This window comes from Arvicola amphibius, chromosome 11 (genome assembly GCF_903992535.2).
Source record: "Arvicola amphibius chromosome 11, mArvAmp1.2, whole genome shotgun sequence".
NCBI classification, from domain to species: domain Eukaryota; kingdom Metazoa; phylum Chordata; class Mammalia; order Rodentia; family Cricetidae; genus Arvicola; species Arvicola amphibius.
In genome coordinates, this window is record NC_052057.2 from 17,032,850 (window position 1) to 17,177,028 (window position 144,179).

General features: G+C 39.8%; 1 protein-coding gene across 2 annotated transcripts; it reads right to left on the minus strand.

Moving 5' to 3' along the window:
- Window positions 1–36,669: 36,669 nt before the first annotated feature.
- Window positions 36,670–116,253, minus strand: Mme (membrane metalloendopeptidase). 2 transcript variants are annotated; one of them, XM_038348297.1, is made up of 23 exons: window positions 116,093–116,253; window positions 112,176–112,345; window positions 111,467–111,502; window positions 84,593–84,754; window positions 83,629–83,709; window positions 83,435–83,530; window positions 83,215–83,333; window positions 81,778–81,843; window positions 73,055–73,189; window positions 71,155–71,256; window positions 69,366–69,502; window positions 69,160–69,253; window positions 67,731–67,859; window positions 66,846–66,944; window positions 65,807–65,887; window positions 64,320–64,423; window positions 55,180–55,238; window positions 50,227–50,346; window positions 48,403–48,536; window positions 48,236–48,301; window positions 44,545–44,640; window positions 44,142–44,218; window positions 36,670–37,861 (listed from the first exon to the last, which is right to left on the minus strand). In XM_038348297.1, the coding sequence occupies exons 2-23, from the start codon at window positions 112,333–112,335 to the stop codon at window positions 37,762–37,764; spliced, it is 2,253 nt and encodes a 750-aa protein (XP_038204225.1). In that variant the 5' UTR covers window positions 112,336–112,345; window positions 116,093–116,253; the 3' UTR covers window positions 36,670–37,761. The 2 variants fall into 2 exon arrangements, with proteins under 2 accessions (XP_038204225.1, XP_038204226.1); XM_038348298.1 differs by lacking the exon at window positions 116,093–116,253 and adding an exon at window positions 115,498–115,603.
- Between the last annotated feature and the right edge of the window lie 27,926 nt (window positions 116,254–144,179).

Sequence of the window (144,179 nt, forward strand, 5' to 3'; positions counted from 1 at the left end):
TTGGCGGGGAAGGAATGAGGCCAACCACCTCCTGGAAATCAGCCATGAAAACAGAAATAAAAGATTAAGGCGACAATATTTGAACATCTAGACTTAGGAGCCAAAAATTCCTTTTTTTTTTTTTTTTTTTTTTTTTTTTTTTTGCTTGAGTTAATGTGAGCTGGGTTTCTGTCCCAGTGACTCCCTATATGATTTATTAAGATAGTGAGAGGGGAAGAGAGAGAGCCAACTCAACTATTTTCTACTACTGTTAAGAGTTTTATCACTTCTAGAAGGAAAGGAAAAAAGGGACATGCTTCTTCTTCTTCTTCTTCTTCTTCTTCTTCTTCTTCTTCTTCTTCTTCTTCTTCTTCTTCTTCTTCTTCTCCTCCTCCTCCTCCTCCTCCTCCTCCTCCTCCTCCTCCTCCTCCTCCTCCTCCTTTTCCTATTTTATAAGAAGCCAATGTCTGGGGTTGAACAGATGGTTCAAAGGCTATGAACATTTACCACTTTTTCCATAGGACCTAATTTTGGTTCCCAGCATCCACATGAAGCATCACAACAGTCTGTAACCACAGTTCCAGGGACTCTGATGCCCTCTTTTGGTTTCCACAGGTGTTTAAATGCATATGGTGCTTATAAATTTACTTAAGTACACACACACATATACACACACAAAAAAACCTAGTAAATATATAAATCTTTTAAAAGGAGTGATGAAGAGATGACTCAGTGGTTCAGAGTACTTTGCTCCTCCGTCAGAGAACCTTGGTTCAGTTTCCAGCCCTCAGACAGTAGCTGACAGCCATCTAAAGCTTCAGTTCCAGCAGAGCTGACACCTTATCTGGCATCTCCAGGCAATGGACTCATAAGGTACACAGATATCCAAGTAGGTGAAAGACCCATAAACACATAAAAAATAAAAAATGCATTTTTTTTGTTTTTTGTTTTTTTTTTCGAGACAGGGTTTCCCTGTAGTTTCTAAAGCCTGTCCTGGAACTAGCTCTTGTAGACCAGGGTGGCCTCGAACTCAGAGATCCGCCTGCCTCTGCCTCCCGAGTGCTGGGATTAAAGGCGTGCGTTACCACCGCCCGGCCAAAAGATGTATTTTTAAGGAGAAATTTAGCTCCATAATTTTAGGCTCCCTTGCTTAGAGTTAAGTGATTGTGTCCACAACTTCTGTTCTTTTAGACCTGGTCATCTTTTATGAAATCATCATGAGACTGTTCTGCAATCATGGAGGTTAGGGTTTAAAAAGGAGAGTGCCCAACCTCAGAAGAAGGATTATTTAGTCATTTAGTAGATAACAACACTCATAGACCCTCTGCAGATGGACTGTTTATTTCTCTTCCTCTTATATCTGGTCTGGTTTTAGGGCTTGTTTTCTTACCTCAGAATATAGTGAAATATAATTCGTGCCAGCTCATTTGCAGATGGCCATCTTCCCTTACTCCTTGGAACACCCCTGTTAGGACCCAGGCACTGTGAGCAAAAGATTGGGCTGGACAGCTGAGTGATAAGCTGCCACATGCACAGGGAGTCTGCAGGAGAGACACCTTATTATGACTTTCTCCCCTGGGTCACAGTCCAAGTGGAGACCTGACCAGTGAGTCTTCCTTGTGGATACCTCGCGGGACACTGGGCCTTTGCCACTAAGATCTGCCTAGTTGAAGACTAACGATCGCTTCTTAAGTTAGTAAGTTGGGAACTATTTTCTGTAGAAGGTAAGTAAAACAGGAAGACTTCTGGGGATTGGGACTAAAGGAATGGCGATTGGCAGCATCCTGAGTAAGAACTATTTTGTTGGATGCCAGTCACACACATTTTCATCCTAGAAATGTGAGCATTTGTTTTGGGGAGTTTTGCAAGCCTGTCGGATGACTGAGCACCGAGGATACGTCAGTGTGGGCTGTGGAGAAAGGTTTCCATGGCTGCATTGGACATGGGGCTGGAGAAATTAAATGAGTTAGACTTTAGAAAATCTCCTTAACTAGGCATGTCCATTCATTCCTCCTTCTTCCTGTCTGTCTGGAATTGATAAATCATGAGTATAGCTTTATGAGTCAGGGAGAACCATGGGATAATTTTGTGGATGAAGACACACACACACACACACACACACACACACACACACACACACACACACACAAGCATGCGCACAGCAGAATAAGAAGTTGGAAGGATCCTGAGAACCCAAAAGCTTTGGAGAGCTGCGGTCCTGGACTCCTCCCTTCCAGACTTCTTCTTTCATTTGTTGGGATAATTTTTACCTTAATGTACTTTAATCTCCATTTGCACAAAACTGCAGGCATTTTCTAATAAATATTTCACAAATAACTGAAACAATGCCTTTCACAGACCTTAGTGAACTGTGGGAATAAGTCATTGTATTAGTTTCAGTGAGAATGGCCCCCATATAAGCTTATATACTTGCGTGTTTTATTTCTAGTTGGTGACAGTTTAGGAAAGATTAGGAGGTTTGGTCTTATTGGAGGAGGTGTGCCATGAGGGATGGGTTTTGCAGTTTAAAAGCTGCGCACTAGTCCCAGTCTCCCTCTCTCTCTCTCTGCCTGCCACTTGTAGATCAGATATGAACCCTCAGCTACTTATCCGGCACTATGCCTTCCTGCCTACCACATGCTCTCGTCCATGGTGATGATGGCCTAACCCTCTGAATCGGCAATCTTTATTTCATAAGTTGCCTTGGTCATTATGTTTTGTCACAGCAATAGAATAGTAATGAAGGCAGCCATGTTCAACATGATTTAGTAAAGAAATCAAGTGTTTTCGCTCCCTATGCATATGCTGCATAAAGCAAAGCATTTAGGAACAGGACTTTGGGAAACAGCAGCACAAGTGTGCACAAGACTATTACGGCCAAGGAGGTGACACTTTATATTGAAAACATGCTGAGACAGTTTCTGCTTTAATGGATGTAAACATGAGCCTGAACTGCAGCTTTTTTCCCTTTGATAGGTGACATTTTCACTGTGTCTCAGTATTCTTATGTCAAGGAACAGGAATGATAATACCTCAATGACTTGGAACAGGATTTCATGGGTAGTTTATCATTTATACTCCCTGCTGGAACCACAGTGTTCAGAATCATGTGCAATGGGAATAAAGGAGAATCACATAGAAAAGGAAAATAATAGCAGAATCCAGTGGACTCCAGGGAGGGAAGGCTGAAACTTTGTGATAATGATTTCCAAAGCTCTGATTTTGACAGTTCTTTATCTGCTAAGCAGCAGAACAAGAGAACATTGTTATTGCTGTTTGTTTGTTTGTTTGTCTGGATGTTTGTAATGCTGGAGGTGACACACATGCTTTGTGTTTACTAGATAACCACTCTACTACTGAGCTAAAGCCACATTCCAAGAAGATACTATATTATAAAATTTTATTTTTTTTATTTTTTTTTCCTCATGGTTTATTTTTTTTATATTTAAAAATTTCCATCTCCTTCCCTCCTCCTCCCCCCTCCCTCCCCTCCTTCTCCCCCTTCCCTCCCCTCCCCTCCACCCATACCTCCCCTCCCTCCCTCTCAAGGCCAAGGAGCCATCAGGGTTCCCCACTCTATGCTAAGACCAAGGTCCTCCCAACTCCCCCCAGGTCCAGGAAGGTGATCGACCAAGCTGAGAAGGCTCCCACAGAGCCCGTCCATGCAGAAGAATCAGAGCCCAGAGCCATTGTCCTTTGCTTCTCAGTCAGCCCCCGCTGTTGGCCACATTCAGAGAGACGGGTTTGGTCGCATGATCCATCAGTCCCATTCCAACTGGAGTCGGTGATCTCCCATTAGTTCTGTCCCACCATCTCCATGAGTGAACACACCCCTCTCGTTCCTGACTTTCTCCCTCATGTTCTCGCTCCTTCTGCTCCTCATCAGGACCTTGGGAGCTCAGTCCGGTGCTCCAATGTGGGGCTCTGTCATTTTCTTCATCTATCGTCAGGTGGAGGTTCTATGGTGATATGCAAGAAAATCATCAGTATGGCTATAGGAACTGGCCTTTTCAGGCTCCCTCTCCTCAGCTGCCCAAGGAACTAACTGGGGGCGTCTCCCTGGAAACCTGGGAACCCCTCTAGGGTCAAGTCTCTTGACAACCCAGTCATGCTCAACCTCCCTAGCTATCAGGGAAATGCAAATCAAAACAACTTTGAGATATCATCTTACACCTGTCAGATTGGCTAAAATCCAAAACACCAATAATAACCTTTGCTGGAGAGGTTGTGGGGTAAGGGGTACACTCATCCATTGCTGGTGGGAATGCAAACTTGTGCAACCACTTTGGAAAGCAGTGTGGCGGTTTCTCAGGAAATTCGGGATCAACCTACCCCAGGACCCAGCAATTCCACTATTGGGAATCTACCCAAGAGATGCCCAATCATACAACAAAAGCATATGCTCATCTATGTTCATAGCAGCATTATTTGTAATAGCCAGATCCTGGAAACAACCTAGATGCCCTTCAGTGGAAGAATGGATGAAGAAACTGTGGAATATATACATGCTAGAATACTACTCAGCGGTAAAAAACAATGACATCTTGAATTTTGCAGGCAAATGGATGGAAATAGAAAACACTATTCTGAGTGAGGTAACCCAGACCCAAAAAGATGAACATGGGATGTACTCACTCATAATCGGTTTCTAGCCATAATTAAAGAACATCGAGCCTATAAATTTGGGATCCTTGAGAAGATAATAAGAAGGTGAACTCCCCAAAAAAGATATAGTAATCCTCCTGGATATTGGAAGTAGACACGATCGCCAGGCAAAATTGGGAACTTGAGGGTTGGGCAAGACTGGGCCAAGGGAAGATGGGGAGAGAAAAGTGTGAAGGGGAGAACGGGGGGAGCTCGGAGGAATGGGGTGCTTGGGATATAGGAAGGGTGGATATGGGAGCAGGGAAGCATATATCTTAATTTATTATAAAATTTTAAAGGTATATTTTATATGTCTGAATGTTTTGTCTGCATGTATGTATATATACCTCATGTGTGCCTGGCATCCATGAAGGCCAGAAGAAGGTCTCGAATCCCTTTGGACTGGAGTTATGGATGGTAGAGAGCTACCACGTAAGTGCTAGGAATGGAACCTGAGTCTTCTCCTGGAGCAAATACTCTAAACCATAGAGCCATCTCTCCAACTCCTGAAGATACCATACTACTGAACTATACTCATTTAACGGTTACACTAAACATACTTAGGATCTTCAATAAGAACATGTCAGACTGAGGCAGTCATGAAGGAAACAGGTTAGTAAGAATGAAGAAATCGTTAACTCAATTATTCATTCAGCAAACACTTGCTGAACACTTACAGTGTTGCCAGCTTTGGAGATATGGTCAAGAACAAGACAGCCATTTCTCATTCTAGTGGCAGAGGCAGGCACCATGAGGGAAGTAGAAGATATGGTGATGTATGTCCTTCTGTATATGTGTTGCTTTTATTGGTTAATAATAAAAGTTGTTTAGGCCAATGGCTTAGCAGAGTAAAGCCAGGTAGGAAATCTGGACAGAGACCGAGATAGAGAGTAGGCAGAGTCAAGGAGACACCACGTAGCTGCCAAAGGAGAAAGATGCCAGAACATTACTGGTAATCCATAGCCTTGTGGTGATACATAGATTAATGGAAATAAGTTAATTTAAGATGTAAGAGCTAGCTAGGAATATGCCTGAGCTATTGGCCAAACAGTGATATAATTAATGTAGTTTCTGTGTATTTATTCGGATTTGGGTGGCCAGGAAATGAAAGCAGAGTCTCCATTTACAAAATGTTATAGGTTTCAGAGTAGATATAAGAAGATGTAAAGACAGGGATTTTGACTATGAAACAGCTTCTTCATATATGTCTAAAATAATATTTCATATGATGTAAATTAAAAGTAGACAGATTAAAATTGTTTGGTTATTTAATATTTAAACAATCATAGACTTTTTCTAAGCACCACAGAGAAGAAAGTGACACATCTTTATAATTTGACTTAATGAATCCAGAGTGCTTTCCTAGCACTTACTGAGTACCCTTGGACTGGTTCTACAATATGTACACTTCAGTTTCTTAATATATAGAAAGATTTGATTTGATGAATTCGAGTGCTTTTTCGGCACTTATTGAGTGCCCTTGGACTGGTTCTACAATCTATAATCTTTGATATCTTAGCTGTCAAGATGGGTGCATTATACCCACTTTCCATGGTCTATGAGCAGACTATGCTCAGTGATCAAGTTGTACTACACTCCTGTAATCCAACTCTCAAGAAGCTGATGTAGGAGTTCCTCAAAACCAGCCATCTAAAAACAAACATAATAAAGAAAAACACACAGGAACAAGATTAAAATATGTGAAGTTACAGGCATGATTTTCAGCATTCAAGGAGTATAGTTTTCACTTTTCTTAAGGTAACACTGAGGAAAAGAATATATTCAAACTCATTGTGGAAAAACAGTCCTGATGGTTGAGGAACTGAGCAGCTGATGACATGCGCGGGTTACTTTGACTTCCCAGACACTGGCACATTTATTCCCTTTAATTATAGTGAGAACACTAGGTTGGGCCCAACCACAACTGTGTGGTTCTACACTTGGGCTGATCCTCTTTCATTTTTTCAGGCTAAAAGTCAGAGGTTCCTGGATATGAGTGCACTGACTTTTGCAGGCATGCCTACATTTCAATAATCAGAGAACTTGTTATAAAAATAGATTCTATCCTCCCATTCTAGATATTCTGATTTCTCAGATGAGGGTAAGGCTGGTAAATGCCACGGAGTCAGAACTGTATCAAATTCCACTGGAGATGCTTATTTCATTCAGAATGGAAACAAGTTCCTCTCTTTTGGGTCCCATGTACATTTTTTTAAACAATGCTTTGCAATTGTAAAAGAAAAAAAGCAGGTCATGGTTCTCTACCATATTTTAATATCATTCTTAACTTTCTATATCAATTTCAGCCCATAGATGCTTATTCGAAGATGAAATTTTGCATTTTTATCTTCAAGTGCAGTTGTTCAAATATGAAATGTCCCCCACAGGCTCATGTCTTTGAACACTTGGCCCCAGCTGGTGGTACTGTTTGTGAAGGTTAGAGAATCATTAGGATGCAGGGCCTTATTGGAGGAAGTATGTCACTGGAAGGTGGGCCTTGGGGTTTTATAGCCTGGGCACTTGGCATTCTCTCCCTGCTCTGAGAGTGAGTTCTTTCAGAATGATCGGCCAGATTTCTGATCTTGGTGTATGCTTTCCCTGCCTTCTCACATGACTTCCTGACCATGATGAAGAGTATCTCTCTGGAAACTGAAGCCAAAAATAAATCCTTTCTTCCTTACATTGTTTTTTGGTCAGGGTATTTTATCCCAAGAATAGAGCAAGAAACTAATACAAGTGGGTTGTGAACAAACAAGTAGGTACTTTCCTAACCTCTTTCCTTTTTATGAATTTGAAGTAAAAACAAACAAACAAACTCAAAACCCAACTTTATTCAGTCAGTCATTGAAAGTTATTTTTAAGAATTCATTAAAAAATGACCTTTTCAGTATTGTCACAATAAAATAGTTAACTAGAGACAGTAAGTTGGATCTCTCCCACTGTCTACCAATACAGATTCTCAAGGGATCAAATGATCAGATGCAAAATCATGAAAGCCCAAATAATTTAAAAACATATGGGCAAAATCTTTCAATGACTCTAACAACTCAGATCTTATAAAAGTAAAACTTAATAAAGCCCAAGAATGCTCACGTGGCAAAAACATCCTGTTAGAATATATATATATATATATATATATATATATATATATATATTTGTGTGTATTTATGCATATAAAAAGTAGGTAGAAGATATCCAGATAATATTACAAATGAAAGGGACCAAAAGAATAATTTGGTACATGTCCTATAGAAAGAAATTTGATATTGACATTCAAAATTACACCTGCATTTACCTTCTAATAAACAAGGCACCATTGTGTATTTATCCCTTTCCTTTGCAAGATGATATTTGTATGAGGCTATTTGTCATGGTATTGCTTCCTCGTTAACAGTCCAAACATGTGCCACAGGAGGACTGACTAAAGAGCTCATGCATATTTAAGCAATTGAACACTTTGCCACTATAAACATGTGGACGCCATGCGTGGATATGGAGGGTATACAGTTACACCAAGGAAGCAAGGAGCAAGTGTATGTAGGTTAATGTTGTTGTGAGAAGGGGGGAGAAAGGCTGTTCTCTATTATCATGCATTTTAATTGAAAATTTAAGATAAAGAACTAGAAAAGGAAAAGAAGCAAGTTGGATTCTTCAAAGGGTGGGCTTGGGATACTTTTTTGTTTCTTTTTGCAATCATCTTATGGCTAACAGGTTTATTACAAGGGAGAATTTCTGAGAGAAGTTTCTAATGCTTGGGCTTAACAAGGGGGAAATTACCTGTCATTGAATTACTGAATTACTTACACCCTTTTTTCATCGTTGCAAAGATCTTCCATTTTCCAAGAGAAGCCAGAAGCTACATGATAATAAAACTCTATGCAAATTCTGCAAACTTGGGGAGTCAAGTTAAATATACCTGTGGGCTGACTGTTAGATGGAAATAGCTGATTTCTACTCTCCAAGAGTGTCTCTCTCATTGTAAAGGCTTGTTAAAGTCCTTCACTTTGCACTGTTAAGTCTGGTCTTATAGACTGATATACACATTAAGAGATGAATTGAAAGGTAAATGAAAAAAGTATCCAAACACAATATCTTGTGAGAACGGATGGTTACGGCAATAGTACAGTAGAATCATCTCCATGCTGTATCAGTTCCTGGTTTACAGTGAACACTAAACTGCACACAGGCTCGTTAGCAGTGAGTGCGCACACTGCCTATCACCTCTGATAAGTTACCTATGCTTTTATTATCTCAGGTTTCTCATCTGTAAATGGAGATATTAAGATCTATCTTTGGAGGGAGACCTGATGGTTAAATTAGATAATACAAGTAAAATATGTAGAATGAATAATGCATGTTATTTATATTTTGACGGGAGACACAAATTTACACTATTTACTTCTTCAGCTCTGAACCTGTTAAATATAATAAAGATATTTCATGGAGAACTACAATACTGACCATCTATGATAAGGGCTGGGTTTTAACAAGGTTTAGTTTGAACAGAAAAATCAGCTAGCTATCTGCTTATACTTGTTTTTAGCCTTGGGATAATTTTCTGAGGGAAACAGAGGCACAAACTTTTAACTCTGGTTAGTGGAAGAAAGAGACAACTCGTGGAGTCTTTGGTCCCTTCTGCTTTTGATACTGGCTCTTACTTCTATTTTACTAATAGACATCACCAGTGATGTCTGTGAACCAGTAAAAGTGTTAGGGGAGGGTGCAGAGGAGGGAAAGAAGCCTTTCCACCTGAGCTCCTGATTCTCCTGCCTCCACCTCCCTTGTGCTGGGAATTACAGACAGGCACCAGCTGACTTTCCCTTAACAAGTTTTAACTGCTCACTAAATGATGCCTATTGCTGTTATTATAAAGTTTCTTTTTAAAGCTTATTTTAAGTCACCAAGCAGTGGGTTCCATTGGGGGCATTTCTTTTTTATTAATTGATTTTTATTGAGCTCTACATTTTTGTCTGCTCCCCTCCCTGACTCTCCCCTCCTCTCCAACCCTCTCCCAAGGTCCCCATGCTCCCAGTTTACTCAGGAGATCTTGTCCTTTTCTACTTCCCATGAAGATTAGATATATGTTTGTCTCTCTTTTTAAACATAAAGCAAAGTAAACCAGCCAACAAGTTACAATCCCAGAGAACCTAAACAACAATGATGACCCTCAGAGAGACATTGGGCATTTCTATATGCATATGCCTCTGTACTTTCTTCTTACCCATCTCCTTCCTATACTGCCTTCTATGTCTTTCTGGCCCATTCCTCTTCTCAAGGAGCCCTCCCTTCTGCTTCTATATCACACACAATCCACATATGAAAGAAAACATGTATTTGTCTTATTGAATCTGGTTTATGTTGTTTGAATACAATGTTCTCCAGTCTAACAATTTTCTTGAAAATGTCATAGTTTATTTCATTCTCTGTGACTGAAAAAATTCCGTTTTGTATATGCAGCACATTTCCTTACCTATTCTGTTGCTGGGTGGATAGGCTGTTCCCACTCTTTGATATCCTGAATAGTTCATCAGTGACCGTGGAAGCGCAGGCATCTCTGTGGTGTGGTGGCTTAGAGTCCTCTGGGCGTATCCCATGAGTGCAATAGCTAGTGCATGTTCTTCATTTAGTTCTTTGAGGAACATCTATATCATCTCTATAGTGTCTGAACCAGTTCGCTTTCTGGCAAGGGCATGTCTTTATTAGGATTTGTTGCTTGTGTCTTGTTGCTAGCCACGGCGAGAGATGTGAAGTTGGAACTCAATGCACTTCTAATTTACATCTCCCCATTGGCTATAAACTGCTGGCCGCCTTTCCAAGTATATATTTGTATCTCTTCCTTTGAGATCTATATGTTCAATTTGTTAGCTCCTTGATTGACTGGTTGACATTGTGCGGCTGCTCAAGTTTTGTAGCTCTTGATTGATTCTAGATATTGATACTCTGTCTGATGGGGAGCTGATGAAGATATCTTTTTCCTGTTTTGTGCTATCTCTATGTTATAGTGATTGTTTCCTTGTTGCTCAGAAGTTTTTGATTTTATATAATCCCTCTTGCCAATTCTTAGGATTAGTGCTTGCACGGCCAGAGTTCTGTTCAGAAAGTCCTGCTCCTGCCTGCGTCTTGCAGCATTCTAGAGGTCTATTCTTGTGTCCTCCACTCTGCTCATTCATTGGTTTACACGCCATGGTAGTTTTCACTCTGCTAGTTCAAACGTGCCAGATGGACCCTGCCCAAATGTAAATCATGTGTCCCCAGACTGCAGTTCCATGCACTGAACTTCTTAAGATGGTCAAATGGTACTGGAAAATATGGATTCCAGGCCCAAAGAATTTTGGTAATGCCTGGGTTAAAGAAATCAAAATGACTTTCCTCATTATATTATAAGATGGTGTAGTTTTTTTATATACTAGTATTCATTTGGTAAGATAATAAATATGTGTAATGAGCCTCGTGTTTCAAATTTATTTTTGTTCTTATACTTTCTCTTGGTATATTAATTAATAACCATAATAATGCTCTGTGGATAGCGATTGCAGAAAGATATAAGTCAATTTTTTAAAAGTTATTTATTCTTATTTTATGTGTGTGATTGGTTTTGCCTGAATATATCTGTGTACCATATGTATGCGGTATCCCTAGAGGCCTTTTAAAACTGGAGTTACAGATTATTGTGTGCTGTCACTTGGTGTCTGAAACTGAGCCTGGGTCTCTTGGAAGAGCAGCCAATACTTTTAATCCTCTTAACTACTAAGCCATCTCTCCTAGCCCAGTTTCTCAAAATAAAATGAAATAAAATCATTTCTCTATATAGTGTGTGTTTGTATGAATGAGTGTGTTTGTGTGTGGTGTATTAGTGTTTGTATGTCTGAGTGTGTGTATGTGTGTTGCATTGTCTATTTGTACATATGAGTGTGTTTGTGTGTGGGGGGTGAGGTCAGAGAACAGCTTTCAGTAGTCAGCTCTCTCCTTCCTCCATCTAGAGGAACCTGGATCGACAGACTTGCTAGCAGGAACCTTCAACCTTAGATTAATTTTATTTTTTTGGATTAATTTTAAATCAGCCAGTTTATCCAGTGACTTAGGAAAAACAGCAATAACTTTGATATGTTGAGTATATCAACACACCACTGATTTGGATAAAAGAAAATGACCCTGTGGACAGTAAATCAAAGTACTTTTTATAAGTACTCCTGCCAGAAAAACACAGTTTGTTTGTTTTGACCCAGAAAGGAAAAATAAAAGTGTTTGAGCTTATCCTCCTGTGGGCTGATATTCTGGGTGGTTATTTTCACCTGGGGCCTTTGTCCTTTTTGGAAGAAAATTCTGGCTTCTGCATGCAGCCTTGAAGCACCTGGTTGGTAAGGACAGAGGATTTAACTTGGAGCCCATCACATTAAAGTTTCCCTTTCAACCCAAAGGTTCTTTCTTAAAATGACATTTTATGTAATTATAGTGTAAATGTATGTATGTGGGTGGGTGCAAACACGGCAGAACACACATGTGGAGGTCAGGCGATCCTTTCCGTCCAACTATGTGGGTCCCTAAGATCCCTAACTCAGCTTGTTAGGAGAGGCAGCAGGTGCGGCTGCCTAAAGGGCCATCTTTCTAGCCCCTAAAGACTTGAAAAACTGGTTTGAACACAAGACTTCATAACTTTATTTTGAAAGCTGCCTCTGCAATAATTCTGAGGATCTATAAGTTTCAAATTCCTTTATAATTCTTGCTTCCAAGTATCTTAGTAAAACCATTTATTCAGATACAAATTTTGAGTACTTCTGGCTTAATTTGAATGGTTTATTTCGGCAGCATACTTGGCAGTTGTCAAAGTCTAACAAGTTTCTTAAATAATGAGCTTTGTTCTTTCATGAGTTCATATGATAACAGGCTTTTACCGTGCTGCTCTTGTTAAGGTGTGCCAAACGGATTATTTCAACTGGCCTTTGCAAAAGTCTTCTGAAGTAGATGCAATTATTTTGCCCATTTCAAGATGGGGCTTCATAAAAAACCTAAATACCCCCGAGGGCCCCATTTTGTATGGAACAGTGGTTAGATGGCTGTCTACACCACTGTCTGCCCCTCCACCTTCATATCAGTGTGGAGAAGTTGGAGACAGAGCTCCTACAATCCATCTGGCTCTCCAAGGTCTTTCCAGCCTCGTAAATTTGTGAGAATCCAAACATAGTTTGTTTACTGTTCACATGAATGAGTCTATATTTGGCAACTCCCAGGGCTCTCTCAATAATTAAAAACCCACAATGCTCAAATCATCCCGGGAGGGAAAGATTAATAGGAACAAAGAGTTAGCTAATCATGTTTAATTGGGCCAGCATGAGTAGCTGAATAAAAAGATAGAAAACAGTTCCCTCATGGATGGGGTGCTACACGACTAGAACCTCCAATTGTGCTCCCCGATGGAGAGGAATCTGTGTGCCCTAGAACATGAGGGGCACTTTGTAATGGCAGCCGGAGTGAACTAAAGGTGGCAGAAATCCCAAGGGCTCAGAATCTTGAAAACTGTTCTCACAAGTTTATGCCCTAAATGACTTATTGTTTGTGGGCACCTTAGCGGAAATGTCAAGACAAATGCTTTGTCAGGCTTGAGTTTAAAAAGAACATGTGATCCAAACGAATACAAGTGCACAGATACTTCCTCTTTCCCTTGAATATGTCATGGTTTCTATTTTCTCTCTTCTTTTTGTCCTTGCTTGAGAAATGTTCCATCATGAGAAACAGATGACGGTCTCTGTAATCATCCGCAAGTCCATTAAAGCCACATTGCATGACATGATGCATCCCTGGAGGGGAAGAGCTATAGTTAATGATTTTTAGCAATCAAATATCCAAAATTTGAGATCTATGAGGGAGATCAAATTACGACTTTCCTCCTTGTTTGAAGTCCTGTCCCTGTAAATGTTGAGGATTTCAATATGCATTTTTTGATCTTTTACCAAGGCTACCACGTGAGATAGCAATCTGCCTCCTTTCCTACCTCCTCAGGGGTGTGTGTCTTCATGGGAGCTTCCACCTACACACCAAAAGTTTACTACCATGGTAAGACGGGCAGAGACACTGAAGGGATTTTGAAACTTGATATCCGAGGAGGCAGAGTTGGACCCCAGCTGTGTTACAGACCATGTCCCAGAGGGGGTGACTTCAAACTCATGGCCAAGGAAAAAGGTTTAAACAAAGAGGTAGGTAGGAATTTCAGACTTAAAAGCCTCGCTTAAATCAAAAAGAAGCAGTGAGATTTGTGGGTAATTAAAAACAACATACCAATTTAAAGGCATCCCACATCCAAATGCAAACAAAACACAGACACATTCATTGCAGACTCTGCCTGTAAGCTGGCAGTTTTGAACCCTTGAGTTAAGGATCAAAGGGCATGAGATCAGTCAACAAACCCATTGAGCACTCCCTAACTTCAAATCTCCCTTTTTTCTTGACTTACTCCTAAATATGAGCAAGCATAAGAAAACCTCCAGTCTGAAAGATAAATACGCCTGTAAATAAAGAGACTGCACGAACACGAAAACAGGGAGATGAAAACTACCAGTTAATGTCCTCAGGGGGAGAGGAAAAGATACTGCGTCCTTGAAGCATGTGCAAGAGGTTATTGTAAAGGGAATGTTCAGAGCACAAAAGAGGAGTCTTAGAAATATAAAATGTGATAGCAAATATAGATAAATCTAAGACAGTTGTTGGAAAATACAGTTGAGAAAAATCTCCTGTAAAACAGACTGTGTTCCTTCACCAGGGAGCCAGAATCAAATATCACAGTCTGGGTGGCCCAAGAAACACAAATTTTTCACCAGCCTGGAGCCTGGAGATCTGTTTTTAAGGCATCAATACAACTGACATATTTTGAGGCCTGTAGGTGGCCATCCTCTTGGTCACATGCTGTCCTCCTCTATGTGTTTCTGTTCCTAAATCAATTATTTTTATCAAAACACTTGACATATTGAGCCAGTGTGCATCCTTAATGACCCTAGTTTGCTTATTACCTTTGTAATAACCTTGTCTTCAAAAATAGCCCCATTCTGAGGCATCCAGGGTCAGGACTGCATTGCAGTATATAAATGGGGAGGGAGGTGGACATTCAGCACATTATCTGAATCAAAACAATTGAATGTAGACTAGAAAAAGAGTGATATAGTAGGGTAAAGAGCACCCGTTATTTAAATGTGTTTCAGAGCAAAATAAATACACAAATGAAGGAAGTCATTAGTGAAGTCATTTAAGAAAGTCTCTCTAAAATTAAAGACTCAGTTTATAAGATTAGAAAGTGGATGAAGATAGTTCTGGGCCAGGGCAGCTATGAAAAAGTTTCAGAATATAGAAGGAAATGGAAGATTCTCTCGAGGATAACAGTTCATAACAAGCATCATGGAACAGAATGGCCTCAAGCATCTCTAAAGCAACACTCAGCTAAAGGACAGTGGAAAATTTAGAGAAAACAGAAGATTGCTCAGTTTGAAGTCTGTACTTGGAAAGTTCTAGGAAAAATAGCAAGTCCAGCGTTGCACTCAGAGACGCAACATGCAAGACTCTTCTTTCTTATGCTTGAGTTCTCGAAGCTTTTTGGGAAGGCAATCACCAAGACTGAAGCAAACCACAAGTGCATGGGCAGGCCATGGTTCTCACCCTCAGGTGCTCGTCAGTACAGGAACACTATGAGATGTCTGCATTAAGTGGTCTGGGATGATGCAGGGGCCTCTGGAGTTTCTGATACTCTCAGATGACTTTTAGATGTCTGCAGGGTAAATACTGGGGAGACAAACAGGGTGTCTCCATGGCAGAAGAAATCTACTTTTGGTAAAGTGGTCTACAATGACAATGGGAGGCGATTCATAAGAATTTGCTTTGAATTAGCAAGACGTATGTAACCCAGCTACAGTAAGACTAAAGTAGGGCTTTAGACCACGTCTTCTTGAAAGTATGTCTCAGAGTCTACCTGGATCATAGAATGAATGTGGAGATTGTGAAAATTTTAGCATCAGTCAAGGTTTTGGAATGAACAATGACCAAAAACTATTTCAAAATCAAATGCAAAATAAATCAGGGTCTTTTTTGGCAAGGCCCAACCTTGTTACACCATGTGACCGCCTGCAGGCTTGGCACTAAGCACAACCTTCCCACTTTCCACTGTGCTCCCCCATCACACCATGCCCTGTCAGTGTGTGCTGCTGAAACCATAGCAATCTCAAGACAATTGTATGTTAGGAACTGCAGCGTTTTACTGTGTTGTACAGTCAATGTTTTCTGTTCTTAGGGAAACATAAGGTTTTTATTATGGAAATAATGACTTAATATTTTCATACTATCATTCCTGAGCATGTAAGTATCATGTTATTGTATCTTTAGATTGTATCATTATAATTGTTTTTTAAAATTGTTTCAGTTGCTGACTTAAACTTTATAAGATATTGCTAAATGAATTTTGACATGGATTAGAACAGAATTCCCAATATATTTTTTAATAACTCTAAACATGTTCTGCTATCTTGTACTTATGCAAAGCAGAATTCTCAGAATTGATAATTATGAAAACACAATATTGATAAATTCTGGAAAATGGTGATACTTGATGTCTTAGAACTAATACTAAGCTTATACACTATTCTCTATGTATTAATAAACAAGTGCATCAATCTCTTTAATATGCAAATTTCCCCTGTTCTTTAATAGATGGTGTCTTATTTACTGTTCTGTTGCTGTGAACTAAAAGGCATGGCTCCACTCTCTTTTAGCTGGCACCAAGACTAAGGCAACTCTTTTTTTTAAAGGCATTTGATTGGGGACTTGCTTACAGTTTTAGAGGGTTAATTCACTGTCATGGCAGAAAGCAGACAGGCATGGCACTGGAGCAGTAGCTGAGAGCTTTATATCTTGATCCACAGGCATCAGGCAGAGAGTGGAGAGACATTGGGTCTGCTAGGTGCTTTCTAAACATCAAAAACCCATCCCCAGTGGCACACTTCCTTCAACAAGGCTACAGTTTCTAACCTTTCCTAACAATTTCACTTCCCACCAAGAACTCAAATATATGAGCTGGTGTATGCCATTATCATTCAAATCAACCACAAATGTTAGAAATTATATATATATTAATTTCTATATATGAAACATATATATATATATATATATATATACACAAATATACAACTTGGTGTATAATAGCTAAGTTTCATCCTAGTTGAGAGTGACCGTTGAGATCATCTGTGGCAGCAGGAATATAAACAAGCCAGGTTGATAGCTTTTGTTCACTCCAGAAGAACTTTGCTTTGGGGAGAAGTATTGAAAACCAACAACAGCTTTGCCATTTGTTCTACAGAATTTGTGTACATCAATTACTTAGAGACAGAGACTGCTTTCCTGGGAAAATGCTTGCTCCTTAAATAGCTGGAGCTTCAAGACTTGTATGGAAATTTTTGCTTTGTTGGACCCATCAGTCCTTATATGATATCACAAACTGCTAAATTCCAGTCCTCTGCCATAAGAGACATAGTTTTTAACTTAATTATGCTTTATTGATTTTTATTGAGCTCTACATTTTTCTCTGCTCATATTTAGGCTATGTGATGGCAGAACTGCAAGCCCTATGTTATCTCAATACCCTCCCTTTTGAGAGCGCTGAGATTGTCAACTTCATGTTTTGAGGGGGAGCAACAAGGGAGAGTTCTGTGCTGTAGAGGCAGAGCAGAAGATAAACTGCAAATTGGAACCCAGCATTGCCTATAACATTTTCCCCCAAGGGCCAGGCTCCATCGTTCTCAGTTCTCCACCTTGGCTCTACTCCTCCATGATATAAGTTCACGGTGTACGTTTTCCCTCTCTCACTTCCTCCTGCGATGAGCACATTTTTCTCTCTTTCATCCTCACTTCCCTGAAGAACTCAATTACTAACATCTGCTCATTCTACCTCATAAGAGCTCCCAAGTCCATGTGCTCTTTGCCATTGCCACAGCTGTGCTCATGCGGCTCATCTGGACTTGTGCAATGTCATTCTCCTCTGAGAGAGCCTTCCAGCATTGTGTCCGTGGCACCAAGTATTTGTTGTTGCGCACTGATGTCAATGGCAAAGTCTGCTGTTGATAGGGACAAACAGAAGTTCCAACTCACCCAGCCTCTCCTTGTTGCCACAAACACTGAAAGGGACCAGTGTTTCCATGCACTCTCAGCCGCACGTGGTGTCTTTCCTTCCATGCTCTTGCTAGGAAGCGCTACTCTAGGTATATTAGCATTCTGAACACTTAACTCTTACCAGGGTGCCTGTCATACTAAGCCCCTATTATTGTATATTGAGTCAGTCCAAATTTCTAAAGTTGATTTTTTTTTTTACCACAAGACTTTGTTTTATATCCCAGGCTGCCCTCAAATTCATTATCCCCCTGACTGTTGGGATTGTAGGCATGTGCCAGAATGTCTGGTGTAGGAGTAATATCTGAACACACAGACTGTTTATAGATAAAGACCAAAACTTTGGAGTATCCATCTCAAAGCCTTGCTCCTGTCTCTCACAACCAGGATTCTTTTTTTTTTTTTTAACTTCATCTGGGACTTTACTCAGGGTATTCTTGGTCTATCTTATTCTGTATTCTTACACTGTTTCAGTTGTTCCATCCTTTCTTATATCGTCTCCTCTGTTCATGATACACTCTTGCCACCACTGGAATGAGCCTGAGGACTCTTACTAATGCTTTAAAATTTTCCCAAGTGTTGCCTGCTCACGTAAGTCTTTTCAATATGATTATATCCTTTTCATGTTTTTCCAAGAAACTCGACTAATAGTCTTGTGGATGGAAGTTGGGGGATAATCTCACTAATGAGTAACCAAAGTCGTCTTTCGAAAGAAATTGCTGTTATTTAGGAAAAGGTCTTGATAGTCTCCTGAACAGGAAATAGGTTGGCAGAAGTTCTGGTAGTAAGAAAAATGGGTCAGTTTCTTTGCGCAAAGAAGGAACAGAAGGGGGTTCACAGGTGCAGTGAGTAGAGAGGGGCTTAGGGAGAGAGTTGAGTCGTGTGGCAGAGTAGAGAGCTTAGACAGAATTGGCAAGCTGATGATTTCATGTGTTTGCGTCATGGTGATATACATCAGTATCTATGGCTGAAGCTTTCGGTGAAGCATGTCTTGTATGTAAGAGAATCAAGAAGGTGTTGTTTTATTTATTTTTGAGATGCATGTTTGGTCTGAATGTGGTGGGCACAACAAAGAGGAAGTCTGGGAAGACAGCTCAGGAGTAAAGTGCTCTCCAGAATTTATGTCAAGCGTGGTGGTGAGGACTTCCAATTCTAGTGCTGGCAAGGAGGGGACAGGGAGACTCTTGGGGCTTGTAAGCCAGGAAGTGGAGCTTGGTCAGTGAGCCCCAGCTTCTAGTGGCAGGCACTGTCTCAAAAACAAAAGGCAGATGTACACCTGAAAGCTAATACCTGAAGTTGACCTCTGACCTTTACCCATACCTCCATACAAGTGCATCAACACATGTTCATGTTACGATACACATGTATATACCGATCCCTCCACATGTACATGGCCAGCACACACACGCACACATCCAAACCTCCAGATATATGTACAGCAGCATGCACACATATATCGATACACACATATGAACCCACATTCTCTCCTCGACCTCCCCAAACAAAAACAGGTACAGAAGGAAAACTAAAATCACAGATTAGAAAGTTGAAGCGGAAAATAGTCTTGAGTCACAGAACAAAAAAAATTGGGGATGAATGCTTACATTTTCTAGAGTTTAGAGTTTCGTAGACAATAATCTTACCCGCTAGCTGGCTTTTACTGCAATGATAGTGGCAGTTATACAACCCATGCTAGAGCTTAGATATTCCTCACAATGTGACTGTGTGGGGGTCATAGATACACTATGAAGCACAGCTGCTGAGACCATAGTCGTGCGTGTGACATGGAGACTGGGAAAATCCTCAGAAGAAGGGGTTCTGGACAAGAAGACAATGGGTGTCTATGACAGACAACAGTTTTTCTGCCTTCACTCAGCTCTGACTGTCAGGTCAGAGTTGACTCTGAAGCCTGTGTTGAATCTTGCATTTTTGTGACTCAAGAGCTCTTGTGTGGGTGTGGCCAATGCCACAGCCATAAACCACATATGGGGACATTTTACTTCTCGGCAGTTCCTTTTCAACAGAACAAGTGTGCATATGATCTCAAGGTGATTTTTATGAGGACAGAAATTACACCTGTTCTGCTTACCATTATGCACCAGGACGGTGCCTGGTCCACAATGGAAGCAAAGGAAATATTTGTTGAACAAATAAAAAATTAATAACTGCTTAGTAAATTTTTAAATAGTTTCTTGAATAATACATTCCAATGAGCTGGTGCTAGGAGAAATGTTTTGGTTGGAAGCTAATGAGAGGCAGACACAGAAAAATACAGAATATAGGTCTGCTCTCTTAAATTTGTAGAATATGGTTATGGTTTCTTTTCTTGGAATAGGCAGTGGAAGTATGACTATCTCCATCCTAGTAGATTTTTAACCAATTTGCCAATGAATTTCAATGCTTATCATAAAACTAAACTGGGTTGGTTAAGATGCAATCTTTTCTGGATTTTGTAAAGTGTGTGCATGTCTGTTTGTATGTGTATGTTTGCATGTGTATTTGGGTCCCTGGACCATGCATGCCCTTGCAGAGGCCAGAGGAGTACTAGGTGTCCTCCTCTATTGCTCTCTACCTAGTCTTTGTGTAACAGGTTCTCTCACTTAAGCTGAAGTCTTTCTTTCTGTGAGGCTGTCTACCCAGAGCCCTGTAGGCTGTATCCTAGTACTGCGGTTACAGTCATGTACATCCATGTTAGGCTCATCCATGGATGTTAGGGATTGTTCTCAGGTTTTACTGTTTCCACAAGAAGATCTCTTACCCACTCGGCCCTATCTCCAGTGTGCAAATGCAATATTTTAAAATGCTATTGAAATTCTGTTCCTGTTGTACATTTCAGCAATCTGTCTAGGCATGTCAGTGCATGGCCTGCTGGGCTCCTCAGAAACCACTCCTAGAATGTAAACCTAGTTATCGGGCTCACCCTTGCATGTCCCTGTCCATTGCCTGTGTCATTCCTATCACAACCTGTCTGCACTAAGCTGATTTATGGCTAAGTTTCATTAGCTAAGGATCTTTCCATTTCTGAGCAATATCAATTTCCTCCGTGAATAGGAAATATAAATTTCAATATCCCATGCACAGATCTTGGAGAATACAGGTGGAGATGTCATTAACATAACTTCTTACACAAAAACCTTTTATATTACGAGCAATTAATGGAATTAAAGTCCTCAGTTGTTTCTGGTGACCTTCATGTTTTGAATACGGCAGAATAATGCATATTGATCAAGGAAGAGTGCCCACAGAGAAGGCGTGTGTGTGTGCTGTGCTTCCTGCATTGGAACCCTTGCACTTTTGGCATTGAGATGGAGTCTCTCACTGAACCTGAAGCCCATCATTTTGGCTTGGCTAATGGGCCAGTGAGTGCTCAGGATCAGTCTGTATTTAATGCTGGGGTTATAGACACAGGTGATCATTCCCAGCTTTTACATGTGTTCTGGGGACTTGAACCCAGGTCCTGATGTTCGTGCAGCTTACCCGCTTACCAGTGAACCATCTTTCTAGCTCCATGAACGTTGTTTTGAAAAGAGATGAATAGAAACTGGATTTAAATCCTGGTTCTGCTATTTTTCCAGCTGAGTGACTATGTTTGAGCAATCCGACATCTGCAAAGCTTGTTTCCATGTCTGTAAGTGGAAATCTGGCAGCATGTAGCTTCAATAGACACTCGACTCAACATTCCCAGAGCTGCACCTGTAAGTTAGCAGCACTCAAAAATAGAAATGCCCTTTCCTCCAGTTCCTTTCCTTTTATCCATTAAGTTTTAAAATCGCCCCTAAGAACCAACAGCAAATGAAAACTATGTAGTGCCATATTCTAGTGTTTGAGGCTACAAGATTGGAGGACTGAGGAATAGGGTTTTACCTGTGCACTATGAAAAGAAAGGACCCTGCATTGTTCTTTCTTCCATTCTGAGTCCTAGAATTTAGACTTAAAGCATTTGGTCTTAGTACAAGTTTTGCTTTGATCTGGAAGATTGTCTCATGAGCATCCGATGACCCATGGACGGTAGGAGTATGCATTTGATGACTCAGTGGGGTCCTACAGGTTTATGATATGGCAAGTTTTGTTAGCTTTTTGCTTCATAGCATTCACCTAGAGTATTTTGAACTCTTATTCTGTGTGTGAACAGAGAAAGGTCCCTGCTTGAAAAGCTTGCCTCTTCCTCCCAGGTAATCCTCTACTGTGTACATGAGGACATCTCTCATTGGTGTTCCTCTGTATATGTGTGGCTGAAGCTGGAACAAAGACACAGAAAAGAATGCTATGCCTTGTACACAGAGTATCAGGCTCCAAGGACTGACTTCAGCTACCGTGGGACTGGTCCTGATGGAGAGAAAATGCGTCAGTGACCATTAGTGATAAAGTAGGGATGTTTTTGTTATGCCTGTACTAATAAGAATCTATCTCAAAACAAAGCACAGTGAAAAACCATACGCAACCTTACACAATGTCATGCATGCAATCATCTTGTCCTCTATGTCCAAGGAGTAATGTCCTAATAAGGAAATGAGGAGTTTGTATTTATGTACCAGAGGCTAGTCCAGTGAAGAGAAACAAGCTTCTCTTGGTTTTTCTTTTACTACTCACAGTAACGTGCAATTTCTATGGCTTAATCACACTGAGAGTTCAAACATGTTTCTTTGAACTACCATCTGGAGCTTGGGCAGATTTTAGACCTGACTTGGTCCGAGTCCCTCAGGGAAAATCAAACCACACTGAGATGAACTGACTGTCTCAAGGTCATATTGTCACCATTCAGGACAAGTCTACTTATGTCTGGTCCCAGTGTCTTTCCTTGGGCAGTTGTTAAGAAATAGCAGGAAGGCAGCTGAAGTTTGTAATGGCCAGTTTCTCTCTGCATACTTTCGGGATGTGAATTTCCTTCTCTTTCTCCCATTCCCGTCTCATTCAAATTTAATGTTTTAGCTGAGATCCTTTGTGACTGAGTTTTGCATTGTCTGATTTAGAATTTATTAGTTTGGGAAGTTTGGGTTCTTTCTTTCTTGCAGGGTTCTTCTTTTTCTGTAAATAATCTTCTTGGAGTTTATTACTATGCACCCCAACCATGCCTCTCGCTATTTTTACCATCTGATTCGGTCTTCATTAACCACCACGTGTTAGGCATCTGGTCTCCTCATCTTGGGTTCATCCTAGTTTTTTTCTGGGTTTCTTCTTTATTAGCTTGGACTGTTTTGTGTAGACTATCTTAATGGCCTGGCTTAATTCCAAATTACAAAATAGGTTTGTAATTAGAGAGATGTTTGCCAAACCCAGTTGATTTCAGAATGAGCCATGGTTTTTAAATACTTTTCACAGATTTTCAAAACTGATCTTACATGACGACTTTATTTATAACTTGGGATTAAAGAGGACTTAAATCACAGTGTTCACGGGTGGGAATATAAAGTAATACTGTTTGTTTTCTGTGGCTCATGAGCCACAGGCATTGGCGCACAGGGCCTGTTACATTAGTTTTGTATTTCTTAATCAAACTGGTTTCTTACAGACTTTTCTCATATAAACATACAACTTTAGTAGTGTCCGGAGGAGGAAGTCTCTCTCCTCCTTCTGAATACCAAATGATGAATGAGCATCTTAGCTACAAGATCAACCCAAGTAACAGACATTTTGGAAGCTTACACTGTTGTGAGTAGTGACTTATTTGTACTGTTTTTTTTTTGCCTTAAATATTTTTGTTTTTATTGAGTTATATATTTTTTTCTGCCCTTCCTTTTCTCCCCCTCCCCGTCTACTGTCTCTCATGAGCCCCACGCTCCCAATTTACTCAGGAGATCTTACCTTTTTCTACTTCTCATGTAGATTAGAACCATGTATATCTCTCTTAGGGTCCTCTTTGTTGTTTAGGTTCTCTGGGATTATGAATTGTAGGCTACTTTTTTCTTTGCTTTATGTCTTAAAAGCCACTTATGAGTGAGCACATATTGTAATTATCTTTCTGGGTCTAGGTTACCTCACTTAATACGGTGTTTGCTAGACCTATCCATTTGCATGTAAATTTCAAGGTGTAATTTTTTCCCACTGTGTAATACTCCATTGTATAAATGTTCCACATCTTCTTTATCCATTCTTCGGTCAAGGGGCATTTAGGTTATTTCCAGGTTCTGGCACATGTTCTCATGGTATGATTGAGCATCCTTTGGATATATATCCAAAAGTGGTATTGCTGACCTTGAGGAAGGCTGTTTCCGAATTTTCTGAGAAATTGCCATACTGATATCCAAAGGGGCTGTACAAGTTTGCACTCCCACCAGCAATGGAAGAGTGTTCTCTTTACCCCACATAATCTCCAGCATAAGTGGTCATCAGTGTTTTTGATCTTGGCCATTCTTACAGGTGTAAGATGGAATCTCAGAGTTGTTTTGATTTGCATTTCTCTGATTGCTAAGAATATTGAATATTTCCTTAAGTGTCTTTCAGAGATTTTAGATTCATCTTTGAGAGTTCTCTGTTTAGGTATGTACCCCACTTTTTACTGTATTATTTGTTCTTTTGGTGACCCAATTTTTTGAGTTCTTGGCATATTTCAGAGACCAGTTCTCTGTCTGATATGGTGTTGGTTTTATGTTGAGGTCTTTGATCCATCTGGACTTGAGTTTTGTGAATGGCAATAAATATGGACTTATTTTCATAAACACACACACACACACACACACACACACACACACATCAATTAACTTTAGAAAGGGAGCCCACAATAGACAAAAAGATTCCGTTGCACCAATATCCAGTTTGGACGAACAATGCATTTTTCCTTGATGTTACTAATCCTATTGGTGAGGAGTTTCAAATAGTAAGGATAAACTGACTGTGTCTCTAGCTTGTGACTAAGCAGCCACAATGTCTTTTTCTTTTCTTCTCTTTTTCTTTTTTCTTTTGGGGGTGGTTGGAAACAGCTAATGGACTGGTCAGTATTATGAGAGCCATTATCAACAATCACAGGATCTTTTTGTCCATGTTCTAATATCACAGCAGAACAGTTTTGTCATATTCTGTTATATAAACTCCAGTATATTTCCTTTCAAATGAGAACCACTGACACATTCATAAATAATAATAAATGCTTTTTAAAACTGTTGTGGGAATTTCTTTTGTGTAGGATATGAACTATTATCGTAAACAAGTCCATTTGTCCTCTCCAACTTCTCCCAGATCTCCCTACTACATGTCCACCTCCTAAATTCATGTCTCATTCTTAAAAATATTATCTACTAAGTCCGTTCAGTGCTGCCCGTATGTGTACGGGTGTGAGGCCATCCAATGGAGCATGAAAATCCTGCCAGTGCCCACACACCCAAAGAATGTAAATATCTTTATTGTATTGTCATGTTTTTACCTTCATTAAGAACTAAGGCATGAAAATCTTCTTTATGTGTTTTTTTTATTTATTTTGTGTGTGTTTATGTGTGTGAGAGACTATGGGCATAAGTGTATGATGCATAAAGAGTTCAGAAGATAAGTTTTTAAGGACTGGCTCTTGCCATTCATGTTCTTTGATTGAAATTTTTAAAATAAAATATGTTTTATATGAATATAAAGGGAAATTTCCCTTTCCTCATCTCCTCTCAGATCTTACCCTTCTCCCCATAACCCCAACTCCATGATACCTTTTTTTCTCTTTCACTAAAAGAAACAGAATTAAAAAGTAAAGAAACCACAATAAACACACACATAGCTCATAAAAACACAAAATTAGAAATCATAATATATGAGCAAAAGAACAGTAAGACAAAAAAATGTGTGAACAAAGGAATAGAATTCACAAAAATACCCTTGAGTACTTTTTATTTTGACATCTTTTGCTGGGCATAGGGCCTGCCTTGAAGCATGGCTTAACATACTTGAATTTCCATCAGAGAAAATTAAGTTTTCCTTTGCAATATCAATTGCAGATATTTCCTGGGTAAGCAATGGGATCCCATGTCCACTTCCTCCCTCAGCACTGAGACCCTGTCTGGCCTGCACCCATTCATCTCCTGTGTTTGCTGCCACAGGCTCTGAGAGTTCATATGTGTACTGGTCTGTTGTGTCTCGAAGACACAGTTTCTTTGGAGACATGTGTCCATCCCCACCCTCACCTCCAAACTATTACAAACTTTCTGTCTCTTCTTTTGCTTAACTTCCTGAGCTCTGAGTGGAGAGGTTTGAGGAAGACATCCCATTTAGGACTGACTCTTCCAAAATCTCCACTCTGTACATCGTCCAGCTGTGGGTCTCTGAGTTTGGTTCCATCTACTGCAAGAGGAAACTTCTCTGATAATGGCTGGGTGATTGGCATTCACTTTGTTGAAACAGCATCTCCCTTGTTTCTGCCTCTGTATCTCTCTTTCCCTTCTTATATTTGTCTTATGAACAGGATGGCCTGGAGGCAGGAGACTATCTGAAATTTATAATAGCAATCTACCAGACGATACCACATATAAACAAACGGCACATTGGTAGGTAAAGGCATGCCCAATAGAAGTTTTAGAGTGGCATGAGTTGCTCTGTGGGATTCAAAAATTTGGTTTGGGAGAAGGGCGATTCTGAACTCAGTTCATTTCTACAACTCAGAATATTGCCATAAGATAAAAGCTGAATCCAAGTTCAAGGATATCTCAGAGAAAGAATGCACAATGCACATTGATAGTTTGATAGAGATGTGCTTACTACCCCTTTAGAATAGACTGATAGAGATGTATTTACTATTTCTATAGAAATTTTCTTGGAATGAGGAAGCACAAGATTTCAACTCTACCATTTCTATGCTGAAATCTTTGACAGTAACAAGATATCACGCCTTTGGATCAGATGACGGTGACCTTGATGTTTGGAAGCAGCACGGAGAACTGAGTCACTAAGGATGGGGACCTGTGCCTGTTCCTTGGGGAGGACAACAGTAGCACCTTGGTGAACATTGGAGCATCACTGGCAGTAATAGTAAAAGTCTGCAGGATAACAAGCCACAGAGGAGGGATGTTTCAGTAGTCAAGCATCCCAGACTTGCTTTGATATGGACTGTATGTGTGGTCCTTAGCACTCAGATGGTTTGGGAAGAAGTTGAGAGGCTTTGGAACTTGTTTCTGTGTAAGTCTTGTTAAGATTGTAACTGTTTGATACTATTTCCTATACTTTTTTTTAACTACTACCCCACTTTTTGCCTCTCCTAGTCAACATTTAAAACCTATTTAACTCTTTTGGTCTTATAGGATAGGGCTTCAAACCAGTCCCCTTTGATGTGGCACCGTCATTACACTGCCACTGATTTGTTACGACTTACAGCAGAAGGAGGGGCTTTGGCGGAGTGGCCTTTAGGCTGCAGATCAGCTTCTTCTAATCATTCAGTTCTGTGTCTTCTTTTGCACAGCCTTGGCCTCCCTGTGAGTGACACCTGTTACTCCTGGCTCAAACTCTAGGACAGAACGAAACCTCATTCCTTGTTAGCTTTCCCCTGTTCTTGCTTTTTGTTAAGACAGAAAGATGAATTTTGCTTTCTACTTATCATTCATTTTCATTTTAACATTTTATTCTGACAAGATATCATATGAAAGGAAACAAAAGCCATTTCATACAATACTTCCAGAAATGGTTTGGAGTCTGTCTAGTTGTCATGTACTGAAAATATTTTAACAGGTGTGTTTTCTGATAAAAGTATTTAAACAATGATATAAATTTAGCTCCCAATTTTCATAGGAAAAAGACGTTGTAATATCCTGGGTGCTGATACAAGTTACGAAAGCACGATGATGTAGAGAACATTCTGTTTTGTGGCCGTTTACTGGGTCTCCAAGTTCATGCTTAGCATCCTCTGATTATAGCAGAAAATTTTACTTTAAAATTTCAAGTGAGCTCCCAAAATTATAGCTTCTTAAGTATGGAATCCTCATCCCTTGTTTTTGGCTTCTGACACCCTTGACAAGTGATTTTTCTTCAGGTTATTTTGGCATAAAACCACTGGATCTTTAAAGAATGGTTCTGGCTATCAACATCGAGTCAGGTTGTACTCTTTCTTGGGATTCCTGTTCTACCATTTCTCTGTGAATAGTCTGTGCAGTTTTCAAACCTTCCCTAATGGAGCATCTCCTTAAGCCTTTGCAAGTATCCACAAGGCAATCTCTGCCTCACCGAACTCAGCTGTTTTTTTTTTTTTTTTTTTTTTTTTTTTTTTTTTTTTTTTTTTTTTTTTTTTTTTTTTTTCAGTTAAACACAAGTGCCGTGTTCTAGTTACTTTCACTGTATAATAGTACAGGCTGCTTGCTACTCTTGTCATCGAGAGCACATACAAACCAAAAAGTTCTCTCATTCTGGAAGCTGGGCCATCGAAAGTTCAGCAGCAGCAGGTTCCAGGTCTTGTGAGATCCCATCACCTGGTTGATAGTTGGCCATTCTCCCAATATATCCTTAGAAGGCAACAGTGGCAAGGATTCTTTCCTGGTCTCTTTCCTCCACAATCATGGAGGCTCTGTACTCGAGACCTAATCCTATGGGCTCTGTCTCCTATTATTATCAAGCTTCAGGGCACAAATGGAGGAAGGGACTCAAACTTTGGATCTGTAGCTCTTACTGAATTTTATGTCTTCAAGCCCTTTAACCCACAGGCTGCATTTTGTGAAGGAAAAAAAAAGAATATATTTTACCTTTATCTTTTGGGGAATTCTTCTGCTGATTCTGCAAGTGTAGGCAAATTTTAGCTATCTGTAGAAAAGTTACAAACATGTAAAACCAAAGTCTTCCAAATTGTGTGTTTTTTTAAATAGTGTGTAAGACGTTTTTCTTGTTGGGTGACCAAATTTCTGACAAGGAGCAATTTAAGGGGAGGGCTGTTTTCCCTCAGGTTGGAAGGTACAGCCAGCTTAGAGGAAAGACACAGTAATGGGAGTATGAGGAAGCTGATCATGTGATATTTCACAATCAGGAAGTAGACAAGGTGGCAATCAGTTCACTTTGTCCTGTTCCTTTTTCATTCAATCTGCGACTCCAACTGTGGGATGGTGCCTTGCACATTCGAGGATCTTCTTTCCTTAGCTAAAGTCTTTCACAAATGCAGCCAGCGTTGTGTCTTCTAGGTGATTCCAAATCCAGTCAATTCAACAACGAAGATTAACTTGCATAGATATTGACCCTGGTTTCAATTTCTGGACTGTGAACAGCCTTTGGTCAGAGTCAGCATGGACTAGCAAATGCTGAATGACTAATTATCCGAGAGAAGAAGACAAGCCAAAACTAAGTTGTAATGTTGGTGGATTCCAAGCTGCCAGTATGGTATCGAACAGCTAATTTCTGAAAATTTAGCAATCAGGTCTAATGAGCTGTTGAAGACTAGCCCCGGCCTGTCATGGTCTGAGGTTTATTTACTTTGCTATCTACAGAACTTAGCAAGTGTTCAAGGGGCTCTCAGAAATGGAAGTACATAGTTTATAGGTGTTACATATTAAAAAAAACCCATCAACAGTCTTTGTGCAGCTGCCAAGAACAGAACACATTTCCCAGTATAGCAGTTCCTTCCTTATTGTCCATGTTTAAGCATTTGGGTAATATATCTTTTAAATGACATCCTTCTTAAAGCTGAGGTACAGAAGTTCCTGAGAACATAGAAATTCATTATTAGCTTGCCTATGATAAAAAATAACTATAAATAACTTTGCAGGAGAATGAAATGTGCCAACTTAAAAAAAAGCAAAAAAAAAAAAAAAAAAGCAAAGAAAAAAATCTTCAAGGCTTTCCTATAATTAGTTTTCCCATGGCCCTTAGTGTCTATTTTCTTCAAGCACTGACTAAACAATTTATGTTTTGGCTGTTTAGTGGATGATGCTGTAAATATTTTCCCAACACACTAGTGTTTGTACAAGGAAGGTCCTCTGAATGGTTAATTAGTTTGCATGCTGGGAAGAAAAGCTGTGTGCTAGGCAAAGCCCATTAATTGCCTAATATCTGACCTCTAAACGATAAAATATGTTTATTTTATAAAGGCCAGTGGCTTTAGTCTTTGCATAAGCGGTTCACTTCTATTTGCTTATTTTAATTTAGAATAGTATAAACTCCTATTTGTTATCGCAAAGTGACGTGTACTTATGTATCTAATAACAGATAAGTAGAGAATAATAATTCTGACTACGTTTCATAGCTTTATTATTTTATTATTTTATTTTATTTATTATTAGGAAGAAAATACCTAAACAGTATAATTTTGAAAATGTTTAAATAATTAGGAATTTTACACATTGAACATGTCCTTGCATATTTGGTATAGTTCTGCAGAAAATTTCATAACTTAGTGGCATGCATAATGGAAACTCATTTTGTTCTTTAGGTCAGAAAGCCTTTGCGATATGTGATACTGGTCAGGACTGTGTTACTTTTAGGGGCTCTAGGAGATCATTTATTTTCTTACCTCTTCCATCCAGCTTCTCAAGGCTGATGGCACTTTTCTCCCACTTTCGAAATAAGAACTGTCAAGCCCTCACATCACATGACTCTGACCTTCTCTTCTGTCTCTAGTCTATTTTTAACGTCTCTTGTGATTAGGTCTGCCTGGCCAGCCCAGGGTCATCTGCTTTCATAATGTCTGCCGATGAGCCAGTTCAGTACTGTCCCTAGCCTTTACTGTTCCCTTTGCTGTCCGATCTCCGTATTTATAGGTTTGGGAAATTATCCCAAGGACGTTGCTGGATAAAGGTGGCAAGGTGTCCTCTTCCACACACCACATATCCTGCTGCCAAAACGTTTTTCCATCTGTAAACTTTACTACTAAGGAAACTAAGCTTCAGGGCATCAGACCGTTTCCCCTGGTTTTCGGGTGCCAAACGATATTTTCTCAGCAAAGCCAAAGAGATGCTAGTATAACCAACTGTAAGCCATATGCCCCAAATTTCATCTTTCTCTAAGCTTCAATTTTTTTTGAGTATGCTCTTGTTTTTGCTCTTTTTCTCTTTGAAGAAATCCCCTACTTAAAGGATTGTACTTCTTGTCTTCTCTGTTTCAAAAGCGTCTGGTGAGAAAAATGATTCAAAGAGATCAAGCAAGTGACTTCTTTTAGCAACATGAAAGATAATATGATAAAAATAACCTTTTAGACAAAACCCTCGCGGTTTTCAAGATTCTTAGAATGTAATCAGTGCCTGGGAAATGCTAGAGGTAAGGTCACAGTATCAACCTTCAATATAGTTGAAATACTTAGCAGCTGGTCTGGTGTCCTTCCCCATAGAGGACTATGATCCTGGCCATTTTGTAGGAAATGGAGGTTGAAAGGGGCTATTGCTTACTGTGTTGTCCTTTGGCCCATCCTAGTTTCAACCCTAAGTTTGAACCCTAAGTCAGGTTTTCTCTCTCCAGGCTGAGATTCCTCCTTGACTTCACACCCTAGTGCTCTGCTGCCTTTGCCCATTCTAAGGAGTTTGCTTTGTTTGGTGTCATCTGCTACCTTCTGGTTTCCAGGAAGCCTTAATCCTGGTTTGCTTTCTGAGATAGTGACAATGCAAGTGAATTAGTTATTTGTTCAGTGTAATAAGTTAGCAACAGGATCTAAAATTGAACAGAGTCCTGCATTCTTAAAAATAGGGCAGATTTTATCTTTACCATCCTACGTCTAGCAAATGCAGGGAATGTATGGGGGTCTTTCAAAGTAGAAAGAAAATGCATCGATTTCAACAACAACTTAAGACATTCAGTTAGTAAATGAGAAAGACTTTTGTTGGTACAATACACATAAAAAATTCCAAGAGCGAATAAAGAGTAGCTGGGTAAAGAGTATATACCCCTCTACTGCATTCCTCCTTGGTAAGCTCTGCTATCTTGTTTAGCAAATTCTTGCTTTTTTGTGCTTAATTTTGCCTGCAAAGTACCATTAATTGGAAATATTTCCTTATCTATATTGTAAAAATTCCATCCATATCATCAAATACAACTTAAATTTCTCTAAAATATTTTTCATATGTTAGAAAGAATATCTCCAAATTTAGAGTTCTGTGTACATCTTTATAAGTTTATGTATATTTTTAGTGTGTAGTATATGAAAAAGCAAACTGTTTTCTCTTCTATAGACCTAGAAAAACATTTCATAGATTTGTAGGTACTTTAATGCATAATGTTTGATCAATAAATAGTCAAGCTAATGTTGGGCAAGTGTAGTGTTAGTCAAATGTTCTACTGTTTTTTTACTAATGATTTTATTTTTTAAAATAGGAGATAATTGAACAATTTCTTGATTTCTTTAATGTTCTTTACAAATAATATAGAATTACATAGTGTAATAAAAATTGGAATGTATACTGTTTTTGATTAATATTTCTTAAATGATGTATAGCTTCAGAACTCTTGTCTTTAAATAATAAATCTGTTTTGAGTGACTACATTCATTTCATAGCTGGGTAGAGAACTTTGATGGTAAGTTTATGTGCATTCTAGGCTTCAGAGTAACTTGGGCATGTCAGTATCAGTGATTTTTGACAAACCAGTTAACTCTTCCATTTAAAGATACCACTTGTATAATGAAGTTACAAATATTATCTCACAATTTAATATACTAAACTGAAACTGTGTGTCTGTATCATGCTAAACATTGTTCTGAATGCCCATCATCTTTCATTAATTATAATTTCCTTCAATATCCAATCTGCTAGGCAAAATGCCTTCATTTTCCTAAGACAAATTAAGATGGTATTTATTTGAAGTTTAATATGCAAAGTAAAACCTGCAAGGATATTTAAGAAGTTATCTTGTATGGGCAGTATGGGATATCTCTTTGACTTTCTATTTAGAAATATTTTTGGGGGAAATGTCTCTTGAAGAGACCAAGGTCCTAATTTCTGTAAGGTGTTTTGGAAGGTCCCAATTTCTATAATTCCTCCTCCTACACACTCCATGCCCTGTGATAACAGAGATGTGTTCTAGAACAGTGCAGTGGGCTTTTCGTAAGGTGTGTTGGGTGTGTGGAGTAGTTAGAAGTCTGTCCTTCCCCTGACTTGCAGGGTCCTGCTGACTGCCTCCAGCTTTATTTGGAAGGAGATGCCTTGGAAAAGGGCTGAGTTAGCCACGCCTGCCACACATCAGGTGATGCATATTGACAACATCTCCAATTTGTGTTAACGTAGCATGAGTTTTATTTTCACAATTGCAACCAAAGTCCTAAAGCATCAATACATCAAGGCAACTAGTCATCTGGGTTAGTTGTGTCCTGCCTTTTCTTCCCTTTTGCACCTCTAACTTTAGCCCTTGGCCATCGGGTAAATAACATATCTACCAGGTAAAACCTTTGGATTGGACAGTAGACAGTCTAACTTCTGTGTCGAGTTTGAACTCTGTGCCTTGACCTTTGTCTGGGTTTGGCATTGCAACGGTCTGACTCTGGGGAAACGCCAAAGAGGAAGTATATGAATCATTCAACTCTAGTATTTCCTTGGGTGAGCCCTCTACAGAACATGCCTCTTTCTCATAGAACCACTGGAAACAGTGAAGAGGAAGATCCAAGCTCTCAACTTTTTGCTTAAGCAGCAACTTATGAAACTGTGAGAACGTCTGTCCCAAGAGAAGCGATCTTGACCAAGACTAAGCCTGCCTGCAACACCCAAGGTTTTGCTGAATACTGTGAATTATTATGGGGAATTATATTTTGATTTGTGATTGTTCTTCCCATTTCATTGCCAACTACATTACCCTTTATCTTCCAAATAATTGCTGCTTTTTGTTTCTTTGTTTTGCTATTGTTGTTGAGGCAGTATCTCATTTTGTAGCCCAGGCAGACCTAAAACACTATGGATTCCAGGTTGGCTTCAAACTCTCAGTAATCCTATTGCCTCTGCCTCCCAAGTCCTGGAGTTTCAGTTATGAATCACCATACCTCTCTCCAAATAATATTTTAAAATTGCTTTTTAAATGGCCATATTTTCTAAATTCAGAAACCCCAATTTACAAAAATGGATATCATACATTGCTACCATCAGGGTCAGTTCTGATTAATTCTAGGCACACATTCCAATGCTTTTTCTATGCTGCAATACCTTTACATTAAAGTTGAAATGATCATGAATATTCAACATTATGTACCCACGCTTTCATTGGACAAACCTACACATTCTCTCTTCAGATTTTCTCCTTTCCTCTCTGGTCCTATGTCGCTCCATGACCACTGCAGAATTACATCTTTGATGGTGTGCTTCAGGGGACCCAGAACATTTATACTATATACTAAGCTTTTCCCTAAGGAAAGCCATAATCCAGGCCATGGATGTATTTGCTTTCCCAGATAAAGAAAAACAGCCTTAGAATTATTATGTTAGTATTATAATGTCACATGATCAGATTGGAGATGTAACCAAGTGCATTTATGTGAGTGTAATAAAACTTTAGCATGACTGGTAACTGTAAAATTTGATCACTTCTTGGTAAAAAGAAAACGCTGGATCATAAACATCAGGCATGAACAACTGGGCTTTCCAGACCTTTTGTTTTCTGTGCTGAGAGATCCCATCATTATTCATGGCAAGGGTCAATGTTTATTTTTCTAACAAACTTCCCCCCTGCACAACCACGATCCCCTTTTCCAAACACAATAAAAGCACATTTTGTCTAAGAGGTTGAAGATGGCAGGTATGTTTTTCATTGTTTCAGAGGAAATGCAAAGCACAAAGGAGTTGACACTAAGAAAATATAATTTGACAGAAAGTTGAGATGCAATAAACATGCCATTTGGACAACAGTTGCATGTGGCTCTCTGTTCACTAAATAACCTGAACGGTTCAGCTCTCCAGTTTAGGGACAGTGCACACTGGGCTTCAGCATAAGTCACCCAATTGTGGTTGTAACTCCTGTTAACATTTGGTAGCCAGATGAAATATCCAATCAGCCAACTGGCTATCTTTGAAAGAACATGCTAGTTAAAAAGTTTATATTATTCTTTAAAAAAATTTAATTTGAAAGAAAGTATAAGACTGCATAGAAACCAATGTTCCATTTAATCTTAATTTTTTTTCAAGGCATAAATGGTGTGTATGGGTTTACATGAGAATTGGTAGGATTGTGACAGAGTCAACTAAGTGTAGAAACGACATTAAGAAAACATTTGTTGTTATTTTCTATCCCAGAGACTAGGAACTAATAAAAAAATTCTGATTATACTCTTCTGACACGATAGAATCTTATTTTCTTTCAAAAGAACAGATGCCTTCTACTCTAAGAGCTCCACCTATTGCTACAGGAATTATAAATACTTGGAGGAAATTAGCAAGTTTTTGCCCTGTCAACATGCTTAGTAGTAACAGTATCACAGCCTCAAGCTTGCAAGAATTTTGGTCCTTGTTTTCTGGGTAGCAGATTCAAGGGAAGGCAGCATTGGTACAAACTGCTGGGATCTAATTGCTTTCTATTTGGGTAAGAGAGGCAGAGGCCCCAAGAATATACATGTGCCCAAGGTCACTTTGGCAGCGGAGGCAGAGGAGAAGTAGGGCAAGCCCACACCTTTCTGGGGAGCATCCTTTTGCATTGCACACAGACACTGTGGTATGGAAGCAGACTCTGTCCTAACATATAGTGCCAGGAGCTTCGTCCTCTTATCGCTGCTGGGTTACAGCAGCTCTCAAGCCTTGGTGTTTCTGCTTCTAAACTCTCCCTGATCAGAACTTAAACGTGATGGGTGTGGACTTATGAGTGAGTTTATATATAAAGTTTCAGGGAACATGACAAACGGTAGGAATTAAGAGATCAAGGTTCTGAGTGCCAGCTACAGCAAGTGATGTCTGGATGTGTGAGGAATAGGGAAGAAGCTGCTATTCTAAATTTTCTATGCCCCTTAGCCCAAAGGTTTGTTATACATACAGTAGGGATGTAGCCATTGGAGTTGTTCATCTATAGGAATGGGACTTGATGCATTAATGAACTAGCGGTGGAGATGCTAGCAGCCATTTATAGTTGATTTTAGTTACTCTCCTCGTTTGTTTCTTTAGTTGTTATCACAGACAGGGATAAAAAAAAAAACAGAGATAGCTGTTTAACTGAAACCTACTACTACCACTACAAATAATACTCACATGTGTTTAAGTTGATTTAAAAGAAATAGTGATCTAAGTTTACTGTAATTATCCTGTGATAACAGTGTTTGTGGTAAAAGGGAAAAGAATAGGGATCTTTGCGGTTGGTCAGAAACTGTTTCCAGTGTTTATGATACTTTTTAAAAGACTTGGTAAAGTGATTCCACGGATGATTCAAGTAAAGATGAATATGTAAGCAGAGTTCATAATGCATAGTTGTATCATTTGTAACAATCCAAAGCAGGAAACTTCTTAAGAGTCCATCAACAACAGGATGGAAAATTTGTAGTCTCGTCACACAATGGAATCCTATTTGACACTGACAGTTCCACACATAAACCAACTGTACAGCTAAGTCTTACAAATGTAAGGCAGAGAGAAATCAGATAAAGAATGCATGGATGGCTATAAGACACAGCGGGGCAAAGCTAGTACCAACGTGATGACGGTCGGGAGCTAGGACAGTGTCCCGTTTCTTACAGGTTGTAGCTGCAGAGCTGTGTTCAGAGGGAGACCATTCACTAACTGTATAGTTCTGCTCTATACAGTTTTATACATTATGTTGTAGTAATATTTTTTTTCAGACAGATGGCCTTTTTTTTACAAGAGGCATGAAAACCAATATACTGAATAAATAGAAATAGTCTCATTTTCACCCTTTGATAGAAAAATACGGATTGTAGACGTGCACCTCCTTTGTAAAATCTTAACTGGACAGCAAAATGCATGAAAGTCAGCGGCAGGACAAGAAAGGAGGCGAATGTGTTTCGGGAGGAATCCAATCAGGGTCATTAGAATGTAGAAATCCAGTAGCCGGTCTGCTGGAGGCCCTCCCATCTCTACTCAGACATGGGCTTCCTAGAACTAGATGGCTTGCACACAGGCCTAGTAAGGGGCTCACAACTTGGATTTATTACCAAAATATTTCCATTAGGTGACAAACCTGAAGAGATAAGGACTCATGGAGCAACACAGATACAGTTAGGCTCTTTGATAGCCACTCTTGGGGACAGACTTAATCTTGAAAATGCTGTTTGCAAACCATAACTATGATGTATCTCTAGGCAGTGGTTCAGTGGTAACCTTTGCTCTCACAGTTGGTACTTAAAGCTTCTCATCAATGATTTACAGGTTTAAAAAGTCCCAAATTTTCACCTGTACATGATGGTACTGATCTTTATAACTATCAACTTTGGCCATTTAACTTCAATATTCACTGATTAACTATAGTAATTGTTATTCAGCCATACATGTAGTTAATAATTAAATACAAGATTATTCTTTAGACATCACCACAAATCCTTTAAATAAACAAAGTTTGAGAGGCAGAGTGAGCAAGAGAGTGCTCAAAAAATTTTTCAGGGGCAGAAGAATCTCAACATCGTTAAAGCGGATAAGATGGGGAAGAGTTTCAGATACTCGCTTTTACCATAAGAATGCTTAAACCAGAATGATGTCGAGAGAATGAATAACTTATGTATGGTAAAATGAGCTCAAAACTCCACAAGCCTTAAGGCCACAGTATGCCTGGGAGTTCTTTGGGAGCGCTTTGAAGGAGCATGAATGCAAACAGAAGTGACTGGTGAGGCAAATCATTGCTGTGCTCTGGTGCCCAGCTGCATTCAACATCTTCCTCCCTCGGATCGGAAGTTGTTCTCTGCCTCAAGTGTTAACACTGTTCTCTACGGACAGCATTAGACTTGCTGTCTGTAAGAGAAACAGGATGAACAGTAATACTGCCATTGAAAGTAAGCACTATTTACACAGTGAAGTGATTGATTTGACAGACCTTAGGTGACCACCCCCTTCCATTCACAGTGGATTCAATAATCTAATTTCACGTATGTTAGCTTGTGCTCATCTTTGTGAACTGCCCCCAAGGAGCTGCAGAAACTTCCCGGGCCCGATTTCTCTGAAGGGAGAGTTCCTGTGTCTGTGGTTTTAACAAGTCTCGCCATGGATGCTCTGCTTCTTGTGAAGATCACCAAACCCGACATTTCCTTTCTGGATTCATGTATGAATTCTTGCGGCAGTGAAAGGCATCTGCAAACTCCGCAGAGTTCTGCAAAGTCCCAATAATCCTTTGAAACAAACAAACGAAAAAGTTATCGTCAGCACTGGACACTGATTGGCCATATCACAATGGAGGCCACTGGAGTCCCTCTACTCCTCTTGTCCTCGCGGTTGTGAGCCCAGCCTTTAACTTCTGAGCCATCTCTCCAGCCCCCACCTCTGCAGACGATCTCTCTGCAGTGCAAATGAGTAGATTCAGAAACACAAACCTGGTAGGATGAATTAGACCCTTCCTGTTAACAGCATCCTTAAATGGATGGAAGGTCACAGTGCAGGAGTTAAGAGCACAGACTTTGCAACATGTTTCAAGACTATTTCAATGTTTTTATTAAGTAGTTCTTTTGAGTTTTAATTGAATAACTGTTGTTTGACAGTTTCACGCACACACATCACGCACACACATATATGTAAGTATACATAAATATTATATCCTGACTACTCTCTACTTTCTAACCATAAATAAAGGACATCGAGCTTATAATTCCTGATCCTAGAGAAGATAAATAAGAAGGTGAACCCAAAGCAAAACAGATAGTTATCCTCCTGGATATTGGAAGTAGTCAAGATTGCCGGGCAAAAATTGGGAACTTGGGGGCGGGGTGGGATGGGGGTAAGAGGAGATGGGGAGAGAAAAGTGTGAAGGGGAGGATGGGGAGAGCTTGGGTGAATGGGATGGTTGGGATATAGGAAGGGTGGATATGGGAGCAGGGAAGTATATAAAGTATATATCTTAATTAAGGGAGCCATTTTAGGGTTGGCAAGAGACTTGACTCTAGAGGGGTTCCCAGGTATCTCTCTGCCACTTTCTGTTAGTAGATTTTTTTTCACTTGATTTAGTCAGGAAGATTAGGAAGTTTCTTTTCTTCTTCCTTCCTTCCTTCCTTCCTTCCTTCCTTCCTTCCTTCCTTCCTTCCTTCCTTTCTTTCTTTCTCTCTTTTGCTCTCTCTCTTTGTCTCTCTCTGTCTCTCTCTGTCTCTGTCTCTCTGTCTCTGTCTCTCTGTCTCTCTGTCTCTGTCTCTCTGTCTCTCTCTGTCTCTGTCTGTCTCTGTCTCTGTCTGTTTCCCTCTCTCTCTCTCCCTCCCTCCCTCCCCCCCTCTCTCTCTCTCTGTCTGTCTGTCTGTCTTTCTGTCTTTCTTTTTGTCCCCAAAGCTCTTCTTCCATATCAGAAACTGGATTCAGTCTCCATAACTGGAAATAGCTGAGAAATGCCTATTTCTTATCATTTTTGGCACCAATGGGCAAAACAAAGCCATTCAACCCAGTATCTAAACTAAGCAGCATCTGAAGGGAGGAACAGGTCAATACAAGGTAGAGGTGACACTACAACACCAGCCCTCAATCAGCTCCTTCCCTCTTCCTCACTTAGACTTCCAGTCTCTAGAAATTGAGACATGGAGCATTTCTTGCTGTTTGTGAGGTAAGAAGAGAAGGAGGAGGAAGGGTAGAGAAGCTGAACTGCATAAATGAAGTAAAAGGCATGGAATAGGAAGAAAAGGATCTTAGAAGATGACATGAACGACATATACCCAGAATTCTACCTACTCAGGAAGCTGAAAGAGCACAGTAAGTTTAAGACTGGCCTGGGCTACACAGCTACCTCATTTCAGAGAAAAGAAAAGCCATCTTAGAAATTAATTGTTTTTATGGTCTTGACTCTTTTAGGGTCCAGGCTTAACTACCCTTTCAGTGTGGTGGGGAATGTCATTCAATTAGATATGGGGAGGGGGCAGTAATGGGGGCGAGAGGCATCCTTACTCTGAGGAAGAAGCTCCCTGGCTGATGGTGTGTGTATGCAAAAAACTGAAGAACCTCAATGTTTTGTTATTTAAATAAAGTCCCTTTCTCAGCATGATACAGAGGATACAGAAAAACCATCATGTCAATGAAAATGTCCAAATCTACGCTTTAAGTCTACAGTTCTTTCTACTCCTTTTTTTTTTTTTTTTTTTTTTTTTTTTTTTTGGTTTTTCGAGACAGGGTTTCTCTGTAGCTTTGGAGCCTGTCCTGGAACTAGCTCTTGTAGACCAGGCTGGCCTCGAACTCACAGAGATCCGCCTGCCTCTGCCTCCCGAGTGCTGGGATTAAAGGCGTGCCCCACCGCCGCCCGGCTCCTTTTTTTTTTTTGATACAGGGTCTGACTATGTAGATCAGATAAGGATGGCCTCAAACTCATATAGATCCATCTGCCTCTGTTGAGATTAAAGTCACGCAACACCCCAAAGAAAGACTAATTTTGGGAAGGCATAACTGGGAGTTGACAACCCAGATAGAGTCAACACACGAACCCTCAGCTCTCCATCTCTGTTGTATTTCCTCTTTTCCCATGCAAGACATCTAGATAATTCGATTCTGAATAATCAGCTCAACAGCAGACCAGGGCTTTTCTTTCCCAGGTTTGTAATTAATGTTTGATGATATGTATATCATCAAATATTTGGATAGGTGACATGAATAATCATTTTGAAGACTGGGTAAATTTTGAATACAATGAATCTCTTCTCTAAGAGTGAGGTCATATTCTGTTAGGATTGCATACAATATTTACATGGATTTCATGCTACATTAAAACTCTGGGACTTATGTGTTTACATTTTTATTAACAGAAGATAAAATCTTTCATTGTTTCCTTAACATAATTCATTCAAAAATTTTACCCTATTATGTAAAATTGTGCTGGTGCTATTTATGCCCTGTGAAATAATCATTTGTATTAAAAACTTCAAAAATCTAGGGAGGTGAACATCTATGTGAGGATGGAATTTAGACCTTTAATGTATTACTCCTGACTAAAAGAAGATAAATTATTTATTTACTTACTTATTTGAGCCAGGATCTCACTATGTAGCTCTACCTGTCCTGGATCTCTCTATGTAGACCAGGCTGGCCTTAAACTCAGAGATCGTCCTGACTCTGCTTCTCAAGTCCTGGGATCAAAGGCACACCATAGCTGGATAGTAGATGGACTTTTTAAATTATTGAATAATTTGTTCTCAATTAATAGGTCCCCTGACAATCTGTTATTAGTTTCTTAAAATTAATGACTTAGAATCAAATTTGGCTGGTTGCATTTATGAAGAGACTATCCAGTCTTATAATTTCCTAACTATTATGATCCTTTCATGACAAAGCTATGTTGAGGAGCATATATTTTACCAAATAGAATAATATGTAGGTTCATATATACTAACTGGACTATTAGACAATTCATTAAAACCCATCCTGATAGTCGAAAAATATCAGGAGTTGATGCTAATATTTAAAGTGAATGGAAGAAGCATGAGGATTTCAAAGAGCAGTTAAGTCAAGCATGTTACCTTATATAAGGAAACCAAGTAGCTACACTGGTTGAAAATACCCGCATAAAATGCTGGAAGTACTATACATATAAACATATTGGGATTTCATCCCTGAAACAGCTCCTCTTCTGTTTTTGATGGTACAGCTGCTTCAGTATGAATTTGTCAATCTTCTATCTTGAAAATATTTTCAGATGAACCATCAAGCACCATTTTTGAATAATAACTCAAGGATTGTTGGTTTTGAAAGTTCTTGTAAAATATGTTTCACCTTGAATTGTCAGGAAGCACCCCATTTCCAACGTTAAAATGTAACCTCAGCCTTTGCCAAGAAAATTCCTTTACCTCCAGAGCAAGTAGCAATTTTTTTTGACAAAGGGCTGGCTTTCCATTTACTCTTAAAACATGCACATACTTCTCTTACTATGAATGAAAAATAGAGATATCTTTGGTGTTATAATAAAAAAATAGGGCCGGGCGGTGGTGGCGCACGCCTTTAATCCCAGCACTCGGGAGGCAGAGGCAGGCGGATCTCTGTGAGTTCGAGACCAGCCTGGTCTACAAGAGCTAGTTCCAGGACAGGCTCCAAAGCCACAGAGAAACCCTGTCTTGAAAAACCAAAAAAAAAAAAAAAAAAAAAAATAAAGATATAAATCATTTCAAATGTTTTTATGAAAATATTGGGGTGGAGAGAAGCAGTCACACTTATTACCTTGCTGGGTTACTTGGCCAACACTCATTACATCTGTTGCCATGCAGAACAGAGGAAATGAGCAACCATTAGTGTGCAAGTACTAGCGTACTTGAAAATGGTGTTAAGTCCATTACAGACTTCCTTTTAAAAATGATTTCTTTATTTTTACTTTACATGTATGAGTGTTTTGTCTGCATACATGTATGCATGCCACATGCATGCTTTGTGTCAGCAGAAGTCGGAATAGGGCATTAGGTCTCCCAGAGATGGAGTCAAATTCTGAGATTCCTGACATGTGTGCTGGGAATCAAATCTACGTTCTTTGCAAGAGTGGTGCATACTCTTAACCTCTGAGCAATTTCTCTAGCCCTAAAGGTCCATAACTTTCTACATAAAACTTTATCCAGGTCTTTTATTTTAAAAAAAACAGTAATCATTTTTAAAGACATATAAATAATAGGCATTTATATCCACTAATATGAATCTTCCAACAACTTTCTCTATAATTTAGTACTTATATATCAAGAAACTGAGGCCAGAGTATTAAAAAATAGCTAGTCATAGGCCTCAGTCAAACCTGCAGAAAAACCCTAACAAAAAGCTGAGGTAAGAGTTAAATGATGCTATCACTAGCACAGGGATAAACAGGCCTGGGCATGCTAGCTGCGATGACTTCAGAGGTTAAGAGACCAAAGCAGAACTAATGATAGTAACAGTAGGCTGCCTTATCAAAACAAAAGAACATTCATGTGAAACACCTTATTCTCTCAGGAAGGCAGACAGATCATTTAGTAACCCCATACTACCTGAAGGAAATGAGCTCTTTATAGCTATATGCTTATGTTCATAGGAACATACAGAGCAAGGGTCTGACAAACTGTTTAATGTGCATTTATAAAAGTTCCCTGCTAGCCTCAGAATTAGATGCTTATATTTTTAACTCTTGAAAACTAGTAACAACAACAACCACAACAACAACCACAACCTCAACCTTTTTTTTTTTAAACTTGTCTGTACTGGTAATCAAAGAAATAAACAAAACAAAATAAACAAAAAATACTTTTAAGAAATTAAACTAAAAGTCTCTTCGATTAAACCATAGCGGGAATAGATCCACAATGACTTCCCGTGGAAAGCAATTAACCAAAAGCAGCTGGTATGGATAAGTTAATTAACAGAACTAACCTTAACTCACATTACAGGGAGAGCAAAACACAATGAGCTGTTGCTGCATGGAGGAATTCTTAAAGCCTTCCTAAAAAGGAGGTGATCTGGGGCTGGTGACAGTGACAGTCATGACTCTGAGACAAACCAAGTGTATTTGATGAAGTATAAGATGTTTAAGTGTGCTGCTTATGACTTTACAATTAGGTGTCTTTCTGTTGGTAGTTAATTTTCTAGGTAATGTATTCACATTCAATTCAGGTAGAGTTTGAAAAGTTTTGGACTAATAACTTCTCTTTTGCTCTCAAACTCTGATTTTCAAAGTACAAAATTTTTAGTTAAAATTTTTTTTTCCAGTCTCCTTCTTGGAAGGTGTTATTGATAGCAAGGGGCGATTAAATGCTACCGTGTAGGAGAAAGGAATTGCATTAGGATGCTAGTCTGAAGGACATGAGGATCTAGAAGTCAGCATTCAAAGGCTGTTTTGAGTGATTCTCTTCTAATACCTGATCTCTTACGTGTTCCATTCTTCCACCTCCAAGAGCATTCCCCTACTAGCCTTGCTGGGCTGCTCTCTGACCTCTGAGGCAATGTACTCACTCACACCTGGAGGGTTGGGGATAAGTCTTCAATGCTGGAGAACCTCCATCTAGTAAAAGCTTCCCTTCATGTGATGAAAATATTTCCTTGGCATTTGGGACTCACATTCACAGCCTCTTAGAGACAGGTTCTACCAGCTGGAGGTTCCATCAAACCACTTTTAGGAGGTGACATGTTCGTTGCAATCCAGCAGGCACCAAGCTTAGGATATATGTACTCTGAAGGCCAGAACAGCCAGAGCTGTGCTTGAGGAAGCATTGCTGGTGTGGTCTGCTGAGTCCTATTTTTGACATATATGCAGACACAGACAGAGACACGCACACACAAATGCTCATACTCACGCACACAAACACAAGCATGCGCAAGCACACTCACATTCACCTGCACATATGCATGTATGAATAGATAGATACATGCATAGGTTCACAGTAGTCTTAAGTGATATAGAATAAGCTGCAGAAAAAGGCAAATTTGAAATATAGATGTAATGGTGTCAACACCAGAACAGTCCGACTGCTATTCCTATCCACATACCTGAAGTTGCCGGGACTGTGTACGTCTGTTTTAATGGAATTGACTGCATACTCTGGTCTGTAGGTCCCACACCACACCTAGAAGTAATAATAAACAAAGGAAAACAACATGCTCAGGTGTAATCATGGAGCATTATGCGTAGGTTGGAGGGAAGCAAACATTAATTTGGCATTTGTGTTCAACCACTTACTCTTCAAATAATGTTCCATGAAAGGCAATATATAAACATAATCATTTATAATGAACATAATCTGACAATCTTGTTGCAAATAATGAAAGCTAGCCAAGTCGAATGCTGCACCCCAATTAATTAAAAGAAGAAGACATCACACAGTATCCCACTTGCTATGAAATTACAACTTAAAGTGGTTTTCTCATTTATCAGTCATGAAAGAGATACTACCTGGGCAAAGTTCAAGAAGAATAGTTGTTTGTGACTTAGGTCAATTCCAGGGAGTAATTTTTCTTCACCATTCTTTTTAACATAATTCTGGTAGGCCTAAATAGTAAAATAAAAGTATATAACCTTTAAATTTGGATAAAAACCTATTGCAAATGACTATGTAATTCATCTTTTATATCAAATCACTATAAAATACATATATGTATTTAGATATAGTAACCGGTAACTCTCTCATGGATTAGCAAGAAGGCTAGAAGGCATCTAGAAATGCTCAGAAAGAATAAGAGACTCATTAGCTGAAGACAAGACTCTGGTGTGTCAGATGATCACACTAAATGTCAGTTGGATGAAATGAGACTTGAACACATGATGAAAATCTTACCTTCACATTCTCTATGGATAGATGGGTAAGTCCAGCTCGTTGGAGGAATGGGTTGCCAAAGGAGTCATCTGCAATTGCTATATTTAGCTTATTTACTACTCTTGGCAAAACTGACACACACCAGATTTAGTCTGAGTGATTCTTGCCAAAAGCTAAGGGATTCTGTTGAGATTCCTTGGGGTTTTAGTGTCCTGTGATCCTGAGGTGAAGGAGAGGCAACTACTGTGGTCCCCGCAATACAGGACAAAGTAGACTAACTTCCAGTAAAAACAGGAGACAGGAACTTTGGCCACGTGAACATCAGAAAAGGTTCATAAAGATATTATTTTTTCACTACTGAGAAACGTAGGCTTGCTCTGCTGTATGTAATTCTAAAATGGCTTAATATTACACTTCCCGAGACAAGTTATTTGTCATTCCTTAAAACATTTAAATTCCATTTATTTATTTATTTTTATTTGTGGGCACATGCTTGAGAGGGTGTGTACCGTGGTGTATGTATGGACCAGATCAGAGGGCAACTTGCAGTACTTAGTTCTCTCCTACCGATGGTGTATGTATGGACCAGATCAGAGGGCAACTTGCAGTACTTAGTTCTCTCCTACCGAATGGATCTAAAGGGATTCTTCTCAGGTGATCAGGTTTGGTGGCAAGTGGCTTTACTCACTTAGCCATCCTGCCAGCCTTTTCTGATTTCTTATAAAGAACATCCATCAGTTATGCAAGTTAAAAATGTATCTTATTTCTTTCTTTTTACCATCAACATAGATGAGTGAACCTTTACTATCTAAAGATTTTGGAGACAGAGGGAAGGTTTATGCCCTTCCCACTTAGGGAGTCTGTGATCTAACAGAGGGGCACGTCATCATGTGCAAAGAATTCATAAATATTTGTGCAATTGTACTTTTCTTTATTACTATAATTATCAGGCTCGAGTGGGTGAGTGTACAGCAGACTCATCTAAAGGTGATAATTACTAACACCAACTATTTCCCGTCAGCACGGAGTGACAGGGGCTGTTGCTGAATCAACAAAGCGATGGGCAAAACATATGAGACAATGGCTTGCACAACATTGAAAATCCAGTCTTTTAACATCCCACCTCACAAAGGAAGACTGTCCTGAAGGATGGCTAATAACGAAGGCAAGTTCTATAACAGGTTTAGACTATTTCTCCACGAGCGTGTATGCCATAGTAAAGGGAGGGGAAAATCAATGGAAGTCTGGGGTGGGGGTGGGGGGAGGGATTCTGAGTTGAAAATAAACTGACTGCTTTGGGTTACACTGGCCAGGAAACTAAGAAAGAGAAATCATGAAAGAAAATTCCAAGATTATAGGAGCGTGCCCTTGAATAGTCAGCTTCATGTTAATCTGAAGATCAGTTTCATTTAATCTGGAGATTATCCCCAAAGGATTACAGATAGCAGTGCCTGGGCACACCAGGATAAGGATGGGGACACTTAAGATCCACAGGGCAGGACTTGGCTTCAGTAGGGGAATTGGTTACCTCTAAACTAAGCATCATCCCAGTCCCAAAGAACATTGTTCAAACACGTCCAAAAAGGAGCAAACCATTTCCAATGAATCTAACGATATCCTATAACATATTTATAGGAAACATACATTCTCAAGAATATTTATAGGAAATTAAAAATTATCCAGCACCCAAAGAGGTAAAATGCCCGCTATTTGCCACCTAGTGAGAAACAAACATCAATTACCCAACATTTAAGATAGTAGCAATGCACCATCCACCAGTGATAGGCTGGGACATTTATCTGACTTCAGCTCCCAGGCCTCATACTGGGATGATGCTTTGTTTTGGGCACACCGTAGACCCCATCAGTCGCCTCTCTGTTTTGTAGTGATGCTTCTACTTTTCTGACAATCACTACCGTTCTCTTCCCCTTTGGCCCTCAACATTGCAGTGATGACCAAATAATCCTATTCAGTCCTTAAACATTCTACCCACCCCATTTGTAAAAACCTGGTTCTCTCTCATGGTCACCTTATCTGTGTATCATCGCAAGTAGACTGCTCATTCTCTCATGTGTGGGCTGCTTCAGGGTCGAGAGGTACACTCAAATTCATCTACATTCCCCCTCATTGATTCTAAAAGCATCATTCCTCCACCCTTTTGTGGAATTCGCTATTGTTTCTTCCCTACTGGCATTCATTGGGTCATCTTTTAATTCTTACTCACATCTTCATTTACTGAAATCTTTTACAGAAGCTGATTGGCTGCATCTCTAGCACCTCAAATGGTACTACAAAGAAAGCAAAGTCCTGAAAAGTACTTAGGTGGGAGGACTGTAAGAGCCAGAGGACCTGGACAAGCTGGAATATAATGTCTTCTAGACACAGGGAAGCTGTATCTATAAAATCTACACGGTAGGGTACCTTAAACAAGACCTGTGTAATGACACTGCCAGCCGACATGGCAACGTGGATGGAAAATATTTCACAAGGCCCCCCCCACACCTCAGCTGAAGAGCTACAGGCAGTCAGTGGCAGGATGAGTCCCCTGATGAGTCAGTTATCCAGTCCCAAATGGTCAACCTTAAATCCATGTGCATGCAAGTAGCACTAAAAGGATTTCATAGCTTTTGCATGGATGTGTGGATAATAGTAAAGAAGAGAAGGTTATGAGTCTGGGGAAGGGACACAGGAGAGGTTGAGGAGAGAGAAATGTGTGAAAATGACAGAAATATAGTACTCATAAGTGAAATTCTCAAAAATAAGTAAATAATCTACTTGTTGCCTGCAAGAATAAGTAGAATAAGTGAGTCTAATGAATATTCAGACAATAATTCTTGAAGGATAATAGTTGGGCCAACCACATGGCCATATACTAGAGCCATATTACAATCGGGTCCCTAATTGTTTCTCAGTGAGCAGACTATGGTTTATATGTCCTCAGTTTATGCTGACACCACCTCCACAGGCTGCCTCACATGCTGAGAAGATACGGGTCTCACTTATACCGATGAATGACCCCCAAATAATCATTTATATGGACACATTTACTAAGAAATTTACATCAGGGATTATTTCTGTATCTTCTAGAGGCTTGTGCATCTTCTTGTGTCTTCTGGTGTATCACTGAGTGCTTCCTTTTCCACCCTGACTTCCTCACACCATGTCAACCCACAGACCCTTGTGACGAGCATATACACAAGCCTCTTGCTCTTCACACGATTCTCCACTTCCTGTTTATATATGCCTCTTCTACAAGACTTCAAAGAAATGGGTGAATATGATAAATGAACACTCCTATCCCTGATGTGGGAAGAAAGTATGAATACTTACTCTGTATGCTTGGCCAATACCTCCATTATCAGCAATGTTCTCTCCTAGTGTATTAATTCCATTGAGCTGTTTAAAGAAAGATTCTCTGTTAGGATTTTAGAGACAGCACTGTTATTTCACTTGGGATTGCACATCTGAAATTTTTCTGAAGGATGTTGATGACATACATGCTGTCCACCTGCTAGGTCCCACGTGAAGTTTCCATACTGGTGCACCATGCACTGGGATTGGTCTTTAAAATTATTTGCAGACTGCTGAGTCCACCAGTCCACGAGGTCTCCATCTTTGTTAAAATTTCTTCCTGTAATTTATTCATTTGGTAAAAAGGAAATTTGTTACAATAAAAATAAGAATAAGATTGTTTCATAATCGAAATTCTTGAAGTAGGTTCTCATGCAGCTATAAGAAATACCACTGAAGGCCGGGCGGTGGTGGTGCATGCCTTTAATCCCAGCACTCGGGAGGCAGAGGCAGGCGGATCTCTGAGTTCGAGGCCAGCCTGGTCTACAAGAGCTAGTTCCAGGACAGGCTCTAGAAACTACAAGGAAACCCTGTCTTGACCCCCCCCCCCCCCAAAAAAAAAGAAATACCATTGAGAGACCTCCTGCTTGCCGTTCCGGCTCCTCAGAGTCATTTTGCAAAACGATAAAATCATAGCAAGAATATTGGCATGGATACAACCCCTCCATCTCAAGATTTCTAGTTTAGGGTGGAAAGGTTGAAAATACTGCTCTGTGGGTGTCCATGGAATGGGGCAGACAATGAGAGAAACTTCTAGCTCCCCCAACTTCTGCTTTCTTTGGGAAAGCTTGAACTTTGTCTGCCAGTGTGCCTTGAAGTTTCATCTGCTTAGCTTATGGCTACTGCAGATGAGGCCACCGGATAAGCACTCCTGAAAGCACACCTGGCTGTCCTCAATGCTTTCCATCTGAACCAGGACTGTTTAATTTGATATTTTGAGACTTTAAAAGCCCAACACCTTTATTCTGGCTCCCATCTCATGTTCCCAGACCCTTTATGCAAACTAATTCCTTGTTTTCCTCTACTTAAAGCACAAAGAGAAGCACCCATTTTCTCTCCCAGGATTTTCTTGCTATATTTAAACAACATTGATCTTTTCCTCTTTGTATCTCTGAATTCATTTATATACTTTATATGTTTTGATATTTAATTTTATCATGTTTAAATATTTAGGATATAGTGAATAAGAAAATGGCAATAAAATAAAATTTGAAGATACATGCTGATTCTACCAATTCCTGGTTTTATAACATTACACAAACATGTTATATGCCTCTGTATGCTTCTACTTGGAAAATGGAAATATTAGTCAGTGTTGATTAAGAGTGTAGCACTGACTAATTGAATTAACAGACATCTAGCGTGTCTCTCTTTTTTGCTATTTTTCTTGTCTCTCTGTCTTTCTAGAATTCTGTCCAGTTAGTGTATTGTGAACTAAAACTTGTTACAATTTTTGTTATGGCCTTTTTACATATCTTCTGTATTTAATCTTGTTTGACTTAATTAAAACTGTAAATCTTTTTGGTTGTTTAGGGACACATATCAACATTTAAGTGCCTACTGTTTACAAGGTTCTAAATTATGTATTAAACAAAAAGATGGGGAAAAAAAGTTCCTGGCTGCAAGCAGCTTGCGAACCACAGGGGCTTGGATAAGACGCTGCTCTCTGTGAGCCTGGAAAGCTAAGACACATATAATCGGACTGAGCATCATTTCCGGTGCAGAACACTGCAGCACGTTCTCAGTGTAAATTTTTGCTTCCATCTCTCACAGTATAAAGCACACATTTTTCACTGCCCACTAATATTTTGAGTTTCTTAGGAAACACTTTAACCAGAACGCTGACTTCTGTGGTGAGACATAGGTCAGCAAGACACTGATAAACACATGGAGTTCTGTACTGACCTATGATAGCTCTTCAACTTAGGAAGATGTATTTCAGCCAAAGGAAAATGTTACCTATACTTTACCATTGTCATCAAAGCCATGGGTGATCTCGTGTCCGATGACCATGCCGATGGCCCCATAGTTCAGTGAGTTAGGCTGCCGGGCACTGAAGAACGGGGGTTGCAAAATGCCAGCAGGGAAGACTGAAGGAGAGAAGACAGTAGAAGATTTGGGAAGATTATCTGTGGCATTGTCAATGACAGCGTCATAATTACCAACCTGTTTCTACTATGTCCATTTCTCTTAGGATAATAGATAATAAAAGTCTTGTGTGACAGACACCAACACAATCATTTATTATTGATGGTGGCAAAGTGACTGAGCCAGCGCTGTGCTCAACCTATGATTTATTCATTACAATTCACCTACCAATCTCTTTGAAGATTTTTTTTTTCTGTAAGGAGTTTGGGGCAAGGAAAAATGAGGAAAATGTATAAGTTATACTCACGAAGACCTTTCCCTTGTGTAAATATTTGAAAAGAAGAGCTACTCAATAACACACATTTCCCTTCAATGCTATCTCTGAAATTGTATCTGTCCACAATTCTAGCTAAAATAAACTGCCACTCAGTCAAAGGGGTCCTTCTATCATTCAATAATTTTATTTTTATCAGGCTTCCTATGACACTTCTAAATTCTGTTTATTTCCTTGTTTATAGTTAAAGTTCTTCTTTATCTGATTTTTTTTTAAATTCCCATCCTGGCACCTCAAATCTCAGCCCTGAATGATCAGAGATTTATGTGTTCGTACACATTTACTTATGTACTCTTTGGTCCATTTTGCTTTTTGTCTCTAGACCCCAAAGCCAGACAGTTCTTGGAATATAATTAGCGCCCAGAAAAATGTGTTGACTGAATAAATCATCAGTTATAAGCAAATGGATATGTATTTTCAATAGACTAAGCTGTTTATAAAAAGTTTAGTAGGCGTGAAGATCTCCAAGAATAAGATTATTTTATTTAAAAATTTTGGTAGATAAATAGTACCTTTTATGGCTGTCGTAACATCTGTATTGAGTTGAAAACCTTTTCCGTTCTTATGTCTCAAGCACACATGAGTACACCAAACAGCAAACACTTTATTCCTCCTAGGTACCGTTTCTTGCCTGTTATTTTTTCTACTGGCACTTAGCAGACACGACAGTGTCAACGGAGTGCAGCCCCCAGCAGTGAACCTCTTCTGTTGGTCTCAGCTGCCTTATTTCCTTGACAAAGTTGGCACTGCACCTGTGGGCAAGCATCAGGTGCTGCCCTGCTCTAGCATGGTTCTGTTGTCTCTTCTGGGAAGCTTGACAGTGTATCTTCCCTCATGCCTGGTTCTTGTGTCGAGAATGACAATTTCCTAAGAGAGATTCTCACTGTCTGCCTCACTTGCAGTCTCTCCTAATATCATCTACCCTCTTATTCTATTCTGTAGCCAGAAAGTGCAATAATCGTCATCGTTCCTCTCCTGCTAAGAAACTTCGGAAGCTTGTTCTGTGGCCAAACAGCATCCTCCTCCTGACCCTGCATGATATCATATTTTCCTGCTTCTCCTGGTCTCGTTTTTTTGCATTACCTTCGTACAATAAATGGACCTGCTAAATACACTAATGTGTCTCAATTATTTTTTTCCTTGGGGTATATTGCCTCTATGCAGTGCAAAGGGATTATTATTTTGGGCCAATGTTGTCTAGAGGAAGTTATCCATTGACCTTAGGAAAAAATGAGATGAATGAAGATATAGTCTTATAATTCATTAATTTTACCTTTCATATTTTAAAATTCTAGCACACACTAGGTAACTGCAGCAGGATATTCTGGAATCGATAAAGAATTGTAAGTCATGTTAGCATATATTACAAGCAAAACTCTGGGCCTTTCCTATACAGGACGTCAAGATATAAGTGAAAGACTCTGACCTTCAGTAATTAAAAATAAGAAGAGAAATTTAATGTTCAATTAACACAAAGTAGCAAATATTTTCCTTCTAGGGTAAATATGACCTAACCTTTCATGAGCTTTGGGAATAAATATTAGGTATTTACAGAGGTGGCTTTACAACACTCTAAGCAATACTGTTCTGCAGATCTTTCAATAGGTTGGAAAGTTGCCATTGTCTCATTTTCAAATGACAAAATAATAAAAATAGACCTTTGCCCTGGGAGACTTGGGGAAAGTCATTGCTCACATGCAGATATCTGCCTGAGCTAAACAGCGCCAAGAGATTATTTTTAGCTGGAAGTTATAAAAATTATATGCAGCACTTTATTAACTTAAACTAAGCATTATCTCCCACACTATGTACTTTGATTAAAATCCACCCATTCTATAAAATGCTCTTATGAAATGTGCCATCAAGACTAAACATTAACCACAGAGATGCAGCTGACTTAATTACAGCCCTGGATGCCATTCTTCAAATAAGTGATGTGATTTTTATGGCTCATATTAATACTCATCTTCAAGTTTAACCTGGAAGATTATGAACTCGCTTAACTTGGTCAGCTCAATTTTTTTAGAGGGATCTTTTCCAATAATCTCACTGACTAGTAAACATGACAGTGTTGCTAGCCACCGACAGATCACTTCATGACTGCCAGCAAGCTGGCCAATTAAACTAGTCACTGGAACACACACACACACACACACACACACACACACACACACACACACACGTCATTATTTTTTCTTCCTTTCTGTCTGCACTCTTACCCCCACCCTACTAATCCCCTCTCAGTCTTATCTAGATTTCAAGCAACTCTACTTTAAGATATCTCAAACACAGCTTAAGTTTGCATTCCGGTAAAATCTGAGAGTGCATCAGTACCAGATCTGGGAGTGTCTAGGGTCTTTCTGACATGTTGCTGAAATGAAACTATGTTGTTTCTGCCATGAGATAAAAATAAATGTCTAGCTGCTTCATGGTGAAAAGCAATTCTGCTAATAGGGCTTCAACGTAGAGTTAACTCCTACTCTAACCGATCTCATACTGACAGAACTATGAATATTAAAAAGAGGATTTGGAGGGGGCTGGCAATCTGCTCAGTGGCAGAGTGTATGCTTATCAAGTTTATAAGGCCCAAGGTTCAATCTCCAGAAAATCTGTCTGTCTGTCTGTCTATCCGTCTGTCCATCTATCCATCCATCTATCTACCTATCATCTATCTATGTATCTAACGAGCTATCATCTATCAATCGATCTATCATCTATCTACTTATCTATCATCTGTCTATCATTATCTATCTATCTATCATCTATCTATCTATCTATCTATCTATCTATCTATCTATCTATCTATCTATCTACCTACCTATCTATCATCTCTCAAGATTCACAAGTGAAGAACGTCTAGAGATATAGACATTCTGAGGAAAGTTGCTGGTTGGTTTTAGAGACGCATTGAACCATGACTGATCATACAGGTGCTGGGGAGTTGATCACCAAATAAGTCTTGTCTGGTTGATCTTTTCTCTCTTCAGAAAATATTAGGCTAGACTTTGAGCCAATTCATTGATTTTTGCTTAGCACATCTTAGTTGTTATCTACAAGTTATATAAAGATAGCCTTTCTAGATTTCTTATGTAATCCATTTTTATAACATATCAAAATAAAGTTTTGCTTCAAAGATAGAAGTCATAAAACAGTAAAAGAAAATGTAGATAACCTCTTAATATATTTCCTCTTAGGCTTAAAAGCATATAGAAAGGGGTACTTAAACCTCAAAATAAAAAGGCAGGCTTTAAAATTTGTTTTTAAAGTAATAATAAATACCTTGCAAGGCTTTTTAGCAATTTCTATTTCAAATAAGTAACAGATCTCAAAAAGGTGAGGCTTAAAATAGACTTAGAGATATAAAAAAGAATGGTTTGAAATGAGACTGAGATAATTATCCTTTAATTCTGGCCACATTCCAATAGAAAGGCCTAGATTGAATCCCTGTGCAGAGCCTGCTCTACGACTTTAGTGCACTTCTGCCAGTGTCTGGGTGGTGTCTGTCAACATGGCAAAAACTCTTGGAAAAAAAATGGGCCTATTTATATGAGAATAAAGATAGATTTCAAATGTGCCCAGGCATACCTGGGAAGAGAGAAAAAAATCTTTGCCTTGAGAAGTTATTAATTTATTCATCATATTTTGCATACATGTGCTGATTTTTCGCCATAGTTTATGTTATTACTATTATAGAAATCATTTTGTCCATTCTGAGCAAAAGTCACTGGGTGGCATAAGTTATATGTTAGAGTCTAATCCAGTGGTTCTAGTGTCCTGTAAAAGCAGCTAACAGCAAGAATGGACTTATCCGACCTTTGCTTCCTAATCATCATCTATCACTGAGTGAAGCCAGGAGGAATTCTGCTTGACGGCTTGCTCGCGTGGGCTCATGCTCAGCTTGCTTCTCATATAGCCCTGGCTCACCTGCCTGGGGATGGTACTGTCTGTATTACAATGGCTTCGCCTACATCAATTAACAATCAAGACAAACTCCCCACAGACATATCTCCAGGCTAAATTTGAGTGAGGTTTTCCTCTCGGATAACTCTAATCTCTGTCAATTTGACAGCTGAAGCTGTCTAGAGCACTGAGTATTTTCTGCCTTCTGAATTCCTTGGATGCTTTGGAATGAAGAAAAGAATAGAAGACTCTTCTCTAAAGCCAGACTGCTTACTGAATTACCAAGAGAACCAGGTTTAAACGAGTTGGCTCTTCAAACCTCCAAGAGTCAGTATAATTTTTAAAAAGGACCTTTCAAAGAGCACATAGGAATAAAACAATTTATTTACGTTATAGATTGGATGTTATAGAAGAAAATCCCTGCTGTGATTTGGACTAATTTTATTTTTCCTAATAGAATGAAAAGAGGTACACAAATCCATGGATACTTCAAGAAGCGAAGCAATAACTCAATATCACCTTTACTTTTAGAGGGGTATTAAAAGTTGTCCATACAGCAAACTGTGGGCTGAGGAAAGACTTATTTAGGGTTGTACTTTACCTATCTGATTTCTGCCCGAAGAGTAGAATGCATTGACTACAGCTGCTCCACTTATCCACCTATGAGAAACATAAGAACTTGTTACAGAAGATCCAATCAGCTTACCATAGAAATAAATGTCAACTTTCTGTGTGAAGTATGATCAAGAAATTGACATTAGCATACTAGAATGAAGACTCATTGGAAAATATTTCTATTTATTGAAAATTCAACATATGTCCAGGTCTATGATCTGTTACTTCATTTGCATGGATTTTTGTGGAGACATCCGATGGTACAAAATCTACTACATTCTTTCAGAAACTGTAGTCGGATCAAATTATAGCGAAATGTGCTTAGCTTTATGCTTTGATACTAAATTGTTCCAACAATTCTGGAACAGTTGAGAACTAATGAAACAAAGGCTAGCAAACCTCAGATTCAAGTAGCTCTAAAGATTTCAATTCTTAGTTCATGATGAGACTCTGTGGCCGTCCAGATATCTTAGCTTGAAACAATGAACTTCAAATTATTGCTCCTTAAATCTTGTTTTCAAAACATAACACTGAGAAAGAGGGTGTAGCAGTTAAGAGTAGGCATTGCTCTTTCAGAGGACCAGAGTTCGTTAGCAACCACATCAGGCAGCTTGTGGGTCCCTGTACTCCAGTTCCAGGAGATTTGATGTGGTATGTACACACCTGCACCTGTGTGTACATAATACACACACACACACACACACACATGATTAAAAATAAAATAAATCTTTAAAAGCATTTATTTTATAAATGCAGCAATATTGAAGAAAGATGTATTTTCCTATGATTGTAAAGTAAAATCCAGGTAGTTTTTAAAATAGAGCTGTCTGTTAGTCCATACTAAGACTTAGGCTCTGCACAGAATCTAGAGTTTATAAAACACGGACCCTAAATATAGAAGGCTAGTTTAGGAAGTGAGAATAATTCATAAGTTATTGTTACATAAGAGTATATAAATAAATTAAAAACCAAACAAGATAAAACACTGGTCACATGATAATTTGAGGGCTGAAAGACAGGAGCTATTGCCCTCATCTCTTCCTGTTTAGACACTATAGAAGATGCCTGTCAATCATCATATAGTAAGCACGTAAGGAAAACAGAATCATAACAAGCTAATATATATGTCCATTGACTTCAGATGACCTCTTCATGTTAGCATATCCACACCCACTTAAGACAATCATGGAGTAATGTGTTAAGGCTTTACTAGTTATTCTGCCTCAGGGCAATAACCAGTGTGACAATTATTCTCCTTCTAGTAGCAAATCAAAATAGTACAATAATTCATTTTCTGTCAGAGGCATTCTAGTCTCTCCCATGCCAGGTGAGCAGTACAAAGTCAACACCTTGGTCATAACTATTGTGACTTAGACTTATAACTTAGTCAGGAACTATTGTGAATGTCAGGTATGAGCAGTAGTTTAGTTTCTTAAAAATAACGGGCAGAGACAAATATGCTGCAACCATCGGAAAACTTCTGTTATCCTTTTGATAACATGACTAAAACTTTACATAAAAGGGTGCTGGACTTTACAACTGTTCTTTAGGCAAACAAGGAGCCTGGAAATGATGAAGAATAGCTCCCACCTGTCTTTCTGTGAGTTTGTTACCGCTGTTATTTTAGCACAGGAAAGCACTTTAGGCAGGGTGGGACTCACATATCAATCCTCCCTAGTTCCAGCAGAGCTGAGTCATGATTATTTTACCGTTTCCTGCAAGTTGATGATTACAAGAACACGTCTTCTTTGTTTTAATTAAATGCCGCTTGCTTACTACGCAATTTGTAATGACTCACAAGCAAGGCAAGTATTTGTAAACACAGGATGTTAGATTAAAATGCAGAAATCAGAGCTACACAGAACAAGTTGATTTCATTTCTGTGACTAACAGGAAAAAATATCTGTATAAACAAAGGTGGAGACGAGGAAAAGCGACACATTTAGATTGTATTTGCATAGGTTCACACAGGTACCATGATTCAGGTTGAAGTGAAGTTCTTTGGAGCTGGTGAAAAGGTCAGAATGGATGATATGGTCAGACAATTCTAAAAAAGGCACTGTTGCATGAGCTGAAAAATATTTCTGGTATATCCTCAACACTTTCTTAGCAAATGTGGCAATAAAACTCATAAGTATAGAGCTTACAATTATTAAAGATTTTACCGAAATTGATTATGAATTAGATCATAGTCTCAGTGGCTCTAGTGTGAATTTCGTAATTGCAAATTCTGAGTTGTGGTAATAGCTGTGCATTTTATGTGTAATTATAAAGAATAGTTATAAATTATTTGGCTCTGAACTAACCTAAGGTCCTAATAGTAAAGTAGAAAAAGTCATAATTCAAAGATGAAATGTTACACTGAGAAGAAAAGGCAGACACACCAAGTGAACGCTTCAGACGGCATACTTCAGACACGACTGGAAGACAGAGACATAGAAAGATGGACGCCGTACAATATTGCTGGCTTAGGCTTACTGCTTTCGTAAAAATAAGTGCCATCTTTTATTACTTTAAGGCATTTAAGATTGCATTTTGATTAATGTTTGTAACTCTCCAGCAGGGAGAGTTTAACATATTAACATGTCTACTGTGAGTTATAGCTCCTAAAACGTAGGTGACCACTATGATCATGGGTCACGCCCATAAAATTAGAATTTTGGTGGTGGGGTTTACTGAGCACTAGAGTGTAGGACTTGTCCCCTGCCAACCCCAGAAAAAAAAAATCTTTAGGACAGTGTGTCCTTATCCACTCTGGAGAATTATACAAATTCAAAAAAACCAGGGCATTGTGTCCCAGGTCATGATCAGAACTTGAAGTACTGTAATTAGATCAATTGTTACATCTTAAGTAGGGTAGTGATAGCAGAGACAGATTTAGTGTCTGATACTTGTGGTCAGTTATGAAATACCCCAAATACCAATGAAAAGATAAATTAATGAGGCAAATGAAATGTTTTTAAAATGTAATAGTGATGTAACGAATATTCTACGTTCTTTTGATTTCAACTCATCTGTGAAAATGGAGAGGCTTTAGTTTGTAAAACTCGGACAATGCTGACCATGACAGTAACGCTTGGAAGAGAAAAAGGCACATAAAGAAGAAAAGTGAAAAACAAATGGAAACAAAAGAGAAGAAATAAATGGAGGTGCTATTGTTCCAAAATAATGGCTATTGTGTGCTTCCCCAAGATACCTTCCAAGTGTGCAGGCCAGACCCAAGCATCCTCTTATGTACAGTATTAGACCAGGGAGAAGAAGCAGAACTCTGAGTTCTCCGGTTCTCTTCCTGCCTCCAGTGGTCTATGCATGCGTGAGCATGGGCTGTGTGGTGGGGAGGTAGAGTGGGAATGGAGGAAGTAGGCAAGAAATTTATTCTTATATAATTATTATAATTTAATTTTAATTTCTGAAATGCAGTTTTGTCAGGTAAGCTTAATTTGTCTTGAATCAGCAACTAGACATCCTCAAAGAGGACACATAACTAAAATGCACATGAGAGAGGAGCCAGGTATTTGTCATCCATCCCTTTATACCCTGAGGAAGCTAGGCAGTGATGCAATGAAGGGACCTAGTCTTTATGACAGGTAAGAAGAGCAGATGTGAACATTCAAATTCAGCAGCCTTTAAGACAAAGTGAATCCTATGGACTGCAAGAGCACTTAGAATAAACCTCTTTTCAGCCACAGAATTTAAAGCTTAAAATAAAGGACAAGACTGTTAGTACTTCTCCTTGGGTGTGTTCAGTTCTCGGCATCTATGCGGAAAGCGACTCCTTTGAAATCAGCAGTATGATAAATAGCTTTTTGTGTGTGCCTCTTCAAGTATTGCTGGGTGAAAGGAGAATCCTGTTGAAATCTCCGACCATTATAATCTTTTACACTTCTATTATTTTTTTATTATTATTATTATTATTTGAAAAGAATATTATTATTCTTTTCAAATGCTTCTCACGTGCTCTTCCTGACCTCCCAGATCAATCTGACAGAATAGAGGGCACCTGCAATCTGCAGGTAGGGAAACTGAATCCCTGCTTAGTCTCTAAGCTTTGGTGTAGGAGGTTGTTCTGTATTTGTGTTGCTTTCATTGGTTGAATAAAAAAGCTGCCTTGGCCTTTTGATAGGGAAGCCCTTAGGTGGGTGGAGTAGACTGAACAGAATTCTGGGAGGAAGGAGGCAGGCAGAGAGCCACCATGGAGCCAGCAGCCAGGTCAGACATGCTGACTCTTTCCCGGTAAGCCACGATACACAGATTTAATAGAAATGTGTTGAATCAAGGTGTGAAAGTTAGCCAATAAGAGGCTAGAACTAATGGGCCGGACAGTAATTAAATTAATACAGATTTCCATGTGGTTATTTCGGGCTAAGCTACCCAGGCAGCAGAACAAAGGGCCCTAATACATGTAGACACTAAGTGACAGAACCAAGGAAAACATATTTAAGGGAAAGGGAAAGATGGCCTGCTTGCCTTCCTACCAAACCCAACCACCAAACTGCTGATCCACACAATGCACAAATACTAGTGCAGTGATTAATGCCTTTCTATTGTCAACATAAAGAGGGCCTTTTCTCTTTCTTGCCTACCATATATATCCCTTTCTTTTCAAGGCAAAAATAGATGTTATTAACTAAATTTAGAAAAGCCTAAAACAAAAAACAAAACAAAACAAAACAAAACAAAACCCACCATCCCAAAAATCAAAGCTCAGAGGCTAAGTTTACAAAGCTAATATGTAAAGTACAGAAATCTTAGTTTACCCAAACCCTACCCTACCACCCCCTCCAGTTCCACGGCTCACACTCCTTTCCTCCTCCACAGATATAGTACTTTAAGGCCTAAACAAAAATGCAGAACTAAAGGCCTTCTCTGAACATTGCATTTGAGTAGTAATCACAACTAATGTACAGTTGGTGATTGCATCTGTCTGAAGACCAAGACCCTCCTGATACTGAGCTGGAGAATGCACTTTTCCAGATACTAGGTAATCCTAAGAACTCCTCGTAAGGAACGCAAGCCTCTTCTATTCCATGCAACCCTTTGTATTTACCTGACTCCACATCAAGGCCCCATCTGTCCAGCTGATTAGAAGGAGCTTCACAGGTAATGACAGTCCATGTTTTAGTCTTAGCTTGAACCACGAGGACTTAGCACACTGTTGGGAACACGATAGGCCCCCACCAAATATTCAGGCCTATTAATGGCTGCTCCACAGGACTGACCCAGCTTGCCCTGTGATGGGGAGGATGAAGAGTATTGCCTTTCTGCAGCCATAGAGAACTGCGGCAACTAGGGGAGTACCCCATCTGAGTGAGCATGGTCCTCTCAAGAGATTACACATAGTAACGGTGCCAGAGTTCTGAGTTGTCCTCTCTAGTTAGGTGGAAATAGAGGACGTTTTGATGCTCTGTTATGGTCTGCCACCATCTATTGTGGTCTCTAGGGGTCTACTGACTTCAGTCTACCGTCATCTGATTATACTGATCAGAAAACCCAGCAGGCATGGAATAAGGAAGACATCCTATGGGTTAGTGAGTCTTGTTTTCAGTCACTACTCTGTCCTACTCATCAATTTAGCTTCCAGCTGACACTCTCAGAGAATGTTTTACTGATCAGTCAAAAAGATAAAAACTTTTTTTAAAAGTCAGCAGCAAATCTAGAAACCTTAATGTTTTGTTGTTCATGAACACACAGGCCTTGAGGTTTATTTTTGTCCTGTTAACTCTCAGCGAGTTATCCTTTTAGTACAAGTAAATGATTTTAGATGTGTTACTAAGTAATCTTGCCAACACTTATACTCCCAGTTCAAGGCTATTTTTCTCTGAACTGGACATGTTTGAAATTCCTCTGCAATTGCACCAAACCCTCAGGAGACATCACATTCAGAGTTAAAAAAAAAAGTTATGCATAATCATTCAGTAACCATATGAAGTTTTAAAATTATTAAAATTCCTGTTCTTTGCAGGTGTGAGCTGTTCACAAGGGTAAAGGGAGGCCCTTCAGCCAAATGATTAACTTGGACATATTGCATGTAAACTCCTTGAGACTAAGTTTTAAAAATTGTTTAACAGAAAAAAAAAAGTCACAGAGATGTATATCTTCCCCAGATGTGGGGCTAAAATGTGGAGATGGAGGCATTTTTATGTTATCTGCAGAAATAATTTTGTCAACATTATTACAGATTGCCATTTGCACACCCTGTTGCCATGCATGAAGTATCCACATTCTATTAATCGATGTTCAGGTTTTTTTTTTTTTTTTTTTTTTTTTTTTTTTTTTACATAGTGGTTTCTTCCTTCTACAAAAATTAGCTTCTGAGCAACATCAAACTGTGACAGTTCTCTACGGGCGAGCAAAAAGGTGCTGATGGACAATGGCTCAAGCCACGACACTCGAGTCAAGCCAGGCAGAGGTTCCTGTTAAACAAACAAGGAAAGAAAAAAACGCTACATCTGGATGTGATGGCGCGCACCTTTAACCCCAGCACTTGGGAGTTGGGGACAGGAAGATCTCAGGAAGTTTGAGGCCAGCCTGATCCATATAGCAAGCGCCAAGACTACACAGAGAATCCCCGTCTCAAAACCATAAATAAAATAGGATGCTACAAACTCAGAAGCAACGAAGGGAGGGCAGAGGGTGGTTTGGAAGCACTGAATATCAGCAGAGTTGTGGACTGAGCCGGGAGTGTGGGTGACTGTTAAGGAATTCCGGAGAGCTACGGGAACTTTCGACCTTTATAAAGGTTCATATTTCTTGAGCTAAGCAACAGAAATCCCAGGAAAGGTTTTCGTCAAGAAAGAACATGAGTCAAGCTGTATCATTGAGACCCTGGGGATAGCAGTGTGAGGATGAAGTGAAAACATGAGATAATTGGCAATATTTTTTTTTTAAAAAAATGAAAACAACAGAGAAAAATGCTGTGAGGAAGCAGGCAGAGATGGTTCTAAACACAACCATATAATATTCAATCAGCAGCATGGGAAAGCAGTTTTTTTCTTTGAGAGAGCCCTATAGATGAAATAGAGAAGCCCAGAGTGATCAAGAGGAGGCCCTGGTGTCTATCTGGGTGGGAATAATAAGGTGGAAGCTTCTAGAAAATAGACAGCTAGAAGGAACAAGACTGATTTTTTGTCCCAGTGGCAAAACGTTGTGCTTGTGTGGTTAATGATATAGCTACATAGAAATGCTTGCCAACCAGCTAGATATTAAATGTAAAGCTCAGCAGACGGATCTGGGCCAGATCCAAATACTCAGATGCAATAAAGATGGTATACGCCTTCGAGAAGTAAATGTATGTGACCCCGGGGGGGGGGGGGAAGCCGCACACGGAGTGGGGTGATCTAGGTAGTTGAATTTACTTATATTGCTAGTTCCTTGGAATTTTAATGCATTAATCAGCATTCCTCTAACGTACCCTGTAGTACAACCCGATAATAGTTCACAGACTCTCCCCTATCTTTTCAGTGTGTCTGTGGACATATATTCCTCTGACAAGTCATTGGGAATGAGGATCTGAGAACGACACGTGACTTCCAGCCACATGACCATGTGGAAGCTATAGATTTGTCTTGCTGAAGGTCAGTGAGGACTTGAACCTGAGGAACACACGGAACAAGGAAAGGGACAACCACGGTGACTTTTCCCCTATTAAACGGGTGCCACATCAGTCAGAAACTTTCATGGGGAGAAACCCAAATGAAATAAAGGGAACTTTTTTATTACCATACACCTCATAGGATTCAGTCCTAGCTATTTAATGTGGTTATAGCCAGAGTATTCCTGGTGATTTTAAAGCACAAAATTAAGTTTCACAAAATTAAAGGCATCACCTTGGGAAAATATTTTTTAAACACAATGTGGAAGAAGATGATACAAAAGGAGGCCTAATTCAGAGGTCCGTACTTGGAGGATGGTCCTTACGAAGAATCCCAGTTTGGGGGCTCTGAGTCCTGATATAGGAGCTCTGAGCTGGGACATCACTATTTTTTTGTGTTGTCCATGTGATTCTAATGTGCAGCCAGATGTTTGTACCTCTGCATTCAGCGCGAAAGAAGAGGGAGAGAGCACGCTGGCACTGGATGGCAGAGACCTTGGGGGCTGCATTGTAGCTGTCTCAGAACCATTGGGAATGGCTCAATCAAGACTAATGAAGCACGTAGGCTGTGCACTAAAATATTAAAATAGCTTTGGACTCTTCCCAGCACATTTCTGTCCTGCGGTACAGGCCATTCCATCACACAGCTTCTGTGTAAAGATCATCTACTGTCTGCTGTTATTTGCCTCTTAATTTCCCAGGACCCGATGACAACTGGGCTAGTTATTTCTCTAGAACAGTAGTTACAGAATAAAAAAAAGTCAACGAAACACATTGTTAGTCAATACACAAACCAAGGCGGGGCATTTAGTTTTCAGTTGCTCGGAAATTCACTAATTTTAATTGCCACTGAGCTAGCTCAGTGTTAGGCGCTAAGAATGGCTTCGGTTATTGAAGGGTTAAAAGTCTTGGAAGACCATTCTAAGGAACTCCGTGGGTTTGTGGACTCAGCACATATGCTGGTCAATCTCGGCATATCACCTATCTAGTGGAAAAGCAAAGGTCAAAAGTAATAGTTATTATGCAGTAATGTTGAGACAAACATGAAGAGGAGAGCAGTGTTCAAAGGCTATTGCTCTAGTAATTTCTGGATCTCCTGTGTAGCTTTTGCAGGGTTAAAGGAAGTGTCACATGAAGCAATCAGAAAAGGGAGTGGGCTTGTGGGATGCTTGGCCAATAGAAAGAGTAGGCACTAATAATAGCGGAAGAATATTCTGGATGCAAAGTAAGGCCCAAGCACGGGCTTAAAGAGCAAAGTCACATTAAGCTAAGGTGTTTCTGAAAAACTTGTCCAGCAAAACGCTAGAGACGGCGACAGTCAAGAAGCCACTTAATCAAGAGATGAAGTTAAGTGTGAGGTGCCTTAGTGGAGAAAGGCTTTGGTTTGAAGTTCCTGGCCTGTGCTGTTAGTACAGTCTGATTAGACGTTCTTAGAACTTCCTGAGGGAAGGGGGTATTGCAATGGTCAAGGGAGCAGAGCCAGCAGTGAGAAGGCCTGCTCCAGAATGAACAATTAGGAAACAGACTGTACGCACTCATCTTTGTCCACCTTTTCTCGGAGCTTCTTCAGCTGCTTGCTTTGGCTGAATTTCAGATTTTGGATTATGTTCTCAAAGTACTCATCTTCCGTGTAGTTCAACTGCATTAGACAAAAGATTTGGAAGAAATATTAATGCCAGCCTCATCACATTACTGCTAGAAAACAAGTTGATACTGTTAAGAAACGGCATTAAAAATTTACTAAAGAATGCTCTATTCCCAATTAGCCTTGCTATATGTTGTGTATGTTATATATTAGCCTTGTTACATATGTTATACCGTAACTTTAGTGTATTCTTTTATATCCACTCATGAAGCAAAGGTCAGGCCAACTTCACAATACTGATATCATTCTCCAGACTACAATCATGCATAATCACGCCCTCATTATTTAGTACCCACTGCCCTTGGCACTGTTCTTCGTATTTTAAATATTTATTATTACTCATTTGTACTTTCTGATAACCTGTAGCCTAATAGCTGAGATCAGATTGTAAAGCTGAAGATTGTGAGGTGGAGATGTTTCAGGTCATTTGCTAAGATTTAAAAGAGCAAAAGAACTAGAATTTAGAGCCCAGGTATTTAGCTTTGAGTCTGTCTTTGATCTTAGGCAATCCTCTCTTGTAGCAAAACCAACCAACCAACCAACCAACCAACCAACCAACCAAACAAACAAACAAACAAAAAACCCAAGAAAACTAATTTCTTTTGGGAATGGAGAAGAAGGAATGAGCATTTTGGTGTATAAACCTCCTCCTAGTACTTGGTGGTGAATCAGCATCAGTGCCATCTCAGACCTGGGGTATGTCACCTGCTGTGACCAGGGTGTTAAGTCTGTGGTCACAGGTGTGGGCACAGGACAACACTGAGCATCTCAGGCAAACCTGATCACAGGTATAGAGTGGCATTAAACAGCGTCACCTCTTTTAACAGTTATACTACCAGAGACTATAAAAAAAATGGTTCTCGGTTATTCTGGTTTTTAAGAGAGGAGGCATACTGTGTGATACCCACCGGGATGATAACTAGGAAATTGAAGGCTCTGCGACTTTTGTAGCCTTGCAAGCCACTGTACGGGTCTGCGGGCAGCCCATCTATGATGCTGTAAAGCAGTGGTCCTCAAGCTCCCTAGCTGTGACCATTTAATACAGCTTCTCGTGTTGTGATAAACCCCCAAACATATTTTCATTGCTACTCCATAGCTGTAATTTTGCTACTGTTATGAATTGTAATGCAAATATATCAACACTACTCTAAAGGATGCAAGGTTTTTCTCGCCACTGTTAAGATGAAATGTATAGAAACCAAATACAGTCCACTACAAGGACAGCAAAGTTTAAATTGAACATAATTTGGGTATTAGCATTTCAGGTTTTAGATAGCTCTATGGGATCTACAGTTTTAGGCTGTTTTACACAGCGTCTGGCATTCCTGAGCTACAGTGACGTTGCCACCAGCCCCACACACCACTTCTGAGACTCACCTCAAGATACTCATTATTCAGCTTGTTATCATTGGAAATGATGTCATCGGGATAACCAATCCTTTCTTTAATTGCTAAGGCCTGTGAAAATGACAGCATTGGAAGTGGGGATACAACTGTCTCCATAACCACAACCTTCACACACAAACATCACATGTCCACAACCAGCAATTAAATAGCCTGGCGTGTCATTTACAAAAGGAGCACCTGACACCACTTAACCAGTGTTCTTCTCTGCAATGACTCTTTACCTTAGTTCAAAATGAATAAAAACAGGCTTGAAACTTAGCGCCTGATGCTTTCGGTCTTTCTGGGCTGCAGCTTTCCCCTTGAAACTGCCAAAAGCCATTATTGCTACACATGTAATATAGTTTTATGAAAATTTTTTTTCCTCTCTAGACTTTTCAATTTTATTGAAGGAATAACATTTAGTGCTCCCAATCTTGCAGGATATAATTATCTTTCCACTTCATTGATTCAGCTGAGAAAACAGATAAGGGTTCCACGGGCATTGTGCTAATACATTCCTGAGTATTGGCTCCTTCAGTCTTTGTTCCCTTTCTTCTCCAAAGCTAGTGCAGATCTTCTCAAGTTAAAGGAACGGCATTATCTACATGAGTGGCAAGTGGGTTTCGTTATTACTCACCTTGTATTGGTCCACTGTTCATTACTAATTTTACATTATTATTATTTAAGTGCATTTATTTTAACTACCCCATTACTTGTTTCTGCTTATTGCTTCCCCGACCCTCTCTGAGACAGTCTCTGATGGTCCTGGAACTCACCAAGTAGGCTGGCCAGCTAGTGAGCTAGGGATACGCCCATCTTCCATCTTCCCTACCTTGGGACTTCAGATGTGGACCACCACACCTACTTTTGGTTTTTAACATGGATTTTAGGTCCTCAGATCCTCAGGCTTATAAGGCAAAAGTTTACCAATGGAGCTATTGCCCTCCTCCTAGACTTATAGTGTTTATGCAAATTTTGATTTTTCTCCCCTGTAAGTAGATTTTCTTTGATGGCCCTGACCGGTCTTTACCTTTTCTTCAGCTTTCTTTTTTGTTTCAGCATCCATCCAGGTGAGGTCATCCAAAGTCTGAATAAAAACTTCCCGGATTTGTGCAATCAGATCTTCAACCTCAAAGCAAAACAAATATTAGCTTGTTAATAGTCGAATGTAGAAATACAGACCAGGAGTTCATTCTTCACCACAGTTCTCAAACAGAGCTACATGCCGCCTTTAAGGACACAGGTGTATGTTCGTTCACACATACAAATTTACAGACGAATTGTGACCCCCCAAGCAAATGGATGTAAGTGAGCATATGGGACTATTATACTTTAAGGCAATACTGCTATTATTGAATTTTCCCAATTAAAGAGGTCTTTCAATATTCATGAAGCTAAAATTACCTTCAGAATGTCCTGGTTCTTGCTATCCTTTCAGAAGACTAGAATATTAGCTGTCACTGTCATAAGTGGTCCAATTAAGCAAGAAGTAGCCTTTCAATAAATTGTTTTACTATGCCATTATGCTCCATTGTCTTAATTTCAGTAGCTATTAGAAAATAGGATATGCTTCTCATATTTCAAGTAAACTGTAGTTTACTTTGTTGGTGTTTAAGGAAATTCAATTGGGCAATAGAAGACCTTATAGGTCTAATACATGACTGTGAACACTAACATCATTGCTTCCAGAAAAACACATCAGCACTTTCAATTAGACAATATGAAGGCAGAGACAGAACCAGATATTAAGGGGTAGAAGGCTAACTCTGTTGAGAACAATGGTATACTATGATACCCAGATTCATTGCTTAGTTAACAAAAGTTGAGCTACGATGTGAACAACTGTAACTGTTAATCAAACAAATGAACCGCCAGGATGCTATTTAGATGCCCATGAGCTGTGTTAGAACATTACCACATGTTTACTCTCTCCAGCAAACGCTGCTTCCACGTAAAGCCTCCCTACAGCGTTCTCCATATTCCCATTGACATAGTTAGCGCACCGTCTCCACGTTGCTGTTTCTGATGTAGTGCCATAAAGGGCCTATGAAAGAGAAAAGAAAAACGGCCTCTGACTAAGAGTCAGGGATGGTGAGCAGTAAGAGCAGGTAGTCTGCAAGGCTAGTCTTCCTGTCTGCTTTCCGTTCTTGCTGTACTCAATGCATCTCTTCACAGAGCAGTTGTCCCTGAGCTACGATAAAATGTAATCCGTCTGGATTGTTTACTTTAAAAAAAAAAAAAGGGCTTGCGCAAACAAGGCTCTTTTTGGAGGCGTGTCCCAGTAGAACTTTTAGCTATTATGAGTTAATAACGTTCAGGGAAGCTTCGGGAGAGAAAATACAACCTTGTGCCCACTATACAAACATAAACGTGAAGAAATGTTCGATAAAGCCAGATAGAGGAAATCTTATACACAAGGAAACACATTTCTCCTTTTAATGTTTTAGCTGAATTTCAGGTTAGGAAAACTGTGTATACACAAGTTTTAGTACTAACAAGGGGATTGGCAATTTACTGAAATAACATTCTCTTTTTTTGCAGTTTTTACTTATTTGTATTTATCGATTTAAGACAAAGTCTCATGTAGTCCAGACTAGCCTCACATTGGCGTGAATGATGCTTGCCTTCTGGCTCACTCCATCTCTCATGTGCTAGGATTAAAGGCATGAGTGACCACGCTTGCTGTTTTGGGTATTTATTGTCTTTTTAGAAAGCCATGCTCAAGCATTCTTGCAATTGAGTCCCATTTCAGCCCTGTATTAAAATTTATCAGTTTATTCTTAGTGAAGAAACCAAAACTTTCAAGCAGTTATTCTTTTGCCAGGACAACAGTCAGTATGCTAGAGTTTTCCTTCTTTAGTTCCTACTGACCTCTCTCTTAATATCAGGACTGAATGACTGTGTAGATAATGTATACGCAGGCTAAGAAAAAGCGTTAGGTTCTAGTTTCAGGCTAGTGTTCTTCCTAAGGATCACAAGGACAAAGAAGTCTGTCTTTATATATTCCCAGTGTGCCATGAGCCCCTGAAAATCAAGTCAATTGAGAAACTGATTTCCTCTGAGATGGACTTTAACACATCGGCAACAACAAATCAATACAGTATTCTTTTGTACAACTACAGGTAATTCCTTACAGGGCTATGAGCTCATGATCCCGTCGCAGACCAGCGTAGGATGGCAGAGCCCAGAAGAGAGACCTCTCCCTACACATGTGCAAAACAACCAAATCTGGACATTTTGATTCTTGGGAAGGACCAGCACATTGTAGCAGTGTACACGGAAGGCATTTATAACCATGTATCTCTTTACACTTTAGGGTTTAAGAAAAGAGATTTTGTCTTCACCTTGCGGAAAGCGTTTCTGGACTCCTTGTAGTTTCGGCTGAGGCTTCTTACAAGATCCATTATGAACCTCCAGGACATTAAATTCTGAATATCTCTGTATAAACAAAAACCCCACCACCCAGCAACAGAAAAGATGAGGGTGCAAAGCTTCGAAAGACTTATATAAAATGTAAACTTTGAGGATGGGGACACTCTGACATACCTACCTGGGAGAATATTTGGTAAGAATAGGCTTAAGTTTGGTTAAATATTCTGGAGCATAAACAATCACTTCTTCCTCATTTTGAATATTAATATTCACAGTTGACATGATTTCATTTGTGAAATTTGACCAGCTGAATGTCTGGGGAAAAAGCAGGCATAAAACACTCAGTAATTAAAAAAAAAAACACTCAGTAATTATGGCTTTCCCTTCTTGGCTCCAAGAATTATGGTTAGAAGGGCACACACTAAAGGGTATCAGCTGCATCATAAAATACTTAATAGAATAGCCAGTTTGTGTTTGAGATTTTTTTGTCAATTGTTTGAGTCAGCTTTTGAATAAATATTAGTTATTCAATATGATTATTTAGATAGCTGAATTAAATCAACCATTTAAGAGCAAAACAAATCTGTTATTTATACCAAGCACATAATTAGAAACTAGGCTCATTGTCACCTTTTCTCTATGAAATAATTTTTTTTTGAAACAAGGTTTCTCTGTGTAACAGTTCTAACTGTCCTGGAACTAGCTTTTGTAGATCAGGTTGGCCTCGAACTCATAGAAATCCACCTGCCTCTGCCTCTTGAGTGAAAATATATTTTTTTAAAAAGAAAAGTACAGTTTTAAAAATAAAGCTTCCTTAGTTTCTGAGCATGCAAGTATACACAGACCGTCTTTTAAAAGTGGGTATCAATAAATAGTTCATTCAAACACAGCCATGCACCTGAGCAGTATCTCAGCCCTGCACAGGACGTGGCTACGGCAGAGATGCCAAGGAGCTGAAGGAGCATGGGCTGACCTCTTCATCTTAGTTCTATAGATAGGTGTACAGGTTTCCAACTTCAGTAGCTAAGTAGAGAGTTTTAAAAGACTGAATCTTGTCTATTATTCCTTATGTGGGAATTGAGTGCCTAAGATCTCAGTATCTTAGATTCACACACACACACACACACACACACACACACACACACACACACACACACACACACACACACACACAACGTCCCTTACTGTGCAGGAAGTGTTATGTTAAAAATTTGCTTTCCTTTTATGCTTAAGACCATAAATGCGTTTTCCAAAACGCATTTATTTAATACATTGTATCAAGAAATGTATGTGAAAAATGACTAACTCACTAACACAGTAACCAGAATCAGTATTACAGAATTAATACAAAGAGGATTCTGGCTGTGGGGGGTTTTGACATAGTTCCATAAATGTGGCTTCATGTCCCAACCACGTGGCCCAATTACTACACAAGGAAAAGGCACAAAGGAAACTGTTAGAGACTAACTAAACGAAAACAAGAGTGTCATGTTTATTAGTGGATACTGAGACAGATTTCCTTACGACCTGATTCTATTTTTAATTTTTGTTTTGAATACTTTCATAAATGGCCTGGATGAGAACATGGGATGTTTTATGAGTAAATCATGCTGTCTTAAGAACTGAAGAGAAATTTCATGACTTCTTGCTAGACAGCCTATATCTATTGATAACGTAATGGGCTCTCACAAAGACCCGAACCTTCTCCTAACCCTTTTCTGATACAGTATCTAAAATATTGCATACTTCCCTTAAAAAGGAATTTTGCCTTTAAATCCCATTCTACTTACATACAGAAATAGCACTTTCAAAGTACTCCTGCCCTGGGACTTTTCATGAAGTTTAATAGGGAGTGTCATTGAAATTCATTTTGAAGTTAATTTACTTCAGTAAATAAAATGTAATTCTATGATCTCAGGAAACAGTATAGGAAAAGGGCACATAAAACTCAAAAACTTTCTACTTACCTTCCCATTAATCTCTAAAGAAAAATTTCTTTGGAGCTCGGCCAGAGTCATTTTGTTATAAAGCAACATTGGGTCATTTCTGTCTTCAGGTTTAGTTGTAGCCTAGGGATTTAATATTTGATTGTTATCTTAGAAAAATATGTATGTTGAAAAATAAGAGTGTAGAGTAGGTATAAGATAATTTGATTTTTGTTCCAAATTTATCATTTTATGTACATTTGGTAATAATTAATAGTATTTACCCAGAGCATCAAACTTACAATTTTTCAAAAATCTTTTTATACTTTAGTAACTATCCAAGCCCCTAATTAATATTTGTGGCTAATGGTCTATTCAGCTAGGTCTGTAGCTATTTCATATTTTATATCTTTCTTTTGATATAGTCGTCTCCAATTTATCTTCCAAAGACTGGCTTCTACCCTCACTTTATAATCCAGTATTCTAGTTATAATAAAGCCCCAGGGAGGGGAAATGCAAAAGTTTTTTCAACATAAATTTCAACAATTTATGGCAGTTGGCACAGCAAACTCTTAGCGCATGGCAGGTTGGTCGCAAGTTGGTCAAGAGGAACGGCCACTCTCTACTGTCGAGACCACCCTTCCTTCTGACTAATTAGTGTTCTGCATTTTGTTCACTGAGTCTAAAGATTAAGTTATAACAGCAACTCCCAAGTTAGCGCTTGGGATGAATAATGGGAAGACACAAAAAAAGGGAGGCGTAGAATGAGAACTCTGTGACAATGTCCCTTTTGGGTAACGTATCCACTCATTGATGAAGAAAATTAGTACTGAACATCTTCATACGAGGCAACGTGTACACTGTTAGATACACATGATACACATGAGTGGCCTAAAGATGACTATGACCCTAGGCCAACCTCAGAGCCTAAGGGAGGGGGAGGTCTAGGACACTGGCAACTGCGTTGGAGGCAGTATGGAGTAAAGACCGCAGAGCCAACACTGCCCAAGGGTACATGGTCTGAGAACAGAGGAGGGATAAAATCGCAGGACAAGAAACTCTAGCAAGTTAGTTTCCCTCTGAGCACCACATGTGGCCCATCAAACTATCCTCCACTGAGTTGCTCCTCCAAAGCAGTCTGACTCTGGTTGAGGGTCGGGGTGGGGTGGTTTTATGTTGCCCTAGCAAGTCTAAAATCACTCTCTGTTTATCTTCAGTCTGCAGGATTCTGATGAGGCCCGATGACAGCGGTGAGCCGATGGGGGACCTAAGGGAACAGGGTTTTACTTGTACTGTTAAGGAACGGAGGAGACCAGGTTCAATCACTAATCTGTGTATTGCCTAGGGCCAGAGTTCACTTGCTCATGCCTGCATGGCCCCTCTGAAGACTCAGAGCAGAGTGCCAGTCTCCAAGGGCTTGCTTGGTAGCAGGGGAAATACAGAAACCCCGTTAGCTCTGTTGCTAAGGTTTTTCTATATTCCCCAAACTCTGCTATCTCAGAGGCTGAAATCAGTGGCCTCACTTTGTCTTCTAACCAAGTTCTTAGCAGAAGGACAGAGATGATCTTTGAAGACACTTTGTATTTCAAAATAACAAAGTAAAACTGTTTTTAAAAAACTGCCACGGTTTTGCATGTGTCTTCCTGGGTGATGAGGGCATCTCACAGTCTGAGTGTACAATTTTGAAGCAACTGCTTTTTATATAGGTAGGCAATGAAGCGCAGCCTGTTTGCTATTTGTCAAAGTTAGCATGCCTTTTGGATTTCAGGAAATTCTATAGTTTCAAACGTTCTCCTGAAGTCAATGATCCATTACTGGCCTATGCATTTTTATCACTGACTTAAAGAGCGAGACTTTTAACTTTAAAATAGCATAGAGAGGAGGGAATGAAACAAAAAGTGATTGATATTATTCAGAATCCTGGAAAAATAATGTGTTTTACATTGGCAATTTCTTTTTCCAAGTCCATAACTCTATTCATTTCCAAAGAGAGCTGGCTTTCGTCAATCGGCAATCCTTCTTCCTGACGAATCAGTCTGGCCACAGAAATCATAAAATCCACATAGGCTGTGCAAGCCTGCAAGAAATAAGTAGTAAGTTGTTGGGGGAGCTTTCTGATATTCATCATGGCATATAAGGGTTTTTAAAACATTCATTTTTGGTATCAGAAAAAGCATAACAAAATGAAAATACTTTCTAAGTGCTAAAAGAAATGACTTGTACAGCTCCTTTAATTAGAGCAGAGGCATAGCAATAAAATATCATTTGGAATGGTTTAATTTATGGTCATTTGTCTATGGAGACCATGTTATTTTCAATACAGTTATTTTGCTTTTATAAAAAATACAGTTGTAAAGCATTTGTTAAGTAATTACACAATTACTTATTTTCCTTTACTAAATGTTTTCCCTCAGGTTGACACACACACACACACACACACACACACACACACACACACACATATTTTCAACTATTAATGAAGAGGCAGTTACAAATTCATATGGTATGATCAAGACATCTTCATATCTTGGGCAAAGCAAATTTTTTGAGACTGCTCTAAGGGGTTCCTTCAACACACAACCAAAAATTCTAATTTTCCCCATTTTACTGTGAAGTTGTACTAGAAGATACCATAGATTCAATGCTACATTTCTTCCATAAGCTCAATATCTTTGTATTTTATCTTCAGATAAGCAGAAGCAATAAACTATTTGCACTGCTAAGATTTTGTGAATTATATAAATGCATTATTTAAGTCCAGTGACATTAAAACCAGGAGAATTCAATCCTTCTTTTGATAAGTTTCAACACCCTGCTACTTATTAGATATTATTATGCATCAGTAATTAAAAATAAGCTCTGATTTTAAAAAATTTACCTAAATTTCAAATTTCTGGCAGGAGCTTTACTCTTAGTAAAGCAGGTTACTATCAGCAGGAGAAATCTGCCACACAACTTAGGGCTAAGCTTTGATGCTTTCAAGAATTGGGTATCTGGGTAAATACAAATGAAGGCTCTAAGGTGTGCTAAAAGGGTGTACCATTTCTCAGCTTCAGGACAGTTCTATATGCCTGCTAATGATTTACAAGCACAAAGGGCACCCTTCTATTCAATTTGAACAGAGAGGTACTTGTGTGTTTGCTGTTGTTCATCATCAAACATAAACTAAACAGGGAAGTGAAAAGATATTATTAAGCAAGAGCGTTATACAAAATGTGTAATTATGAATCTCTAAAACTCAATGTACGGCTGCTACCTATGACCCTCACTAAATCCCAAATAGTTTCCTGGAGACATGGACTTTTTCTTTAGAGGGATATATTGGAATGTTATGGCTACTCAGAGAGTGTTTCTGTCCACGCTTTTCAGCAGCATGTATCGGCTTTGTATTTGCATTATAATCTCAATCACCAAGGTATAGTAATGAAAGATAATTTCACATGAGTTATTGCCAACTTCACTCTTTTCCTATTAAAAGCTAATCAGAGTTCTTGTTTTGCTTTGAAGTAAGCAAGTATGTCTGGGTTCATACCTCATGGGACCACATAGTCCAAAGTATAAGAATGTAGTGTTTTGAATTAACTGTATTTCAAAGCATATAAATCCATCTGCTACCAGCAGGGAATGACTCCTGCCTTATGAAGGAGATGATAACTTTAATTTTCTAATCTCAGTCTTTTGAGATTTCTCTTTACTATACGAGATACATGTTTGTTAATGAGGAAAGGAAACAACAAGAATCTTCCTGTGTTCTTTGTTGATTCTGCAGTCTAGTTTTTGCTCTTTACAGATGGACCTGATGCCTGTGGAATCTTGGCAGATGACATCACAAGACAACCCTTTAGACCTGCTGAACTGGTGAATGTTCCTATTGTTAGCTCAGGGCACACTTGCATAGAACACACTTCTCCTTAAAACATGGATTTTTAGCATCTTTTCTTTCCAAATTCCTGCAGTAGTTGTCAGAACTCAATCTCACTGCTCCAAGAGTCTAAACCAAAGGCTTTAACTTTTTTTTATTTTTAAGCATATAACACGCCAAATGATATCAAGTATGCAGATTTGGAGAAACTGAGATATTTTTGAAAGTGAAAATTAGTTTTCCTTTCTTGTGATTTAGAGAAGATTTAGTTAACAAGCAGGGACAAGAATGAACTCTTATCTTTTAACAGTTGTGGCTTTGAAGAGACCATAAATCAGGGATCATTTCAGCGGAGAATAAACTGAAAACATCTAATAGCCCTTTGTTAGAAAAGTGAATTATAAACCCCAACACCAACAACAGTAGCTTGGAAGGAACAATTGCTTTGAAAAGGCTTTATAAAATCCATCCATATAGAGGCAATTTTGTAGGCTTTTAAACCACACATTAACAAAAATATTATTTACTAATCCTATCATCATGGATTTTTGCTTTAATAAAAATGATTTCCATTTTACAGTAGCAGATAATGGTGTTTCTACGCTAGCTCCCCTCTCCCTCAGCCTGGGAGAAAAGCTCGTATTTATTGGAATTGCTAAAGAGGAACACAACAGCAATGCAAGGCCATTTACTACTGTACTTTAGCCTTGAATATCATTGCGAATGAATGACATCAAGAGCCACAAAAGAGAAAAAAGCTCTCCAGTCAGATGGGCTGATGTCCGGGGACCCTGGTGGTAACCCATAAGACCAAGAGCTTCATATCTAGATATTTTGTTTGTGACACTCAGCTCTTACCTGAATTTTCCTTCCTCAGAGGAAAATCTACAAAATGTAGACCAGGAAGTAATCGAGAAGTCACAGAAGGATGTTCGAGTTAGTCATTAATAATGGGGATATTTAAGTGATACTCAGGAAGCTTACTGATAGAATACCCAAAGTGTACCAAGGACATCAAACAAAAAAGATGCTTCCCATTTAAGGGGCTCAGAAACTTCCTACAAACAACCTACAACTGCTGGCACAAACACTTGCTCTCCACAGAGGGCTTGTGAATGGAGAATTGCATACCTGCTCCTGGGAACCAGGTATGAGACATAGCTGAACCTAAAAACAAGTCTACAAGAGAAACTGAAGAATACGGAACCCAGGAAGATGTCCCTCGGCCCAGGAAGGGGACTGAGGCTGTTAGTAGGTTATCAGAAAGAACCTGGAGGTTTGTACAAGATTTTCAAAGGTTTATTGTCGATGCAGGGAACCAGAGTTTTCACAAACTGCTCTTCTCAAATTTACTAAGCTGAAAAGAAAATGGCCCTTTATATTTTGTTAAACCCATATACCAGGGCTGTCTCTTTCTGGGTACCCAGAAAGAAGAAAATGAGGCCAACAGTTTTCCTTGTACCATATGAATGCCAACGCTAGTACACAGAGAAACTACTGGCCATACATATTAGCTCAGAAGCTTAAAGTACACATTTAGTCTATGATGAGTGGGCCATCTTGCAACTCATCTTAGATCTCTTGCCCTCATCAAGATCTCACCCTCTTCTGCATAAATGACCAAATGAGCCCTTCTACATTGCAGTAGAGTCTACCCATTCCAGCCAGAGAGATCTTTCTCAAAGCCCAGTTGAATGGAATGTAAGTTGCTCATCCACTCACTAATTTGTCAGGACATCACCATTTTATTTTCATCTTAATACTTCCTCAACTTACAGTATGTCCTTTCATTATGTCCTTTTTCACTTCTGTCTCTTGTATTGCTGCATTACTTAAATTCAATGACAGCAAAAGTAATGTCTCAAAATTCCCACTGCCTACAAGAGTCGTTACAATGCTATAGGTTCAATGGCTATTTATTAAACAAAAATATTGAAGTTAAAATATAAGTGTATTAAGGTTTCACGCAATTCTACTTGATCAGAACATCTCCAGACCATAGCAGCATTCATTAGCTTACACATTGGGTAAACCAGAAAGCAAAATCTCTACATTTAATCTTAGTTTGCTTGAGCATGCTCATCACTATGATGACAAATCTCAGTTTGCGCTTTTTCCTGCAGTTTATTGAATTGGGGAGGGGGAGGAGGAATCTGTCTTTTCTCTCTCTGATTTAGACATACAGGCCTTGGGTCATCTCTTTCTGGCTTTGATGGACTATGACCATATTTCAAGCTTTTTGTCCTCATCTCTAACATGCCTCTCTGTTTTATGAGCCCACCAGGGTTAGGAGAGTTCTAAGTTGATGCGTAGCTCTTGGCTTTCTCTCTCTACTTGTGTCTTGTATCACTACAACACATAGCCTTGTATCTCCCACTTCTGTCCCTCCTCGGATTCAACTTTTCACTGGTAGATTTCCTCATTTTATTTTATCCCTAAATACGTGGTTCAGCCAAGTATTTTATTGATGATTAAATAAAAACGTAAAATAATCATGATGGCTTTTCTTTGAGAGTGGAATGTGAGAACTGTCATTGGTACAGACAGAATAGGTATGGGAACTACTACCCTAGCCTATTTTGCCTTGTCAGATGAACATTTGCACAGAACATAAGAATATCTACAACCATAGGCAGATATTTTAGGTTTCCAGTGTACAGATTTCTTTACAAAGAAGGATAAGGTAATTAGCCTTAATGAAGTAAAAAAGTAGATAAAAAGAAGCCTTGAGTCCAAACTTAATTCATCCCCAGTACAGAGCCGTGGGGGCTTTCTTAAGGAGGGGCATTTCTGAAAAAAATTAAGATGATTTCACTTTATATAAGAGGGCTTTCTCATGTGAGATGGTTGGCTGGAATTCCATTATTGGGAATGATTATCACTTATGGGCAATGTATACCCTTCACATTGTTTTCCCAGAATAGATATTTACACTTTTGCTTTGTACCTCATTACTTCTGTCTTTCAGAGAATAGTGTATCATTAACTAGCTCCTCAGATAATCAGAGGAGCCATATATTCTCTTGCCACAGGGGAACTCTAGCATTATAGGCTGCTTGCTAAGCTCACTTTGAGAACAGTTGTCATTAAAAGCAGTCATGGTGTACACACATTCCTTTCTGAGGAGTTCTCCTACAGACAATTTCTTGACATTCAATATGTACCCTCATTGTCAAAAAGCTAATGAAGAGAACAATTACAAATTTTATGGTTAAACTGACCCCATGGTATTACTAAATGGCATGTCTAGGCTATAGTGGCCACCAAACGACAACAAAATCATTCTCAGACTGATGGAAATTAAGTCATCTGGGAACTGATGATATGCATAGTCTTTAAAATGCAAAGTCAGCAGGGTGGTGGTGGCGCACACCTTTAATCCAAGCACTCAGGAGGCAGAGACAGAGGCAGGCAGATCTCTGTGAGTTCAAGACCAGCGTGGTCTACAAGAGTTAGCTCCAGGATAAGCTCCAAAGCTACAGAGAAACCCTGTCTCAAAAAAAAAATGAAAAAATATTTAGAATGCAAAGTCATATTGGGTTCATGGAACTTAAATCCAACAAGTCATCAAAATACCATTCATGAAGATGTGTGCATTGATAAATTCCTTTCTGCTCATTTTGCGTATCTACTCTTATTGGATATATTCCTGTGTAATATCTTAGTGCATTCTCTTCCCAGAGGACCAAATGGTCCCAAGTTAATCAGTCTTCTTTTCTCTCACCATTGTCTTCTGGAGACTGCAACTCCCCTCCAGTTCCAGAGAGAAAATGACTAAAAACCATCTGATAAAAGCCAGATTTTCTTATTCATATTATTATTCTATCTGAAATTTTAGGATACTCAAGAAAAAAAAGATGCTGAGGAAAGTTACTTTTGATGGCTTTACTGATACATTGCTAAACATTTAAGGAGAACTAGTATCAGTATTTTTCAAATCTTCCAAAAAACTGAAAAGGGTAGAAAAATTACAAACAATTTTATGAGCCCAACTCTGATCTCAAAGTCAGGCAAAGTAACCATGATCAAAGAAAACCATGGACAAATATCCATAATGATGACTAGAGTAAAATCCTCAGTAAAATGCTGATAAGTTTATGATAAGCACTTGAAAGAACCTAAAAAGACTTTTGTCCATGATTAAGATAAAATTATATGTAAATATCATTCAATAATAATCAATAGATGTTACACACTACGTTAACCAAATGAAATACAAAACCACACGGTCATCTTAATGATGGTAAAACTCAACATAATTCCTAAGGAAACTTTCAAAAGCCCAAGTTCAAGAGAGACATACTTCAGCACAGTCAAGGCCGCAGGGAAGAGTCCATGGCTAACATGAGATTTACTGGTGAAAAGCTGAACACTTTCACTCCAAGGTGAGAAGCCTGACAAGCATGTCTGTTCAAGATAGTACTAAAAGCACCAGACAGAACATAAGGTGAGCACAAGAAATAAATGGTGTCTGTATAGGAAAGGAAGCAGTGAAATGGACTGTTTGCCAACGGCATGATCTCATGCGCATAAAATGCTAAAGGTGCCATCAAAAATAGAGTTAGATCTCAGAACAGCTAAAAGAAACATATGCACAAAGATTAGTAGCATTTATGCAAACAAAAATTGAATTACTTGATGTAAAAATGAAAAATAATTCAATTCACAATAGCAACAAAAACAGGAGTAAATTCAGGTGATACTCGCTAACCTCCTGTATATTTAGTGGGAGCAACATGACAGCCTCATCAGCCTATACCACAGAGTAAATCCTTACTCAAATTCAAAGAAATCTACTAGCTAAAAAATGAGAAGAATTGTCCAGCACTTCCCTTCTTTTCTATTCCCCTTTGGCCTTCAACCTGAATATGGCACAATGAGCCAATTCCTACCAGGCAGACTAATGTAAATTCCAGAGGAGGCTGATATTAGAAGTATAAAATTAAAGGCCGCTGAGGCCACAGGGAGTCCCATGTGTCCTACTTCACTTGGACTACTCGCTTTGAGATTGGAAAGGGAAATAGAAATACTGTCTCAGCTTTAATGCAGAGGGGAGGGGAGGGACCTGGTTCTGCCTCAACTTGATGGGCCAGGCTTTGTTGACTCCCTATGAGAGGCCTTACCCTTTGGGAAGAGTGGAGGAGGGGTGGGAGGAAGAACCAGGTTGAAATGCAAATGAAATTTAGTTTTTTTTAAAAAAATACTGTCTTTTACTTTAGTATTATAATTTTAAGTATCTTTTTCATTGCAGCTCAGACAAAACCCAATCCAGTACCAAGTTACTTGCCTAAAGAGACAAGCAAGCCAGTGTCAATCAATGAGTTATCTAGATAGGGGCTACGCAGGCGCAGAAAAAGATGCTCCATCTCCACGGAGTGACTAGAAGACCTCTGGATGCACAACCTTTGGAAAATGCAAACCTAGAATTTCTAGTTCTACAGACACAGCCAGAAACGTGTGTTACCACGTGAAGGCCCCAATGCTGTAACGGATGGACCACAACTCAAAATTTAAAATAAAATAAGCCTTGCAACTGAAGTAAAATTGCCCCTGTATCAGATGCAAACCCCAAACGGCCAGTTTGTCACCCGTCTGACATTATGAACTAACACTGAAGATGAAATCCGCAAAACATCCTATCATCTTCATAAAATCTATTCAGAAGGAAAAAGGGAGAAATTCACCACCTTGACTATTAGGTTCAATTTGATATCAGAAATGTTAAACTATAAATTAAAAACTAAGGATTGGAAAAAACTGACAGTTTATAAGAGTACAATTGTAAATACAACAGGTGGGGCTGAAATTAATAAGAAATGAGCTGGCATTCTTCCCTCACTTTTAATTCTGCAACAGGAAATAGTTGGACCATTCCTAAAGCCAACAGCTGCAGCCCACACAGAAACTAGAGCACTCAGATATCCTACAGCCATTTAATTATCTGTTATTAATTATGACCTTAGATACTATCCTGTATGGCCTTTTTTAAATTTCAGTGTTGTGTCTCCACTCAGATAGCTTACTCCATGTTATTTGAACGTAAGATGAATGCAAGACACAACCACATTTAACTAATAATTTTAACCAAGAAGTGGGTTCATTCATACAACGACAATGTGACTCTTGAGGATCATGAAAAACAACCATAATTATCTTCTGTGTTTCCAAAGAGTTATGAGCAAAGGGCCTAAAGGACAAACATCTTCCTTTTGATAGCTAATCACACTCAACATTTCTGGTTTTGTCTACTGGGGCTCCTTGCATCAGTAAGAAAGTGCACGTTCACAATAGCCTAAGGCAGGAAAGCTTGTGAGCTAGTAAGAACAAAATCCAGGTTAACAGCTGTGTGATGTGACGTCCACGGCTTCGATGCTATGGGAAAGGGAGTAGAGGCTGCTATCTGCCTAGCTCTCTGGAAAGGTTCTGGGAGGGTACCTTCCACTGTATCAATCCATACCTCGTCCTTACTGACTATGGTTAATCTAATACTTTTTGTTTTTAAATGATTCATTTTAGATGTGAACGGAAACATCAAAAACTGAGTTTTAAAAAATTATCATATAACTTAAACACTAAAAATCAAAATTCATGTGAGGAATTCACAGCTTCCTTATTGACTTCCATTGGTCTAGGGGGCATGTTCCTTCTATCAAAGGAGCTCTGGCGCTGTGTGGCTTTGGTATTTCCCCAGCAGAGAATGTAAGGAGTTTTCAGTTTGGCTCTCGTCCTTTTCGCTATTAAAGCTTTGCACAGATGGCTCTGCAGTCTGTGGCTGATTCCTTTCTCTCTCTGCTTTGATTTACCTCTTTATATATTTCAGTACACTCGTAGTAGTCTCTGGAAGGGAGGCCAAGTCGAGGCTGGTCAAACTATAAAAAAATATACACATCAAAGAAAACAAGTTATTCAGCAAGTAAAACATTTGGATAAACTACAACTAGGCCCACTCTCCCTGCTGTTTGTACGTGTAAGAGTCAGAAATGGAGTAAATAAACAGCTAGGAAAAGGATTTTACACTCCTCGCAAGTGGTAAATGCATGGGCAGGAACGTAATTGGGGGGGGGTGATTTTATTGCGTACGTGTGAATGAAAACTAAAAAAAAAAAAAAAAAAAAAAAAAACAAAAAACCCTTGAACTAAAAATATCCTGGGAATGATTTTAAACTCAGAGCAGAAAGTAAAAGCAAACCAAAGAATATGAGGATCCTGGCCCAGTGAGCTACCAGATTCCACAATGACAGGACTTCCCAGTTTCTGGACATTCTAATATAGTCCCTTGGGGGGCATATTTGTCTGCACCACCCTTAACTGGGGTACATTCTAACTGGGAGAAGTAAGCCGCGTCTTACTTGAGTGTGTAGTCGTGGAGGCGTGTAAAACCGCTACAATCACTCCACAACCGATTCGCCAACGTCAATCTCGCCAGAAAATTTTTGAGATTGTCTACCAAAGAGGCAGGGAGGGAGAAGCCGCCCTCTAAGATGTCCCCAGAGGTCTGGGCTCAGACGGATTTTAGCAGGTGCGGACCGGTAGCTGGGCGTGTGAGAGAAAGCTCTGCTCTGCCGCTCTCTTGTGTTTGTGCTCAGCCTTGGGCTCTGAGGTGGAGGGCAAGTGGTCACGTGACAGATTAGTGAAGCTGCTTCCTGCGCGGTGTATGGCCCAATGGATGCACTGGGAAACAAGAGCACTGAGAGGGAGGTGGGAATCTCTGATGGTTTGAGGAGACCAACGCAATGTGCAGGAAACATACACACAAGGAATGTGTAGGAAGAACTACCCCGCATCTCCACATGAAGGCCCTTAAAAGGATGGTTTTTTTTCCCCCTCACCTGAGATGAAAAGTAAGGTGATCTTTAGTGAGAAACCAAAACTGAGTTCAAAATCCCCTTCAGGGCTTTTTATTTTAAATCAAAGAGGAATTTTTTGGTTTCCAGGCCTACATTACTTTATGTAAACCAAAGCATGGAACGTACAAAGGAACTGGGAGTCACTTTCATAATAAGAGGATCCTAGGAGCTCTCTAAAATAGAGACAACTATGTGAAAGGTGAGTGTCCAAAGCGTATCACTAAAAACCCTTTGAACATGGAGCCCCAGGGCTGAGAGCCACGGCATGGATTTATTACCCCCTAGTTCATGCAGTGAAAGGGAGAATTGGCATTCCTCAAACATCAATGAAAACAACGCACACGGAAATGTCATTACAACATAGAGCTTTGGCTGCCGGACACACACACTTACATGAATTATATGGTGGGTAGAATTCTTATCGTCAGTGCCAACGAAAAAATTAATGAGGACTTTTTTCCCATATTTAGAATTCAGTTGTGCAATAGCTTTCTCAGCCGTCCAAGAAGTACCTAAAGGAACAGAAGGCGAAGCACGTTTTCTGAAGCTGTGTTTCACTAGCAAGGCTATAACGTGGAAATTATTAATTTCAAAAAGAGGGAAATTGTCTTACCGTAAGTCTGGTCCCAGTTTTCTGATGCTACTGGCCACCCGTATATATCTGGTAACAATTTGAGTAAAGGTTGTCCGCCTCTGTTATCAATAGCAGCTTTTTGGAACAAGGAAAATCAATTCAGAGTGGGGTTATGTGTATTCTGCTCATAGTTTGATAGCAATCTGCGTGTATTTGAAGTAAAGAACACTTACTCTCATTCATACAAGACCTGTACAAGGTTTTTGCCTTCTGCACTGCTACTATGTCTTCTGTTTTGGGTTCTTCAAGGACATCTGAAATCAGGCATTTAGTAAAATGCATCAAATGAATTGCTGAGTTTTGGCTGCTATTAAAATTTTTTCAACATAGGTCTAATTAAAAAAATGTTATCTCTCTCCCCACTCCCAAATCCTGAGAGAATCCAAGCCATAATTCCTAGAACAGAAGTGGGGTTTGCTCCTCTAGGCAAGTTACGTGTATGTCTTTTTGAGCGGGCGTGTATGTTTGTGTGTCTGTGTGTGTGTTTCCCAGCTTCAAGTACCAGTTACTTTTCTTGAATTTCAGAATAAAAATAAAACAAATAGTACCAAGGAATTTGGCACTTAGTGGCACTAATCCTCTTGATGATTAGAAAAATAGTTATCTTTGTGTAAATGTGCAAAGCATGATCCAAATGAATTGTTCTCTCTGCTTAGATATTAAATCATAGAAAACTCCCATTTTTCCTACTAGGCTACTAAGAAGATGATGAGGTGGATAGAGATGGTAGGGATGGATTTAAACATTCTCTATGTTTCAGAGTAGACAAAGCCTGGTAACATCTTCAGCAACCTTAACGCTGCACGGGACTGAGTCAGGGAGTCAGTGGACATGGTTCAGTAGCAACCATGAAACATTTCCCTTCTATAAAATGACATGAAGATACCTTCACTAGGGATGAAGAGTTTTAGAACTCGCATATCTAAATATTAAAGCAGAGAATGTTAAGAGATGTCATCACATCCGTTTTGGTGTCTACTGCCCTCGGAGTGATGCAATGGAGGTCTGCAAATCCTGGAGGAAACATCAACTCTAATCTTTTGCAATATTTCCTGTAATGGCCGACAAGTACGTCTTATAAAAAAAGATGGCTGTCAGAGGAAAGAAATTCAATTCTCAGACACTATCAACACTAACCTTTCAAAACGACTTCTAGCTCGTCTCTTAAAATGTCAAAATTACTGTATCGGGAACTGGTCTCGGGAATGACGTTGCGTTTCAACCAGCCTCCGCAGGCATATTTGAAGAAGTCTGTACACGGCTCAGCAGAGGCATCCATGTTCTGGATCAGTCGAGCAGCTGCAAGACCAGAGAAAGGACCCGGTGAAATGAAAGATGCGTTGCTTAACTAGGCTGGGCACAGAAAGGAAGGCTCTTCCTTCTTCACATCACTGCACAGAGAGGCTCCTTCCTTGTCTTTGTCGAATAGTTCGTTCTGATGGCATCATAACTAGTATATGTCTGTAGCCTCCTGTCCCTTTACTATTATAATATCTTCATTTGATTCTGAGTGATTCAAGTCCTCCATCCTAAGTCCTAACCCTTCCCTTCTATGTCTCCTTGCACCTGGCCCTCGATGACTGAACTTCCTGCTGTTTATTATTCAAGGTGAAAGAATTATAGAACTACTTTGTTATTACCATCTTAGCCTGTAGTCAACATGGTGTCATTCTGCAAGCTGATAACTTGTACTTGCTGTCTGCTCTTCAGGGTGTTGTGTCTTTCAAATTATCTCTGAAACTCTAGAGGATGCAGGGCTGTCTGCGAATGAATTTTTATCAGCTCAATAAGGATCTGAAACCTAACATTTGTCTTTCTGTCTTGATCGCGGTTCTTTGGATTTTTATTCTATTTTAATTTTTTTATGTGTGTGTCCACATGTGCCACAGCATGAATGTTTGATCAGAGGACAACTTGTGGAAGTTGGTGCTCTCCTTCATCCATGTGGTTCTGGGATCAAATTCAAATGGCCACATTTGGCGGCAGGAGCCTTTATCCACTGAGCTATCTCTCGGATCCCACTTGCAAAATTCTGCAATTAAAATTCATGCCCAATTTGCATTTGTTTCTGGAGAATCTGTCATAAAATTGGTTGAAAGTTTGCAAGATTTTTCTGAGGTTCACTCTTCCATCTTTGAAAGCTGTGAAATCACAAACCTGAGTATTTACATGTACTTTTTAGGTACCGTAACTGGTAAGAGATGAACTCTTACATTCTGAAGCTTAGAATAAGGCACAGAGCTCATACCCACTTGGAGGAGAGCAGACCCACCCCCTACAATCCTTCAGGCTTTCTTTTCACGAGAAGGTCAACTGTTTCACGGTGAAAACAAAGGAGCAATTGAGAATTCATTGGTATCAGCAGCGTATATATGCTCAAGTGAGCTTCTGAAAGCGCTTCCCTTTCTGAATTAATTAATTAATTAACTCAAAACTTCAAACAATTGCTGAGCTGTGTGGATTTTTTTTTTTCCAGCTTGGTATGGTAAGTTTTGCAGCTGAGTTTCAAGCCCCTAATTGTAAGGACCTTTTGAATGTGTTTGCTTGTTGAACACCTCAAGCCTAAGTCATAAACCTCTTCGGGGCTAACCCCAAGTCAGTCATCTCTCAACTTCCATGCTATGGTATATAGCGCATTGTTAGTACAGGCTCTCAAAATTAAGTTCTTGGGTAAGACTCTGTATTTCTTCCACCCTTTTGTTAATTTTAATTCCTTAGCTTGTTTTTGATGCCTCTTTTTTCATTCTCAATATCAACCCCCATCTATACCTTCATCCTCTGTTGATCAGTTCATCCCACCAGCTTTCTTTTACATATTTGTCTTATCTTTCTGATTAAACTCCCTAGAGATCTTTTAGCACTGACCACAACATTGCTCAACGATGTCAGTGGTGTGTCATTTCCCAGGTTAAATGACAAAGTCTTTGAGTTGGTCTTGAAGCCTTCCTCTTCCCATGATCCTATCTACATCTGTATTCATCTCTGTTCCCACGAGACAGGCCCACTGGGGGTGCTGGGATGCTACCGTGCTCCTTAGCCCTGAGTCCTTGCTTCTGACTTCCTCATAACACATCTTGGATTCCTTCTCTATGTCTTTCCAATTCCTGCCTACCATTCATGTGCCACTTCACTAAAATTTTGTGACTCTGAGCTATAAGGAAGATGCCTCTCTCTAGACCCCACTGAGTTCATGGCTTCATTCAACCTTTAGTGTCCAGATGAAGCCCCTTTGTACTTTTCATTATGACTACTTTCTCTATGTGCCTCACCAATTTACTGATGGTATTAATCTTGTTGTATGCCCACCAACCGACGTCTATTAATCGGTGCAGTTATATGTCTGATCTGAGTCCCTTCTCCTCCCCTGAGTCAGCTCAGTTCCTCTTTTACTGCCTCCAAAGTCCACTCTATCTTTTCCAGTCCAACTCTTTATTTTATGTCAGGCCATGCTCTTTCCCAAGCCTTGGCCCCAGGCCCCATCTACCCTAGTTTACCCGGCGTTCTGCAAGCAGATGAATGGTTTCACAATATTTCAAGAAGGTGCTTTCCAGCTAAAGTTCCAATGTAGTCCTTTACATTCATTAAAACAAACAAACAGCAAATACAAACAAAATCAAAACAAAATTAAAATTAAGATAAGAAGCACCCCAGGGATTCCACAGCATATTTTAACCCGATGCAGCTAATGAAGTTGCTGTCTTTATTTCCTCATATGAGGTACCTGCCCCGGTCAAATCAGCTTCTGCTCAGTTTTCTGCTTCTGGAACTTTGACCTGGTTGTCCCAGCCCCCATCTTCTGCTACAGTATCTTTTGTGTTCTTTGCACCCCAGGAAACTACAGATACTTTTAGAACCCAGCTTAAATCCTCCACCTTGCCAAAAAGCGTCCCCACAATACCCACGTCAGCTCATAGCCTATTCATCACATGAGAATAAGTTTGATTTCTCCCCAATCTAAACTTCAGCTCCATGAAGGGAATACACTCATTCCTCGGGACTCACAGGGTCAAAAACCCTGTTTGCTCTAGACCTGCCAGGAAGAATCCTAGTCTTAGCACAACAGGCCAACATAAGAAAACCTACCAGCACCCCAGAGGCAGAGGCAGGTGGAACTCTGTGAGTTTAAAACCTGCCTGGTCTGCAGAGTAAGTTCTAGGACAGCCAGGGCTATATAGAGAAAACATCTCAAAACAAAACAAAACAAAACAAAACAAAACAAGAAAGAAGGGAGGGAGGGAGGGAGGGAGGGAGGGAGGGAGGGAGAGAGAGAGAGAGAGAGAGAGAGAGAGAGAGAGAGAGAGAGAGAAGAAAAGAGAAAGAAGCCTAAAAATGGAAGGAAAGAAAAGAATTTCCTTGAACTTTGAAGGAAATAGATATGATACCAGAAGAAAGTTGAAATCAACTCCTCCCCCCGATTAAGATTGTCATGTAAAGTGAAACCCTACAAACGTAGAGCCTGAACACACTAACTAAAGACCTTCTAGAACTACACTCTGCACATTTTTTGGAGCTTTTCTGCTTGAAAAATTGAAGGTAGAAATTTTGTAAAAGCCACTGGCATTTGGGGAACAAGTCCATTCATTCATTCTCTCTCCAGGTAAGCGGGTGGCTTATGTGAACACCGTCGGATTACACAGTCTACTGTAAAGTCATAAGGAAGCCCTGAGCTGGCACAGTGAACAATGGGAGGAGCAGGAGGTGGACCTTATTGCCAGTTTGGAACAACACACACCCCACTCCATCAAATGCTTTGAAAAGAAATAATGGTGTTGGTTGAAATTCTGTGCTCATGAGGATAAAAATTGGTCCCTTGAGTGTATGTGAACTTCCCATACTCCCCTACCATAAGGGAAAAATATTAGTATTTGTTCTCAGACCAGCTTTTCTTGCCAGATCCTAGCATCTGTACTATCCCAGAGAAAGAGCACTCAGAGACAAGCAGAGAGCGGAGAACCAGAATCAGCAGTTTTGCTCTATACTTCCAGTGCCTCTTGATAAATCCTACTGACCAGAGATCGCACTGAGTGTCAGTGCTTGCCACCACTTCAAAGAAAGTTCTGTTCTGATGAATATTTAGGGGCCATAGGCCAACACAAGTCACAGGCCAGCACTTTAAAGCTGAGTCTTTGATGAACTTTCCTTTAATCTCTTATCATGGGCTGATTCTCATTTTGCACCTTATCCCCTGGACCTCCACTGTGCTGACTTTTCTTTGAAGTCAGCAGTAGACATGTGGGTAGAAGGACCCCAGGAAACACACACAACTGTCAAGCTGGTTGTAATTGTCTCTCTACTTTGTACTGTGTTTTGAATTTCTGGTTGTCCACACGCAGCCAGCCTTGTGCTCTTCAGATGATCCATTAAGCATCAGTTTCTGACTTCTGGATAAACAACTGTGTTTTAAAGTCAAACGAAATTATTTATTGCAATAAGTAATCATAAAAAGGCAAATGTATTGATATGGAATGTTGTTCAGCAGGTGTAAAATAGAGAAAAAATGCTACAACATAAAAAGCCCTATGCAAAAGCCTAAAAAGTCTAGAAGGATAGATGCTGAGGTACATACTATAATTATATCTATGGGGAGGGAGTGTGTGTGTGTGTTCAATTTTGTATTATTTGCTTATCTTTATTTCCAAATTTGTATTAGATGAATATGCATTCATTATCCTTGCTATAAAGAAAAAAGTTAATTTTTAAAATAGTCACATAAAGACAAGCAAAGTAATCTTCCATTAATAATGAGCTTATTTCTTATGAACGACAATTCTGAATGTTCCGGGCTGATAAATGGTGCACCATTTTTTTTCCTAACTAATCTTCTCATAACATTCCCCAACTTATTTGACTCTGGGAATTTAAAAACAAGCTCAGCTAGCATCTGGGGAAGTCATTAATTACCGTATTCATTACCGAGGGTGTATTGTGTGGGTATGACGGGGAGATGGAACATAAGCTGGGGAAACATTTCAGTCTTTAAGTCAGAGAGACCTGCTTTGAATTCCAAAGCTCTGTTGCTTCTGAGTTGCACATGATCAAGTAGCTTTCATGTGAGCGGAAGTGGATGGATGTTAGAAGCATCACACTTGTTTCTTGGTGTATGTGCAGTTCTGTAGACAGGTTTTCGGCATGGGATGGCCCAGAAGGAAGGGGCACGTGACTAGCAGAGCCCCTCCCCCGCCTCCATGTGCTTCTCTTCTACTGCATCCCAACCATGTTTCCTTTCGTCCTTGCTCTGCCCTCCTCTTTGCTTTCCATGCCTCTCTGCAGGCAGCGATTCTTTCCTTACAGGAGAAAGGCAGGGCAGAGCATCAGGGACTAGGGCAGTGTGACGGAGTAAGCATTTAATGGAAGCAGTACGGGGACAAGCAGAAATGGGATGTGGGACCAATGGAACACACTGGAGCAGAGATCTGTCTGAACAATATTCAAAGCACACTGGATTAAGGAGACCCAAACATCTCAGCAGAAAGTTTGAGGAGCAGTACTTTCCAAGCCTGACAAAAAGACTTTGAAATACTTATGTGTAAGATCTGTTCTTGATCAATTACATCAGTTTTGGGGGTGAATCCAGAATTTTTAAGGTTTCTTTGCTAGCTCTAATATGCAGCAGATAAAACAAGCAATAAACAGAGAAATAGGCCATAAGATTGAATGTCAAAAACTAACGATGTCTTGTAGTTCTCAACGCAGATATTTCCTAGGCAAGAGCAAAACCGTTCACATACGGCAACATACATTGAGTGGTGACTTCTGCTGAGTTCCCAGGAACCTCACCCGGGTCTCATGCCCAAAGCCTCTCCCACCGGCCTCCCACACTTACTCCACCGACTTAAGTCTCCACCACCCTCCTGACCAGACCCTACCAATGATGCATTTAGCCCTGGGTGTTCAAAAGGTACAGAAAGAAAATGCCTTTTCCTGCCCTCCGTTATCTCTCCCCGTTCTGAGTTCCAAGCAGGGATGTAGCTCAATGGCCAAGTGTTTGCCTAGTGAGTGTGAAGATCAAGGCTATAACTCCAATATCATATAAGCTCTGCCTTTGAGTGCCAAGAGTTCCATGTCACACGATCTCCTCATTCCTATCTGTTCCCTGCTGTCCAACAATACCAATAGTGCATTGATTAAACATAGGATTTGGGGTACTACAAATAATACATATTTTAATGTTTATGTGAGAACATTTCCTACATGCTAGTTTTCTGTCTTGTATGAATACTAACTTTAAAAGCAACCCCCCATACACATTTGTCACATGCTCCTGGGGCAGTTTCAGAGGGACAGAGGAAGCCTGAGATCAGTACAGTGTCCTAGCAGCAAATGAAAACGGTGCACAGCACTGCAGGACTTCCTCATAGACTTCATTTTTCAAACTTGATTCCTACTTAGCAGGTCATCGATGCTTCCCAAAAGAATGAAGAATAAACTCTTGGTAATTTCAAAGCAAATATGGGTAATTCTTGTTATTGATGGGCTTTCTGACGTATAAAGCCAATGCTGAATTTGTGTATGGTGAATCATAGGACTTTGAGGAAATAGTCAGCCGAGCCTCTGGCAATGCACTGACCCACTAAACTTTCTGTGTGTTTCTAAGGACCTCACTGACTATATACTACTGACCTCTGACATGGCACTCACAGCCCGCACAAATTACCCTTAGTTATAGTCTATTTGTTCGGCTCACTGAATACACGTGTGAATGGACAGTCAAATGATATTTTCTTTTCCACATGTCCAGGAAACTCTGCAAAGAGCCTGGGCTGTTGATTTGGGTGTCAAAAGTAAATTTTAGTGCCAAGGCAAATTATCAAACACAGGGTCCACAAATAGTGAGGTTATTTATAATTTTGGGGGGAAACATCTGTGAAAAATGAGCAAAACAAAAACAAATATTAGGATACCCAACACTTATTTCTCAATCACTATTACATTTAAAAACATTCTGTCATGGTCACCGTTACATTTAAAAAACATTCTGTCATGGCTGGAGAGATGGTTCAGTGGTTAAGCGCATAGGCTGCTCTTCTAGAGAACCTGGATTCAATTCCCAGCACCCACATGGCAGCTTACAACTGTCTTTAATTCTAATTCCAGTGGATCCAGCACCCCTACACAAACATAGCATGTGTGGCGCTTGCATAAGCAAACACCAATGCACATGAAATAAATAAATAAAAATCTTTCTGTCATTGTGAATTAGATTAAGCAAATCAGGTATCTGTTTATAGCACCCCTCTCTAGTCTGTGGCAATATTGTTTTTTTTTCTCTGACTATTCCTGCTCTGTATTGAAGACGGATTTAGGGAATTATACAGGAGCAAAAAAAAAAAAAAAAAAAAAAAAAAAAAAAAAAAAAAAAAAAAAAAAAAAAAAAAAAAAAAAAAAGAAAGAAAGAAAGAAAAAACGTGCTCAGCCTGTTCTTTCCTAATTGTTCTAAGCCTCCTGTTAGCTGGTTCCAAACAACATTTTGACTTTAGTATCTTAAAATAACTGAATAAAAGTATCCAAACAAGGTCAGAGACATGTGAGGACAGCCAGCAGCAAATGCTTCCTGTAAAGACCTTGGGCCGCTCATTTATGACTAGACCTTTGGTTATACATATGGCCTATATTAACAGACACTAAGCCTGATGTTACTATCAGGCATCTTCAGCAAACAAAACAAAACAAAACAAAAATCTCTTTTGACAACGTTCCGAAGACATTGGCAACTCCATTCCTCTTCTTCCTCCCTCTGTCATTGGCCCTCAACTAATATAAAGGCATAGCTGTAGCCCTTAGAAAGAACACAGGGAACACAGGGAAATGTGAAGTGATCACCCTTCGAAGGCAGCAATATGCAAACTAGAGTCTGGAGTGCCATTCCAGAAAAAAAAAAAAAATGACCATTCTGTTAATAAAAAAAAAAACAGCTTTTATTACAAACATTCTGGATTCCTTCACAATCCACTCCACTTTTAATGAAGAAAATCCCTGCCCCCAAATGGCTCTTGTGTTGTGTTGACTGAAGAAAGATGGGGTGTGGTGGACTAAATTAATCTGCACACTGCTTTATCACGTAACTGAAACTCTTCTATGAACCACTGCTCACTCTCCAGGCCAACCACTCTAAAGCTAAGACTTCATTAGTCAGCAGTGAGAAAAATTCATCACTGGGGTTGGAGATAGTGTGGATTAATGGGTATAGTGCTTACCAACCATCCCAAGGTCCTGGGTTCAATCCTCAGCACCAGTGTGTTGTTCCATGCCCGTAATCTCAGAGCACACAGGCAAAACATGAGGACTAGAAGTTCAAGTTCACCATCAGTTGCACAGCAAGTTCAAGGACAGCCTGGGATGCACAAGACTCGAGAAAGACCAACTCTGGCTACACAACTCTTCCAACTCCATTGGAGATCCGTGGAAAGCCTTTGTACACAGCAGAACGACTCTTTGCATCTGTTCTCTCAATAAACAGGTCTATTTTTGGTGCCCTGGCTTGCAGAGTAATTAGTTTGTAGCTATATTTCACATACAGATGCTCCCCGACTTACAATGGGAGTGCATCCTGATAAACTCATCAGACGTGGAAAATATAATTAAGTAGCAAACACATTTAATACGCTCATCCTACTCAACATCATAGCTGAGTAACACTCAAACTTAAGACCTCAGAGCCACAGCCATAGGGCTGACTGGGAACTCACTGTGCCATTCAGACTACACTAACCGAGAAAAGACCAAACTTCAAAGTATAATTTCTAAAGGATGCTTAATCCTTTTATATCACCCTCAAGAAAAGAGAAAAAAGTAAGTCAAATAAATGGTCGTAAGTTAGAACTACTCTGCCGACACTGGCTAATTCACACGCAGTGCATAGGCTGCTTATTCATTGCTGTGACCAAAATACCAGACAGAAATTACTGAAGGGACAGGACTTGTTTTGATTTTGTTTTTGAGGGCTCAGTCCAGTGGGGGAGGCATGGTGCAGAAGCTCAGCATGTACCATGGTGCAGCAGAAGCCAAGCGAAGGGGATGGGCATTCTTTCTTCTTTCTACACCTTTTATTTTATCTGGGAACTTATTCCATGTGATGGAGCAGTCTGCATTCTAGGCACGTCTTCTACTTCAGTTTCTCCTCACTGGAAAGGCCTGCCAACATACACCCAGAGGTGTGCCTCAACCTTCCTGATGATTCTAAACACAGTGAGGTTGATAGCGAAGACTGGTCATATCTCTATGGATATGAACACATGAACATGCTTACATGAACATGCACACAGGAACAAGCTTATATATAGCAAACCTGGAATCCATTCACCGTCAGACTTATAGACAGAAGAGAAATTAGAGGGATTTCAAAGGCATTGAAATGTAATTAACCTAATAGCAACAGAAGCCAACATTCACCAAGCACTTAATGTTAATGCTAAAAACATTTGTAAATACTTTGAAGTCTGTTTTCACTCAAAATTTTATGGTATATATATCTTGCTGTCATTTTGAGCTATAAACATTCTGGATAAATTAGTTGTAGGCCAGATCACACCACTGGTAAATGGGAAAGTGGACCAGACACATCTAGGACCCACAGTCGATACTCAAATGGTGGATATTGCATATTAAAGTTAAATATTAATTGCAATTAAATATTGGATATTTAAAGTAGCCATGCACAGAAGGGCTATATGTCCAAGGAGGGCTACTAAGATGAATTGAGATAGATTGTTAGTTTAACTTAAAGCTGATGTTTTCCATATGCCATCATTCTGCCCCAAGTCCAGATAACACAAAAGAATCTCAAGCCTTAGAAAGGGAGGAAGCTACCTAGCAAGCCCTGTCTTCGTAGACACTCAAGCAAGTTTAATTTCTACTAATATGTGTGTCGTTAGATGTAGCTCTTTGCCTCACTTGGCCCTGAATTTCAGAATCTTCTATTTTAACCATTCTGCAAGTGTAGTCTATAGTTGGTTGTCCCCGAATAAGGGAGATTCTTGAGGCTTATCTCATAGTCCATTTCAATGAATGGGCTCGCAGCCAAGTGAGGGATACCAGTAATTTCCCCCTAGAGATTCCTTCAAAATTCACAACCAAAAACATGTGCTGATAATAAAGGAAACCGGTGCAATGGTGTAACTGTTAACTTCAAGTGCGGTGAGGTTAAAAACAGCTCTTTCTTCTTCAGGAGGAATTGGCATTCTCGGTGCTCACAGACTGCTGGCAAAAATCTATAAAGGGCAATACTGATTTAAACAGTATACCCCTTAAAATAAGTTATCAACTTTGCTGTTGCTTGTAGCGATAATGAATAATAATGTTCCATTTTTTTTTTTTTTTAAAGCTGAAGCCATGAAAGGTCATGAAAAGGCTGCACTGTTGCCTTGGTAACACGTGGGGTGTTACCCAAGCTCCTAGACCCACCCATGTTCCTCGTGTTTAAACAGGTAATTTTGAATCACATGTTGGTCAAAGATGACCAACAGACTTGCATTACTGAGAGGAGCTCAAGGCGGTGTGCCCTTGCGTCAGTTTTTGCTAGGGGGTGGTACAAAAAGAGGTCAAGCCAGGTCAGGACTCTTCTGGAATTCTGTCAAATGGTAAAAGGGCTCTTCCCTAGTGAGCACTATTATACCGCATATCTATTAATAGCCCAAGAACTGTGGTGACAGAAGACTGTTTAGCTCCACACATTCAGATTTTTAGTAAGTAAATAGACTTTTTCTATTATAGAAGACCCAGGGGATTATGCTAAATGAGTTGCCTCCTCCGAAAGGTTTTCTCCTCGGGAATAATGGACAGACTCTGAAACTTTTCACTTTATTTCAGCAAAAGTTTTGAGTGCCACCGTTGACCCAATATTAGTTGGCACCTAGTGAACTTTGGCGGGTACACAGTCGCAATCTTCAAGCTCAGAGGACTGTAAACTTCCATCTTAATGAAGACTACTTCCTTCAAACTGCCTGTGCAGTGAATTTCTCTAGTACACTGTCATCTAGCTATGAAGGGTTTTGTTTTTCTTTTGGTAATTCTCTAATTGACCCAGCACTCAAGTGACATGAAAATCCCTACTTTATATGACACCTAAGGCTGGATGTTTGCAATGTGCTCTCACAAATAAGATAAGTGTTGATGTATATGAACAAGGAACTGGAATTGGCATTTTATGAATGAGGCAGACAGAGATAGAGTACTGTGGTTGTTGGATGCATCCAGCTTAGCTACATAAGGGTGTCCCAAATCAGAACTCAGGGCTTAGTTAAAAGAGAGCAGAAATAACCTTGGGAATCATGGGCAGAGCAAACTAACACTGAGAAGGGAAACCTAGGTTGGTTGAGACCTTGATCTCAGAAACCGGCAGGTCTTCTCCAAGTTGAAGGTTAGCTGAAAACTCTCCCCATAACTGGAAAACTGGGGAATAGAGACATGCATGAATATATGGAAATTGTTTCTTCATTGACCCAAGTCTAGATGAGGAGAGAGAATTAACAAGGCATATGAAATAATAGGGAGGAGAGGTAGCTACCAGCAAAGGAGATGCACCGGCCATAGATGGGCTAAACCTTGGAACCTTCACAGGTAGTGCAGAACTAAGAAACCTTACTTCCATAAAAAGGCCAAAAGGAGACTGAAAACACATCCTCACTGCCTGGCTTTGTGTATCAGGAGACCTGAAGAATCAGCCAGTGTAGTCCAGTGGCTTGGGACTTCAAGCTAAAGCACCAGAGAACGTGTTTGTATATTCTATTAGCTGTATGGTATGGATCTTGTTAGTTGTTGGAAACATGATGATGAATAAGGTCAAAATTATTAAATTTACATTTATTTTAGTAAGGCACAAACCACACTTTGTACAGCTGGTACCTCCGGGAGAAGTACGCAGGGTACTTTGGGACTGAAGAAAGTCTTGCCTGGTATAGTATTCATACTCAGAATGTATCTCAAGGTGACCCAAATAATGTAAAAGCATTGATAATTGTAAGAACACTTAGAGCAAAGGTGTGAGTCCCACCACCCTGTGCAATAAAAACTAGTCCATGGTGGATACTCCAAAAAGATCTATTGTTCTCAATTAACTAATACCAAATGGTCCCCACTTGTTTGTAAACTAAAATCCACATATGCACAAAGCAATGTCAAATAGAAAACGACTTTTACATACTTATTTAGTTGAAGAGACACTATCTGAAAACTTTTAACTTTTAAATATAATTAGATTTTTGTTTATTAAAAAGGCAAAATGGATTCCTCCCTTCTTCAAGATTTTAAAACTCATAGATAGATTGGCAGTTAGCTGAGGGACTGGCAAGACCTTGGCTTTCTGTGCTGGAGTACAGAGAAACTGTTCCTCCCAATGAAGGAACCCTTCTCCATGTTAAATGTTTGCCATTTATATAAATGGGGCTCAGAGAGATTGCATCAGGCCCGTCCGGTGACACGGAATACTGTTTTAGACAGATTGGAAGTGATCAGTGGTGGAGGAAGCTCCCCACGGAGAGTAACAGAAAGAAGCAGGCCTAGGAGTGAGCAGAGAGCAGCCAGAAGAAGTGAGGACCAGCAGCTCCTTAACCAGGGAAAAGGTTATGAGGTGAGGAGCGGCTAGACTCAGTCACTAAGGACAGAGAAGCAGCAGAAACTCACTGGCCAGAACTGGGAAATGAGGAGGGAGTGAAGCCCTCAAAGGACCAGGCTGGGAGCAAGGATGGGAGCAGAGGTCAAAGGCAGATCAGCTAGCACAGGGCTGACTGGATGTGGATCCACGGAGTCACTGACCCTGATCCCAGTGAGTACCAGGCTGCAGGGAGGCTGAGCCTGCCCTTAGGTCCCATATGGAATATTGCCACAATGTCAACTTTCCATTTCTCTTCGATGTCTTTGTGTCAACACCCTAGCTGGTGTGTAGTATTCCAAGTTTGACAACAGTTACTTTGAAAATGGATAAGTTTATTAAACTGGCTTTTCAAGATTTAGCTTGTGTCATTTCTTTTCATCACATTATCAGAGCCTTGTTCCGGAATATGATCTACACTGTTTCCCGAAATTCACAGTTGTGTTCACGACTATGTGTATATTACATTATTAGAGTCAATGAAATATGACTAAAATAAATTTCTCAGTCACACGTATTGTTGCTATTGGATTTCAATGAATAGAATTGTTAATTGCTCTATACATGTGTTTTTGGAATAATGAGCTCATTTAGCTTCAGAATAGCAAAGGTACCAAAAGCATCCAAATTAAATCTAAATAAATTCATTATGCCCGAAAATTAAGTCAAAGGACTTACTTAACAGATCTTGGGGAAAATGATGTGGGAAGTCCTTATGTATATGTGTCACTTTTATTGGTTAATGAATAAAGAAGCTGTTTCAGCCAGTGGCTTAGCAGAATAGAGCTAGGCAGGAAAACTAAACTAAATACTGGGAGAAAGACGGTGGAGTCAGCGAGAAGCCATGTAGCTGCCAGAGGAGACAGACACAAGCTGCCACTTGAAAGCTTGCTGGTAGGCTGCAAGCCTCATGGTAAAATATAAAATAATAGAAATGGGTTAATTTAGGATGTAAGAGTTAGCTAGAAATACGCATAAGCTAATAGGCCAAACAGTGATTTAATTACTACAGTTTCTGTGTGGTTATGTCAAGTCTGGGCAGCCAGGAATGAACGAGCAGCCTCCCATAACAGGGAAAATGTTTGTAAGTAATGACTTGATCATCAGTCTGAGTATAAGTTTTGGGCAATTTGAGAGTTCTGTAAGAATTCCTTTTGCTCTAACTAGAGGGCATTTTTTTTCAATGAGAGCTGTGTGATGTTCTACACAGTGGGAATCTGGGCTGAGGAGTAAAGACTTACTAGCTCCTTAAAAAGGGGACAAACGACAGCAAGTGCTTAGAGGTGCCAAGGACCAAGACACCCAAGTGCAGAGTTTGCTGACAGCTGCACATGGGACCTAGGGAACAAAAGCCTCCTAGGGATATAATCTTCTCTGTCCATGGCCCACATACTCTGCCATAGGGCCAGCACCGCAAAGATCAACAGAGGCAGCAAAACATTGCAAAGGTTCTTCTCACACATCTAGACAGCCAGGGAAGGGAAAGAAAGATGGCACAGAGATGGAGTTTGGACCCCTAGACCAGGCAGAAGTCATCCCTGGCATATCCCAGGCTCTGTGCCCCTCTCCTGGTTAGTGACACCCCTAAGGGACAGGACATCATAGGTAGGTCTTCTTCATCTTCTTTTTATACATTTTACTTTTTGTTATTTTTATTGTTAATTAAAAAATTATTTCTATCTTATGTTTTCTTTCCCCATATATGTGTGTGATACAAAATTTTACAAAATTTTAGTCTACTTCTCCTCTCCTCTTTCTTTCACTTCTACTGTTCACTTATTTAATATCTAATTTGTAGGACAGCTTTGTCCTGCATTGTTTTCTCTTCTGCAATTCTGAAGGTGTTAGGGGAAAATACTATAACAGGGCAAAGGCAATGGCTTTCTAGAAAAAACTTTAGTAGCTCAAGAAAGAATTCCAAGAAGCTACAGATGGGATTACATGATATGAAGAAAACGTCTGTCTGACAAAGGAAACAATTGGGTGGAGACAATTTATAACCTGAAGGAAAAGCTTTGCCAAATACACATTTGACAGAGATTGACATCTTAAAATATAAAGAACTCAACAAAATGACAACAAAATTAAACAATCTAAAAAAATAGTGGATATATGGAAGAGACAGACAGTTCTCACAAAGTAAAGTACAAATGGCCAATAAGCATATAAAATCTTTATATCATAGCCATCAAGGAGATCCAGTTCGAAAGTACATTGAGATCCCATCTCCTCCCTTCAGGACGGCTATTATTAAGAAAAAGAATGGCAACAGATGCTGGCGAAGATGCAGAAGAAAGAGAATTCTTATCCAGTACTGGTGGGATGTACATCAGCATAGGCACAGCAGCAATGATCAAGCATGCTCCTCAAATACTGAAAACAGAAGTACCACCCAGCACAGCTATGCCAGCCCTGGAAATGCATCCTGAGGAGTCTCACTCAGCACTCGGCCTTGATACCTGCACACCCGCACTGGCTGCAGGGCCGTTCGCAATAGCCGATACAGAATCAGCCTAGGTTTCCGTCAACAGAGGACTGGATAAAGAAACACAATGGGGTTTTATTCAGCCTCAAAGAAGAAGGAAACGGTGGTGTTTGCTAGTGGTTACCTGATAGTTCATTTCAGCTGGGCTTCCTGATCAGCTAGCTGGCACTGTGACTCTTACCCCTTCATTAGCCTCACAGATAAGACACTGTAAACAGGCTCCTGGGTTGAGGAATGGGGGCAAGGAGAAGAGGGCAACCCCACTTCTGAAATGCGACACTTGTTTTTGAAATTCTGAAGAAAGATCACACCTTCGAGAAATGTTTAAGCAAACACTTTAATAACTTTCCGTTTGATTGAGTTTTTATCTAGAGTACAGAAAGATAAATTTAAATGACTCCTTAATGAGCCTACTATCCCAGAGTCCCATAACAATATGCTAGGCGGGAGGCCTGCTGGATCCACACCCCCCCCCCCAAACACACACACGGTGTTTATGCTTTTGAGTGACATCATCACCTGTGGCAGCGTGTGACCCAAACCCCTAATCTGTTTGAACAGATCATTTGGCGGGTCCTCACACCCTGGTCATAATCAGCCATGCTTCTCTCCCTTCCGAAAGGTGTTTCCCACAAACTCACCACTAAATGGAAGAGGGGCTTGGCTTGTAACAGAAAACAGAACCAGAAAAGCATTTTGGAAGTGGGTTTCTCCAAGAAAGTGTGAGGGTATGAAGTCCTAAGCCCGCTCCCAGAAGGCTCTTTCTAGCTCTCTGGCTTCAGCAAAAGGGCTTTCCCTGGAGCCCTCTCTCCCGTGCGCTCTCTGTGCAACAGTATTCTTCGCCAACAGGACAAACCAGCCTTCTGTTATCACGGTGCCAAATCGGCATCCGCGCTTCTCCCCGGCACTGTTTGAGGCTTCCGCCGTCCAATCATCCCAGCCTCGCCTACTTCGTCTGTCATCCCACGTCCCGAGACAGTCATTTCTGCTCATTAAAGGCTTTGGCGCCCTCCCCTGCAGTCTGCTCTTCCACACCTGCCTTTGCGCCTGGCTTCGGGGATGTGTGAACAACTGTCTCGATCCGGCTAAGGATTTCTTGATTTTCGGAACACTCCTGATTATCACCTTTACTCTACATTAGTGTACTTTCACAGCACCGCGATGCGGTTGTTGGCCTTTTCCAGGGTCCTACCCTCTTTACATCCACTACAGCTGCCTTCTGGGAGTAGATTTGCCTCTTCGCGAACAAAACTATGAAGCAGTGACCACTGGGTCTCCTGTGCTTCGAGCTCCGCGTGTGCAGTCGTTCAAACCATCGCTGATTCCAATGCCCAGTAACAGAGGAAGGCAGAGGAAGAGGAGAGCCCTCTAAGAGGGCCGCATTCCCCATAATCTTTTACTAGGCAATGGAGATCGTCTCTCCATCTTCCACCAGAATCCCTGACCTGTTCCCCCTGCTTTAGTGTTATCGCATGCTGGCGCTCAGCGCTGTTCAATCCCAATGGTCACTCTAACTTTGACATCTGCTTTTTCACGTGCTTGGGTGACCCCTCACGTGGATGGCTGTCTTTCAATAATTTTGATTATTCAATTCTCAGTCTCTTTTGAAAGACCTTTGTGTTTTGTTTTTTATCTTCATTTCCAAATGTGTTGCCTTGTATCATGCCATTCTGGCTCTCTTCTCTACCCTCTTCTGGGAATCTCAACCATATTGACACGGGCTTTTGACTTTATCTTCAGCCCCAGCTTCCTTGAACTCTACTACCAATTACAAGCACCTCAAATTTAAATGGTCTCAAGGTGAATGCCTACCTATAATCTGCCCCACCTGTTAATTAGCTCTTCCTTGAGTGGATGGCTTCACCTCTTTTTTTTTTAACCTACCAGTTTTCCAAGTCTAAAGCTTGCACGATTTTTTTTCTTCACTGCTTTTGTACCACCTGTTTGTCTGAGCACTCTATCTAATGAATTCTACAAAACATTCAACAAACATACCCAACCCGATGCACCTCGAATATTGTAACCTCATAACTAGGCAACCATGATCCTCATCCAGATAAGTGTAGGAGGTTTAGCTCCTGCCCTTAGCCAGTCTTTTGCTAGAACAAAATATACCGTGATCCCTCAGCAACCCGGATCACATGGCATGCACCATTTAAAACATACAGTTCTCTGATTTCCCATTGCAGCAGACAGGAGTCCCCAGTACTTTAACACGGACTACATGATACAGCTGATGCTCACCTCCCTAGCCGATACCAACATTCAACACTTCCCCGTTTGTCTCCATTTCTCCTCATTACTACACATACCCTATAAATCTAAATGGATCTAAATGGATCCTCTCAGCGCCTCGGTTGCATCAAGTTCTCCCTCATTCTCTTCTCTGAGATAGCCCTCCAGATAGCCTTTGAGTTTGCTGGTCTTCCCAAGTTCTTGCTCATTGAAAAGTTATTCCCTCCTCTGGCTAAATCTTTGCCTTCACCTTATTATGATATACCTTTTGTTTTGGAAAAAATGCAAATGTATAGGCGATTTCTGTGCACACTAACATCCATGTACAAACTCCAGTTGCTTTCCCTCCTCACTTAGAGAATAGTAAACTGGAGTGTGTGTGTGTGTGTGTGTGTGTCGTCTGTGTGTGTGTTTGTGTGTGCGTGTGTGTGCATGGCTGGCTCAGCATGTTTTAAAGGCTTCTCAAATTATTCCACTAAGCTGACATAGTTAGAAATCATGATTCTTCTTTCGTTTTTTGGACTTCTCTGCACAGACAAACACCCCAGGAATTTGCTAACATCCCAACTGCGAATTCAACAGGGTAGGGCCTGGGAATGAGCATTTTTGAAAGTTCCCAGCTGAGGGTGGTGTGCCTTGTCCAAGCATCTAACTCTGAAGAAAGGACATGGTCACCTCCTTCTGCCCCAGTCCTCTTCATTGAATGTAATCAGAGGTGAGAGAAGAGCTAGCATTAGGGGCTAGACAGACAAGCATAGAGTAGCTAGGTTTTTGAATGAGGCTGTGGCTATTGGGAGGTTTTGCTTTTTTTTTTTTTTTCGGGAAGTAGATTTAAGTGTCTATTTCTGGTTGAGCTCACTTTTTAACCTAGCTAAAGCCTAAACTGTCGCTCCCTGTGTAAGATAGAGCATGACAATAAAAACACAATGGAGAGCCGGGCGGTGGTGGCGCACGCCTTTAATCCCAGCACTCGGGAGGCAGAGACAGGCGGATCTCTGAGTTCGAGGCCAGCCTGGTCTACAAGAGCTAGTTCCAGGACAGGCTCTAGAAACTACAGGGAAACCCTGTCTTGAAAAACCAAAAAAAAAAAAAAAAAAAAACCACAATGGAAAGAAAGGATAATACGTTTTTAATCTTAGAGCATCTAAAATCAGTCTCTCTTTCTCTGGCTTTATGTGCGTTTGTTGTTGTGTATGTGTTCCTACTGCCACAACTTTTATTGAAAAATAGTTTTGCTTGCTTTTCAATAAAAATATTTAAACGCCACATTTGTAATTCTTCTGAAATAAGATATTACATGAGATACACCTGAGCATATAGCCACGGTGCTTCTCCCTGGAAGACGAGCGGTATGGAATGGGGCTGTCGTTTGTCTTTGCTTTCTCGCTGTAAAAGGATGCCTTTTCAATTTCCGTCTTGTAGATAAGGGAAATGAAATGCAGCAAGCCTAAAATGACTTAATTAAGATCGCACACAATAACACAGGATGTGGCCAAAACTTACATGCCAGCTCTCTGCTGCTAGAAGTTTCTTAGTGGAAAAAGAAGGCAGGAAGCTTTCAGATGAATGTGCCTTAATTATTCATGACACTTACATCTCTTTTAAGACAAAAAATTCAACGTCTCCTGCACATATCTCTTCCCGGGATTGATTCTTTTCATCTGATTTTTAATTGGTGTTGTTCCTAAACTATGCATCAAATAATAATCAAAGTGGGAGTTCTGGTTTGATTTCCGTCACTGTAATAAAACGCCATGGCCGAAACTAACTTGGGGAAGAAAGGGCTTATTGACTTACAAGTGACAGCCCATCATTGAGGCCAGCCAGGGTAGGAGCTGGAAGTAGAGATTGCTGTTTTCTGGCTTGTTTCCCTGGCCTTCCTCAGTTAGGTTTCTTAAACAACCCAGGCCCACCTGCCCACAGTGGGTTTGGCCCTGCCATAGCACTCGTCAATCAAGAAAATACCCCAGAGTCATGTTTACAGGCTAATCTGATGGAGGAAGTTCCTCAGTTAAGAGTCTTTCCTCTTATAAACATCTGGGTTTGTATTGAATTGGCAGAAACTATGACAGTAGCATTTCAGAGATGTGTGAAATAAATTCCTATTTGTTTGATGAGAAAGACAAGTTAGGGATGGGAAAAATACTGAAGAAGCCAGTTAATACAAACAAGTCTATAATTACAGGTTAAAACCAATCAGACGGACTTCGAGATATGAAGTTGAAAATGGGCCTTTTGTGTCATGTATTAACGAGGTCCTGTCTCCAGAGGACAATCCTTGGTGGCTGGATCACTGGGGGCTGGCTGCTCTTTGTAGACCTACTAGTCTACTGTGCATCAGATCACTGGAACAGACGGTCACATATCTCCATAAATCAAATCTCAGGAAATGGCAACCACGCCTCCAGTACTCAATCCTGAAATAATTTGAACTCTCTAGTCGGGTTTCCAGAGACTTCTCATCAGCACAATCCTAGCATAATCAGACACTGAATGATGAACTCATTCCAAGGGACACATCTTTAGATGATTCTGAAGACACTAAACAGCATATTCACACAAACTAAGATGGCTATAACGTTACAAAGCAACGTAATACTATAGCATACACACGTGTTTATGCTGTGTAGGCGCTCCATCACTGATCAAAGCACCACTGCTATGCACATAGGTAGTCAAGCAGTAAGAGTCACTAAACTATATTTTCTAGCTAATCTTTTGTAGTGAAAACTTGGTTGTTAATCTTGTAAGCCCAATTCTCACAATAAATAAGTCCTTAAATGTGCACTTCTCTCACATTGGGAGAAAGCATTTGTTCTCTTTCTGGAGAATTCTAGCAGGTGTGGCGAAAGATGTTTTAAAAGATATTTTAAAAGGGAGAAAATATGAGAGTCCAGATTTCCATCAGTCTAAGAACAGAATCAAAATACCAGCACCCCCTCCCTTCTCCTTTGCTAGATGGTCTTAAAGAATGGCAATTTTCAGGACCTAAGGAGTTGGGCAGTTTTCTTCTTATGATTTTTTTTTTTTTTTTTTTTTTTTGGTTTTTCGAGACAGGGTTTCTCTGTAGCTTTGGAGCCTGTCCTGGAGCTAGCTCTTGTAGACCAGGCTGGCCTCGAACTCACAGAGATCCGCCTGCCTCTGCCTCCCGAGTGCTGGGATTAAAGGCGTGCGCCACCACCGCCCGGCCTTATGATTCTTTTAAATGTTATATTTTCAACTTCTCTCAAACAGTACACTAATTTGATGGCCTTGGGTTGCACACCAGCCAAAATGGTTGGTAAAGAGCACCAGACTACTTTTTGCTGCGTAAGACAAAGCGGGACCCATCCTTAAAGGGCACTCGGATCTTTCCATGTCTCTCACTCTTCACTCTTTCTCGGTGTTTGTAAACCAGGACTCTCATAATATTATTGACTACGGTTTATATTTAGCATCTGTGCAATTGTACAATGCACAATTTTTACAGCTTTGAAACCTACATTTGAAGTCTAAAGAAGCCTGCCAGGCACCATTACCCCTCACACACTAAATGATTAATTTAACTTGCCTACACTTTCCATCCCTTGGCCACACATACACAGTGTTGGGACACTTATACTGTTTTACTTTTCCCACAGAAGTGTGTGTGTGTGTGTGTGTGTGTGTGTGTGTGTGTGTGTGTAAAAGAGGGGGAGGAGAGAAGAGGGGAAAATTTGCTCCCTTTCTTGGAAAGGATTTAATTGGTAGAGATGCTAGTTGTGACTGGACACATTTTAAGGAAGCATAACCTCAAAATTGCCTTCGGTACTACTAGGTCAAGGAAATCCCTGAAAGTAAGTTTCTGCATGCTACATTGAAATCAGTAAAGGCTTGCTTTGTTTTCTTTTTTCTTTTTTCTCCAAGATACCCTCCTTTGGTGCTCTTAGTGCCTGCAGAATTTTTTTCAAACTCATAATAAAACAGCCTCATCTGCCCTGAAAGGTTGGTACAGGACTTGCAAACCCTAAGAGTCAGGCTGCCCTTCTGGTATTGATGAACTTCTGCCATTTCTCTTCATGGAGTCATCACTGTGTTAATGGGCAGATGACAGAGATGAAAGTCTTCAGTGAATAGAGATGCCCTGTTGCTGCCAGAAAGCTAGTTGGTGCTAAGATAGTTTATCTGGGGCATTATCACCATCTGGCATTTATAGAAATGACCACACACTGGAAGATTTATTTTGCTTCAGGGTTATAGGTCAAGTCATACAAAAATGATAATTAAATAAATCAGAATGTGAATTATTCATTATCTCACTGTGTTAAATATTTCAAGTGAACAGAACATCCCCCTTCCTAGTGTTGTTAGTTAAATATGCATCAAAATTTGCTTGGTAAGTACAGAAATGAAGTAAAAGAATGGTCCAGATAGTAGCCTATCTTTCCTTGTGTTTCATCTGGGTCTTCCTACTCCCCAGACTTTTCGCTCAAGGTTCCTTAGCAACAAACAGTATTGCAAATAATACAGTTTCTGTGTGATTATTTTGAGTCAGGGTGGTTGGGAAACGAACTAGCGGCCTCCAACAACACTGCCTGGTTTGGAGTCTAGCCCAGGTCTGTTCATCTGTTAGAAGGAGAGAACCTGGATTCTCTAGAACCTGTATAGTTTAGGATCACACTGCCAACAATTGCTTCTTTGGATCGTTTGGGATATGGCCTTTGCGTGTGTCCTCCAGAGGTGCATGTACTGAAATTTGATCCCCTTAAATTGATCTAGAAGCATCGAGAAGTAAGACTTTTATAAGGAGGGGGTTGGGATTTGATCTGACCAAGAGGACGAAGCCTCATGATGGCTTTGTAAGAAAAGGAAAGATGCCAGAGCACACATATATACGGTCCCTTGATCTCCTCAGACACCTTTGCATGTCACATGCATATAAAGGCTATAAACAGAGGCCTCTTGAGTAGCAAGAATGGTGAGACGGACAAACTTCTGTTCTTTATAAACTTACTGAGGCTCAGATATTTCACTATAGTGATGCAAAACAGACGGATACAGATACCTGTTGCAGAGAGGAAGCATCTCTGCTTTTGATCTATGCTGTTATACATGCATAGAGGGTTGAAAGTTTCAAACATTCCCCATCTCCTTTGAAACAACATAGAGAAAGGTTGTGAGAACAGGCTCTGGAGCCATACTGCCTTGGTGTGGGAAGTCCTGTATATGTGTTGCTTTTATTGGTTAATGAATAAAGATACTGCTTTCAGCCAATTGCTTAGCAGAATAGAGTTAGGTGGGAAAACTAAACAGAATGCTGGGAGAAAGAAGGCAGAGTTTGTGAGACACCACGTAGCCTCCAGAGGAGAAAGATGTGAGCTTGCCAGTAGGTCACAAGCCTTATGGTAAAATATAAAATAATGGAAATGGGTTAATTTAAGGTATAAGAGTTAGCCAGCAATATGCTTAAGCTATTGGCCAACCAGTATTGCTTGCAAACAATATAGTTTCTGTGTGATTATTTTGAATCAGGGCAGTTGGGAAACAAACTAGTGGCCTCGGACAACACTGCCTGGAATGGAGTCTAATCAAGTCTGTTCACCTGTAAGAAGGAGATATAATAGTAACACCTCAGATTTACTATCTTAGAGCTCTAGACATCAGAACTCTATAAAGGACCCGAGGAGTTAAGGTTCTCCAGTATGCTCTGGGGACAACCCCTCACTCTGCTTTACAGTTTCCAGTGGGAGCATCCCGTGGTTGTACCACTGAGGTCTCTGCTTCTGCTGCTTCCATGGTGGTACTGATGCTTGTAATTACCCAATAGCAACCAAATCATACTGGGTCATCTTTCCACTTCAAACTCTTTAGTACACACCACACACACACACACACACACACACACACACACACACACACACACACACACCACTCTGCTTTTTTAAAATCTCTGTGAGCATATAAAGCGATGCATAAGAAATACATAAGGAATAAGGTATGGGCACCTTTGGAGGGCATTATTTTGCCTCACAAGATGAAAATCCCGGCACTTCAGCTTCTTTAAAGCAATGCTATCATATCAAAGTGATGCTCCCTTTAAAGAGCATTTATAACATACGAAGACATTTGTGGATGCTGCAACGGGATGGTGGAACCTACTTGCTACTGAGCTAGTAGCTAGAAACTGGGGCTGCTGCTAAGCATTTTACAATGCCAGCATCCTCTGTAGAGTTATCCATCCCAAAATGTCAGCAATGATGAGGTTCAGACACTTTGATTTGAAGCATATGATTTAGGAGAATCTTTTGAGTTAGGAAGGTTACAGTGCAAAGAGTCTGTTTCAGAATTTAAAATTATGTAAGTCTAAAGAACCACATACAAGCTCTGTGTCTCTAAGTTTTTGACACTGCTAAATGTCTCATAAATGATAAGTGACATACTTCTATACTCCAATTCCCAGCCTTGCCTCTACTTGTTACTTGTTGCATGGTGTTTATTTTATTGAGGTCTGGCCAACACCATGAACTCATATATAAGCAAATTAAAGAATGCATTGCAAATATTACTTTATATGTATTATAAAATCACAGATGCTCAGACCCAAAATATATAAGACCCATAGACTACAGTAATCAGTTTTTGCCTCAGTGTGGTGTCCCTTCTATTCCCTAAAGGACACTTTCCAGAAAGTTCCTGTCCACGGAGAGGAAGGTGGAACCCACTTTCATTAAAGTAAGCATCACACCGACTTCTCCAGTTCTCGAGAGTTTCTGTGCTTGGCTTGGAATGATTCCAGTCATTTAAAGTGACTATTGAGTTGCAATTAGGATATGCTACTTTTTCAACATATTTTTCCCATATTTCTTCTCTCGGCCTATTCTTCTGCGTTACTTTCCTCAGACAAAGATTTTCTGTAGCTTTTTTTCTTTTTTTTTTTCTTTTCTTTTTTTTTTTTTTAACAACCACTTCTAAAGTCTAAGGGGACTTGTCTTTTCAGTGACAGGCATGATTTCTAAACTGATATGGACACATGCACTCTCTCTCTATGTCTCTCTCTGTCTCTGTCTCTGTCTTGTCTGTCTGTCTGTCTGTCTGTCTCTCTCTCTCTCACTCTCTCTCTCTCTCTCTGTGTGTGTGTGTGTATGCATGTATAAAAGCATGCGAGAGAAGAGTGCAAGGTGAGGATTGTGCCATTTTTATTTTTTCCCCCAGAGAAAAACAATAGCTTTGAGTCTAATAGTGTGCTAACGGCTCGTAGACTGACACAGCAAAATGATGAGAGGCCCCGCTAGGCCACAGAAGCTGTCTGTGCTGCACACATCTATGCCAAGGTCATGCTCTGGAGATACTTTACACTTGCTATGACTTTTAGGTTCTAATTAAACAATACAGGTTAAATAAATTTTGACAATTGGTACTTGCCAAACATTATTTCAAAGCCATATTTCTAAATATCAAGTCACATGTAAGGTCTCAGACACCAGATGTCACTTCACGAGGTGAGCACTACCATAGGAATGTGTCAGACCCCTGTGGAGAAATCCCCCATACAAGTTTATAAACATCTGCCTATGTAGTCCAAGAATCCAGTTCCTTCAAAAGCAAAACACATGAAAAGAGAGTGACAGAAAAGAACAGAAAACCTATAGATAGATTAAGAGATTTAAGAGGCATGTCAAGTGTACCGAGGGCAGAGAAACTAATTACAAGTCAGGATACATTACAAGTTTCTGAAAATAAATAGGCACATATGCCAGAACAGAACAACTAGGGAGAGAGACAGACAGACAGAGAGAGAGAGAGAGAGAGAGAGAGAGAGAGAGAGAGAGAGAGAGAAGAGGGAGACCGGAGAAGGAGGAAATGGTAACTTTAGCAATTGCAGCTCATTAACTTTACTGCAGTGACCCTAGGCATCTCTCAACCAGTGTGTCTGTCGAGTCATTTCCCTGGGGAATAGAGACAGTTTTGCTTCAGATTAAAACCACTCGACAGTAAAGTGCACGCTGTTGAGTTGAACAGCAAATGGCTATAATCCAATCTACAGCCAGGTCGTTCGTAAGCTCCCTGTGTCAAACATCATGACGGAGGGCGCATGACTATCACAGTGGAGGCCTAGAGCGAAACAGCTATTTAAAAAGCAACGCAGCTAGCCAAAGGGCACACACTCAGCACTTTAGAGCACAGCCTAGAACCCCAAGGTTTCCTGTCATTATCGTACACTGTTTAAAGAATAACAGAAAATCTGATAGGAATATAGTCAACTGTCAAAGGTTAAAGAGCATATCCCAGGGTGCTGCACCCAGATGCATCTTCCTTCTTGCACAATGGTCAAGGACCTTTCTTTTCTGACAACACAGGGCTGGCTGTATGTGTTTCTGTTCTCTCTCTTTTGTTTTCCTTCCACTCTCATTACGAATGTCTTCTTAACTCCAGGTTTTGCCCCCTTTTGGAAACACGGAGAGTTCCAAGGTTTCTACTGTTATCTATAAACAGAGAGGCTCCAAACCAAAACACCTGCTCCTCAGGCCCCATTTCTGCCGCCCCAGCTGGAGGTTAGGCCTGGCTTAGAACAGGCAGCTTAAATTTCCCCTCCTTGCTTCTGTGTTGGTGGGCACCAGGACGGTGTCATCCTCAAAAACTCCAGGGTCCTTTGGATTTTACAACACAGTACCACTTCAACTCATTCGTATCCCTCATCTCATTCACTTGCTTCAACCGATTCACCCTCACTGCTGGCTCAGCACCACTGGGTTTCATCCCAGGCCAAGCTCTGCAGCTCAAGCCAGCCTTATTAGGGCAGCTTCCGCTTGCTCTCCCCTCTCACATGATTGTTTCTCACTCAACCCACTCAGAATCATCCCTCAGTTGTAGTCCAACCACTCCACTGTTCGGGGAAGGTCTTATTTCTCCTTTATCACCATGAAAGGCTACCCATGGGATTCCAAAGCTTTTCATGAAGTGCCCCTATCTATCAAGTCACATTTTTACTGCTTTCCAAGAACATGATTCGTCCTTTCTTTTCCATTTTTAAGGTTATAGCTTAAGCCCAAGGCTGTACGTGTCAAATACTCTACCACCAAGTTGCATCCCTAGCCAACATGATTTATTTTTTTTTCTGTCTTTCTTTTTGTTTACACTTTCTTCTTCTATACTCCCCTCCCAACTCTATCTCACTCCAAGGCCCTTCTCACATCTTCACTTCATATCTCTCTCTCTCTCCCTCTCCGTCCCTCTCTCTCTCTCCCTCTCCCTTCCTTCCTTCCTCCCTCCCTCCCTCCCTCCCTCTTCCTCTCCCTCCCTCCCTCCCTCTCTCTCCCTCCCCCCCTCCCTCCCTCCCTCTCTCTCTCTCTCTCTCTCTCTCTCTCTCTCTCTCCTCTCTCTCAGTGTGTGTGTGTGTGTGTCCATGTCATTCTTTTCTTAATCCTCTCATGAACAACATGTCATTCTTTCCTCTTCATGCCCTTCTAATGACTTGTACTTACTCACAAGCTCACCAGTCAGGGGCTCTTCTCTTTCTCTAACTACCTAGTAAGCTCCATAAAACATAATTTGTCATCATCTCAGAATAGTGATGGTTTTCTCAATGTATTTTAGTTGATTAATTAGCTATTTAAAGGTGTCTGGTGTTTGCTGAGTTACGTTTAATGAGCATGCGTACGAGCAGAGCAAAATAGACATCTCTGTTACTATTTGCTTTTACATGTTACATATTAACTGCAAACTACTAAATGAAAAAACAGTTTCTTACCTGATTTTATGCAGTCTGATGATTTACAAATTCCGTCTAGAAAAAGGAGAGCAGATGTATAAATATTGGTAATAAAATTTTACGGTTTATGTTTACCTTTTGTTACTAAAAAATTCTGCCAATTAAATAAATGGACCATTAAATATTATATTCTATTTTTACTAGGCAAAACCTAACAGAAGACCAAAAAGGAAATGCTAAATTTAAAGATGGCTATAAAGAAAAGGTGTGCTATTATACCCCACTCACCAACTAAACTCAGAGAATATTAAATTAAAATAGCTGAATGCTTCATTCATCATCATGTAATCATGTTTTCCCATTAAAGAGCCAATCTTTACTAATCCCCATTGTGGAAAAACTTCCAAGTCTCAAATTAGACTCCTTAGACTCCTGCAGAGCCTTTTAGAATTTCAATGACAACAGAAATTGATCAATGGCTATTACTAAAGTTTGACATAAAATAGTATATATTTTAATCAAATAAAATTGTACAGGTCTCATACTCATGAAAATACTGAATGTGCTTGGCAATTAATAACAGCTCATGCATAAGGACACTGTACTGTATTCTAAGTTCGTTGTTTGACATATGAAGGCTGCATCTTCTAGGGGAATCTGTGAATCATCCAGGTAAATGGTAAATGCATATGAAGAAGGCTTTATTCCCTTTTGCATTTGTTTCTGTGTGTGTGAGGGAGACACTCACCATCATAGGTTGCATAGAGAGCGATCATGGTCACAGCTATGATAGTCAGGAGCAAGACAAGGACAGAGAGGCTGATCTCCAGTGGAGTCCATCGCTGTTTCTTCTTTGGCTTTGGAGTATTGATATCAGTTATATCCATCTGACTTTCTGATCTTCCCATCACCTAAAATCTGTAAAATATACATATATAAAAGCACATAAGTAGATATAAAAAAGTGTATGTATATATCTAGGTATGTATATAGTTAAGTGTGGTTTAAATAAAAGTAAAAGGCCAACTTATTTTAAATTAGAAAGAAAACCTTTGTTGAAAGTCAAAATATTAAAGCTGAAAGCAACAAATATAAAGACTATACATACATGTGAATTTGATTGGTCTCAGGCCCAACCACACACACACACACACACACACACACACACACACACACGTACATGTGCACATGTTTTTTTTAAAAAAAAGAATATACATATCTATAAATGAAGATCGCAGAAAGAGAGCTGATTAAATACTTACATTACTTCTGAGGTTTGTGAGCAAACAATTGCTGTACCATAACTAAGAAAGTTTTAAACTCATCCTTGTGAACTTTAGCCTTTCAAAGGTTAACTCCATATCTTGCTCCAGTGGTTTTTTCATAAGTTAAAGAAAACAAAAACGAATGACTAATACCTTGAGGTTTTGACTAAGCAGAAATATAAAATGCAAACACAGCTTAAAAAACAAAAGGAATGAGCACTTGGAGTACGTTATTTTACTTTGGAAACAGCTTGCGTTTTGAAAGTTCAAAAATTACTTCGGCTGCAGATAAGGGTATCTATTAGCTGGCTAGACAGCATTCTGAAAATCCTCACTCAATGGACAAAAAGAGGCTTGTATTTCAGAATGAAAGCCAATCACCTTATCAGTATTTTTTTTCCTTTGTACAATTGTAAGAGAAAAAAAAACTAACATGATTAAATAAATTCTCCTTTGTAGGTCAGGCTATCACTTGTTAAATATATAGTTCACTTGTAATTAGGTAAAAGTATCAACACTTCTAACTATAGGTGGGGTTTTCTGGAGTCCTTTCTCGGTGCTTGGTACAATTCTTCGTGTCTCATCTGTTTCCTTGCTAATCTCTACAGAGGGGATGCCAGTGCTCCAGTTCTCCACTCTGGGAAGCTGGGATGCAGAGAAGTCAGCTAACCTGCTCAAAGCCAACAGAGCTAACCAACATCCTGCATAAACATTTGCCTCTATTTCAAATCAACTGTACCATTTAAAGTAAAGCTGCTTTAGACATCGTTAGAGAAGTTCATGTGAAAAACTAAAGGAATATAAGGCCAAGTATTAGATTCCATGGTTTCTATTGAGGCCTGGTGGTTCTTTAAAAAAAAAAAAAAAACTGCTGAGCAAAGCTCCCAATAGTGTCAACCTTCCTGCACGACCTCAGTCAGGAAAGACTTTTTTTAAACAACAGGTTAGCTGTTCATGACTCAATACAAATTAACCATAAAATTCGGCTCTTAGATGAAATAATTGCTAAGAGACTTTTTCTCATCAATACAGACTTGATTTGAATAGATACAAATCCTCAGGGGTGCATTTTGTAGAAACTGAGGGCAGGCAAAGCGGAGTGACACAGCAGTCGAAAAATGACAAAATCTGAAGCGTCCTGAGAGGACTCAGCAGGCAAGCAGGGATTTGGTATGGATTCTTCAATAATAAAAAACCACACGTGGCATTGGGGGGACTGGATGCAAAGTCTTGAGGCGGTTTGTTCTCCTGATTACACGATGTTACAAGCAAGGGACTATCAATAAAAATGCTTTGCTGGACAATGAAAAATCTGGTCTGTTTCAATAAAGAGGAATGTAATGTACCTGCGTGTTGAAATGTCTTATTTAACGTTATGTAACTCATGTTAGCTTAGCCTAGAGGCTCCTGGGGGTGAGGATAATAGAATTGCATTGATCGTACCGCTGTTTTCATAGTAGTGGTGGCTGGTCAAAGAAAAGACAGGTACAGATTTCATACTACTTTGACTCTTAACAGAGAAGTAAACATAAAGAGAAGCTCCCCCCCCAACCCCTAAAACATTTGAATGTTAATCACATCTGCTTGTGGGTGTCTTTTAAACATGTTCTCACTGCCCTTAAATGCTTGTTGCCATAAGAGCTAAGTTATTTTATTTATTTGTTTTGCCTTTTGTTGTCTTTGTGTTGTTTATTTTTGTTTTGTTCTTTCTAGAAGGCCTCAACCAGCGCCAAGGAGTCTATAAACTCAGCTCAGAGCCCGGCAGGCAACCTCGGTTACAGTCAACGTTCTCTCTGGCGCCACCAAGCTTCCTGTGCGGGGAAAGCAAGTAGGCGGGCAATTTTTTCCCATTCAGGGTTACTGTTCCCTTTAATATCACACTGAGCAGGAGGGAAAGGTAGCTGTGTTCTTTAGAGTGAGGGACCTACGATTGCAGGGATAGTTACTGGGAAGTTAATAGTGCCATGTTAACTAGCTATTTAGTTCTTTTACCTGCATCAAGGGAAAACAACCTTTAAATCCAATCTCTTTCTTCATCAACCGGAGAGGTTGATGTCAATATTTTGCAAATTCTTCAGAGTAGTCCTTTTTGTCTCTTAGTAGTTAGTACTCTTCAACATTGGTCAAAAGTGGAAATGCTGCAGCTTGAACCTCCTAACTAACTTTGTCATTCATTATCCGTTGATTCTTGATGATTCATTATCCTTTTGAAGGAAAATCTGGGCCAGAATACCTCAAGGTGGAACACGTCACAAATCTTCAGTTATCTAAAGAGCCAACCTAACCACACCCAAACACCTTTAAAAGAAAGGGTGATAGGGAGAAAGGAGACCAGGACACAAAACACAGTACAAAATCAAGGCTTTCAATAAGAAATGCAAAAGCATACTTAGGTTCTTAAAATATTTCACCAGAATCGGAATTACATTAAAGCACTTAAAGGAAAAAAAAGCAAGTACCAACACAGACAGTAACACAACAGAATCTGGAGTTTGGACTCAGAAGAAGCCCCATAAATTCCAGCGTGGCAGTATCAGCGAAAGAATACAACATTATTTTTGCTTGAGTATGAGATGCGTTTCAAAGCATCAGCAGACCATCAAATCATGAAACATAGTTGACCGGAATTATGATACCAATTACAATACTTAGGCTTGCTAGTCCCTGCGGTGGTGCTTTGGAATTACAGTCTGAATTAATGGATACTGAAGCAGAGTAAGAAGCCGGTTTCATATTTAGACTGTGCCCGTGGAAGCTGAAGAAGAAAGAAGTACTCAGAAGGACGTGTGTTCCCTAGGACATTACCTAGTAGGTGTTTCCCCAGACTCCAAGAGAGTTTATGAAAAGTCCCATCTACAGTGCTCTCGTGTATAGATTAGTCCACACAACCGAAGACACACAACATCGAGTCCAAAATACAGCCAAACATTTGAGAGCTTGAACGAAAGGGAAAAAAAAAATCCAAGGGAGTGTAACTGCATTCCCCCATGGCCCAATCTACCGCCAACAGAGGCTTCCCAACGCTGACGCTGCAAGTCAGTTACTAGTTTTTCAGTTAATAAGATCCATGTGAAACCGCTTATGGACAAGGAATAGACTTGGCCGAGAGGCTCAGAGGAATACCCGGTTACAGTTACTCTTATTTTTAAAGACTATAAATAGATCGGGAAACGTAAGGGTCTTTAAAAACTTCCATCTACGAAAGAACAACCCCCCACACACACCCCGCGCCAGCCAACCCTCCGGGAGATTTAAGCATGAATTATATAATAGGAAGCCAAGGTTCAAAGCACGGTGAAGAGATGGGATCGTGAAAAGACATTTAGGTTACGAAAATTAAAAACTAGAAAAGTGAGTTAATTGAGGAGAGAATCCGATAGAAACTAAAACGAAAACAAACCTTGCTTTTAAAAAAATCAGTGTCTGTACAGCGGAATGGCCAATTCCCAGCCCCCAAATCAAACCCCGGGTGCAATTTGGTAGCGCTGCTCTCGGTCACCAAACATAACTCCCAGGGCGGAGCTGCGGGAGCTATGAAAAATGAACCTGGAGGGTGACCTGACATCACTCGCAGGGCCCTCCTCCAGGTCCCCCTCTCGGTCCCTTCCCCTCCCCACATTCTCAGGTCCCAGGGGCGGCTCCCGCCCAGGACACGCCTCCTCCGCCCGCGGCCGGTCTCCGCGCGGGACCCTCGGCCTCTGTCCCTGCTCCGCGCGTCCCCGGCCCCCGCCCGCTCCGTCCTCCTGTTGCCCGTCCCACCGGCAGCCGACACCGCGGGGACCCCGGTGCCCTGGTCGCCTCGCTCCCCCGGTGACTCACCAGTGGGATTGGGGAGAAGTTGGGGCTGCTGAGCAAACACATCCCGACCAATGAGCGCGCCGGCCGGGGCGGCGGCGGGCAGAATGGCCCCCATCCCCGGGAGAGCACCCACCGCTCGGTGCGTCCCCAGGGTGCGCCCGAGCGCCGCGCGCGCTCAGGGGGGAGCGGAGGCCGGAGTCACCGGAGGTTCCAGGCCCCGCTAGGGTTCGGGGCGGGAGGGTACCGGGGAAGCCCGCATTCCCTCGGACCCTCACCCCGAGACTTCACCCCTCACCGTGGCCGCTCCGCAGCTTTCGCCTGCACTCGGTCCAGCTTCGCCACTTGCACATCTCCGCGCCCCGCGCGCCTCGCGCTCACCCCCCGCCTCGCCGCACAGGACCAGCCGCGAGAGCAGTTCCTTGGGTGACCTGAAGGTTTCCGCCAGGTCTCCCAAATCCATCACAACCGTGTAAAGAGCGGAGGGGGCTCCCCCTCCCAGTCACCCAGTCAGTCCCCCACCTTGCCCTTCCCAAAAGGTCTTTTGCCAGACATTCTTGGAATTGTTTAGCTTTGTGGCTTTCAAGACAACAATACGCTGTCTCTCTGGGATTCTGTAGTGCTGATGCAGACTCTCATTCTCCTAACCGACCATAGACCATAAATGCTTCTCTCTCACACTCTCTTGCTCTTTCCATTTTCCTTTCTTCTCTCTTTCCCTCTTCTTTCTTCATTCCTTTTTTCCTTTTCATTGTATTTTCTCTCTTCCTTCCCTTCTCTCTGTGTCTCTGTCTCTGTCTCTGTCTCTCTCTCTCTCTGTCTCTCGGTCTCTCTCTCTCTCTCTCTCTCTCTCTCTCTCTGTGTGTGTGTGTGTGTGTGTATTTCTGTCTTGGTCTCTCTGTCATTGTCTCTGTGTGCTTCTCTTTTACTTAAGACATTGAGGTCCTTTTGAAGGGTATGTATTAAGAAAGAATGACTTGCACAGAAATGTAGTAGTTATTATAACCAAACAGCTCAGAGAGGCTAAACTTCTCTCTCTCTCGTCTCTCTCTCTCCTCCTCTCTCTCTCTCTCTCTACAATCATCTCTCGTCTCTCCCGCTCTCTCTCTCTCTCTCACTCTCTCTCTCTCTCTTTCTCCATCTCTTTCTCCCTCTCTCTCTTTCTCCCTCTCTCTCCTTTTTCCAGGATTTCAATCTAGTTATTCAACGCCAAGTACATATATATTAGTTGGAAGACTGATTCCCCCCCCTCTGCCACCTTGAAATCACAAGTTTTAAACAACACACACGCACTGTAGGTGTGATCATACCAAAACACAAGTGGGTTTTTCTGAACTTGAAATGATCTTTTAACTTCAAAATGTCTAACTCCTTTTGCTCTAACCAACTTTATGCTTTTTTTTTCCATGATGGGAAAAAAAAGCTAAAATTAAGAAAATGTTAATGAAATAGTAAGTAGAATACCATAAAAAGGCATCTCAAGGAAAAAGTGAACTAGTCTTTCAGTAATTAATTGATGTGGGTAAGTTCAATGCATGGCCTTTAAAACAGAAGTCTCCCAGCTTCGACTCTTTGTCTGAGGGTGTTACAACAACTTAATACCTCATGGCTCAGCTAACCTGATGTGTGATTTCTTAGAGATAAGCATCAGCAGCTTGGCTAACACTCCTGGGAAGCATCTCCATGGAATTTGAACCCAGGACCATCTTGACATGTATTGTTTAGTTTTGCAGAGGATGGATGCATAGAATTGAGCTTACTCAAAGTTATGTGGGAAGAAATCTAGATTTCTAACACCCTGTGCTTAGCTTGTATTATATTTCAGTTAAATTATCAAAACATCTGAATTTTACATAACAATTCAAACAAGTTGGGAAATATGTGTATACACATATTTAAAGAGTGTATATAAATATATCATCTATCTATCTCTATATATCTAGTTGTTTATATATATGTATGTAAAAAGAGTGTACTATAATAAGTGTAATACTAGTTCTCAATTTCTTCCTATGGATCCATGAACATTAAAGTTTAATGCATTTCTGATTAACATAGTGATGAACTTTTATCAGAAGAAGGACGTTTGGCTGGAATATTACAAAAAAAAAAATCGTGTTTCCAACTAGAGACAAAAATTAAGCTCTATGCTTGGTCATAACCTAGGTGAACATTTCTAGTTAGATTTTGCTTTTCAATCTGCATTAAAGGTTTTAAAACACAATATTCTCTTGTAAGGTTATCTTGGTATATCCACAAGATGCAAGAAAACCTCTCACTTATGGGAGGGTGCTTGAACCCGGGGCTTTAACTTGCTAAGTATTCGAACAGCCATTGAGCAATGCCCGTAGCGTCAGAGAATGTTTCGGTGAACAGTGGAACTATTTTATGCTTATCTATTACAGCTATAAGCTTTGAAATGAAAAATTTAAAGGCAATTGAATTTCCTTAACTAAAGAGTCTGAATGAGAACTTTTCATACAAGTTAAGAACAATATCATAGTTTTATTTCAGTCTTATTACAAGAAAAAGAAATTTCTATGGGGAGTCACTTCAAATATTTGCTACTGGTAAGAACGTTTTGCTAGAAAAAGAATGGATTTAGTTAGAATGCAAGTCAAAGGACAGTAAAATCCCAGAAGTTATAAGTTTTTGACTTGCAGTTTACATGCAACAGTATGGGCTGATACCTTGTTTAATGCAAGTCCCAATTTTCTTAAAGTTCATTGAAACTTAAAGGTTTTATTAAGATGTTAAATCTTTTCCCAGAGGAGATTATGCAAATTTAAAATAATTTGTCTTTTAAGGGTCTAAAAGGAGCCCTCAGGTGCTTCTAGCAAGTAAACAGAATCCAAAGGCTGATTGAATATCCCAGGTCCTCAGCTTGGTGGATTATCAGAGTCAGGGACAAAGCATTAATCCTGAGGCCTTCTGTAAATTATCTGTAGTGTGGTGTATCAGAGTTGGCAACATGAAGTATAAAATCTTGAGACCAACCCTGTCTGTAGCATAAATGGTTCATAAGTAATATTTGAAGATGCTCCAACTGCCCACCACTGAGCTAATGAGAAAGTGAAGGGAAGCTTTAGAAGCCAAAAGAACAGGAAAGCCAGAAACTCAGAAAGGTAAGGGCTGGAAGACGTGGACTTTGGTTTATGCAGGACCTCATCCAGAGCATCATCGGAAGCAAGGTGACAACACACAACAAGCATTCCTGTGTAAAGCTGGATAGAAGAAGCTGCATCCTCCATGGAAAGGTGAACTACCAACAAAATCCTCATTCTATTTCCTGCCTCACCCCCACTGGACACAGAATTAAGCTGTGAGTTCCGGACTTCTTCAACATTTCCAGAGAATGTAAATCTGGTCACATGATTGCCAAAGTGTAGGGTGTCTTCAAAACTAAATTTTCAGAGACTTTTTATGACCAGGTCAGACCGTAGGTGGCTGAGTATTGGACTGAATTCTCCTGAGTTAAAAGTTTGCAATACGCTGCTTTCAGCTGGACTATTGGAACTAAAGACTGAATTGCCATCCCTTGACTTTTCCTGTGGAAAATGCTTCGAATGAGCTTGTTCTGAAGCTAAACAATAACTGATGAAAGATCTGTTCCATGAGAAGGAAAAGTAAAGCTGAGGAAAGAGGTTAGTCAGTCTAAGCACTTTAAAGTTACCCGTATAAAGTATAGTTGTCAGAAAGGACAGCTGCAAGACAGGAAAGGGATGGTGTTTGAAACACAGGACTCTAAAGTCCTTATGTTGTTGGAATGGAAGAGAATGATGCTAATTTTAGACTTTATTATTTATATCCATAGAGATTACTAATGTAGCATGAAAAGGGTAAAAATGACTGCATAAAGCTACGTCTTGCAGAAGTGAAAAAATAAAATTAAAGAAGAGCCAACCTCAAAGAACACAGTGAGAAAAAAATTTAGTATTAGAGAAGAACACATGAAAAGTACAAAGAAAAGTGGTAAAAATAATCTAAACACATCCACTGCAGAAACTGTAATTGGAAGCATTTCCAGTTGGAAGACAAGGACTAGACTAAAATAAATTTAACTGGCTTTATTTTAAAAAGATATGCCTTGTGAGGAGTTATGATTCATACCTTTAATCTCAGTACTTTGGAGGCAGAGGCAAGCAGATCGCTATGAGCTCAAGGCTAACCTGATCTACATAATTCCAGACTAGCTAGGATTATATAATGAGAGCCCGTCTCAAAAAACAAAACAAAACAACAACAACAAAAAAACCCAAAATAAATTAAAAGGAGAGATACTTTAAAATAAGGCTGTAGTATGACTGAATGCAAAATGATAGGAATGAATAAGTATATATAACTAAGGATTGTTGGTTTGGATATTCTAGTGATCTAAAAATAAACCAAAATCTATCCTTACCCAAAGGTAGTTATTTCTGCAGCATTGTACAGTTCTAGGGTATATCCAGCAGCACACCTTTTAAGTAGGTAATTTTTACAATTACATAAGAACTGAACAGAGACATTAATAAATCATGATGGTAATAGATATTTTCAATATTTGATGAACCAGGTTCACAGAGCAGTAGATGTAGAGAATATCTTAAAAAAAAAAAAAACACTATTAAAAGACCCTCCTGTGGAAATCTGTAGAACATTTCCTCAAGTATCCATGGAATATTTATAAATATTGATCATATGTTTACGGTACACTATCATACTTAGATGAATTTCTAAGACTTCCATTATACATAAGATATTATTGGATTTTAAATGACCAAACCCAGATAAATTAAAAGTACATGTAGACTTAGAAAGGTGGGTTTTTTTTTTTTTTGAGACGTTAATTAGATTTTAAGATAGGTCCTTCAGAAGGAGACACAGAGGAGGCAGAGCTGTTATGTAGCATTAGAGAGTGGCCAGAGGAAAGGGTTTCTTTGCCTCACACTTCCACAGCACTGTTCACCATTGAAAGAAGTCAGGACAGGAACTCAAGCAGGGCAGAAACTTGCAGGCAGGAGCTAATGCAAGGCCATGGATGGGAGCTGCTTACTGACTTGCTCCTCATGACTTCCTCAGTCTGCTTTCTTATAGAACCCAGGATCACTATCTCAGGGGTGGCCCCACCCACTATTGTGGCCTGCCCTCATCAGTCACTAATTAAAAAAACCTACAGTCCTGCCTACAGCCCGATCTTAAGGAGGCATTTTCTCAATTGAGACTCCCTCTTCTCAGATGACTCCAGCTTATGTCAAGTTGTCATAAAACTAGCCATAACAACTATATTTCAATTATATGTCAATTGAGGCATCTCAAAAAGTATTAACATCTTTACTGCCTTTACTTTAATGGGAAAGGCTGAAATGGGTTGAAATGCGTCTTTAACTTAAGAAATTAGAAAAGAAGATGAGGAGCTGGGATAGAAATCCACCTAGTTTTACCAGTACTCTCCATTTAATGCATGGCATGGAAAAAAAAAATAAACTTGGAAAATTAAATATTAAAAAAAGAGAAGACAGGAATATAAAGAGAGAAAAGATCCAAATACATAAGTAACAACAGAGTCCAATGAAATCCAGATGGTCATTAGAGAATAGTATGAAGAAGACAAATGAATAAATTTCTGAACACATATGACTTACCTAAATTAAATCCAGAAGATATAAATAATTTAAATAGGCCTGTAGCGGGCAATGAGATTGAAGCAGTAATTAAAAGTTTCCCCACAAAGAAAAACCCAGGACCAGATGGAGTCACTACTGAATTCTATCAAACAAATTTTTTTAGAAAAATAACTTTATTGTAGCTGACTTGGAGAAAACCATTTCGTAGTTAGATTTACACAGTTCCTGAAACAAGCCCCTTTCCAGACCCAAACTTCGTATGTCTCAGTGAGCAGCAATAGGGTTAAAGTGGCCATGAGAAGCCATGGAGATTCAGTTAGGATTTTCCACTTTTAACTCAACTACATTTCAATGCGCTTATCTACTACAGAAAATGACAAAAGCAAACAAGCATTGTTAAAACTAGAAAAGCAATGAATTTATAATTCATTCCACAGCTCATGCGCCTTTGTCTGCCTCGGGTTTTCCTCTTCATCTGCTCCTTTTCCTACAGGTTCCCTGCCAATCGCTCAAGGAGGAGGAAATGCTAACACTTCCCATCTTTTCCACAAACAGGAAGAGAAATAGCATAAGCAAATTCAGTCTGTGAAGCCAGTCTTGTCTTGATAACAAAACCAGATAAAGACACATTGACAACAAAATACTTGCAGAGTTCAAGAGCAAAGTAAGATCATACATTATTATATAATAGGTTCCATCCCAAGACCCAAGGATGCAAATGTGGGCTCAACATACATAAATCATACATAAATCAATAAAGGTGATCTGATATATAAACAACCCTATGGACAGAAATTTATCATCTTGATAATATGAGGAAGAAGCATTTGAACAAAGTCCACAATAAAGGTCTAGAGAAATTACAAATGGGACAGAACCTACCTCAAATAATAAAAGAATATACATGTAAAACATACCTATATCAACCCTTATATTAAATGGGGAAAACTCAAAATATTTCATTCAAAATCTGTAATGCAACAAGGGTACCCCCTACCCACTTTTATTCAACATAATGCCTGATGTCTAACTGGGAAAATAAAAGAAGAAAAAGAGATAAAAATAGAAAAGGAAGAAGTATTCCCTATTCTCACATGGAATAATTCTATATTACAGGGTCTCTTATCCTACAGACTTTACCAGGGATGTCTTAGATTTTATAAATACTTTCAGGAAAGTTTAGAATGCTTTGCAAGCATCTAAAAATCCGTAGTTTGGCATATGTCAATAATATACTTGCTTGGGAAATTTAGGGACTATGTCCTAGTCACAGTAACACCTCCAGAATAAATACTTAGAAATAAACCCACTAAAGGAAGTAAGAGGCCATTACAATGAACATTTTAAGACAGTGAAAATATGAATTAAAAATAATGCTAGGTGATGGAGAGAACTGCCATGCTCCTAGACTGGCAGAACTAATATTGAGAAAATGACTAGATTAACTAAGGGTGGCTAGACATTCGAGGCGGGCTCCACCAAAAGTCCAATGACATCCTTCATAGGACTGGAGTGGGCAGGGAGAGGAATCCAATAATTTATATGGAGATACAAAAGGACAAGAATAACCAAAGTAGTCATAAGCAGAAAGAATACTGCTGAAGAACTATAGTTCCTGATCTCAAATTATACTACAGAACAGGAGTGAGCAGGGCAACATGGTACTGGCACAAAACAAATAGATATATAGACCAAAAGGATGGACTAGAGGGCGTAGGAGTAAGTATGCATAGCTATGGCCACCTAATTTTTGCCAAAAAAAAATATACACTTGGGTTGGAGGTAAGCTCAATAAATGGTACTAGTAAAAATTGAATGTTTTGGCAGAATTATAAAATCATTTCTAACTTTACACAAAAACCATTCAAAATGATGATAGATCTTACTCTTAATTTAAAATCTGAAATGTTGAAGGTGCTAGAGGAAAACATAGGAAATATACTTAAATTATTGGTATGAGCAAGACTTTCTGAACAGGACAGAAAATAGTCCAACGAGCTAACAAATGGGGCTCTATGAAATTAAAATGTTTCTGTACACCGAAGGACAAAACAGACCCCCCCCCCCCCATTTCATTAGCAGAGTGAATCAGCAGCCTACAGAATGGGAGCAAATCTTTGTCAGATATACCCCAGAGAAGAAGTTCATGTCTACAACATATAAACAATAAAAACAAATGAAATATTATAAAGGAAAGCTGCCAATCAATACATAGGTTAGTGAAACGGACAGCTCTCAGAAGAAGAAACACAAATGGCTAATGACACTTTCAGAAGTGTTCGCAGTCCTTAACTAAGAGGAAGATGGAAACTAAAACAACTTTGAGATTTCATTTTCTCCCAGTCAGAATGGCTATAGCCAAGAAAATAAATGATAATCCCAGCACTTGGTAGGTAGAGCTCTTTGAGTTTGAGGCCAGATTGGTCTATATACTGAGTTCCAGGCCAGCTAGGGTTATATAGGGAGACCCTGTCTCAAAAATAGAATAACAATAAAAACAGACAAACAAAATATAAACAAAACAAATGGCAATATTCTGAAAGGGTTGTAAAATAGTGCATCCATTATTTACTACAAAATTTGAAAATAGAGCTACCACATGACCAAGTTCTACCATTCCCGTACATATATCTCACCACATAGACACATGCATAGCTATGCTTATATCTGCATGACTCACAACAGCATGGAAGAAAAAACCATCTTAATACTCATCAACAAAACAACAGATAAGGAAATTTACTCAGCTACAAAGGAAAAAAAAATGAAATTTGCAGGGAAATGCATGGTTCCTGACAATATTATATGAAAAGACAAAATTCAGGTGTTCTCTACCATACACAGACCGTTTTAACGAGGGGATATCAGAGTGGATATAGGTTATGAGAGAAGATAGGAGAGAGGGACAAGAGATGCTGAGGAAAGTGAGTAGGGAGAAAAGGGCCATGTGATATGAAAGGGAAAAAGAGGCTGTGTAGCGTATGGACGGAGGCAAGGATGGGATGGTATTGCGCAATATTAGTTTAAGATTTGTTACATTAGTTTATGCGGTGAAATATTCATTCAATGATGCAGATTAAGTTGTGTTTGTTTAACTCTACAAAACTATGTTACTTTGCCTGCCTAAGACGGCTGATTGGTCTAATAAAGAGCTGAATGGGCAATAGCTGGGCAGAGAAAGGATAGGCAGGGCTGGCAGGCAGAGAGAAAAAGTAGGAGAAAGCTATGCTTGAGAGCGAAGAGAAGAGCGAAGAGTGAGAAAAGGAGAAAGAGGTACCGGGGCCCAGGTACCCAGCCACACAGTAAGAAGGAAAGAGACAGAATAAAGAAAGGTAAACAGTCCAGGGCAAAACATAGTTAAAGAAAAACAGGTTAATTTAATTTAGAAAAGCTGGCTAGAAACAAGCCAAGCTAAGGCTGGGCATTTATAAGAATAAGTCGCTGGGTACTTATTTGAGGGGTGTGCAAAGAGTAAGAAAAAAAAAACTACAGGAGGGAGAGAAGATGGAAAGATAAAAGAAACAGTAAAAAAAAAATTTGGGAAACAGCCATACTAAAAATTATTTGTATTGTATGCTAATAAAAAAGAGTAGAGTAGACCCCAAAAAGGCAAGTGAAATGCCTTAGTATATAAAAATGACTCTAAAATCTCTAGAAATATGATTGTTTACATGAAGAAGCCTGCTAGAGGATTTGATAGTACCTCAGAAAAGAGAAAAGAGAAGGAGGATGGAGGAGGGAAAGGAGAATAGTAACAAAACTAAATAATGACAAAATCATAAAAATATCTTTATATGTCGTGATATAAACATAAATGTGGATACTTTCTGGCAAGCTGAAAGTCTTCTGAGAAAGGTACTGATGACCATGTAATTGAAAGACAAGCCAGGCAGTTGAGACAGAATATTTAATACGAAAGACTTCAATGCAATAAAAATGCAAATTTTCCTCAAATTGATCTAAAAACTAAATTATGTATCAGTCACATGCTCAATAAAATTGTCTCAGAAATATAACAGGAAGATTATGAAAAGGTTGGAAGAACAAAGAGAAAATTATAGCTAGAGTAATCCTGATGAAAAGGTTAGAAAACCTTTATATGACAGTAAAGTTTTATTGCAAAACATTATTATTAGGTGTAATTATATAATTTACCAGTTAGCAATACTTTATTGGTTCAGGGAAAATGAATGGGTTAATAAAACATAATAAGGATTCAAATAATAGACAGATACTACAAGAAAGCCTGTTGTCCCCTCATGCCCATTCAAGGGGGTCATGGCAGACCCCCACAACAAAAGTAGACCCAATCAAGCAGACTCTAACAGCCAACAACACATGGGCTGCTTAAGAATGTACAGAAATACGAAGACTCAAGGTGACCTATCCTTTTTCAAAATTTAATATTTTCAGGTGTGTGTGTGGGTATACACAAAGTGGGGGTATTGTTGTCAGTAGGCAACTTGTGGGAGTCAGTTCTCTCCTTAGACTATGTGGGTCCTGAGGACTGAACTCAACTGTTCAGGCTTGGCAGCAAGCGTCCTTACTGGCTGAGCCGTCTCAGCCACACGACTACCGTAGTTTTATGCTCGGTTTTTGCAAAGCATAGGGAGTTTTGAGGAAACCGATTGAACATACAAGTCACTGTGTGATGACAGACTGAGAGCAGAGAGCCAGCCGGCCTGTCCTCCGTGTTCCTCCCCACACTCCAGGACCTGGGGCAAGGCCTTTCCAGAATGCGCTGGAATGAAAGGACTTCTGGTTTTCGTGGCTGACCACGGAAAACGATGTGGATTAAGAGACAGGAAGACACAGGACATCAGAAGGGACATTTACTTTGGAAGCTCTTTCTGAGGCTTCCACTTGGGAGTACTGTTTAATAAACCCAAGTATGGCATATGTGTGTGTATATATATATATCAGAATTGATGCTAGATATCAACTTGTTAAGAAAATGGGGCTTATTGTTTCTGACAATCTGGCAAATTTTTGTTAATAAATTATTTCTCAGAAACCAAGATTTGAACTTCCTCAAATAATCTCTGACCTCTTGGTAGAAAAGAATTGTTACACTCTACATCATTAAAATGAAAAGATTAAAAAAAAGATTTAGCTCTATACAAATTACTGAATTTAATGCAATAAGCATATGTGATATATATATATATATATGATTTATTTATTATTTTGCATGTTTTTTTCTGCCTGTATGTATATACATCACCTGCAGGTGATACCTGAAGAGGCCAGAAGAAGATATGAGATCTTCTGGTCCTCAAGCTCCAGGCAGTTGCGAGCTGTATTGTATGTGGTGGAAATCAAACCCAGACCTCTGGAATAGCAAGCAGTGCTTGTAACAGCTAAGCCATCCCCAGCTTCCAAAACTTTATATTCATAAAAGTGCTGACAATATTAGAAATAAACGTGAGAAGACCTGGGACTGGGGCTCAGTGGTAGGGCCCCTGCTTAGGAGGAGAAGGTCCGAGGTTCAATCCCCAGGACCAGAACCATGATCAAATAATCAAAAGTTACACTTCGGCAAACCACGTTGGGGGACATTCACGTTATCTAGAGAGCATGTGATTGATGAGTCCAGCATTTTACCCTGAGATGCACACAAGCTCTGGGGAAACAAATGCAAGATTTCATAACAACAGTGTTTGTAGTAACTTTTTAACAAGTGAATACAAGCTTTTATTTGCGGTAGAAGTGACAAAATATTGTATATACACCTAAAATAGAATACCACATAGAATGTGAAATACCAGTGGTAGCCGAACACATGGGTATGTGGGAAATTCTGAGAAAATTGCTGCCGAGTGAAAACATAAGCAAAGCCTGTGGATGATAATATAATAATTGCATATAATTGCAGAGGAAGATCTAATGACTGCACTATCAGAAACGCCATGGTTTCCAGGGTAGGAGAAGGGGCAAACAGGCATAAACAATAGAAAATGGTAACTTTCTAATGGAGTGCTATGAAAATTTCACTTAAAATATATGCTAGGTTAACATCTCATCAGGAAGTTTCATCATATGACGCATGCTTTCTGAGACAGGGTTTTATGTACCCCCAGAATGGTCTCGAACTTACTGTGTACTAAATGATGATGACCTTGAAGTTCTGACCCTTCTCCTCTACCTCCAAAGTTTTGAGATGTCAGGATCGCACAGCCTGCCCTGTTTATGTGGTGCCGAGTTTCAAACAGAGGCCGCTTAATGCTAGGCTAGCACGCTACCGACTGAGCCACCCCCGCCACACGCATGCACACACGCACGCACGCACGCACGCACGCACGCACCCTAGTCTTAGTACACATTTCTTTGACCTGAGAACAGGCAGGCTCTGCCAGATCTCTCCAGCAGAAAACATAGTGAACATTCTGTGTTTTGAATCTTGTGGAGAACACAATAGAAAGGCCTGATGCCTTTGGGTAAACTCCTTGAGGAAGGTATTGCTGGAATGTGAAGGATGCCGTGAGGAAGAAGAGATAGGAACCGTCTCTTGAGAGGAGGGTGCAGTTCAGCACAATGAGGAAGCAAGGATATGAAGCAAGTGCTTGCATTTTATTGCGTGCAATTGAAAGTCACAGTAAAATCTTGTGCAAAGCAGCAAACAAATCAGAGATATTCACCTAAATGCCTCTGGTGAGAACTGATACAGTGGATAGAAGCGGGAGAACATGGAGAGAGGATAGAAACCTAGTATAGTAAGACTTATGAAAGAGTTTTTAAAACATAAATAAAAGATGTAAGGCAAGCTCTAGAAATATTTTTGAGGGAGGACTTAGTGATTTTATTTATTTATTTTAAGTATTTAAGTAGAAGGCAAAGAGGAAAAGAGAATCTGGTTTAACTCCTCATGTTATGAGGACGCGGTTAGTTTTGACACTTCTCTGAAACAGGGTTTGGGGAGGTGGCGGTAAGGTGTGGCTAAGATATCTGAGGTAGAGTGAGCTACGTCGTGTTTCTGTCCTGTGACCGAACGACAATGAGAGGTTTGTTTTGATAATCTTAGCAAACATCTAGGTGTTCCTTACCGGCCAGACGTAATGATTAACCGGATGAGGGGAGAAATCAGGCTGGATGCCATTACAGCCTCACGTACTGTGCAAGGACAAAAACGATTGTCACCGAACGGCTATTTAAAAACAGTCGCTCACTAAGCAATTTTCAAGTTGACTGTAGCCAGGAGACTGAAAATTACATTTCAAAACATGGGCTTTCTGGTGCCTGTTCTCTGGCCCAACTTTTCATGTGCTCTGACATTACCAGGCAGGAAAGTCCCTCCCAGGACAGGATGCACTTCCCCTCACATGAGGACAACTCAGCTCTGCTGGTTGTCCGGTGATACATTGTCTCATGTGTCTAGGATGGTTCCACGGCTCAGTAGGACCACATGTTCCGGTTCCTTCACTGGTAATGCACAGGGAAGCGGGTGGAAGTCGGTATCTTAGCACATTTCTGTAGACACTTGGCAATTACAAACCTGGAACCAATTCTAGCTCAGCAAGAAGGCTGATCTGGAGCCTCGGTATTCCATCACTGCATACCGAGGCTCCATGTGCATCTCATTTACTCTCACGGACCCCGTGGAGACAGACACTTTGGAGGTCTTGCCCCTGTTCATCCCAAATAGTCCAATCGGTACAATCAAAAAAGTAAATCACGACTTCTTAGGAATGCTGGAGTTGGAGGGTTTGCTCTTTGCCTTAGAATAATTGCATTCTACATGCAATCAATTCCTGGAGTCGCTTGGGTCCATAGCATCTCCAGGAGAGGGGCCAAGTGAAAAGGTATATCTGGATTGTAAACTCGCGCATCATGCTTTATTTATCTCTTCCTTATAACCTACAGATCCTTCTGAGCCCATTTTTAACCTCTTCATCTGTAATCTATCCAGGACTCCTTCCTGCAGTGAACATTTGTACCAGTTTAGATCACTGCTGTTACCTCTATCAAGTCTAAGTGAAGAGAACATTCTTTGAAATCAACCTGATCTACATGTGTGTACACATGCCTTTCCACATATTCCCCTGCCCTGTGAGATCCATGGGAACTGGGTCCAGGATCCCTCCCCTGCCCCAGATACCAAATTCAGAAATGCTCAAGTCCCTTTAGAAAATGGCATATCGGCATGTAACCCATACAATCCTTCTGTGTAGCATAAATCATCTATCGGTGATTGGTGATACCTGCTACAGTGTAAAGCCCACTTAGTTAATTTTTATTGTTTCTTATTGTTAAACCATTTTTGACTTTGTGATTGTTGATTGAATTTATGGAAGTAGGATCTGAGGGTACAGAGAGTTGGCTATATTTATATGATATTTAAATAACAGAACACAAAGTCCTAAGAAGAGTAAATCTTTCACTGTGATAAAATGTTTTATAATGCAAAGTCTTTTCAAATCTAGAGATGCTATCACACAGACTTATCCAGTATACACTAATATAACTTTTCAAACCAGGCAGGCCAGAAAAAAAATTTACAAGTATTAACAGGAACCGTTTGACTTGTACATAATTGTGTATAATTGAGAGTCTGTACCCAAAACATTAAATGTTTTGCTCTCCCTTGCTTTTTCTCTATTACAGTACAATTACAGAGGAGTCGACCATCCCTATGGCCCACCTCTCTTTTCTACTGGTTCTTAGTCAAGGCAGAAGATACATTCCTAAGAGAAAAACCATTTTTTTTTCCCTGGCCTCCTGGTTATACCCATTTTCTGTTGCTTCAGGTCCTGGGTAGAGAGGTGACTTTCAGTGAAGTTGTTTGGCTGGCTTGACTGGTGTCACAAAGATAAAAGTTAGGCTCAATCACCTGCTGGTTAAGATGAGGGAGCGAGCGCCAGGGAATTAATACAGCCTACGGTAATGGAGTCTCTTCTAAAACTCAGTGGGCTTCCTTCAGCTGAGGAACCTTTTATTTTCTCCAATAACTTATTGAAACAGTTGTTAATAAAAGTGAAGACAAAATACTTTCCAGAAAGTTCATGTTATCTCCTGTGATATCACTGCTATGCTTTAGCAGGGAATGATGGGCCTTACCTTTGGGGACAATAGAAGGATCAGGTTTTCACTCCGGTTGCCATGGGTGATCATCACCCTTCAAATGTGTTGTTTGTGTTCCCTACCTTCTGGGATTCAATAAAATTAGCTGTTCACTGTCAACACCACCTAGTTCCCTCACCTGTCCCTCTGAAACCATCCTACACTTCCTCCCTTTATTGCCCTGCTTTCCTTCTTAATACTTAATCCACACATTTCTCAAACTTTCAGTTCTCTGTTTCCACAATATTGTGCTATCATGGATTCTTCCTTTCTTCTTTTAGAACTGTTTCCTACTTAAGGGAAACATCAATGCTCTTTCTAGCTTTTCTTCCAAATTGTGACATAAACAATGAGAATTGTTTTATGTCAGCATTGGACTCAAATCTATACCAATGGTCCAATGCGTTTCTTACCTTCTGTCTAGAGGGAAAAACTTTCATATGCCCATGCTCCTATGAGCTTGGTATGCTGTTCTCAAACATGCCCTCAGTTCTCTAGGCTGGGAACACCCAAGTGATCTTGACAATTTCGTACTTTCAGTAGAGTATGTTTCTGACTAAATTTTTCATGGGCCTCTTAAATCCTTTTCCTTGTGTGGTCCTAAAAGCCTACATTAGCAATCTCAGACTCTATTTTCTTATTTTCCAAGAAAATTGTATAAGGGTTTTAAACATTATAATTACGAAGACATTATTTAATTTTAAATTCATCTCATTTTGCTGTTTATGTCGACTTTCTAGTTGTATATCTCAGGATGTACCAATTTGTAGAAACTTACATTTTTGATGATGTGGGATTCCCCTCTGTATGCTGTGGATGTGTTTTATTACCATTGGTTAATAAAGAAGCTATTTTGGTCTATGGAAGGGTGGAATACATGGTAAAATATAAAATAATAGATGCTACAAGCCGCAACATTATACAGTAATTGCTTAGCCATTTTTTTCACAAGTGAAGGCAAGGCTTTGTAATTAAGTGGCCGTCCTATAGATTTTCACTGTAGCTAACTCCCTTTCTGTTACATATTTGTTACCTATTGTTTATAACAGTTTCCCATGGCCAGGCCTTGTTCCTCTCTCCTAGGTAAGCACAGAGATCTGCCTTCCTGCAATTATCTTTATCAGCAGGTATTTGGTCAAAGTTTAGGGTCCAGGCAAAGAAGATATTTGCAGATCTCCAAGGACATCTGGTTTTACTCCACAACACCCTCGATCAGAACGGTTGATAGCAGCATAGCCTGGAACTGATAATTTAGAGGCCTGGGTCTCTTCTTTGCTTAGAGCAGTAAGTCTAAATCCAGACCTGGGCCTGTAGAAACTATAGTGCTATCTGATCAATAGCCATCAGCCCCGACGTTTCCTAGTTACCTCGCAGCCTCTATGCATACTGGGAGAAAAGAAGTGAAGCAGTGATTTAAAATAAAATCTGTGCCCTATTCATAATTTTACTGAAAATAAACCTTTTAGCTCTTTCATCTATCACCTAATTATGTAGTGCATTACCCCCCTCCAAGAATTCCCTGATGATTTAATTCCTTTCTTAACTAACTTTCTCCACTAAGGAGTTTACTTGAGGTATATTAGCCACTCTCATAGATATCTCTCTCTCTCTCTCTCTCTCTCTCTCTCTCTCTCTCTCTCTCTCTCTCTCTTTCTCTCTCTGTGTGTGTGTGTATGAAAACTCTGAACTGATTTTCTGTGGGGCAGAAGAATTCTGGCCCTGGTACCTAATAGGGTTGGGAAATTGCTGGTAACATTTGTGACAATGTTAGAACAATATAGAACTAAGAACAATGTAGAACAAGAAAAACAAGTAATGGATGGAACAATGAGCAATGATAGATTGAAGAGAGAAAAGTAAACATAGACAGACATTCCTGTTGTGAGCAAAATTCTTACCCCTTAGATCTTTACCCTCAGTTTTCTACCTCTCTTTAGTTCATGGCACCTTTAACTGAACCCTGGAAACTTTTAAGACTTGAAAACTTTTAACTTTCACTAAAAATAGAAATGGGTTAATTTAAGATATAAGACCTAGCTAGGAATATGCTTGAGCTCTTGCCCAGTGTTGTAATTCATATAGTTTTTTCTGTGATTATTCGGTCTGGGTGGCCAAGAAACAAAAACACAAACTCTGCTTACACTTTTACATGCTCAGATGTTAAAAAATATTCAAAATAAGGTTTGGGGGAATGGCTGATTGGATAAAGTACTCAGCATACAAGCTTGAGGATCTGAGTTCAGGTCCCATACATGCTGGGCACATGCATCTCTAAATCTTGGTGTTGGTTTGCTTTTGTCATCCTGACACAAACTAGACTCATCTGGGGATAGGAGACTTCAATGGAAGGCATTTCCTTTTTCAGATTGGCCTGTAGGTAACTCTTCCATGCGTTTTCTTGATCAATGATTGATGTGGGAGCACACATCCCATTGTGGGTGGAGCCACACTTGGGTGGGTTATCCTGGATTGGATAAGAAAGCCAACTGAGTGAGACAGGAAGCAAGTCAGTAAAAAGCCTTCCTCCATGGCCTCTGCTTCTGTCCTTCCTCTAAATTCCCTCTGTGTTAGATGGTGATGGAAGTATACGCCAGACAAAATAACCTTCCCATGCTGCTCTGGGTCAGAATGCTCCATCACAGCACTAGAAAGCCAACTAAGACAGAAAGTTACAATCCGAAGTGGGCTGGGCACCACATCAATCACTAATCAAGAAAATGCCCTCAAAGACATGTCAGTCTGATGGAGGTGACTCCTCAACAGAGGCTCGCTCTCCCCAGGTAAATCTACTTTGTGTCAAATTGACAAAACTAATCAACACATACAGTATCGAGAGTAGCGGCAGGAAGACCCCAGGGTTTGGGCAGCCAGGCAGACTGAAATACCAAACTCTAGGTTCAGTTAGAGACTTCGTCTCAAAATAAGATGAGTAGTTGAGGAAGAAGCCTGACATCAACCTTTTGCCTCCACATGGGGTACACAGACACAAGCTGGCTCCCCACAAAAGCCACTCTTCCCGTAAACACAACTAAACACAAAGAAAACATTAAAAATAGCTCACTACTGCCACAAAATTCTGAACTCTCAGATTTCTTTTTTTGCTAAACAAAATTCAGTAAAGCACATGCTGTCTAAATGTATGATTGGCCTGTTACAGCAGAGAAAGCTAGAATGGGTACTTCAAAGGAATTGTAATTAAGTCATAATATCAATGCTATTCTCTCAGACCAACCTACAATGTCCAACTTTCAGGAAGAATTATTTTGTTTTCGGTAGCTTATATATTATTATAGAACTGCCATTCAATAAACTTACTTATTCATGTGTACAATTTGATAAGCTTTGCAGGTCTATCGACCCAGGAAGAACCATCACAATCAAGACAGTATCGTCTTCTGCCACTCTTCATGGGTCTCTTAGTGATCCTACCTTCCTGGCCTTGCCTACTTTTCTATGCATATATGTTAGTCTGCATTTTTAATAAGATATAGTTATACAGTGTGCTTTTCTTAAAACTGCATTTTTTCAGTCAGTATAATTAACTTAGTGTTCATCTCTGTAGTAGAAACATTTTATGCCTTCTATTGTTGAAAACTTTATCATTTCTGTGTACTATTGTCTATTTATATTGATGGATGCCTATTATTTTTTTTTTTGGTTCAGGAGTCATTACAAATAAAGCTGCTATGAGAATTCAAAAGTCATGTTCAAGTTCTTACATGAGTGCATGCTTTCATTTCTTCCAAGTAATATCGCTAGGAATGCAATGGCTAGGTAATATTGCAGGATAATCCCCTTCTTAACAAACTGTCAAGCTCTGCTCAGAAGAGCTTGTAGCATTCTGAGATCTCAGCAGCAGTGCCTGCCTTAAATTCCTCACACCTGGTATGGCTAGTCTTTCAAATTCAACATTACAACAGATGTGTTGCAATACCATTCTGTCTTAATTGACATTTCCTTAATGACCAATAAGGTTGAAAATCTTTTCATGTGCTTGTTTTCACATGTCTTGTCTGTGAGACATCTTTACAAGAAGCATTTTAAAAGGAAAATAAGTTGTGAAATTTAAATTCGTTATGTAAATTTCAAAAATATACAAATGCTCTACTTTTGTATTTCAATTAATTTTAGTTGATTTATAACTACCACTCCAATAGTTATAATAATAGCCAGAAATAATTTCTATAGGAAAATATACTGTGAGCACCAAGAAAGTTCTTACCGTGGAACTCTGGTTGGCAGGGAAGTTGCTTTGTAGCCCAGACTGGCCTTCTACTCACAGAGATCTGCCTACCTCTTCCTCTAGAGTGCTTGGATTAAAGGCATGCATCATCAAGGCCAACCCTGGAATGCTTCTTTTACTAAGTGGTGCCCTTCGTATTGCCTGCTGTACTAGGGCCTGGCAATCCTCAGACGGTAAATTGTCCTTATATCATCAATATAAAACTTACTGTCTGGTTCTGATGAGCTTCTGAGGTGCCACTTCTGTTGTTATGCAGTCACAGGTTAAAAAAACAAAATTCCACTAACCTCATTTTTCTGTTGTCATTGTTGAAAACTTTGTGTGACTATACCCTATTTCGTTTTTCTTTGTTTAGAGTTTAAGGGGCTAGATATCCATTTGTCCTGAGGAACTAGATGAAGTTAAATTAATTCATATCATTTCACAAAGATTTATTAAGCCCATGCAGGTGCTACCTATTTTCATAGAAGACTAAGATATAGGACTTACCCTTGAAGAGCAAAAACAAGCATGTGAAACAGGTGCTGTGGATACACACGTGTTGAGATGCCCCAAACTCGTGATTCTGAAACAACAGGCACTTCTCAAACAAGACTTATATTTAAGTGAATTGTCAAATAGTATAACTCCTGTTGAGTTGTGTCCCCCTAAAGTGTTATTCCTGGAGCCCCATGAACAATGCTTTGAATAAGCATTGTTGCAGATACAATTAGCTAAGAAGAGAATGCACTGGGGTTGGTTTCATTTAGGCAGTGTGACTGTCCTTCTTCTAAGAAGATGCATGGGTACACCGTCACATAGGGAGAAAGTGGCCATGGCACAACAGAGACAGTCGGAGTAAGGCACCTACATGCCGGGGCGGGAAGCCAAGGGTCTCCAACAAGGACCATAAGAGTCAAGGAAGACTTGCATGGATTTCAAAAGGGACGTTCCCTATCAAAAACTAGCCTCAACGGTAAGATACTAGATTTGTGTTGCTTGTAGCCAGCAACTTGTGCTGTTGCAGTGACCCTAGATGTGGATATGGAGGCGCTCATTAAATAGATGGGGAATAAAGATTCCCCCGAAAGAACGTTCAAAGTCACCAAGGAGTAGAGGAACACTCAGAGGAGTCCATCAGCCTGGCATGTGTAAGTCATTAAATCATGTATGTGCTGTGTGGGGAATAAGGGTCCTCATTATCCATATAGTGGGTGTTATCAGCATGCACAAGCACAAGAGACAGAATTGTTCCTGTTAGGCACACTTATCCTGTGTTTCTTTCATGGCACAGCTTGTGCCAAACCGAAGGCTAGTATAGTGGTGAAATATTTCGATGAAGTAAATTCCTTAAACATGAGCCAGACCCGTTATCTGGTGCTATCTATTCTACTATAGGATGTTTGGGGTAATAATATTGGATGTATTTTAGTCACTGAGAGGTCATTTGCAGATTTCCAGTGTAGCAGCTTTCGAAGGAAGGTTTAAGAGTACTTTTGGCTCTGTTGTATTTCTGTCCAGGCACTGATTGGAGTGAAGCCATTAGTAAGTTTGAACTTCACTGTAAGAGGTTATGGATGGTCAGTTTTATGCTCCCATGGCCTAAATGATAATTTTTATTATCTCCTTTCCTTGGGCTATAAATAAAGTTTTTGCTTTATTCATGTATGATCCTTTCAAATATAAAAACAAAACAAAAACCAAACCACCAAATATACCACATTCTTGGTGTGTGTGTGTGCGCAAGTGTGAGTGTGTGTGTGTGTGCATGCTCACATATATATATTGATGTAGACATATGGAGGAAAAACTGGGATAGAGATAAATTGCTGAAGTAGATAAAAGAGATAATAAAAAAAATCTCAATACATTAGCTTAGCTTTCTAAAATCCGAATTTAGCATTATTCCCACTTGGGTGTGGTGACTATACCTACTTGGCCGTAGAGTGTGGAGGTTCTCATTGGCAGCTTTTCTTCTTTGGTAACCCTTGGCAATGTTTGATTATATTGGGGGTACTTTTTGCTGTAACACTGAGGAGATACTGTTGGAATCTAGCAAAGAGGCCTTTGCACATTTTACTAATTATAGACATCAAAATGAGAATAGCCCCCATAGGCTCATAGGGAGTGGTACCTTTTTGGAGGAAATGTGGCCTTTTTGGAGGAAGTGTATCACTGGGGGTGAGCTTTGAGGTTTCAAAAATTCAAGCCAGGCCTAATAGCTAACTATCTCTTCCTGCTATATGCCAATCCAGATGTAGAACTCTACGGTACTTCTCCAGCACCATGTCTGCTTGCATGCTGCTGTGCTTCGTGACATGAAGATAAATGGACTAAACCTCTGAAACTCGAAGCCAGCCCCAATTTACATGTTTTTCTTTCTAGGAGTTGCTGTGGTCATGGTGTCTCTTCACAACAATAACATCTTAACACTTATACAATAAAATTCCTTTAAAAAGTAGTTATTTCATTCTAAAACATCAATAGAGCTAAGGTTAAGAATTTGTGGCCCAACCTAGGCATGCTGGTACATGCCTTCAATTCCAGGACTCAAGAAGTAGTGGTAGGCAGATCTCTGTGAGTTCAAGACCACCCTGATACACATAGTGAGTTCCAGAATATTAAGGGCTATGGAGAAAGACTCTGCCTAGCATGATTAATGCTAAAACGTTTTTGTTGTTGTTGTGTTAAATATTTACTATATAATGACTATAGTTCTAAAAATTGCCGAGCATTACTTTCTTTACACGTAAAATATTTCTAAGTATTAGTCTCCCTTTGCACGTTATGAAACTAAGATGCTAGGAAAACGGTGTTGGCATTTCTCCCAACACTCATATTTGAGCCAGCTTGCACACACTGTAGTCTTAAGAGGCGAGGCTTGTGCAACGTGATTAGATCATGAAAGGCCTGGCCTTATGAATAGGATTAGTTCCTTTCTAAAGAAAATGGGGGCAAGCCTGTTTGTACTCGGTGAGATCATGAACTGTGTTATCCATGAAGGGCAGACCTCCACCAGACACCAATTTTGTCAACAACTTAACCATGAACTTTGGAGTCTTCATGCTGTGAGGAATATGTCTCTGTTGTTTATAAATCTTTCTTACCCTTCCAAAGATATTGTGTCATAATGATGTGGTGGGAATATAACGGGTTAGAGAGCTTACGCACTCCAGTGCTGGACTAGAAACTGTTGAGTGAGGCTGTACGTGAGCCACCACCTTCTTGCTTTCTCAAAAATGGAAAAGTCGTCATGACCTGATTCTAAACAACTTTCCGGTAAAGATTATTTTCTTATTTGGCTTCTTTAGCCTGAACATATAATTGCATCCCCTGAAACATCGGAAATGGTGTAACATTTGCTAAGATTGATTTGCATAACAAAATTGGTTATATAAGGAAAAAAGATTACCTTAATCTGATTGAAAAAAATAAGCATTTCTGTCTGATTTATACCTTGGAGAGCTAGAAGTGCAATTTAAAATGCTTTGACCTCTTTTAATATAAAATATACAAATTACCTTTCTTCAACAATTTTGTCGGTAACTTACACAGCCATCTCATGATTGAGAAAAATTTAAAATACATATAGATTGATGACTGTTTTAGGTTACTTTGTATTGCTACAATAGAATGTCATAGACTTGATGATTCATAAAGAATGAGAGGATGTGTTAGAGAGACTGGTGAGCCTGGGGCTGAAGGGGCAAGTGTCTTCATAAGGCAGAAGGGCAAGAAACCACACTCACACACACTCATGGAGTGTATGATACCGAGGTCAGACTTTCACTTTGAACCTTTTTATAATCAACATTAATTCTTTCATAAGAGTGGGGACGGCCGGGCGGTGGTGGCGCACGCCTTTAATCCCAGCACTCGGGAGGCAGAGGCAGGCGGATCTCTGTGAGTTTGAGGCCAGCCTGGTCTACAAGAGCTAGCTCCAGGACAGGCTCTAAAACTACAGTGAAACCCTGTCTCGAAAAACCAAAACAAACAAACAAAAAAAAAGAGTGGGGACATCGCGCCCCACTTCTCAACACTGTTGCTTCGGATTACGTTCCTACCACATAATATGTTGGGGAGCTGCAGTCAGCAACAGCAACAACCAAGAGAACTTAGGAGCTTGGATGAAAGAAAGTTGTTTATTTATAATGACAGACTGCATAAGTAAGACTAAAAACTCCCACTGTGAAAAGCAAAGCCCTGCGTGTGAGCATGAGATGACGGAAAGCAAAGGAGTCAAAAACAAACAAACAAACAAAATAACCAGGGCAGGGAAACCAGGAGATTACAACTCTTCTTTGAGCATTTCTTTTTCTTCAGGGACATCTACCCATTCTTGAAGAGATGTCCGAAAGACTGAAATTTAGCAGCACATTTGACAGCTATGTGGAGCTGAAAAAGAGAGAGAGGAAGGGGCTGGAGAGGTTGGAGGGGGCAGCGAGTCCCTCAAAAAGGGAGGCTGATCCAGCCTTTCCTTTGTGATGAAAACCCCAAAGGGCTACGCCTTAAGGTTAAAAAACACACTTAAATTAACTACTAGAAAGTGAATTGCAGGTTGAAGATATTATCTTAGGTTTCTATAACAGCTGGAGGTGGGAAATTAAGCAGAGACCATGATGAATGATGCCTTATTGGATTGCCCCATAGAGCTTGCTCAGGTTGCTGTGAGTACAATTCAGGACCTCCTTCTCAGGGTGGGCTGCACCTTTTCACATTAATCATGAGTTTAAAAAATGCTTCATAGGCTTGCTTACAGACCAATATGATGATTCCATTTTCACAAGTGAGGTTCCAGATAACCACGGCTGTATCAAGTTGATAAACCAACCCTCCCCCCAAAAACCACCAACGCAACAAACAAACAAATCCAGGACATAAAACAGATACGTATCAACTAAAACTGAGCTAAAAGCATCTGAGGTAGCACCCTTCTAATACTAGCAAGAGGATAATATAAATTTTCTATGGAGGATATAATTACACCAGGCTTGTAACTATCTCAGAATTTTTACATACAATTTCTAAGCATTTAATCAAAAACAGCCAGGGCTTTGAACAGGAAAAAAAAAAGGAACAGAAACAAAACTTTAAAGAAAATAGAAGCAGACCAAGTAGCAAGCAATAAGCGATGGGATGATCAGAAAATGATTTTAAAAAAAATATGCTGACTACATTATTAAAATATTAAATAGAGGCCTGAAAATATTGATATGCAGCTAACAGTGAGTCCATGTTGAACAAGAACAGACTTTCAGGAACAGCAGGAAGCTAAAATGAAATCCTGAGGATCCAAAGGGCAGGCAAAGGAAAAAGGTTTGTCTACAGTGAGTCCAGCACCCAGCCTGTATAAGTACTTGTCCCAAGAGTCACAGAAAGAGGAGTGAGGCCATATCCAGAACCCTATTCTGTCTCTATACAATTTAGTAACCATGTTGAAAGTCTGAGTAAAACTCTGACTGAGGTGTAGGGGGAGATGCAGAATGTGCTGGAGAGGCCACTCCATGTGTCCTTTGTGTTTTCTCTTGTTTCTGACTTCTTTCCTCTTTATGTGCCTATTTATGTTTGATTGGGTACTGGAAGTTATCTATAAAATAATTATTTTTCTTCATAGGGGATTGCTTTGGCCTGCTTACAATGAGAAATAACAATCTTAAATTCTAAGATCTAACAATAAGGATGCTTGATAGTGAAATTCTTATAAGGGACGCATGCCTAAGGACAATGGAAAGCAAACGTCAATGTTTCTGTGCCAAGTGTGTATGATGGGTGAGTTCAGAGTGGAGATCATTAGTTGGGGGCATCTTGCCTATCATACTTGAATTTGCTGGACCTGATTCCTTGAGAGATTGGGAGAGTTTCAAGAAGCGAGAGAAAACACCTAAACAATTTGTTACCAACAGACCTACTTCAAAGTAATATTAAATGGTGTCTTATAAAAATAAATGTTGACTATATCAGACAAAGACTCACAGGCCGAGTCGAGATTGCTCGGACAGGCTGATGCAGTCACGGACCCAGCTTTGTCTACTAGAGTACTACTAGAATACCCAACACCTCCCCCCTCTCTCATCCTCACTAAATGTAAAATTAAATAATAAAATTTTAAGTTCTTTAACTTAAATAAGGTATTTAAACTAAGCCCAATTAAAAGAGTTAGATGATGAGAATGCTAGCCTAGCAACTATTTCTTTGGCAGTGCTAATCAAGAATTCCTAGCTAGGTCAATAAGGCAGCAGCAAAATTTCTATACAACTTGGAAAAGAGAAAACGTATATTACTTGCAAATGATGTGATTTGTTCCTCGTAAAAGATAAAATATGCTGTAAGTAAATTATAAGAATTCTAAATTTTCTCTAATAAGTTGAAATATATAAGTCCCCATATGAAGTCAATTTTATTCCCATAAATCAGTAACAAAGACATATTTGTATAACACCAGACCTCCTTCGTGGGTCCTTATTGCAGAACACACAGGAATAAAGGAGGCTTTGTAATTCTTTTATTGGCATAGACTGCTTTTAATTTGGCAAACCTTTTATACATATGTTACCTACAAAATAATCTTTAATGGCCTGATATAGCTCAATGGTTAAAGATGCTTGCTGCCAAGCCTGATAACATGATTTCAAGCCCCAGAATCCACATGGTGGAAGGAGAGAACTAACTGCCACAAGCAGATCTCTGTCCTCCACATGTGTACTCTAGCATGTGTGTGCTCATATAAATATACATATATACACAATAAGTAAATGTGAAATAATAAATTAAAAGCCCACACACCAAAAATGGTCATAAGAGATCAGAGACCTTAGCAAAACCTGAGAACTTTAAGGTGCCATAGAGAAAGTTTGGAGGGATTCGGAAGTTGTGCTTAATCCTATGCTGTTGTTGTGTGCACTCTCCAAAATCTGTATGCTGAGACTCTAATACTATAACATGGCATTAGTTGATTGATGTGTTTTGAGAGGTCCATATGTTTAGATGAGCCATGAATCTGGGGACCCACCAGAAATGAGATTAGAGTTCCCGTGAGAAAAGGAGTCTTTGCCCTCCCCTAAAATGTAACCATGCTGACACGCTGGGCTCTAGAAATTCTCTAGAATGGGTCAGAACAAGATCTTTCCTTGTTTCAGGCACCTGACAGTCCATGCACTGTGCTACAGCATTCTGGATAGAGCGTCTCCCCCAAATTTTAATTCCAACACCCATCATTACAACTATCATGTGCATTTTTCATCTCAGTTTTCGTCTCAACCCATCAGAGGCATTGCTCCTTCAGAAGGTATGAGAATAATGGATTGTCAGATGTGGAAAAACCTCTTGATTATCTGAATAGCCTCCTAATATTATGAATGAAAGAGCTAAGGACCAAAGAGGCCAATGAACTTGCCTTAAGTACCTGTAAATGGGGGGGGGGGGGGGAGCCAGTAAATGTGAGCAAGCCATTTTAGCAATAAATACTTCACTCCATACATTAAAAAAGCATCCACACAAAGAATAAGATCCTTAATAATGAGGCTGCAGCTTTCAGCAAACCCAGAGTAAGGATATTTGCAGATCAATGAAATTGTCTGGTATTTGTGAAGTCATACATGTGCACATCCACACACACACAACACACGCATATTGCTATAAGTTTGTAAGATTGGAGTCTTGTCCCCAAGCCTCTAAAAAGTTGGTAGTAGATGAACAAACCAAGTCAGTAACTGAGAACCTAGAACGCCAACCGTATTCTGAGCACCAAGTTAAGCTGTGGTTACCCTTGACACACATTCTGCTCAGAAGAATAAGGGGTTAAAAGTTTACATTTTCATTCTGGAACTCATTTCCTCGCCAACAAAATCCATTTACTTCTACTTTTACTGAATTCCAACATTGTTTCTTTACAATTTATTTATTTGTACTTGTTTATACTTCTTGTTAATGATCATCCATTTGCTCTGTATATTTCTTATAAGACATTATAAATAGTTTTCTGTTCTATTTTTAAATTTTTAAAAAATTTTTCTCAAATTTAAAGATTGGATAAGTAACTTTAAGGTGTTAATCTAATTTTTGGTTATGGTATTTTTCCCCCTCTTCTTACTGAGGCCTTTGAATTAGACATGTAAGTAAATGACCTCAGAGGATGGTTTGTCTCAGTTATAACTGAGGTAGTACTGGTACCTGGGTCCCCTGGTCTCCTCCTCATGGGACCTTGTAGATATTAAGTACTCTCTTTATGTCTAAGCTTTTTCTGCTGTGAAAGAGCGATTGTATTTAATCACATAAACATACTCTGAGAAACAAAAAGTTCACAAATCTAGAAAGTTGACAATAATTTTGGTATTGACAAAATTCTTTATATGGATGGGTAAGAGGGTATATATTCATCTTCTATTTTAAATGGTATTCAAGCCAAATTTGTCTATTAGTGAGCATCTTCCAGTACACACTTGAAGGAAATACTTATTTTCCTAATCTGGAAGCATGTAAGAGGAGGTAAATGACTTACTCTGCAAGGATTTAAAATTAATCCACCATGAAAGCTTCTGTAACCAGTGCCTCTGAGGACAGTGCCTTGGTCACCTTTTACTGGAGCTCAGAAAATGAGCATCTTGCTAGGAAACTACATTGAGTATTGACAAGATCGTGAGTGGGTGGCTGGTTACTTATAAGAGGTCACTGATTCTTGAGCCCACTCAATAGAAATGTCCACCCCAGCATGGGCGACACCTTACACATCTCGTCCTTGGACTCCCTGCCCAACTTAGAGCGTATCCACTGCAAAGTCTCCCTGTCCACCAAAAATTGTTTATAGCTTA

Coding starts and splice junctions, on each gene's coding strand:
- Mme (XM_038348297.1), bottom strand. CDS start 112,335: ATGGGAAGATCAGAAAGTCAGATGGATATAACTGATATCAATACTCCA. Junction 81,844..83,214: donor CTACCCACCATATAATTCAT/GTAAGTGTGTGT, acceptor ATTTTTTTATAG/TTTGACCAGCCTCGACTTGG. Junction 55,239..64,319: donor GAAAAGGTGGACAAAGATGA/GTGCGTACAGTC, acceptor TGTTTCTCATAG/GTGGATAAGTGGAGCAGCTG.